The sequence below is a fragment of the Hordeum vulgare genome, chromosome 4H, assembly GCF_904849725.1.
Source record: "Hordeum vulgare subsp. vulgare chromosome 4H, MorexV3_pseudomolecules_assembly, whole genome shotgun sequence".
Classification (NCBI taxonomy): Eukaryota; Viridiplantae; Streptophyta; class Magnoliopsida; order Poales; family Poaceae; genus Hordeum; species Hordeum vulgare.
This window is the reverse complement of record NC_058521.1, coordinates 464,702,098-464,846,276: the sequence shown is the minus strand read 5'-3', so window position 1 is coordinate 464,846,276 and position 144,179 is coordinate 464,702,098. Positions and strand designations below refer to the sequence as shown.

General features: G+C 45.1%; 1 protein-coding gene and 1 pseudogene across 1 annotated transcript; both read right to left on the bottom strand.

Moving 5' to 3' along the window:
- Positions 1-35,278: 35,278 nt before the first annotated feature.
- On the bottom strand, positions 35,279-36,363 carry LOC123446625 (probable membrane-associated kinase regulator 4). Its single transcript, XM_045123197.1, has one exon. It carries the CDS (start codon positions 36,254-36,256, stop codon positions 35,390-35,392), a length of 867 nt encoding a protein of 288 aa, XP_044979132.1. The 5' UTR covers positions 36,257-36,363; the 3' UTR covers positions 35,279-35,389.
- Positions 36,364-36,812: 449 nt separating this feature from the next.
- Positions 36,813-106,792, bottom strand: LOC123450619 (annotated as a pseudogene).
- Positions 106,793-144,179: the final 37,387 nt, after the last annotated feature.

Here is a 144,179-nt window from a genome sequence, read left to right as displayed (position 1 = left end):
CGATACTTGGCCCGAGACGACAATTTCATATTGCTATGCTTGAGTACACGGGACTTTGGTTGAGTGCATAACACAAGTGATGCGAGGATGATTAAATAACCAAGACCGGTTAAGTCAAGATTTTCAAGACCTCGTGATGCAATGCAACTCTGGGTGAAGGACGGTTGATCAGCTCCCTGGAGAAACCAGTGGATGACCCGGGATGCTGGAGACGGCCATGACATCTTGCGGAAAGCTTCACCCAGGCTCGAAGAGACGGACGGAGGCTTCAAGACCCAAGGCTTACCTGCACAGCCACAAGTCATTATGGGCTCTGGCTTGGTTGGACAACACGGCGACTCTGGACAGGCGGTGCTAGCAGATGTAGAAGAATGGTAGGAATGGATGGGCACCGACAGGGATTCAGAGGGACCCGTTGAAAGACCATGTTTTGATCATCCGGTCTTCAAACACCCTGAAGTGCGAGGACATACTCGAAGGCGATCAAATCTTGTGGGGAACGTGTGCAAAACTCTGCAGAGTGCCCAAACCTAATCGATTAGCCATGTCCACGGTCATGGACAACTTGAGACGAAGGCATTGAAATTTCCCTGAACTCTCGACACAACTTAATAATGATGTGGGTATTAACAACAACTCGGGTACGAGAATTGGTTGGCGGAACCATCTCGTTAACAACAAACAATGTAGTAATATTTTGCTTTCAGCCCCTCTTGTTGTAGGAGAAAATTGTCTTTATGCAAAACTTATAGCGCCACCTGCCAAATATGCATGTAGAGATAGTTGATTATTATTTTCCCCCTCTCTTTGATGACTTGCCGGCATATTCCATATGCTGACCTACATGGCTGCAACGTACCATGTTGCAGAGTACTTTTCCGACCAGGAGTGAGGCTACGATCTACGCTCAACGACATGCCCTGGAGTCGGATGGACTCGTCTACCTGATGCTTCCGCTACTCTTCATTAGATATCTCATGAGATGGCCTTCAGCCACTTTATTGTAATTCATTATTGTAATAAAGTACTCGTTATGAGATTTCGATTAATAAAGCCGTGTGATTGAACTCTTGATATATACATTGATGTACTGAGTGTGTACCAGCATGAACTTGGGATGGTACGGAAACACCAGAGGCTTGACTCGTATTGGGTCGGGTCGTTACAGAAATGGTATCAGAGCACACGCTGACCGTAGGACGTAACCTTTAGGAATGGAAAAGCCTTAGGAAGAAAACTATTTTCTTATGTCTATAAATCCTCTATTTCCTCTTCTGATCATTTCTGACTTCTCTCTGATTTTCCAATGTTTTAGATGGCCACCTTCATCCCCGTTAAGTTCACGGAGTTTTGCCAGCCCGACGCCACTAGGCCTTTCGGGAAGGAGCTGATACAGATCACCAAGGACTTGAGGATTGCTCTGCCGACTATCACAGGGAAGCCTACTTCGTCTTACCCGGAGGATTCATGCTACAGGATTGAGGTGCACGTTCCCGGAAGGATATTCGAGCCGCGCACTGAGCCTGTGGACTTCAAGTTCATCTCACCCAACTGGATTCTCGGAAGGGACATGGCGGTCCATTGTGCACTCGGACGTATCAAGGAAGTGTACAGAGGCTGCCCTATTTCACCGGACCTATTCACGGTATCCCGGAGAAGAGAAGATGGAGAAATCATCTCAAGCAAGACCAAGGACACTCTCCTGTCCTATGCCCAGACCTTGGAGAAGCACAGCGGGATTCTGGAGCATCGTGTGATCAAGGACGCCAGGAAGATCAAGCAACTGTCGCTCCGCCAACTCGAACTCGAAGAATCAGCCCGGGAAGCCCACTATGAGCACGAATTGGAGGTGAAGGACTTTCTGGAGAGGATCGAGAAGCTGAAGACTCGAGTTGCATACCTGGAGGAGGAACTGGACATGGGCGAGAACCTTCATCCCGAAGGAGACGTAGCCCCCTTGATCAGCAATGACGAGGACTATGAAGAAAGCCCCACCGAAGGACCCACCACCATGCTTTTCTGAGGAGGACATTTAGACTAGACCAACAAATTTATTTTATCGTTAAACGTTTAGGCCGATGTTTAGGTTATCGAATTTTGTATCCCCGTGTGTGAACCTTTTGTGATGGTATTGAATAAAATGTGTGGTGTGATACTTGTTTGTTGCATTTCATATGGGTAGTGTAATTACTCTTAGACCATTGTTCTATGCTAATCTCACCCCTCTACAAACATCAGATGCCTCCGAGACATGCCCCTACTTCCAACTTTCCGTCGGAACTCACCCAGTTGATTCAGCAACAGAATACCCTGATGCAGCTGATCATCCAGAACCAGAACAATAACAACAACCATCATCCACCCCAGGCTGACAATCTCATCCGTTTCCTGAGGTTGACCCCTCCGACTTTCTCCAACAGCATTGAGCCCATTGTGGCAGATGATTGGCTCCGCAAGATGGAGCGGGAACTTATCACTGCTGGTTGTACTGAAGCTGAGAAGGTGCGCTTTGCCGCACATCAACTTGAAGGCCCTGCAGCTGCATGGTGGGAGAACTACACCACCACATACCCCATTGCTGGAGTCACTTGGGAGCAGTTCAAGCAAGCCTTCCGCACTGCACATGTCTCAGCTGGTGCAATGAGTTTGAAGAAGCGTGAGTTTCGCAACTTACGCCAGGGAAATCGCTCTGTGGCTCAGTATGTCGATGAATTCAGCATGCTCGCCCGTTATGCACCTAGAGATGTGGCCGATGATGCGGCCAAGAAGGAAAAGTTCTTGGAGGGACTCAATGATGAGCTGAGCATTCAGCTGACCGTAGCCAACTTCAACAACTACCAGGAGCTGGTAGATAAGGCCCTCATCTTGGAGGGGAAACACCAGCAGATGGAGAACCGCAAGCGGAAGTATGGCAATGGAAATTTCAACTCCGACACTCAGCAGAAGCCTCGCTACACCCCCTATTCAGGGAATACCGGGAGTGGATCCGGTAAGTTTGGAGGACACGTCCAGCATAACCACCCAGTGCACAACCATGTAGGCCACAACCATGGAGGAAATGGGAACCACCGCAACAACAGCAACTTCAAGAATGGCGGTACTGGCACTCAGCATCATTCAGCTCCAGCTCAGAAGGATCTGAATCACATCACCTGCTTCAAGTGTCAGAAGACGGGACACTATACCACTGAATGTCCCCAAAACAAGCAAGGAAATGGAAACGGCAACGGCAACTCTGCAGCAAAGAAGCCCAATCCTTTTCCTCGAGCTCAGGTGAATCACATTGATGTTGAAGAGGTCTATGATCACCCCGATACTGTGGTTGGTATGTTTTTGCTAAATTCACGTCCAGTATTGGTACTTTTTGATTCTGGTGCAACGCATTCATTCATATCAAGGGTAGTTGTGGAAAAATATAGTTTGCCAACTAGAACCCTCAGCCAGCCTATTAAGGTCAGTTCCCCAGGAGGCATGATGACAGCCGGGATAGGATGCCATGCTTTGAGTCTCAACATCGGGAACCATAATTTTCCCACCGACCTCGTCGTATTAGAGTCCCAGGGATTGGATGTAATCCTAGGCATGGATTGGTTGGCCAAGTATGAAGGGAATATTGATTGTGCCCTTAAGTCTACTTTGCTCACCACCCCCGAGCAAAAGCGGATTAAGTACGTGTCTCAGTGCCCGACACGGAATAAACGAGTAAACTCTCTCACGCGAGTAGTCCAGGAGGAAGTACCGATTGTCCAGGAATACCCAGATGTATTTCTGGAGGAATTGCCGGGCATGCCACCTGATAGAGAGATTGAATTCCTGATTGAGCTATTACCTGGAATAGCCCCGATATCCAAGAGACCCTATCGGATGCCCGCAAATGACTTGGTAGAAATCAAGAAGCAAATTAAGGAGTTGTTGGACAAAGGGTATATTCACCCAAGTTCTTCACCTTGGGGAGCCCCAGTGCTCTTGGTTGAAAAGAAGGATAAGTCCTTGAGAATGGTTGTCGATTATCATGCATTGAACGAGGTGACCATCAAGAACAAGTACCCCTTGCCGATGATCAATGATATGTTTGACCAGTTAGTTGGAGACCGAATATTCTCCAAGATCGATCTTCGATCCGGGTATCATCAGTTGAAGATTCGTGAACAGGATATAGCCAAGACCGCCTTCACCACTCGGTACGGCTTGTATGAGTACACGGTCATGTCATTTGGACTGACTAATGCTCCGGCATATTTTATGAATCTGATGAACAAGGTATTTATGGAATACTTGGACAAGTTTGTCATGGTGTTCATCAATGACATACTGATATTCTCCAAGAACGAAGAGGAACACAAGGAACATCTGCGTCTAGTTTTGGAGAAACTTCGAGAGCATAAGCTGTATGCAAAGTTTAGCAAATGTGAGTTTTGGTTGAAGGAAGTTGGATTCCTCGGACACGTCATCTCAGGAGAAGGAATAGCAGTGGACCCTGCCAAGGTCGCAGCAGTCACCGAATGGGTAGCACCCACTTCAGTCAAGGAAATCCGCAGTTTCCTCGGACTTGCCGGATATTACCGGAGGTTCATTGAGAATTTCTCAAAGATCGCCAAACCCATGACAGAGTTGTTGAAGAAGGAGTCCAAGTATGTTTGGACTGAGGAATGTGAAACCAGTTTTCAAGAGTTGAAGAAACGTCTGGTTACAGCCCCAGTGCTGATATTGCCGAACATTCGGAAGGATTTCCAGGTTTACTGTGACGCTTCTCGTCAAGGACTCGGAGGAGTGCTCATGCAAGAAGGTAAAGTTGTAGCCTATGCATCCAGACAGCTCAGACCCCATGAGTTGAATTATGCCACGCATGACTTGGAACTAGCAGCCGTAGTGCATGCTCTCAAGACCTGGAGACATTTCCTGATCGGAAATAGTTGTGATGTTTACACTGATCACAAGAGCCTGAAATATATCTTCACGCAGAAGGAGTTGAACCTCAGACAAAGGCGATGGCTAGAATTGATCAAGGACTATGACATGAGATTGCATTATCACCCAGGCAAGGCAAATGTTGTAGCCGATGCGTTGAGCCGCAAGAGTTATGTGAACACACTCATAGCAGGAGGGTTACCCCAGGAGTTAGCGGATAACCTCCGAGAGCTCAAATTGGAAATAGTTCCAAGAGGATTTGTTGCCACACTAGAAATTCAGTCTACTGACGGAAAAGATCCGCGAGGCACAGAAATCAGACAAGGAGATAGTTGTGACTAAGCAGAAAATGAAAGACGGGAAGGCTAAAGGTTTTCGTGAGGCTGAACACGGAACTTTATGGTTTGAGGATCGCATTTATGTGCCCAATGATCCCGAACTCAGGAAGTTGATACTTCAGGAGGCCCATGATTCCCCGTACTTGATACACCCCGGCAACACCAAGATGTATCTGGATCTGAAAGAAAGTTTCTGGTGGACACGAATGAAGAAAGACATTGCCGAGTTTGTAGAAATATGCGATGTTTGTCACCGAGTAAAAGCCGAGCAACAGGAGCCAGCAGGTTTGCTTCAACCTGTGCCGATACCCGAGTGGAAATGGGAAAAGCTTGGTTTGGACTTCATCACAGGATTACCCAGGACCCGTTCTGGCTATGATTCTATTTGGGTTGTGGTCGATCGTTTGACCAAGGTAGCTCACTTCATTCCTGTGAAGACTACCTACACAAGTGCCAAGCTGGCCAACATATATATGACCAGGATCGTATGTCTGCATGGAGTACCGAAGAGCATTGTGTCAGATAGAGGGACTCAGTTCACATCAAAATTTCGGCACCAACTGCATGAAACCTTGGGAACGAGATTGGAGTTCAGTACAGCTTTTCACCCACAGACAGATGGACAAACCGAGAGAGTCAATCAGATTCTGGACGACATGTTGAGATCTTGCGCACTAGACTATGGGTCTAGTTGGGATGACAATTTGCCTTATGCCGAGTTCTCATACAACAACAGCTACCAGACCAGTCTGAAGATGGCCCCTTTCGTAGCTCTATACGGAAGGAGGTGCAGAACACCGTTGATGTGGGATGGAGTTGGAGACCGACAACTTTTTGGTCCTGACCTTATCTGAGATTCTGAAGAGAATGTCAAGCTAATTCGTGACCGACTCAAGATAGCTCAGTCCAGGCAGAAAAGTTATGCTGACAGCAAACGCAAGGAAGTAACATACGAAGTGGGAGACCGAGCCTATCTTCGGGTGTCTCCACTTCGAGGAATCAAGAGATTTGGTGTGAAAGGAAAGTTAGCACCCCGATTCATTGGCCCTACAAAGTTCTTGAACGTAGAGGTGAAGTTGCATATAAACTGGAACTGCCGGAAGGATTGTCCGGAGTTCATGATGTCTTCCATGTTTCCCAGTTGAAGAAATTCCACGCTGAGATGGCTGATATTCCGTTGAGAGATACAGTGCCCATAGAGGCCATACAGCTCGACAGTGATCTGACGTATGAGGAGAAACCCGTCATGATTCTCGAGACTACCAACAGAGTTACCCGCAGCAAGATCATCAAGTTCTGCAAGGTGTTGTGGAGCCACCACACCGAGGAAGAAGCCACCTGGGAACGAGAAGAGGATCTTCGTCGAGACCACCCGCACCTATTTTCTAGCCAACCCGAATCTCGAGGGCGAGATTCATCTTAAGGTGGGTAGGTTTGTAACATCCCAAATTTCCTAATTTGGAATGTTTTACATTGTAGCTGAGCATCTATGCATATTGATTGAAATAAAGTTTGCATTTGAATTTTTTCGATTTTTGCTTTTGCATTTCTATTTTTTCTTCACACGAGAAATGCCGGGAAATAATTTCTTGCACGCAAGAGAGAGCGGAGGAAAATGACCCTCCAAAATGTGAGGCATTTCTGAAATATTTTGAGCCAAGAAAACCAAAGTTTTATTGTGAAAATAATTGCAAAAGGAAAATATAGCATAAGGGATTTTTTCTGAAAAAATATTTTTTAAAAGTTTTTATTTTTGCCTTGGAAAAATGTTAATCGAGTAGAGAATATTTTTCTGATCATTTTGGTATATAATACCCTATATTAATTATTTTATTTAGTTTCCTTTTAATTCCTTTTAGCTTCTGTTTTCAGGAAAACAACTAAAAGAGGAAACTTTTTTTTTAAAGGCAAGCACCAGCCGGCGCCTTATAGCGCGCAGCCCACCCCGCGAGCCCGGGATTCGGTCTACCTTTCCTATTGGGGCGCCGCACCCAGCCATCTACCCCCCACCTCACTGCCGCGTGGGCCCATGGCCAATACCCAGCCCGAGCCGGCCCCCTTCTTCTTCCTTCCTCCCTCTTCCTTTCCTTCTTTCTTTCTCCCGTGACTTTCCTTCCCAGCGAGATTGCCCCTTCCATGGCCGGCCCCGATTCCCTACCCATCTATGCCCCCTCCCCCTATAAAAACCAGACCCCCGAGCCGCCCTTGCCCCGTTCCGCACCCCGCCGCCCCTGCCCAGCCACCTCGCCGCGCCGCACGAGCTCGCCGGAGCTCGGCCCTGCTCGAACTAGCAGGGAACCCCTGCTGCCTCACCCAGTCGCCCCGGACGCCTCCCCTGCGAAGCCGACCACCCCGACGCCCCCGGAGCCGACCGCCCCCTCCTCCGTCACCCCCACCTCCGCTGGTGACCACCCCCCGCCGGAGCTGCTTCCCCACCTCGCCGGAGAAGCCCCTGCAGACCCTCCCCACGGTGAGCCCCTGTCTTTTTTTTTCTCAACCGTTAGATCTTGCGTAGACGGTGTAGATTAGAACCCGAATGCCCCTTTGGTTTTAGTTAAAAGACCGCCCGGTTTTCTATCCACTTAAACTGAGCCGAAACGTTTTCATTAGATTAGCGCTCGATCAAGACAACTATCATCAAGGCAAGTCATTTTGATCATACTATCTCCTATGTTTTTCTATGCATGGTAGTTTCACCTTTCTTTGCCCAATTGCATGCTGAGTAGGTACTTGGAATTTTTAGTATAGGTTGTAGTATCATGTGGTAGGCACACACCAACCCCGATACTTGGCCCGGGACGACAATTTCATATTGCTATGCTTGAGTAGACGGGACTTTGGTTGAGTGCATAACACGAGTGATGCGAGGATGATTAAATAACCAAGACCGGTTAAGTCAAGATTTTCAAGACCTCGTGATGCAATGCAACACTCGGTGAAGGACGGTTGATCGGCTCCCTGGAGAAACCAGTGGATGACCCGGGATGCTGGAGACGGCCATGACATCTTGCGGAAAGCTTCACCCAGGCTCGAAGAGACGGACGGAGGCTTCAAGACCCAAGGCTTACCTACACAGCCACAAGTCATTATGGGCTCTGGCTTGGTTGGACAACGCGGCGACTCTGGACAGGCGGTGCTAGCAGATGTAGAAGAACGGTAGGAATGGATGGGCACCGACAGGGATTCAGAGGGACCCGTTGAAAGACCATGTTTTGATCATCCGGTCTTCAAACACCCTGAAGTGCGAGGACATACTCGAAGGCGATCAAATCTTGTGGGGAACGTGTGCAAAACTCTGCAGAGTGCCCAAACCTAATCGATTAGCCATGTCCACGGTCATGGACAACTTGAGACGAAGGCATTGAAATTTCCCTGAACTCTCGACACAACTTAATAATGATGTGGGTATTAACAACAACTCGGGTACGAGAATTGGTTGGCGGAACCATCTCGTTAACAACAAACAATGTAGTAATATTTTGCTTTCAGCCCCTCTTGTTGTAGGAAAAATTGGCTTTATGCAAAACTTATAGCCACACCTGCCAAATATGCATGTAGAGATAGTTGATTAGTATTTTCCCCCTCTCTTTGATGACTTGCCGGCATATTCCATATGCTGACCTACACGGCTGCAACGTATCAGGTTGCAGAGTACTTTTCCGACCAGGAGTGAGGCTACGATCTACGCTCAACGACATGCCCTGGAGTCGGATGGACTCGTCTACCTGATGCTTCCGCTAGTCTTCGTTAGATATCTCATGAGATGGCCTTCAGCCACATTATTGTAATTCATTATTGTAATAAAGTACTCGTTATGAGATTTCGATTAGTAAAGTTGTGTGATTGAACTCTTGATATATACATTGATGTACTGAGTGTGTACCAGCATGAACTTGGGATGGTACGGAAACACCAGAGGCTTGACTCGTATTGGGTCAGGTCGTTACAATTTAGCTCCAAAATACCATAATAATCTCAAAATGGCATAAGAACCTTGGTTAGCTCATGAATATTATATACTTAGCTTGTTTTCCTCTAAAATGAGATGATTAGCCCATTTAGCTCCAAGAAGACATAATTAGGTAATTTAGCTCCAACAAGAGGAGAAGAAATAAGAAAAATGAAAAGAAAGAAGAGGAAGAAGAAGATAAGAAGGAGAAGGAGGAGAAGGAGGAGGAGGAGGAGGAGGAGAAGGAGGACAAGGCCAAGGACCTTCTAGTCCTTCTCCTCCTCCTCCTTCTCCTCCTTCTTCTTGATTTCTTCTTCTTCTCCTCCTCCTCCTCTTTCTTCTCCCCTTTCATATTATCCTTGATTTAATTTCCCCAACAATGACATAATTAGCCCATTTAGCTCCAAAATACCATAATAAGCTCAAAATGGCATAAGAACCTTGGTTAGCTCATGAATATTATATACTTAGCTTGTTTTCCTTTAAACTGAGATAATTAGCCCATTTAGCTCCAAGAAGACATAATTAGGTAATTTAGCTCCAAAAAGAGGAGAAGAAATAGGAAAAATGAAAAGAAAGAAGAAGAAGAAGAAGACGAGAAGAAGAAGGAAGAGAAGGAGGAGGAGGAGGAGAAGGAGGAGAAGGCCAAGGACCTTCTAGTCCTTCTCCTCCTCCTCCTCCTCATTCTCGTCCTTCTTCTTGATTTCTTCTTCTTCTCCTCCTCCTCCTCTTTCTTCTCCTCTTTCATATTATCTTTCCTTTAATTTCCCCAACAATGACATAATTAGCCCATTTAGCTCCGAAATACCATAATAAGCTCAAAATTGCATCAGAACCTTGGTTAGCTCATGAATATTATATACTTAGCTTGTTTTCCTCTAAAATGAGATAATTAGCCCATTTCGCTCCAAGAAGACATAATTAGGTAATTTAGCTCCAACAAGAGGAGAAGAAATAGGCAAAATGAAAATAAAGAAGAAGAAGAAGAAGAAGAAGAAGAAGAAGAAGAAGAAGGAGAAGGAGAAGGAGGGGAAGGAGGAGGAGGAGGAGGAGAAGGAGGAGAAGGCCAAGGACCTTCTAGTCCTTCTCCTCCTCCTCCTTCTCCTCCTTCTTCTTGATTTCTTCTTCTTCTCCTCCTCCTCCTCTTTCTTCTCCTCTTTCATATTATCCTTGCTTTAATTTCGCCAACAATGACATAATTAGCCCATTTAGCTTCAAAATACCATAATAATCTCAAAATGGCATAAGAACCTTGGTTAGCTCATGAATATTATATACTTAGCTTGTTTTCCTCTAAAATGGTATAATTAACCCATTTAGCTCCAAAAAGACATAATTAGGTAATTTAGCTCCAATAAGAGGAGAAGAGGAGAAGAAATAGGCAAAATGAAAAGAAAGAAGAAGAAGAAGAAGAAGAAGAAGAAGAAGAGAAGAAGGAGAAGGAGGAGGAGGAGGAGGAGAAGGAGAAGGCCAAGGACCTTCTAGTCCTTCTCCTCCTCCTCCTTCTCCTCCTTCTCCTCCTTCTTCTTGATTTCTTCTTCTTTTCCTCCTCCTCCTCTTTCTTCTCCTCTTTCATATTATCCTTGCTTTAATTTCCCCAACAATGACATAATTAGCCCATTTAGCTCCAAAATACCATAATAAGCTCAAAATGGCATAAGAACCTTGGTTAGCTCATGAATATTATATACTTAGCTTGTTTTCCTCTAAAATGGGATAATTAACCCATTTAGCTCCAAAAATACATAATTGGGTAATTTAGCTCCAACGAAAGGATAAGAGGAGAAGAAATAGGCAAAATGAAAAGAAAGAAGAAGAAGAAGAAGAAGAAGAAGAAGAAGAAGAAGAGAGAAGAAGGAGAAGGAGGAGGAGGAGGAGGAGGAGGAGAAGGCCAAGGACCTTCTAGTCCTTCTCCTCCTCCTCCTTCTCCTCCTTCTCCTCCTTCTTCTTGATTTCTTCTTCTTCTCCTCCTCCTCCTCTTTCTTCTCCTCTTTCATATTATCCTTGCTTTAATTAACCCATTTAGCTCCAAAATGCCATAATAAGCTAAAAATGGCATAAGAACCTTGGTTAGCTCATGAATATTATATTGTTAGCTTGTTTTCCGCTAAAAATGACATAATTAGATGGAAAACATCATCTTTTGTTCTTCTTCTGACTTTCTTATTCACATTTTTGTAGATTGGATATACTACATGCATGGAAGCTGACATTCATGGAGTTGAACAATGTCGATGGATGAACTTTATATGTATATCATCTAGTTTTCATTTGAGTTGATGAACAATGTCGAACTATATGTATATGTATATATGGATAAATAGTGCAATACTTTGTATGTTGGTTCTTTCGATATATGGGGATGTACATTGATTTATATGTATATCATATATGTGTGGTGATTTATATATGTGTTGGCAAGTATATGTGTGGTGAACTATATATCATATTTGTGTGGTGAATTATATAAATGTGCTGTCACATATATATATATATGTGTGTGTGTGTGTGTGTGTGTGTGTGTGTGTGTGTTGTGAAATAATATAAAACAAAAAAACAGGTACTATATGGGCTCTTTGCCGTCTGCCAGCTGATGGCAAAGACCTGTGCCATCAGCTGGCAGATGGCAAAGGTGCCACATGGCACCCAGCTGTGCATCCTGGGGTGTCTATATAGGCTCTTTGTCGTCTGCCTCCAGGGTGGGCAGACGGCAAAGAAGAGGGCACAGATGAGGGGGGAGGAGGAGGCAGACGGCAAAGAGTGGAGGGGGGAGGAGGAGGAGGCAGACGACAAAGATAAAGGGGGAGGCAGACGGCAAAGAGTGGAGGGGGGGAGGAGGAGGCACACGGCAAAGATAAAGGGGGAGGCAGACGGCAAAGATTAAGGGGGAGGCAGACGGCAAAGCCTTCGTTAACCCCTAACGAAGGCAACGCATGTCGGCTGCCGTCTCGAGCACTTTGCCGACTGCTCCTAAGGAAAGCTGACGGCAAAGAGCTTTGTCGTCCGCTTTAGGGGGACAGACAGCAAAGAAGGTCCTATGTCGTCGTAGGCTGACGCAGAAATTTTGCCGACCGTGAGATTCTTTGTCGTCTTCTGTTTTGTCTTTGCCGTCCGGGATTTAGTCTTTGCCGTCTGTGATGGCAGACGGCAAAGAAGCTGATTCCTCTAGTGTGGTCCACAAGCCCTGTAGCCGCGGCCTCCCCCCTGGCGGCGGCTACCAAGCTTGTGAGGCCCACGTGGCTCTGCCGCCCCCAATTCTAGCGCTATCTATTCCCTTTCGTCCCGGAAAAAATCAAGAGAGAAGATTTCATCGCGTTTCACGATCCAGAGGCGCCGCCACATCCCGTTCTTCATCTAGAGGGCGGATCTGGAGTCCGTTTTGGGCTCTGGGTCAAGGAAATCGTTGCCATCGTCATCATCAACCTTCTTCCCTCTCCAATTCCATGAAGCTCTTCATTGTTCGTGAGTAATCTATTCGTAGGCTCGCTGGGCGGTGATGAGTAGGATGAGATCTATCATGTAATCGAGTTAGTTTTGACGGGGATTGATCCCTGGTATCCACTATGTTCTGAGATTGATGTTGCTACTACTTTGCCATGCTTAATGCTTGTCACTAGGGCCCGAGTACCATGATTTCAGATCTGAAATTATTATGTTGTCACCAATATATGTGTGTTTTAGATCCGATCTTGCAAGTTGTAGTTACCTACTATGTGTTATGATCCGGCAACCCTGGAGTGACAATAACCGGAACCACTCCCGGTGATGGCCATAGTTTGAGGAGTTCATGTGTTCACCAAGTGCTAATGCGTTGGTCCGGTTCTTTATTAAAAGGAGAACCTTAATATCCCATAGTATCCTTTTGGACCCCGCTGCCACGGGAGGGATGGACAATAGATGTCATGCAAGTTCTTTTCCCTAAGCACGTATGACGACACATGGAATGCATGCCTACATCACATTGACGAACGGGAGCTAGCCACATGTCTCTCCGTGTTATAACTGTTGCATGATGAATGTCATCCAACAAATCACCGACCCATTGCCTACGAGTTTGTCCCACTGCTGTTGCTGCCACTACTGTTACTTGGTGTTGTTGTTACTTGCTACTGTTGTCACTATTGTTGTTCCTTGCCACTTTTGTTACTCGTTACACTGCTGCTACCTGTTAAAATACTTTTCTGGCGCCATTGATACAACAGTTAGGAATAGTCTGCCGTCAACAGATCGTTTCTGGCACCGTTGTTATCATACTACTTTGTTGTTGACACTTTGCTTGCAGATACTAATCTTTCAGGTGTGGTTGAATCTGACACATTCAGCTGGTAATACTTGAGAATATTCTTTCACTTCCCGTCGCGTGAACCAGCAAATTTGGGTTGAATACTCTACCCTCGAAAACTGCCTCGATCCCACGCGGTGGTGGGCTATTGCAAGACAATTTCTAATTGTTGAGCAATTGGGAGCAGCTCTTTTCTGACTCTGTTGCCGTGGAGACATCAAGTCAGGAATAGTTGCATGTCAACATGGTGGTACAGTCCCTTGGATCCATGCTCATGACAAATATCGTATGCCAAGGACTGGAAATATCCATCAATGGGGTTTATCTTTCCCGCATCTCGGGTATCTATTGAATACTCAAAATTGGATGTCATTAAGGGAATGGATTGGTTGCCAAAACACCAAGTCTGTATCAACTACGCAACTAGACAAATCACCTTAATAAATCCCTCGGAATAGCCAGCTCGGTACTTCGCTGTAAGAGCCATGCCAAACAAAGCGATGGTTTATGCAGCGATTGCTATGGATATGAATTTAATCCCAGTGGTCTGCTAATTCCTAGTTGTGTTTCTAGAAGAATTGCAAGGCATGCCACCCAACCGGGAGCTTGAGTTTTCTATTGAGCTTGTGCCTGTGACACGGCCGATTTACAAGAAATACCATCATATGACTTCTTTAGAATTAGTGGAATTGAAGAAGGAGTTGGATGAAATGCTTCAAAAAGGTTATATTCACCCCAGTTCGTCTCCTTGTGGTCCCCCATATTTATGGGCAAGAAAGATGGCAGTCTGTGTATGTGTGTTGACTAGCATGCTCTCAATGATGTCACGACCAAGAATAAGTACCCGCTTCCTAGGATCGATGATTTGTTTGATCAACTGAGTGGAGCTCAAGTGTTCTCCAAAGTTGATTTGCGAACCGGGTATCACCAACTTCAAATTAGACAAGAAGGCAATCCCAAGCTAGCCTTCACTACCCTATATGGGTTGTATGAGTATGCAGTCATGCATTTGGACTAACTAAAGCTCTCGCCTTCTTCATGCACATGATGAACAAGGTGTTCATGGAATTTTTGGACAAGTTTATGGTGGTGTTCATTGATGATATTCTTATACATTCCAAAGGCGAAGAAGAACACAAACAACATCTCCGTGAAGTTTTGGAGCGATTACGAGCCCATCAACTATACGCTAAATTTAATAAATGCAGATTTTGGCTTAAGGAAGTGGGATTCCTTGGGCATACACTTTCAGCCGAAGGACTGCAGTAGACCAGAGCAAGGTTACAGAAGTACTGAATTGGAAGACACATGTCACTGTGACAAACATCAGAAGTTTCTTGGGTCTGACAGGATAATATCGTCACTTCATTGAAGGTTTCTCAAAGATTGCCTAGCCAATGAACGAATTGCTTAAGAAGAATCAAAAGTTTATCTGGACAGAAGCATGTGAGAACAGTTTCAATGAGATGAAGACTCGGTTGACCACCGCTCTAGTATTGACTCTACCAGATATCTACTCGAGCTTTGACATCTATTGTGGCGCATCTATGCGTGGCCTTGATGTGTACTTATGCAAGATGTAAAGGTCGTGGCCTATGCGTCCAGACAGCTACGATCGCACAAGGAAAACTATTCAAAACATGACCTAGAAATGGCATTCGTGGCGCATGCCCTAAAAATATGGAGACATTACATCATTGGGAAAATATGTCAAATCTACACTGACCACAAGAGTCGCAAGTATATATTCACTCAACCGGACTTAAATCTCCAACAAACAAGATGGCTATAGTTGGTCAAAGACTACGACCTTGGTGTCGACTATCATCCAGGAAAAGCTAACACGGTTGCTCACACTCTTAATCGCAAACCGGCCACAGCAAACTCCCTAATCAAGTTCTTTCATCCATCGCTTCAAGACGAGATAACTCAGCTCAACATGATCTTTTGTGAGGCTACAAGTACTTTGGAGATCACTACCACATTGGAAGACGATATCTGAAGGCTCAACATGGTCACACATCATTACTCCATATAAGGGCCAAAGTGCGAGAAGGGAAGACACAAGAGTTTAACATAGATACTCAAGATTCACTCTGATTTCGAAATCAAATATGTGTTCCTAACCATGAGGAACTGAAACAACGGATTTTGAAAAAAGCCCATGAATCTTCATATTCTATTCATCCCACAGGCAATAAAATGTACGTGGATCCGAAGCAGACATTGTGGTGGAAGGGTATAAAGCAGGATATAGCATATTCACTACAGGAATCACCTTCTTTGCCGTCTGTCATCACAGACGGCAAAGACAATACCACAGACGGCAAATATTGTCACGGCCGACAAAATTTCTGCGTCACCCTACGACGGCATAGGACCTTCTTTGTCGTCTGCCCCCCCCCCCAAAGCGGACGGCAAAGTTCTTTGCCGTCAGCTTTCATTAGGAGCAGTCGGCAAAGCTTTTGAGACGGCAGCCGACAGGCGTTGCCTCCGTTAGGGGTTAACGGAGCCTTTGCCGTCTGCGTGCCCGTCAATCTTTGCCGTCTGCCTCCCCGTCAATCTTTGCCGTCTACCTTCTACTCCCCTCCCCTCCCCTCCATCTTTGTCGTATGCCTCCAGGATAATCTTTGCCGTCTGCCGGGTCCTCCCCTCCCCCCTCTCTCCATTCTTTGTCGTCTGCCTCCTCCTCTGTGCCCTCTTCTTTGCTGTCTGCCCCCCAGGAAGCGGACGGCAAAGAGACTATATAACCAGCTGCTACTGCCCAGGTTGCACAGCTGGGCGCCACGTGGCACCTTTGCCGTCGACTGGCTGACGGCAAATGCCTTTGCCATCAGCTGGCAGACGGCAAAGAGCCTATATTGTCACATTTTTATTTATTTATTCTATTTCACAGCACATATATCATAAATAGATCACAACACATATATGATATACATATAAAGCTCATCAATGCCATTTGTTCATCAACGTACATCCCATATGTCAAAAGAACCAACACATACAAAGTTTCATCCATATATAATACATATAGTTGCACATATATTGTTCATCAACACATACAAAGAACCAACACATTGTTCATCAACTCAAATAAAAACGGAAACTAAAGCACTCCAACGCCAGCTTCCATGCATGTAGTACATCCAATCTGCAAAATGGGAATAAGAAAGTCAGAAGAAGAAGAACAACAACATATATATTACAAATAAGCTAAATTGAATAAGAAAGAGAAGAAGCAAGAAGAGAACAAGGACAAGAAAAACAAGAAGGAGGAGGAGGAGGAGGGGAAGGGGAAGGAGAAGGAGAAGGAGGACGAGAAGAAGAAAAAAGAAGAGAAGAAGAAGGATAAGAAGGAGGATAAGAAGGAGAGAAGAAGAAGGAGAACAAGGAGGGCTCCTTCTCCTTCTTCTTCTCCTCCTTCTCCTTCTTCTTCTCTTCTTCTCCTCCTCCTCCTTCTTCTTATTCTACTTCTCCTTCTCTTCTTCTTCTCTTCTTCTTCTTCTTCTTCCTTCTCCTTCTTTTTGAGCTAAATATTCCAATTATGTCATTTTAGAGGAAAACAAGCTAACTATATAATATTCATGAGCTAACCAAGGTTCTTATGCCATTTTGAGCTTATTATGGTATTTTGGAGCTAAATGGGCTAATTATGTCATTGTTGGGTTAATTAAAGCAACGATAATATGAAAGAGGATAAGAAAGAAAATGGCATAAGAAGAAGAAATCAAGAAGAAGGAGGAGAAGGAGGAGGAGGAGAAGGATAGAAGGTCCTTGGCCTTCTCCTCCTCCTCCTCCTCCTCCTCATCTATTCTTCTTCTTCTATCTTCTCATTTTGCCTATTTCTTCTCCTCTTCTCCTCTTGTTGGAGCTAAATTACCTAATTATGTCTTTTTTGAGCTAAATATTCCAATTATGTCATTTTAGAGGAAAACAAGCTAAGTATATAATATTCATGAGCTAACCAAGGTTCTTGTGCCATTTTGAGCTTATTATGGTATTTTGGAGCTAAATGGGCTAATTATGTCATTGTTGGGTTAATTAAAGCAAGGATAATATGAAATCGGAGAAGAAAGAGGAGGAGGAGGAGGAGAAGAAGAAGAAATCAAGAAGGAGGACGAGGAGGACGAGGAGAAGGACAGAAGGTCCTTGGCCTTCTCCTCCTCCTCCTCCTCCTCCTCCTTCTTCTCTTCTTCTTCTTCTTCTTTCTTTCTTTTCATTTTGCCTATTTCTTCTCCTCTTCTCCTCTTGTTGGAGCTAAATTACCTAATTATGTCTTTTTTGAGCTAAGTGGGCTAATTATCCCATTTTAGAGGAAAACAAGCTAAGTATATAATATTCATGAGCTAACCAAGGTTCTTATGCCATTTTGAGCTTATTATGGTATTTTGGAGCTAAATGGACTAATTATGTCATTGTTGGGGAAATTAAAGCAATTGCAAGGATAATATGAAAGAGGAGAAGAAAGAGGAGGAGGAGGAGAAGAAGAAGAGATCAAGGAGGAGGAGGAGGAGAAGGACTAGAAGGTCCTTGGCCTTCTCCTCCTCCTCCTCCTCCTTCTCCTTCTTCTCTTCTTCTTCTTCTCTTCTTCTTCTTCTTCTATCTTTTCATTTTGCCTATTTCTTCTCCTCTTCTCCTCTTGTTGGAGCTAAATTATCTAATTATGTCTTCTTCGAGCTAAATGTTCCAATTATGTCATTTTAGAGGAAAAACAAGCTAAGTATATAATATTAATGAGCTAACCAAGGTTCTTGTGCCGTTTTGAGCTTATTATGGTATTTTGGAGCTAAATGGGCTAATTATGTCATTGTTGGGTTAATTAAAGCAAGGATAATATGAAAGAGGAGAAGAAAGAGGAGGAGGAGGAGAAGAAGAAGAAATCAAGAAGAAGGAGGAGGAGGAGGAGAAGGAGGAGGAGGAGAAGGCCAAGGACCTTCTGGCCTTCTCCTCCTCCTCCTTCTTCTTCTTCTTCTTCTTTCTTTTCATCTTTCCTATTTCTTCTCCTCTTGTTGGAGCTAAATTACCTAATTATGTCTTCTTCGATCTAAATGGGCTAATTATCTCATTTTAGAGGAAAACAAGCTAAGTTTGGAGGAGGAACTTACCGTAGTGGTCATCAAGGAGGAGAAGCACCACGGTTGCTCGTGCCGACTTCGTTTGAAGACGGTTGCCCTGGAGAAGGGTCGTGTGATGCCGCTCGGGAGTTATTCTGCAGAAAAGATATTTTTCAATGTCTCAGTTAGCATGATGACACTCAATTATTAATACTAGTTTATAATAATTCTCACCGTTCCAATCAAAGAGAAGACGGGCATCGGCGGAGGGACTTGACCGCTCTTCTCGCACAGACCCTGAAGAATGGGTCGTATTAGTTAGTATTGAAACAGACATTACACACATGATTTGGCTAATGTGAAAAAAAAACATACCACAAAAAGCTCGTACAGGGCCCGTTGACCCGCCTCATTCCGGGCCCTCTCCTCCTCAAGCAATCGTGTCGTGGTCTGGTCCCTCTCATCAAGAGCAGCCTGAAGAGCAGCCTGGCTTGCCAATCTCTCTTTCTCAAGAGCAGCCTGGTTTGCCGCTCTCTCTTTCTGAAGAGCAACCTGAAAAACCATTCCTCGTTACCACAGTAATGATCTATGGTGACACACATAATGAAATGGATGAAAGTGTTCTTAGTCCGTACAACTAACCTCGATGGCAAGTTCGACTGGCCGTGGACGAGGCGTTATCTCAGGACATCTTCTCGACTGGCGCGCCTTGATCTCCGGAAGAGTGAGTGGACAACGTATTATCCCATCTCCAATGGCTATCGATCCACGGGGCCTCCCACCACCAGATATCATCACCAGCTCTGGATCCAAAGGTTCCTGGCTAGGGTTAAAGTCATCCCCTTTCGTAGCCTTCCCCGCGTCCCTGTATGCCACGAGCTTCTGGTGGGATGATATGTTGGTGAAGTTACTGGGATCATCCAGGTCAGACTCAGAGAATGCCTTCGCCTTCTTGTACGAGGTAGTATGGGCCATGCCATAAAGGTCGTACAAGTGTGGCATCTCAGTCTTATTGTGATGCGCCTAAAAGAGAGGAACAAAATATTAGCATCAAGAATGAATTGCATGAATCATGAAGCAAATCACATACCCAGTTTCATCCAAACTGAAGTAAGTTGGCGCTGCCTTGATGGTGTGGTACACCAACCATTTGGCTACGCCGATCCTTCGCATTCTCATGGACGGCTCGCCAGCTGCATGTGCACCACTCATCAACCAACGCCTCCCAACAATCCATCTTATCCGCACACCATCTCGGGGGCACTTGTAAGTTATTAGAAAGAATTTTCAGCGCTACGCCTATGAATGAAATCAAGAAAACTACGTAGAAGGACTTAAGAATAGGTAATTACCTTCATGTATTGCTCCTTCTTCAGAAACTTTCCGCGGCAATCCTTCTTCTCCTTCTTAATACCACGCATGGCGTAGTAATCTCGAATAGCCTGCGGCCTAGCCTCGTGGCGCAAGTTCTGCAGTAACCGCCTACACTCGACCTCGAGAACCCTGGCCGCCTCCTCCTCATATCCATCCTCACACCTATAGAAGGTCTGCAATCAAACGTGAAAACACCGATTAGTACAATAATTAGGTATATTGTTAATTTTAGATTCTGTAAAAGGATAATTTACCCAAAAGCTCCTGATCACCATCTCGGCCCTCGTGTGGCACAAGACACCATCTATAATCTCCTCCGGCGGGGCCTGCGCAGCCTCGTAGTGCTCCCAGGTAAATCCTAGTGTAGGAACCTGACCCTCACCAGGCAACGTGACAAACCCCGGGAAATTTGTCCGGCAAAGCACACCAAGGACGGAGTTCGGCCTGCGGACTCCAAGAGGGTGTACCCATCCCCTGCAGTATGATAAGGTCAGCGCATTAGATATTTGAACAAACTTGAAGGCAAAAGCTAAAAAAAGGGTAAATGTACTTACCTATCTCCTTCAGGTTTAATCACCGGCCTCTGCTCGCGGGTAACCGGGGAAACCGGGAGACGTGTACTACCACGCTTGTACACGGTGGCCCCGTCCACCTGCACATTGCCCTCACTATCTGTAAGCTCATCCCCGCCATCCCCGCCCCCTGAGCCACCCGGACCTTCGGTCCAATCCGGCAACTCGGTACGATCCGGCCAAGGGTCCCATCCGGCCCTCTCCACGTCGGGTGAAGCCTTCGGAACCGTAGTCTCCTCCGGCTGCTCCTAGGCTGAATGCACCTCGACCCGAGGCTGCTCCTGGACCGGAGTCTCATGGGACGAATGCCCGTGAACACCGGGCTCCTGGACCGGAGTCCCCGTAGCCTCCTCCGCAAACGGGTCGACCATACTAGTCCTATGCTCGGGTGAATGAGCTGGTGGTGGTGGCAAGGACGGCTCAACAGTCCTCCTGGATCTTCCGCGGCCACCACCTCTCCCTGTACCCTTCCCCTTCCTCCCTACCCGACCAGCACCTCTCCCAGTGGGCAATGCCGCCGACGAAGAAGAACCCCCGGCTAGTGTCGAAAGACTGTCTGCCAAGGCACTACGGAGAGATAGGGGTGGAAGGGAAGTACCACCCCTCGTGCGGGGCGCCTGGGAAGAACCCGTCGAGCGCTCTGGACCCGCGCCCACCATCTTTCAACACCTACCATGATAAAGATTAAAAGAAATTAGTACAACATAAAAAAATTGAATGACTGACATGAATAATAATATGTACATGAATAATAAAGATTAAAATATATATAATTTAAGTTGTGAATCTTACAAACTAATAATCATCATCAATTAATGCATCATCATCATCACTATCACGCATGTCTTCATGAATGACGTGCTCATCGGGTTCAACGGCGTGAAGTTGTGAAAGGCCTTCCTTTAATCGTTGAAGCATTGACAGGTCATCCGCATCAGTAACCTCTACGAGTTCCAGGTCTTCTGGTTCCGGCTCAGGGCTGGAGTCGGATTCATTGTCGCTGTCTACTTCCATGTTCTTGGATGAAGCATGGCGGTTCTTGAAACGTTTCTTGGAAAGACGTGCTTCTTGGAAGAATTCTCCATCATATGTGTCTGGGTTAATGTGAGGTTCATAATCCTGTTCATTTGAGAGAGGTGGTCTGACATGTGGCGGCACTTCATAAACAACATACCAACCTTCCAGATTCTTATCCGTTTGGCATGCCCACGGTAGATAGAAAACTTGGGTCGCCTGTTGAGCCGTAATATAGACATTGGGAACATCTAAATGGGTGTTTGGATTGATTTCGACTAGTCCTATATGTTCATGAGTCATTTTAGTCTTTTTCGGCTGGAACCAATAACATTTGAAGACTACAACGTTCGGTGGGTTATCGCCATAGAATTGAAGTTCATAAATTGCTTCAACTCTTCCATAATACTCGATAACACCTTCGCCGATAGCAGAGACACCACAATTTGTAGATTTCCGGTCGGGCATAGATAGCTCTTTGCCAAAGGTACGAAAGAGATACCCGTTGATGTTGTATTTCTCAAATGAACGGACCTTATAGTGAAAACCATTAGCGACTTGTCTCAATTCGGCGTCCATAGACTCTGAATTAGCCTACAAGTTTAATACGAAACGGTTGTTGCATTAGCCGCAAGTTAGACCAAGAATGAAATGGTCCATCTTTGATAATTACCGTTTGTTTGAACCAAGAGATGAAACCGAGATAGCCGCCTCCTGTCTTTGACAGAAGCTCATACTCTTCGACGGAATCATTTTCGATCACCGCTCCATCCGAGAATTTGACGACGTAACGGCTGTTTGAAATATCCGGGAATAAGAGCAGTTCAAATGAATTAGAAGTTACGGGAAAATGTGCCGAGAACTCACTCGATGTACGGCCGCACTTCTGTTAGGTTGTTGAAGATATACAACGAAATGTTCCGCCATTCTTCGATATCCAACGTTATTGGTTTAGAAGCACCGGCTGGTGCGAGCTTCCCTTTGAATAGGCTGAGGTTGGACCCACCTTTTTTAGGGTCTCCATCATTGTGTCGAGGCTTCGGGTTATGCAAATGATGATTTTTGGCTTCGTAGTGTGCTGTCACAAAGTTTGCCACCTCCTCACTAATGAATGCCTCAGCCATCGATGCTTCAATTCTACGCTTATTTTTACATTTAGCTCGAAGGGTCTTCTGCATCCTATCAGTTGCATAGCACCAACGATCTTGCACGGGCCCACCCAATCTTGCCTCGGTTGGTAGATGTAAAATCAAATGTTGCATTGGCTTAAAGAAGCCCGGTGGAAAGATCTTCTCTAACTTGCACAACAACTCCGGTGCAAACTCCTCCATGTCTTCTACCACGCCAGGCGACAATTCTTTCACACAAAGAACATGGAAGAAATAGCTCAGCTCCGCCAGTACTAGCCATTCATCCTCAGGAATAAAGCCACGTAACATCACCGGCATTACCCGCTCTAGCCATATGTGCCAATCATGACTCTTGAGACCAAAGATTTTTAATTTTTCAAGACTCGCTCCCCTCTTTAGATTCGTTGCATACCCATCGGGGAACATCAAGTGCATTTTGGCCCACAAGATAATTTCCCTCATAGCTGGCCTTCCAAGATTGAACCAGGCCTTTGGCTTCGACCACTTCTACTTTCCTTTGCCTTCTCGCATGTTTTGTGACGGTCTATGACATAGTGTCTCTTGATCGACTCTAGCCTTAATATTATCCTTTGTCTTCCCATCTATGTCGAACAATGTACCAAAAATAGCCTCTCCGATATTCTTTTCAGTGTGCATCATGTCGATATTGTATGGAAGAAGGAGGTCTTTGAAGTAAGGCAGATCCCACAAGCATGGCTTGTGAGTCCATGCATGTTTTGAATTATACCCCTTGAAATACCCTGGACGCTCTGGATCAGGCTCAAGGGCGTTTAACGCAGGTGGTGCCAAGTTTTTGACAACTTTACCTTTGGTAAAGTTCTTCTTGTCTTTTCTGAACTGATGGTGAGGATCCAGGAACTGTCTATGCAAGTCAAAGCAAGAATACTTCCGACCCTCCTGCAACCAATGAAACTGAAGAGCTGCCTTGCATTGGGGGCACGGGAACCTTCCATGCACACACCATCCAGAGAATAGCGCATACGCTGGCAAGTCATGCATAGAGTACATGTACCACACATGCATTTTGAAGTTTTCTTTTCTAGCGGCATCGTATGTCTTGACCCTATTTTCCCAAGCTTCTTCCAATTCATCCTTAAGCGGTTGCAGGTACACATTCATATTCTTCCCCGGATAATTGGGCCCTGGAATTATCAACGTCAGAAATATGTTCTTTCTTTGCATAATCTGCCCGGGGGGGAGATTGAGTGGAATGACAAATACAGGCCAACAACTGTATTGGGTTGTCGTCATGCCGAAGGGATTAAAACCATCCGTGGCGGCGCAGACTCGAGGATTCCTTGGATCTGCCGCTTTATCCTGATGCAATCCATCGAAATTTTTCCACGCTTCCCCATCCGATGTGTGTACCATCATCTTATTCCCATCCGCATCTAGTTCGGTTCTTTTGCCCAATTTGTGCCATGTCATCTGTCTGGCTGTCTCTTCGACCATGAAAAGACGTTGAAGTCTTTGTACGATTGGCATATACCGAAGAACACTAACTGCGATTTTGGTCTGCCTCTTCTCACCCATACCGTTGTCTACCAGAAGATACCTGCAAGACTCGCAATTGGGACAATAGTCCAAGTGTGCATACTCCTTCCTAAATAAGACACATCCTTTCTCACATGCATCTATCTTCTCATAGGGCATCTTAAGTACACGAAGTATTTTGTCCGACTGGTACAGGTTTGCAGGCTTGACATGGCCTTTGGGTAGGAAACGTCCAAATAGTGTCATCATCGCGTCGTAGCATTCTCTTCCCAAGTTGAACTGAGCCTTCAGAGCCATTACTTGTGCAATTGCATCCAGCTAACAGAGCTCAGTGTGGTCATGGAGAGGACGTTTTGAAGACTCCAACATTTCATAAAAGGCCTTTGCAGATTCCTCCATCTCATCTTCTGAATCCCGAGCATCATCAAAGTCTTGCACCATGTCTTCGATCCCAGTACCATGCTCGTCCGTGCGACGACGGACCACCTCAGCTCTTGTGCGTTGTATAGACTCACCATGAAATGTCCACACCGTATAATTAGGCTTAAAACCCCTCCTCTGCAGGTGTTTAATCATTACAGCCTCTGTCGTCTTTTTATAGTTGTCGCATCCAGGACAGGGGCAATAGTTTCTTTCCTGGCCATTTGCGAATGCGGCTTTCACAAATTCCTTTGTTTTTAAAAACCATTCTTTCGTCATCTCTTTCTGACTAGGGTGACCGGTATACATCCACGCACGATCACTCATCTTGCATAGCTACTAAAGACAGAAGAAACATATTTATATATAATTTAGCATTTATATTCATCGGTTAATCAGGTTCGCCATTTTTGTTACGTCCAGGCAACCTACATGCTAATAGGTAAAGATAGGTCCTAATCCCACCCGAGTATGTGTAGATTGGGTTCGTTTTCCCATGCTCTGCTCCGGATCCAACGCAAAATTTCGGCAGCACCTCCCCGTTGTTCTCCTGATACACGTCTCCGCAATAAACAGAGAGGATGTGCATCCGGAGAACAACAGGGAGGCACTGACGAAATTCCGCATCGGATCCAAAGCACAGCATACGGGAAAACAAACCCAATCTACACATACTCGGGCTGTCCATGGATAATGTTGGACAATTCGAAAGGATGGCGGTTATAAATATGCAAAGACATGCATATTTATATATGTCGCCCTTTCGAACGGGAGACACATACTGGTCACGCATACTGATAAATTAATTGAATTACCTAAATCTAGAAAGTTTCATCCGGAAACCGAGCCACGGTAAATGAAGGGGGCGGGGAGGAGATGAATTTGTACTGACCCACGAATGCAGGGGCGGAGCTCGTACAACGCACGGGCAGGTCTTCGCACAGCAGACCTCACAGCGACGAGACAACTATCACATGTAAATCCTTTGATCAACACAAATATTCCAATTATGTCATTTTAGAGGAAAACAAGCTAAGTATATAATATTCATGAGCTAACCAAGGTTCTTGTGCCATTTTGAGCTTATTATGGTATTTTGGAGCTAAATGGGCTAATTATGTCATTGTTGGGTTAATTAAAGCAAGGATAATATGAAAGCGGAGAAGAAAGAGGAGGAGGAGGAGGAGAAGAAGAAGAAATCAAGAAGAAGGAGGAGGACGAGGAGAAGGATAGAAGGTCCTTGGCCTTCTCCTCCTCCTCCTCCTCCTCCTTCTCCTTCTTCTCTTCTTCTTCTTCTTCTTCTTCTTCTTCTTCTTTCTTTTCATTTTGCCTATTTCTTCTCCTCTTCTCCTCTTGTTGGAGCTAAATTACCTAATTATGTCTTTTTTGAGCTAAATGGGCTAATTATCCCATTTTAGAGGAAAACAAGCTAAGTATATAATATTCATGAGCTAACCAAGGTTCTTATGCCATTTTGAGCTTATTATGGTATTTTGGAGCTAAATGGACTAATTATGTCATTGTTGGGGAAATTAAAGCAATTGCAAGGATAATATGAAAGAGGAGAAGAAAGAGGAGGAGGAGGAGAAGAAGAAGAAATCAAGGAGGAGGAGGAGGAGAAGGACTAGAAGGTCCTTGGCCTTCTCCTCCTCCTCCTCCTCCTCCTCCTTCTCCTTCTCTTCTTCTTCTTCTCTTCTTCTTCTTCTTCTATCTTTTCATTTTGCCTATTTCTTCTCCTCTTCTCCTCTTGTTGGAGCTAAATTATCTAATTATGTCTTCTTCGAGCTAAATGTTCCAATTATGTCATTTTAGAGGAAAACAAGCTAAGTATATAATATTAATGAGCTAACCAAGGTTCTTGTGCCATTTGGAGCTTATTATGGTATTTTGGAGCTAAATGGGCTAATTAATTCCAAAAAACTAAATACCAAACATGTGATCTTCTTTTTGTCTTCTCCTCCTCCTATTCTTCTTCTTCTTCTTCCTATTCTTCTTCTTCTCCTCCTCCTCCTCCTCCTCCTCTTCTCCTCTTATCCTCCTCCTCCTCTTCTTCTTCTTCCTATTCTTCTTCTCCTCTTCTCCTCCTCCTTCTCCTCTTCTTCTCCTCCTCCTATTCTTCTTCTTCTTATTCTCCTCCTCCTCCTCCTCTTCTCCTCTGCTCCTCCTCCTCCTCTTCTTCTTCCTATTCTTTCTAGTAAGCTAACTAACTAACTAACCTAACTAACCAAGCTAACTAAACCTATCGCTAAACCTTGATAGCACTAAACAGCAAAAAATAATAATAACAGAATCTACCACTAAGTAACTAAAAAATAATCTAGCTACCACTAAATAACAAAACAAAATCTACCACTAAACTACCAACTAAATCTACTAATTAACTAACTAAATCTACCAACTAACTAAACTACCACTAAAACTACTAATTAACTAACCTACCAACTAAACTATATATGCCACAACAACTACAATAACAACAACTACAATAACAACAACAACTACAATAACAAGAACAACTACTACAACAACAATAAAAAATCATGCCGGTAGTTATAATCTAATTCCAAAGAACTAAATACCAAAAAATAAAAAATCAAGGGGACGGGGGTGGATGGGCTTACCGGCAGTGGGGCTGCGGGGGCGGCGCCGAGGCCTGCGGGGCAGTGGCTGGGCCGGCGGCACCGGCGGTGGGGCTGCGACGGCGGCAGCAGGGGCGCCGGGGGTGGGGCAGCGGGGGCGCACCAGGGGCACCACGGGGCGCCGGCGGTGGGGCTTGAGGGGCGGCACCAGGGGGCGCCGGGGGGGGGGGGGGTCGTGGGGCTTCGGGGCGGCAGCGCCGGCGGTGGGGCTGCGGCGGCGGCACCAGGGGCGCCGGGGGGGTTGTGGGGCTGCGGCGGCGGCGGCAGGGGCGCCGGGGGTGGGGCAGCGGAGGCGCACCAGGGGCACCACGGGGCGCCGGCGGTGGGGCTTGAGGGGCGGCGCCGGGGGTGGTCGGGCAACAGTGCTGGCGGCGTTGGGCGTCGGGGGAGGAGAGAGAGAGGGAGGGGCTGTTTGAGAGAGAGAGAGAGGGCCGCGGTGGGGGCGGGACAGCCGTTACTAGATTCAAGATCTTTGCCGTCTGCTGGCACACGGCAAAGGGGTCTATACTCTTTGCCGTCTGCTGGCAGACGGCAAAGAAGGGAGTAGGTTGACCTAAGGTTCCCCCGGCCAGATGAGCTTCTTTGCCGTGTGCTGGCGCCTTCTTTGTCGTCTGCCGCGGACGGCAAAGAGCTGGCTGCTGACAAAGACCTTCTTTGCCATCAGCTAGTTCTTTGCCGTCAGTTTTGCTGAAGCTGATGGCAAAGAGTGTCTTTGCCGTCCGCTAGCTGACGGCAAAGAATAGGCAGACGGCAAAATCTCTGATTCCAGTAGTGATTACGTCGCTTGTTGTGATATATGCAACAAGGTGAATGCTAGACATTAAAAACCTACCAATCTACTACAACCCTTGCCAATTCCACAATGAAAATGAGATGACATTTGTATGGATTTCATCGTGGGATTGCCCAAGACACCTCGACGAAATGATGTTAGGGTCGTGGTCTACATGCTTACAAAGGTGGCTCATTTTATTCTAGTAAAGACCACCTACTGTGCCCCCAAGACACCTCGATGAAATGATGTTAGGGTCGTGGTCTACATACTTACAAAGGTGGCTCATTTTATTCTAGTAAAGACCACCTACTGTGCCAACGAGCTTGCTCAACTCTACATATCCAGGATTGTCAGCCTACATGGAGTACCTAGGACTATCACTTCAGATCAAATATCCTTGTTTACCTTGACATTCTGGCTACATCTCCACAAAGCCTTGGGGACCGCCTCGAAACACAACATGATATACCATCCACACACAAACAGAAAGACAGAATGGGTTAACCAAATCTTGGACGACATGATACAAGCTTGTGTTCTTGTGTGTGGACCCAAGTGGGAATATAGTTTGCCTTACGTCGAGTTTTCTTAAAACAATGGTTATCAAACCAGCCTCAAGATGTTACCTTTTGGGGCACTTTATGGACGAAAGTGTCCCACTGTGCTGAACTGATCTCAATCTGGAGACAACCGAATTTTTGGGACTGATGATGGAAGCAGAACGCCAAGTCAAGGAAAATCGGGATAGATTGCACGCAACAAAATCTCGACAAAGGAGTTACTATGACCAAAAGCATAGAGATCAGCAATGAACCTAGTGAATATGCCTATCTCCGAGTTACCCCCATGAAAGGGTTTAAGAGATTTCATACTTGGGCAAAGCTCTTAACTCGATACATCGGTGTATTTCTAGTTATCAGAAGGGTTGTCCAAGTGTCATATCACCTAGAGTTACCGCCAAAACCATCTGATGTGCATGATGTCTTTCACGTGTCTCAGCTACGGAAATGTGTCGCACCACATGCAAAACACACAGACATGGAAGGACTAGAGCTTGCTAAGGATTTAACCTATGAGGAGAGACCCTTAAGGATCTTGGATGAAATGGATAGGGTCACTCGAAGCAAAGTTATAAGGTTTTATAAAGTGCAGTAGGAGTGTTATACCAAGGATGAGGCCACCTGGGAAAGAGAGGATTACTTAAGGACAACATATCCATATTCGTATTCTATGCACTCGAATCTCGAGGACGAGATTCATCCTAAGGGGGGAGGTTTGTGACACTCTGTTTTTTCCATTTTCTTTTTATTTGGATTTACTGAATATTTTCATTTGAATTTGGATTTTCTATCAACTTATTTGGACTTATCACTTGGAATTATTTTTGATTTTCTTCCAAGTGAACCCCAGCCTCTTGAATACCTTTCTTAACCTCATCTCTCTCACAAAACTTCCCATGGCATAATTTTATTTAATTGGAAAATATTCATTTTCTCTCTCAAAATGAACATTTTCTCTTTATTCTATGAAGCAACCCCTCATTTTACTTGCTCAAAAAGTTCCAAATGAATTCCCAAATATTCTTTGAATCATACATCACCTCCCCATGTAAAAAATATGCCATAGTCATTTGGAGAATTTCATCTAAGGAAAATGTTTTTGCTTCTGGTCAGAAATGGCAGTTTGTGAAGCAACTATATTTTTTCTTGATCCACTTGAGCTGAAATGTTTACCACATGAATACCTTCCTAGGAGACTCTTAACCCCCAAGTTTCACCATTTAACTCCAAGCCAATATTTCTTAATTTCCTCCCCAAATTTTGTCCAGAAACTTTTCTGCTTCCTCCTGTCTTGTCCATTGAGCTAGGTGTTGAGATAGGGGCATCCAACAGCACCGCATTGAAGGGACTACATCCTAGACATGGTATGGCATCTCCTAAAGTCATGTGTGTCTGAGGTGTTCGACATGCAGTCGGCATGCTCGAGGCATCGGGCATGTGTCGTCGGCCGTTCCTTCGTCTCGTGCCACCGTAGCTTGCCTTAGCCACTCAGCACCCCCCATGCACATCAACCTAGACTCGCTCTGCTCCTCCTTGACAATAGCAAGAAGCACGCCGGACGCAGCTGAGGCGCTACAGGGTGGAATAGTGTGCGTGCATGCGTCGCTGCCCCACTTAGTGCGATGCACAGTGGCCGCGTGCACGCGTAGCTTCTCCGCATTGATTTACTTATTCTCCAAGCCTCACACGCGCTCTTCTCCCTCCTAGTGTGTTGGCAGCTCATCTTCAGCGTAGCACAGTGCTCGGTCACCCCATCATCTATATATAGGGCCATCTCGAGGCGTTCTAGCCACCGCATTCGACTTTTCTGGCGACAAATCAACTCTCCTCAAGTGCGGCAAGGCCGGGAGGTCCTCGTGTCGCCGATCATCACAGGAGTAGGCCGCGGATCCCCCTCGACCGTCCACTCGCTCCAGTCACCTCCATCTTCGACCTCTGCATTCGTCAAGATCTGTGACCTCCTGAGCACGCCTGTGCTGCTGGTTCATTGGATAATCGCCGAGTCCGACGAGCTCCACTGCCTGTAGTTTGTGGAGAAGAAGCGCAAACCGCCTTCTGCCCACCTCAGTCATTGTTTTCGGTATGTACGTGTTTGCCAGGACATGTTGGACCCATCCCATCTCTCACCGGCGAACTCCGTGGATATTGGTCCCCTCTCCGGGGAACTACCGGCGACAACATCGTCATGCCCTGTTTCCCTCTCTGTCTCTCTTTAATCCTCAAGTGGGAACCCCCCTTGTGAGTCTCTCTTCTCTCCCCGAACCATTTTCTAAGTGGAGGTGCCTTCTGAAAATACATCTTCGACGTGGTCGCCTATGGTTTCTTCCTAATTTCTCTTTAAATTCATATATTTCCCCAGAACTTTGACCAGCTTTATCTTTTAAACCATAGTCCAAATGAATTGAAACTTTTTGCATTAGTTTTGTATTGAGCTAAAGTCGCTCGCTGCAAAGTTCAAGAATTTTCCTTGATGTGTAGAATTTCTGGTGCAATAAAATCCTTTATGTAAAATTTTCTTTTCGTATTTAAATTATTTTTTAGAACAACCTAATTGCCTTGGAGAGGATCATGAGTATTGTGATACTCCTTTAAACTAAGGCAGGCCATAACATTCAGTTGCAAAGATGGCATTGCAACGGCAATGGTTCATTTGAATTAAATTCATTTATTATGCATAATTATTTAAAAGGTTCGTTCAATTTAAATTGATGTATTACACTCACTTCATGTCATATGTTTATGCTAGTCATGTAGAGCGCATGAGGTATGCCATGCTTAAGGTAGATGCATTAGCTACTTACTTTCATATTGTCATGATTAAGATGGATGCATTATTACCATGACCCATGCACCACGCTTCATACCTGACCCATATCGTTTTATTTTCAAGTTAAACATGATGCTAATTCAACTTGAACAAGTTGTTGATCGAGTCTTGGTGCCACCGAATCGAGCTCATCCGTGCAACCACACGTCCCTAGATAGGAGGACCTAATGCGGTCTATTGTCATGCCTCTCGCCAGTGCCTCCAACTAGGAAAGGTTATGCGCTTGTGCTACTCTGGCCCGGTGGGTAGGCATAACCTTGTGTGCTCGTAGTTGTACGGTATCGATGTCCCCATTTGGGACAAGTTTGTTTTTCCACAACGGTGGCGGCCATAGAGGTGGCGGATGTCACGAGTTGACATGAGAGCCGCCCATGGCATAGCCCAAAGAGGGGTTTGTCGGAGTGGCCAACACAGTGTCATGCAATAGATTGATTTTGTCAAAATTTCATTGGTCCACCAGAATTAGAGCACGAGGCCATGAGTTCTGCGATGTGGGTACAATATTCTAACCTCTACATAGTGTATAATCTATTTATAGCCGCATCATCGGATATGGACATTGTTCGTGGTAAGTCACACTATGGGTCAACGGTAATAAATAACCGACACACTTAACAACTCCAAGAAGGCACATGGCGATCGTTTGAGGATTGCGATGGTAAGATGTTGACAATAGTTACAAGGTAAGACCGAGATTATAAGTGATCAAATCTACATGCACATCATGTACGATAGTATCCTATTCATATTCATGCATTAACCTGTTAAATGCCTTGTTATTGTTTATTGTGTTTTCTTTGTTTGATGTAAACTTACGAGTACATTTAAAGTACTCACCTGGCTTCTCATTCCATGTGCAGGAGAAGTCGTGCAAGGCATTGGTGTTGATTGGTTTGACTCAATCTAGACCATGTCCCGGCATTGTACCTGTGGAGTGGAGTTCTCCTATGTTGTTCCGTTGCCGCATAGTAGTTCCCTTATCATCGAGGCCCTTGAGTTGTCTATTTAATAATGTACATAAGTGCAATCGCACTTTGTGTGTCGCTTGGCCTCGCTTATCATGTAATCTTTAAACCTTTGTATCCGCAAGAGATCAATAAAGCGATTGTTTTGTGTACCAAGTTGTTGTGTGTTGTCAGAAGACTTGATCTGTGGGTCCGTAATTCAAGGTAAACCGGTTGCTCTTAGCCAGGGTGCCACAATTGTGTACAACACTTGATGGTTGTTCACTTGCACCAGCATTACATTCTCTGTAAGACGATCTGAATCAAAATGATGCGACATTGACTAAGCTGACTGTTGTTAGTAAAGTATTCTCTACATAAACACACTAATTACTCATTGCCTTCGTTTGTGATTGTCTTCTTGCGGACTTCAACCTCCTCTCATTCTTCACACTTATCTGTATACCTAGTAAGAGAGTCATCCTTCGAATTGGATCTGAATGTATATAACGAAAAAGAAACGATTTTGCTAGTTTAGTCAGCTAATAAATATAGTCGCACATAAAGAAAGCATATATGATGGTGCACACACATCTCTCTCTGATCTTTTTTTGACCGTGAATATTGTTGGCTTTGCATCAACTGCGTGAATATCATAGACGGATTAAGCAAATTTCTCTTATGAATGAAGCGAGTATAACAATATGGCTAGACCTGCAATTTCAGAATACATCTTGTACAGCCGATCCATTGATAGGTGAGTTATACAATAGTGTATGAATGCGTATGTATTAACCCGGATGAATTTGTCCCCATGCCTCTTTTCGGATCTATATCGCCGCCACCACAAACTGTACTGTTTTTCGTCCAAACCGCAGGAGAAGTTTATGCTTAGTGCCTTAGTGGAGACGAGAGCTATGACTTTCTTCAATGCTATGACCTAGGCAATATCTGACCCCCACACCCAACAATACATGTATTGCGCTTCAATACACAAGACATATATACATGTTGATTGCCGAATACTGCACGAATCCCATTGTTGTAGTATTATCTTTCATCCGTCTATTCGATAGAGAACCGGACCGCTAGAAAAACCACTCTCGGGTCTACCAAAGACACCGCATTCTCTATTGTGCAGAGAGACAGAATTCTTGGGCCACCGGGGACGAGTTGACATTGCAGAACAGCGGTGCAGGCGCAGACCTGCTACGGCTTCTTTTCTGTGCCAGAGCAGAGCGGTCTCGAGCGGACACACGTAAAGCCTGCCCCTCCCGTCTCTACCAGCACCCTTGCGGACACACTTCTACATCGGTGACCCTATGCCTGCATCGGTACACTCAAAAGTCGCGCAAAAAAAGTAAGCACTCTCCTCTCCTACACTAGACGGGCGCGTAAAACCTCAATTTTACGCCGTCGTCCAGTTGCCATCGCCTTTTGTTTCAGCACAGGCTGTGGAAAACAGTGAAAGGTGGCGACGTGCGTACCCACGCACGCATGCATGCATGCACACACGAAAACGCCACACGCTACGCTCGCAACCAGGGCTGGGCTGGGTCGTGTCGTGTCGTGTCGTGTCATCTCTATCACAAAACCAAAAGTTGGCATGATGCCACATACAGCCGCCACTGTTTTTCCACCGAGCTCATCTCATATCCTCATCACGTGGACGTGGTGCCCCGAGCAAAGGCCTTTTGAATTTCTCTCTCTCGCTCGCTCCGAGTGCCTGGAGAAAACAGCGGGAGGAGAGCCCGCCAAGTTGCCCACGTAAAAGAAGCTTTCCCGGGCTCGCCTCCAAAGCAGGACATTTCTTTCTAGCTGTGCTTTGCCTTGGGCGATTCTTGTTCTACCACGTGCTCCGGGCGGCAACATCAGCCTAGGTTGTAGGATAGGCTGGAGGGTGGGAGGGATAACCATGGACGACTCTAATTCTTTCTTTATTTGATTGCTCAAAGGACTGACTGGACGTGTCGAGCCTTGCTTGGCATCACACACACGGCTAAGCTTGAAAACCGAGAGTTTTTTACGTGGTAGTAGTACACATGAGACGGGAAATGCAACAGAGCATGGGAAGAAGATAAGAGATACATCCTCCTTCCCCACCACCAAACCGTTGGCATCGTAGCATCGCGCAGGGGTCAAAGCAAAGAATGAGGACCAGCAGCTAGTACTACTGTCTGTTGCTGGTACCAACCAGATTTCCCTGCGGGTAAGGTAAGACCAAAACTGGGGGTCGCGTCGTGTCGGGTGCACGCCCCCACACCCCACAACGCAACAGGAGGCTCGGCTCGCGGGTGCGGGTGGTTGCGCACCTTCACTCACTCGCCTCAACCTTGCGCGCGCGCCCTTTTGGCCTTTAATGATGCCGACCTTGGCTCCCTCCATCTCGCCGGCCTATCGAATCCCGAGCTTTTCCCGGCCCCGATCGCGCCCCCGCCCGCGCGCCCATCATGCCGTCAATCAGCCCACTCCGGCCGCACCATCCGCGGAGAGATGCTCCAAGCCTCCAACACATCGATCGATTTTTTTCAAGGAAATCGGGAGGTTTTGTTTTGGAGTCACAACAGATCAGCAGCACATATCGTAGTAGTGCAGCTCGTGTTGCGGTGTTGGTGGACAGCGACTAGCTTGCACGCTCTGCTGGGTTCAGGGGTGGATGTGGATATTCGCGCCCTCCTTAATTAGCCCTAAGACTACCCACAATAAAAATAACTTATTTAGTAAATGCCATTTAAATAAAAAAAATATGACGTGAGCGGCTGTCACTTGACTAGAAAACAATTCTGGGCGGACGGAAAAGCCCGCGCCATAATTTGGCTGAGCAAATGTGCTGGCCGCCGTCTTTGTTACGGCACACCGTGCGTGTAGCCTGAGCCCGTTTTGGAGTTCTCAAGTCTGACAAATATGTATTCCCTTCGTAAACTAATATAAAAACGTTTATAATAAAAAGAATAATTGATTGATGCTGATAATGAGATGGAACGAAAGAGACACTTCACATTATTATTATCATTATATGATGAACCATTTTTCATGCACACGTAGTACTACTACACAGCTGGGGAATTGGGCTACAGGAAGAGGAGGACTAGGAGGGGGCACGGAAGGAGCAGAGGGCGGCGTCGCTGACGCTCTTCCTGGCGAGGAGCACGCGCTGCTGCTGCGACCGCTTGCAGTAGGCGATGGCGCCCTGGACGAGCCCCTCCGACTCCGACCGGCAGCTGCTGCTCCTCTTGAGGGTCGGAGCGCTCCCACACGAGTTCCTCCTCGCCGACGATGGCGCCGGCCGCCACTTGATCACGCCGGAGAAGGACTTGCGTTGCCGGACGCTGGCCGCGTGCTCCTCCTCGTCCATGAGCTTCTCCCGCTCAATGCTGCTCCTCAGCGTCGTCGGGGCTGCGCTGCTGACGTAGCTGCTCTTGCTTTGCCCAAATGCCGGCTTGCCGCCATCACCGACGCTCCCCTTGTCATGCGCGGCCCTGCTGCTCCCGGACCGAACGCCGCGGCACCGGTCGTCGGAGCACCAGGTCCTGGCGAACAGGGACCGGAGGAAGGCCCGCGAGGCCTGCAGCCTCGCCTGCATGGCCTTGCCGGGCTTCCTGCGCCGGCCGGAGCCCTCCGCGTGCGAGGAGCCCTCCGCATGCGACGAGTGCTGCAATGGCGCGACCGTGGCGGTGCCCCTCCTGCCGCAGCCGCCCGTGGCGCCGGCGTCCGCATCAAGCAGCAGCTTGCCCCCCGGCCTCTGCGCGACCTTGTGCTGCCTGGCCCGCCGGACCAGCTCGTCCGGGCAAGGGCAGGGCGGCGCCGGTTTGCTCCGGCACACCCGGAACTCGTACTCCCCGCACGAGCTGAGATCCAGGTCGATGTACTCCTCCTCCGCAAACGAGTGCGCGCTCGCATCACTGCTCGCTCTCGCTCTCACCATCGCGGCGCCGCCGTGCGCTCTGGGGCACATTGGGGGTGAACTAAACAAGCTGGTCAGGCAGTTGCTTGGCTTGGCTTGCTCCGACCGATGGTTGCAAGGAGGGGGGGAGAAGGGGGAGTGAGTTAATAGAGGACGGAGGGGAAGGGGGAAGGGGGGGGGCAGTGTCAGGAGTTTGAACAAAAATTATGGGCAAGGCGATGGCAGGGGCAGGGGCAGGGACAGTGGCAGGGAGGAATCCAAGAAAACAGAATGGGGTTGGGGGTGGTGCCCCCCTTGTCTTGGAGGCTGATTGATTCCAGTCCAGGGATTGTCTTGTGCACTTGTGACTTGTGCTCACTCGCTCACTCACTCCTAGCAGATCAGATGAGAGAAATTGCATCGAACATCCCGGAAGTTGGCGGCGACGTCCGATCCGGTGCTGAAAGTTGAAAACTGCTTCAATACGATCCTGATACATGACAATACGTTATCAATACGGTCTTGAATCTTGAACAGCCAGTCCCCGCTCTACGCGTCAGCTACGTCTCGCGAATACTCCGTATGACATGTCACCGCATGGCCCATCCGTCAGACTGGACCCCACCCGTCAGCGTAGAGCCCATCTGTCCAGATGAGTGCAGAGCCCACCCGTCAGCCCGACGTCGAACGACGACAAGATCTCGTTCGCCTAGCAGTAACATATATAAGGGATGATCAATTCATGTACCGCAAATTGACCGCATGTATGCAAGATAGAGATGCATGCGTTTCTCGTGTACGTACCTCGATGAGGGTGACCTTGACATAGTCCTTGACATGCGCGTACATGTCCCGCACGTCGCGCATGATGAAGTCGTTGAGCTCGCCACTGAACTCCACTCCGATGGGGCCTCCGTCGACGACCACGCAGTGCAGGAGCCGCTTCTTCTCTTCCTCGACAGGCCTATTGATTTTAGATCAACACAGCAAGAATCAATAGCGTGTACCACATGCATAGCTCATGACCAAGATCGCTCCGACGCGCCAACTAAGCAGATTTGCATGCAATGCATTTGATGAGAAAATCGGTTATTTGCCACTTTTAACATGGGGCTTCGTAAAATTACCACTTTCAAGATTGGCTTTGTAAAAATGCCACCCAGCTCGTGTAAATTTTGATTACTATGCCATTTTTCCTTTTTTCATTGCTTTTCCTTTTCTTTTTCATTATTTGACACTTGGAAGGACCAAAGTACCCTTAATGCAATCTAACTAATCTGATGCGTTTATGGATAGGTTGCATCTGATTGCCCTGAAACTAGCTCGTTCTTGCCATCACGGCTGCTCGCCGTCGTACGTTGCGGATGTTTACACGAGTCACCGCAGCTCTTAGTCCTAGCTTGCCCACACACGTATGAGCAACGAGTCCCCCCCCGACGCAGTTTGGCCTCGCCTTGGTGATGCCTGCTTGAGCCATTTTAGGCCGCCACTGCTGCTCTTCCACGTCTGCACGCACCGGCACAGTTCAGCTCGCCTCGCAGATGCCTGCGCGAGCCACCGCACCTCGCCGCCGGTGCTCGCCCACAACTGCGCGCTCGGCCTCCCCTGTGCTCGACAACCCAGCTCACACTTCCCTGCCCCGTGTTGGAGCAGCTCGCCCATTGACATGCTAGCTAAGTGCCCTAGTAGTGAGGCCAGGGCTCAGTATCAACACCAACGGCCTGATGGCGACCGTCAGGAATGTCGCAAGCAAGATATTCAGGGATGGCAGTCGTCCACTTCAAGTGCCTGATCTGATCCCAAATAAATATAGATAGTACCAGGGTACTTTGGTCCTTTCAGTTGCCAAATAATGGAAAATAAAAATAAAAACAATGTAAAAATAAAAAATGGCATGATAATCAAAGTGTACACAAGCTGAATGGCATTTGTACAAAGTCGATCTTGAAAGTGGCAAATTTGCGAAGCCCGGTATTGAAAGTGGCAAATAGCCGATTTTCTCTGCATTTGATCGATCGGATTAGCTACCTACGTGGGTTCTCGGAGAGCATGAGGTTGGTGAGGAGCTTGCGCCTGATCAGTTGTGCCTCGTTCACCTCGCGGAGGAAGATTGCGTTCTCTTGGACGCCCTTGATGTTGAAGGTGAGCGGCTCGGCGCCGCTGGCGATCACAAGCTTGTCGTAGGCCACCCTGAAGCAGTACGGGTTGGCGGGCAGCTGCTCGTCGCCGGCCGCCAGCATGCAGTACACCTCGTGCTTGTGCGTGTCGATGCCGGTGCAGTTGGCGAGGAAGAAGTATGATCCGGGGCGAGTGGAGAGCGCTGGCTCGATGCGGCTGACGGGCTCCACCATGGACCGGAACTACAGGGTGCCGACGCACGTCGACGCTAGCAGCAGCGTGAACACCATGTGGTTCCTCGGGGACTGATACGTCTCAAACGTATCTATAATTTTTGATGGTTACACGATGTTATCTTGTCAACTTTGGATGTTTTATATACCTTTTATATCTTTTTCGGGACTAACTTAGGCCCTGTTTGTTTCAGAAGTCCCGGGACTTTTTTTAGTCCCAACTTAAAAGTCCCTAGTCCTTACCCGTTTGTTTCCAGGGACTAAATAGGGACTAGAGGTCATTAAATGACTTGCAAAAAGACCATGTTACCCTTAGTAATGTAGTAGTAGTTATTAAATGACATGCTAAAAGTAGGAGCATTGTTGGAAAAAGTGCCAAAAAGTCCCAAAAAGACCCTCCCACAGGGACTTCTCCAAATAGTCCCAAATACCCTCTTTTAGTCCCTAAAAGTCCCTCTTGTTTGTTTCACATGGGACTTTTTGGGACTTTTTTAGTCCCTACACCAAAAAGTCCCTCGAAACAAACACCCCCTTATTAATTCAGTGCCAAGTGTCAGTTCCTGTTTTTTCTGTGTTTTTGACTCTTTTCAGATCTGATTTTGGAACGGAGTCCAAACGGAATAAAATCCCCGAAATAAATTTTTCCAGAACAGAAGAAGATCCGGGGACTTGAGGGCCAAGGCAGGGGGCCCACAGGGAGCCCACAAGCCCTGTTGCCGCGGTCAGGGGGCCCGCGGCAACCAGGCTTGTGGCCTCCCTCGCGCTCCCCCGCCCTAGCTCTTTGGCCTATAAATTCCCTAAAATCGCAGAAAAAATCAGGGCATCCACGAAAACACTTTTCCGCCGCCGCAAGCTTCCATTTCCGCGAGATCTCATCTGGAGACCCTTCCCGGTGCCCTGCCGGAGGGGACTTTGGAGCTGGAGGGCTTCTACATCAACATCATCGCCTCTCCATTGACTCGTGAGTAGTCCACTTCAGACCTACGGGTCCGTAGTTAGTAGCTAGATGGCTTATTCTCTCTCTTGGATCTTCAATACAAATTTCTCCATGATCTTCATCGAGATCTATCCGATGTAATCCTCTTTGGCGGTGTGTTTGTCGAGATCTGATGAATTGTGGATTTGTGATCAGATTATCTATGAATTATATTTGAGTCTTTGTTGATTTCTTATATGCATGATTTGATATCCTTGTAAGTCTCTCCGAGTCTTGGGTTTTGTTTGGCCAACTAGATCTATGATTCTTGCAATGGGAGAAGTGCTTGGTTTTGGGTTCATACCGTGTGGTGACCTTTCCCAGTGACACAAGGGGCAGCAAGGCACGCATCGTGTTGTTGCAATCAAGGGTAACAAGATGAGCTTTCATCATAAATTTGAGATTGTTCATCTACATCATGTCATCTTGCTTAAGGCGTTACTCTGTTCCTTTGAACTTAATACACTAGATGCATGCTGGATAGCGGTCGACGTGTGGAGTAATAGTAGTAGATGCAGAAAGTATCGGTCTACTTGTTTTGGACGTGATGCCTATAGATATAATCATTGCCATAGATAACGTCATGACTTTGCGCGGTTCTATCAATTGCTCGACACTAATTCGTTCACCCACCGTCTACTTGCTTTCATGAGAGAAGCCACTAGTGAACACTACGGCCCCGGGGCCTATTCACAACTATCGTCTTCACTTTCACTTTTACTTTGCTTTGTTTACTTTTTGCTTTGAGTTCTCACTTTGCAAACAATCTATAAGGGATTGACAACCCCTTCATATCGTTGGGTGCAAGCTCTTTGTGTTTGTGCAGGTACTTGTGACCTGACGCGATCCTCCCACTAGATCGATACCTTGGTTCTCAAACTGAGGGAAACACTTACGCCGCTGTGCTACATCACCCTTTCCTCTTCAAGGGAACACCAAGGCAAGGCTCCAAGGCCGCAGGGAAATCCTTTGCATATTTGCCAAGGAAGTCCCTATAGGCCTAGCCCGTAGCAACAGGATTCTTGGCGCCGTTGCCAGGGAAGGTCTATTGTCACAGTAGCAGAAGAATTTCTAGCGCCGTTGCCGGGGAGGAGAGATCAAGTCAAGATCTATCCAAGTAGGTGTCACAAACTCATCTCTTGCATTTACTTTGTTTGCGAGTTGCCTCTCGTTTTCCTCTCCCCCACTTCACCATTTTGCCTTTTTCGTTCGCCTTTTCGTTCGCCCTTTTTCTCGCTTGCTCTCTGTTCGCTTGTGTGCTATGTGCCTTAAATATGCTCGCATCTTTGCTTGCTGAAAATCTATTGATATGGATCCACATCCACTAGCTAATCTCTTTAAGAGATCCACTTATGTGGAACCAATTGCTAGTGAGTTGACTGCACTTGACTTTCTCTATGGAGTTTTGCTTGAGATGCGTGAATCTGAAAATCGCGATGAAGAAATTTATGAAGTGATTCACGAGGTCTCCTTGAATGAAAAGCATGATTGCAATGGTTTCACTATAAATCATATTAGTGACAATCATGCTAAAAATATGCAAAACCCTAAGCTTGGGGATGCTTGTTTTGCTATGTCCTCTACTTGTTGCAATGATCATGAATGGGGTGATGATTTTTCTTATGATATTGAAAATTTGTTTCAACCTCATGATGAATATGATATTTGCAATATTATTGAAAGTGGGTTTGGAGCAGTCATGACTTCCGTTGATGATAATCCCACTATTTTTGAAGAGCATCAACTTTGCATGCATGTGGATCATGAAAAGCATATCCTTTGTGATAGCTATATTGTTGAATTTGATTATGATCCCACATGTAATTGCTTTGAGAGAGGAAAATATTGTGGTAGAAACTTTCATGTTACCAAATTACCTCTCGTTATGTTGAGATTGGTATTGTATCTTTCTTCTTCCTTGCATTTGGTAACTATCGGTTGTCTTGCCAATTTGTTTTCCTATAAAATGCCTATGCATAGGAAGTATGTTAGACTTAGATTATATCGCTTTTATGCCTAGCTAAGGGCGTTAAACAATAGCGCTTGTTGGGAGACAACCCAACGAATCTATCCTTTTTCTTTCTGTTTTGTGTTTTCCACACTTTCATAATTCTGTTATGATTGTGTTTTTTGTGTTTCTTTTGTGTTTGTGCCAAGCAAAACCGTTATGATTAGTCTTGGGGATGATCGTTTGGTCATGCTGGAAAAGACAGAAACTTTCTGCTCAAAAAAAGAATTTTCATTTTTTTCTATAAGAGCTTTTGAGTTGATTCTTTTTGCTGCTCATTGCTAGGCAAAGTCTTCAGACTGTTGTAAGTTTTCAGAATTTTTGAAGTACCAGAAGTATACGAAGTATACAGATTGCTACAGACTGGTCTCCTGTTAACAGATTCTGTTTTTTGTTGAGTTGGTTGCTTATTTTGATGAAACTATGGATAGTATCGGGGGGTATTAGTCATGGAATATTGAAAATACAGTAACCCAACATCAACATAAGTAGAATTTAAGTTTGCTACAGTACCTAAGGAAAGTGGTGGTTTGCTTTCTTATACTAATGTTATCACGAGTTTCTGTTTAAGTTTCGTGTTATGAAGTTTTCAAGTTTTGGGTGAAGTTCTTATGGACAAAAAGATAAAGAGTAGCAAGAGCTCAAGCTTGGGGATGCCCAAGGCACCCCAAGTTGATTCAAGGATGCCGTTAAAGCCTAAGCTTGGGGATGCCCCGGGAAGACATCCCCTCTTTCGTCTTCAATCCATCGGTAACATTACTTGGGGCTATATTTTTATTCACCACATGTTATGTGTTTTGCTTGGAGCGTATTGTATCGTAGGAGTCTTTTATTTTTGTTGTGTCACAATCTTCCTCGCTGCACACCTAGATAGAGAGACATGCACTCACCGTGATTTTGTCGAGCTTCACTTTTATCCTTTGGTTAGACAATTCAGCTCACATGTGCTTCACTTATATCTTTTGAGCTAGTTGATTTTGCTCTATGTGCTTCACTTATATATTTTAGAGCACGGAAGCGCGTGGCTTGGTAGTTGATCTATGCTATGATAGTAGTCTCAAAAGGGGTAGTTATCCAAAGGGATATGAAAACTTCCACCTTCATGTGCATTGAGTAGTTGGAGAAGTTTGATTCATCTCAATTAGTTTTGAGTTGTGGTTGTGGTAATATTGAAGTTATACTAGTAAGGTGTTGTGGATCTAGAAATACTTGTGTTGAAGTTAGTGATTCCCGTAGCATGCATGTATGGTGAACCGCTATGTGATGAAATCTGAGCATGATTAGTCTATTGATTGTCATCCTTTGTGTGGCGGTCGGGATCGCGCGATGGTTTATACCTACCAACCCTTCTCCTAGGAGTATGCATTGAATGCTTTGTTTCGATTACTACTAATTTTTTTGCAACATGTATATGAGTTCTTCATGACTAATGTTGAGTCCATGGTTTAGATGCACTTTCACCTTCCACCATCACTATCTTCTTTAGTGTCGTGCAACTTTCGCCGGTGCACAAAACCCACCATATAGCCTCCCTCAAAACAGCCACCATACCTACCTACTATTGCTTTTTTAAAGCTATTCCGAGATATATTGCCATACAACTACCACCATGACAAGTTCCACCACTTCTATATTGCCATTGCATGATCATAAGATAGCTAGCATGATGTTTCCATTGATGTCTATGCCATGCTAGATCATTGTCACGGTACACTACCGAAGGCATTCCATATAGAGTCATCATTGCTCTAAGTTTTGAGTTGTAAGTGTGATGATCATCATTGATGGAGCATTGTCCCATGTGAGGAAATAAAAGAGGCCAAAGATGCCCACCAAAAAAAAGAGGCCAGAGAGCCCACCAAAAAATGAGAGAAAAAGAGAGAAGGGACAATGCTACTACCTTTCCACACTTGTCCATATTAAGCACCACGATCTTCATCATTGAGAGTCTCTCGTTTTGTCACCACCATATAGCTAGTGTGAAAATTTCATTATATAACTTGGCTTGTATATTCCAATGATAGGCTTCCTCAAAATCTCCTTAGGTCTTCGTGAGCAAGCAAGTTGGATACACACCCACTAGTTTTCTTTAAGAGCTTTCACATACTCTTAGCTCTAGTGCATCAATTGTATGGCAATCCCTACTCATTCACGTTAATATCTATTGATGAGCATCTCCATAGATCATTGATATGCCTAGTCAATGTGACCATCTTCTCCTTGTTTGCCTTGCAACCTCCACCACACTCCATTCCACTTATAGTGCTAAAACCATGTCTCACGCTCATGTATTGCGTGAGAGTTGAAAAAGTTTGAGAAAGTAAAGATGTGAAACAATTACTTGGACAATACCGAGGTTGTGCATGATTTAAATTCGTTGTGCAAGGATGATAGAGCATAGCCAGACTATATGATTTTGTAGGGATAACTTTCTTTTGGCCTAGTTATTTTGAAAGTCCTTTATCATCATGCTAGTTTGCTTGAAGTATTATTGTCGCCACATCAATATCAAACTATTGTTTTGAATCTAGTGGATCTGAACATTCACGTCACATAAGAGGAGTTACAAAGGACATCTATGCTAGGTAGCATGAAAGCATAAAAAATTCATTCTTTATCACTTCCTTACTCGAGGACGAGCAGGAGTTAAGCTTGGGGATGCTTGATACGTCTCAAACGTATCTATAATTTTTTATGGTTTCACACTATTATCTTGTCAACTTTGGATGTTTTATATACCTTTTATATCTTCTTTGGGACTAACTCATTAATTCAGTGCCAAGTGCCAGTTCCTGTTTTTTCTGTGTTTTTGACTCTTTTCAGATCTGATTTTGGAACGGAGATCAAACGGAATAAAATCCCCGAAATAATTTTTTCCATAATACAAGAAGATCGGGGGACTTGAGGGCCAAGGCAGGGGGCCCACAGGGAGCCCACAAGCCCTGTTGCCGCGGCCAGGGGGGCCCGCGGCAACCAGGCTTGTGGCCTCCCTGGCGCTACCCTGCCCTAGCTCTTTGGCCTATAAATTCCCTAAAATCGCAGAAAAAATCCGGGCATCCACAAAAACACTTTTCCGCCGCCGCAAGCTTCCGTTTCCGCGAGATCTCATCTGGAGACCCTTCCCGGTGCCGTGCCGGAGGGGACTTTGGAGCTGGAGGGCTTCTACATCAACATCATCGCCTCTCCAATGACTCGTGAGTAGTCCACTTCAGACCTACGGGTCCGTAGTTAGTAGCTAGATGGCTTCTTCTCTCTCTTGGATCTTCAACACAAAGTTCTCCATGATCTTCATGGAGATCTATCCGATGTAATCTTCTTTGGCGGTGTGTTTGTCGAGATCCGATGAATTGTGGATTTGTGATCAGATTATCTATGAATTATATTTGAGTCTTTGTTGATTTCTTATATGCATGATTTGATATCCTTGTAAGTCTCTCCGAGTCTTGGGTTTTGTTTGGCCAACTAGATCTATGATTCTTGCAATGGGAGAAGTGCTTGGTTTTGGGTTCATACCGTGTGGTGACCTTTCCCAGTGACACAAGGGGCAGCAAGACACGCATCGTGTTGTTGCAATCAAGGGTAACAAGATGGGCTTTCGTCATAAATTTGAGATTGTTCATCTACATCATGTCATCTTGCTTAAGGCGTTACTCTGTTCCTTTGAACTTAATACACTAGATGCATGCTGGATAGCGGTCGACGTGTGGAGTAATAGTAGTAGATGAAGAAAGTATCGGTCTACTTGTTTTGGACGTGATGCCTATAGATATAATCATTGCCATAGATAACGTCATGACTTTGCGCGGTTCTATCAATTGCTCGACACTAATTCGTTCACCCACCGTCTACTTGCTTTCATGAGAGAAGCCACTAGTGAACACTACGGCCCCCGGGTCTATTCACAACTATTGTCTCCACTTTCACTTTTACTTTGCTTTGTTTACTTTTTTGCTTTGAGTTCTCATTTTGCAAACAATCTATAAGGGATTGACAACCCCTTCATAGAGTTGGGTGCAAGGTCTTTGTGTTTGTGCAGGTACTTGTGACTTGACGCGATCCTCCTACTGGATCAATACCTTGGTTCTCATACTGAGGGAAATACTTACCGCCGCTGTGCTACATCACCCTTTCCTCTTCAAGGGAAGACCAACGCAAGGCTCCAAGGCCGTGGGGAAATCCTTTGCATATTTGCCAAGGAAGTCCCTATAGGCGTAGCCCGTAGCAGCAGGATTGTTGGCGCCGTTGCGAGGGAAGGTCTGTTGTCGCAGTAGCAGGGACATGCACACATGGCGTGCACACACACCACGTCGTAGGCTGAGGTGTCCACGTCCTCGAGGAACCGGCATGGCGCCCACCCGGAGCCGAGCACCACGACGCGGGGCTTCTGCTTGAGGCTCGTTGGGCCCAGGTCCGGCATGACCGCCGTCGCCGCAGCGGGGTCGGTGTGGGAGCACTCCGTCGGCAAGGCCTCTGCTGCCGCGGGGAGCAGCCTCACGAGCGTCGCGCTGATGCCTCTGCTCGGGCCGTAGAGATGAGCCACCGCGCCGACGCCGCACTTGTCGGCGGGGCCGACACACGCGAGGATGTGGAACGACGACGCAGCGCGGCGGCTTCCTTGCCCCAGCGCCCCAGAGCCATTCCTTATCCACTCCGCACTGACAGGTGGGCTCTGCGCTGACGGGTGAGGTTCAGTCTGACGGGTGGGCCATGCGGTGACGTGTCATGCGAAGTATTCGCGAGACGTAGCTCACGCGTAGAGCGGGGACTGGCTGTTCAAGATCCAGGACCGTATTGATAACGTATCTCCGTGTATCAGGATCGTATTAAAGCAATTCTTAACTTTCAGGACTGGATTGAACCTCGCCGTCAACTTCCGGGATGATAGATGCAATTATCTCGATCAGATGACCTTCGTAGTAGTTGTATGTGTGCTGGAGTAGCTATACTGTTATGTTGGTGTGTATCGAAGTTGTAGTACACTGAGCTGGTACTCCTGTGCGTTGCATCATGTACTTAGAGCAACGTTGTATGTGTGCTGGAGTAGCTATACTGTTATGTGGGTGTGTATCGAAGTTGTAGTACGTACTCCTGTGCGTTGTATCATGTACTTAGAACAACTTCCTTTTTTTTTGGAAAAGTAATTAGAGCAACTTCAACCGCGTGATCTAAATGAATGCACTTTTTGTACGTCTTTTATTCGTTTGGGTCGATGTATCCGTCCCATTTTGCAAATGAATCGACCGTGCATTCAACGGGATGATCCAAATCTCGTCCTCATTGCTCGTAAACATTCATTTTTTAATCACATATTTGTTTCGTTTCGGATTTAAACGTTATTTCTACTAGAAGGATTGGGTGTGATTTGTTGTGCTCCTAATCACTCTGTTTCAAAATAAAACGTGTATTACTTTCTTAAAATGTCAAACCTTTTAAATTTGATTAAATTGTTAGATAAATGTATCAAAATCCGTAATATCAAATTGTTTTGACTAGATTCATTATTAAATGAATTATCATATTTTTTATTTAATACTGTGGGTGTTGAAATTTTTGCTCTTTACTTGGTCAAAGTTCAGGAATTTGACTTTTCAGAAAACAAATACCCCTTATATTTTAAAACTAATGGAATATTCCATTTGATGTTTGGGGGAGACGACATAGTGTGTTTTATTTTTATTTATAATTCGGTAATTTGATGGGCATTTCATGGTGTGATTCTATATTATATGCTAATCAACCTTGAAAGGATGTGTTAGTCGCCTAGAAGAGGGGGAGGTGAATAGACGCTTTAAAATAATTATGGTTAGACTAGAAAAAGTGCGAAATAAAACTAACATTTAATTTTTCAAGCACAAAACCTAAAACAACTAGGCTCCTCTATGTGCACCAACAACTTATGCTAAGCAAGATAAAAACTAAGTGATAGCAACATATATGACAAGAAACAATATGGCTATCACAAAGTAAAGTGCATAAGTAAAGGGTTCGGGTAAGAGATAACCGAGGCACGTGGAGACGACGATGTATCCCGAAGTTCACACCCTTGCAGATGCTAATCTCCGTTTGGAGCGGTGTGGAGGCACAATGCTCCCCAAGATGCCACTAAGGCTACCGTAATCTCCTCACGCCCTCGCACAATGCAAGATATCGTGATTCCACTAAGGGACCCTTGAGGACGGTCACTGAACCCGCACAAACAAGGTTGGGGCAGTCTCCACAACTATTGGAGGCTCCCAACAACATCACGAAGCTTCACCACAATGACATATGGCTTCGAGGTGACCATAAATGCTCGGGGCAATCTCCACAACTTAATTGGAGACCCCGACGCTTGCCCGGAGCTTTACACCACAATGATTGAGCTCCGGGGCACCACCAAGCTTCTAGGATGCCAAAGCATCCACGAAGAACAATCTCTAGGGGTACCAAGTACCCAAGGGTAATAAGCTTCTCAACTTCTCACTTCCACGTATCACCGTCGAGAACTCAAACTGATGCAACTAATGCAGTGGCAAGAACACATGGAGTGGTCAAGTCCCTCACACTCAAATCCCTCCAAAAAACAAAAGTTATGGAGAAATATGAGAGGAAGAACAAGGAGCTCATAAAGAACTCCAAGATCAAGATCCAAGGGGTTCCCCTCACATAGAGGAGAAAGTGATTGGTGGAGATGTGGATCTAGATCTCCTCTCTCTTTTCCCTCAAGAACTAGCAAGAATTATTGGAGGGATTGAGAGTTAGCTAGCTCTAAGAAGGTCAACAATGGGGAAGAACACGAGCTCAGCGGATGAATAAGATCCAATGGGGAAGAAGACCCATTTATATAGTGGGGAAAAGAATCCAATCGTTACCCCCACTCACAGCCCGAGGAGAGCGGTACTACCGCACAGTAGGTTCACCGACCATAGTAGTAAAAAATTACTTCCGTGCCTACCACTGCTGAGGCTGCGGTTGTGCAAAATTCTGACGACGCGGTAGTACCGAACGGTACTATCGCCAGAGAGCCGTAGTAAAAAACTACTACCGCTCCAAGAGCGGTACTACCACTCGCACATGCGGTACTACCGCTGGCCACTCAAACTACTATAACTTTCGTATACGAGCACCGAATCGAGCAAACTCAAGCTTGTTGGATTCAAAACGACAAGAGCTATCCAAAACAGCAATCTCAACGAATGAAGAACCGAAAAAAACTTCCAACATCGAAAACATCATAGAAGATGCATATGGACTCCGTTTTCGATGAACTCGAGCTTGTCATGAAAATGACCATAAACTCTAAAACTACAAAGTGAAACACCAAACAAGAACAAAGAAATATGATGCAAGGATGCAAATGGTTTGAGCTCTCAATGAACGATACGATCAAGCTACTCACTTGAGAGCCCCCTTGACACTACGACAATCTATCCTAAAATAGAAAACCTATCAAGGGCAAACCCGAACCTTGCACCTAGTCCTCTTGAGCTAGATGATGATGATCTTGGCTTCCTCAAGATGGACCACCTTTCTTGATTGCGTTGGTTTAATGAAACCTGAACCTTGCACCTAGTCGTCTTGAGCTAGATGACGATGATCTTGGCTTCCTCAAGATGGATCACCTTTCTTGATTGCCTTGGTTTGATGAAGACTAGTTGATTGCTCCCCCATACTCACTATGGGTGAGCCACTCTTCAACACATCTTCACAAGTCCATTGCCACCATAATGGACGGCAAGCATCAAGCATGATATATTCGTGATGCTCCACTTGAACTTGCACACCGCAATCTTGATGACGATCACCACTTGATGTCATCTTTCATAGATTGAATGAGATCTTCCTCTTGACGCAAACCCATGGAAACACACCTAACCTCACATAGAACTCTCACGAAGACCATGGGTTAGTACACAAAAGCGTTATGGACAATGCTTACTATACCATGGGACCACTTGATCCTTCTTGTTACATTTTGTACACTTTTGTGTGCTGATCATCTTGATTTACTCTTTGCCTAGTCTTGATCAACCTTGTGTCATTATGACCAATCTTTGGATAATACTTTGAATACCACATTGGTCATCGTATAAACTCCTTGAAACCAACAGATGGACTTCAAGAAATGCTTATGGACAAATCCTTCGAATATAACTCAATGCAACCATTAGTCCATAGGAATTGTCATTAATTACCAAAACCACATACACAGAAATATGCTCTAACAAACCTTATATATGTGGAAAATTTTCTACCTCAACAGTTGCATGGGTGTGATTGATATGTTTCTATAGGCCAGTTGGTATTGATTGTTTTGAAAAACTGCTAGTTTGGTCAAAAACGTAAACCAAACCCATTCGGAAGCATAATGTATTTGTCTAAGGAATTGAATGAGAGAGTTTTGAGAAATTGTTGAGCCGGTCAAAATCAAATGATCCAATTTTAATTGCAGTCTTGGAGACGTCAATTGACTGTACTCTTTAAAACTAAGGAGTATAGTGTTATGAAGGTATAAATAAAATAATTAAATGAAGGAGCTTTAAGAAATTGTTGTCCAAGTCAAAATTGGGTGTCACAATGTTAATTGGAGACCTCAATTGAATGTGAGCTCTCCAATTCCAGGAAGATTATTGTTATAGTATATTTCATCAAATGCATTTCAATATTTTTTTACCAATTCTTCGCTACAAGTACAATACCAAAGAAAACAAGAACCACAATTAGACATTTTAAAAGATGTCCAACGTCGATAACTACTCCTACTAGTTGGACTAAGATCTTCTTTATGTCTTTGTTGTTGACCTATGGATTCTTGAGCTTAACAACGTCTTTCTTCTTCAGTGCTAAAAAATTAGATGTTGCTTCTCCTTTGGTCTTTTCTTTAGTCTCATTTATAACTTTAATTCTAGATAGAAGTGCACGAACATCTATCAAATTTCGCGAGATCAACAGATAGATGTATTTTTCTTTCCGATACCAAAATTGCATCCATTCTACACACAATATTAAGAAAATAAGCTACCCAAATTGCATCGAATCATCAAAGAGCAAAAGATCGAACGGAAATGCGTACCGTGTCATTCGTGCACTGCACGAACACCCAACCGGGATATTTTGGCGTCCAACAAACGCGTCAGACGACCTGCAGTGGGCATCCGTCGCACTTTATAAATGACAATGGTGAGCCGGCAAGCTTTTGGTCTAGTGCCGAGCGAGGGCAACGATCGACTGTGGCCTTGCCGGCAAACCAGCGACGGGTTAGACCCGAGCGGCTAAAGGCAGATTGAGCGCCCGCATGCGACACCGAGGGATTGCACATGCCTGGTGGACCGGCACCAGGCCAGTCCTTGGCAAGCGGAGTCCGCCGACAGTCGGATTCGCCGAATCCCGCCGACACGATGCGTAAAATATCGCCACCACCGCCACAGGTCCACCACTAGGCATCCCGCGCCGAGACGAAGGAGGCACCCCGCTGGTGGATTTAGTGCTGGAGAGCTAGGGTGGCCAGGAAAAATGGGGTCGCCGACCTAGGGTTTTTGTGCTCGCGGACAGTGGGTGGGGGAAGAGGATAAGAAGAAGAGACTGCGACGTTGACTGGCGGGCCAGGGGAAGAAGCGCGTGGGCGAGGTGCGTGTCCGCTCCATGCACGCGCCGATGCAAATGACGTCCAAATTTAGGCCTAGAATGGATTACGGGTGTAAAAAAATAGACGCGCGTACGTTTGAATCGACGCATTTGATCAACTTTTGTGTCTGTGTAGATTCAAACGGACAAACGAAATGGATCGCGTTTTGAAGTTACTCTCGCAGTTTCACATTTCACACCGAACAAACAGTAACTACAATGTAAAAAACAAATACTCCCTCCGTTCCAAAATATAAGTCTTTGTAGGGATTTTACTAGTGGACTACATAGGGATGTATATAGACATATTTTAGAGTATAGATTCAATCATTTTGCTCTGTATGTAGACTGTTAGTAAAATCGCTTAAAAGACTTAACTAGATGTATGTACTCCTACGAATCCTACCTGTGTATTGCAAAGGTACTACTAGTAGTAGGGTAGAGAGATTTGAACAGGTTCTGGATCGAAGTATGCATGAGTAAAGCTACGGGTGCCTTGGTCCATTGCTGCAAACGGTGTCAGGAACTCAACTCAGGATCAAACCAGTAATAAACTGAGGAGACGAATTATTACTCAGTTACGCTCTGAAGAAAAAGAACACGTATGGATTAACAACAGCACAAAAGTCGAGAGAGGTTGACAAAGCAAAAGCAGGTACCTTTGCGCAGGCAGCGAAAGGGCGGAGAGCTTCTTTTCTTCTTTCCATTATCCTCGGCATCTTTGGTCTTTCCGCTGTCAACAAAAGCTGGCGAAAAGAAGAAAGCCTTGAAAGGAGGAGGACGACACAGACGGGTAAAAGCGGAGGAGGTTGACTTTTCACTATTGATCTACGTACGAGTACGTACTACAAGTATGGTCAGTTTCACTGGAGATGTGGACGCATCAAACATCGTAAACGGCTCCTCTCCCAACATAACATATGTGCAGGGCGGATGGCAACGCGACGTTCACAGGATGCAGCGAAGATGTCTAGTCTAACGATAACGATTGTACATCAATTATTCAGGCATTTGCTAGAAACCACACGTCAGCTCGCCTTCAAGATCGTCGAACTCCCACCCGCTCATGTCGTCGGCCCCGTATTCCCTGTAATCTTGGTCGAACTTCCCCGGCTCCGAGTCCGACTCCGGCGGTAGCCGCGTCCTAAGCTGCGATCGGGGACTCGGTTCTTGAGTGGGTTGGTGTGCCGGCGCCCTCGAGGCCTTGTTCGGTTTTATAGGATTTCAAGGGGTTTGAAGGAGATTGGAAGGGATTAAATTCCAGCAAGTCAAAATCCACCTCAAACTCATCCAATCCCGTCCAATCCTTTTATGGTGGAGATTAATCGAACGAGCCCTGAAGGAGTGGGATCGAGTACGTCTCGATTCTTTGACCTCGATTTGCAGCACGGGCCGCGGAACCGACTCGAATTCGAACCGCGGCCTATCGATGCTCGCAAACGTTTTTTTATCTCAAGATCATCTTTCTTTAAAAAAAAAGAAGGAACGAAGTTTCCGACCTCTGCATCAATTGATGTATGTAGCCATATTATTAAGCCGGTTGCTTCGTGTAGTTAGCCGTCCGATGTATGCTAATGGACACCCGATCTCGGGCAGCACCCGGAGCCTCTAGGTGCTATCCATGGCAACATCGAGCACGCAAAACACCCCCGAATGAAGCTCCATTGCAACCCACGCAGCAAGACAAAGCTGGTGCGTAGAATGGACGGCGTCAACGAAGCTCCAATGCAGCATCGGTGGAGCTCCATTGCGGCGTTTGATCCCGGCGACGCTCCATTGCAGCCCCAGATGACGCTTCATTGCAGCCCCGTTGAAGCACCGACGACCCCACCAGCGCGGCAAAGTTCCAACGGAGCACAACGACATCCCGATGAAGCTCCAATCATGCACCGATGGAGGCTACGTCACAGTGCGAGCGACCATCGAAGAAAGCTGCATCTCACACTAATAGCGTGCAGTTGTTCAGGGGGCACTGCATCTATGTTGCATCACAACGCTGGCAATCAGCGAGAAGAGCTGCATTACAGCGTCGGGCAGCTTGCAGCCCCCTACGGGTGCTGCATCAAGGCACCAACAGTCGCGGAAGAGTGCTACATCGCAGCTCCTCTCGTAGCAGCAGAGAGATGACTCGAGGATGTCACTACAAGAAATATGTCAACTAACGACCTTTTGTTAGTGATCCTGGAAGGAATGGTCATAAATCTATGACCATTTGACATCATTTGGTCGTAAGCTGTCTGGAGGGGTCCTAGCCCCAAAAACCAACGACCATTTTCATCAGAAAGGTCATCACTTGCTTACTGGAAAAGGTCATAAAGCGGACAACACCTGGCACTGCCTTATTTCTAGGTGATAATGACCAATATGAATGGTCGTTACTAGGCTAGTGACCAACGGTGGTGGTGCTGACGCCACGGCCACCTCACCCATCGGCAGTTGTTGTTGTTGCTGTTGCTATCTGCATGTGCTATCTAGTCGACCATAACATCCTGCCATAACATCAGTGAAGCAGCAAAATAGAAGCAGCAAAATAGATCAAGCAGCAAAATAGAAGCAGCCATAACATCCTGCCACAATTAACATCAAAAGTATAAGACATTCTAACACAGTTCACAACACAACAGGCCGATAACACAGTGCGCAAAAGTACAACAGACAACGACGACGATAAACCGAGGATCATGGAGGGTGACGACTAAAACAGACCTAGAGCCTTCAGGAGGGCTGCATGCTCTGCCCTGGTCTTGATGTCTTGATCAGCACTCCGTGATAAACCGCGTGCATGCGACATCAGCTGTTCATAAACACCATCCCTGGGCTTTGGCTTTGTGGTGCAGTATGGGCATCTGAACATTCCCCTCCTGAAGTAGGCCGCCTTCCCCTTCTCCCTGATCTTTTGGGCTTCCTTCTCAATGAAGGACTCTTTGTTGCCGTCCTCCACGTCATCTTCAGAGTTATACTGCACACACAAATTAATTGCGCACACCTTATGCATTCATATAGGCATTATGCAGCCAGAACACACACTTCTGATTCAGAATGATGCAATGAACAAACACCAAATTTTAATGAACAAACAAAGAAAAAAGTCATGTACAGTAATCTAATTAAACAAACAACATTAAAACACTCTCTACATCAATTTCATTAAAAAGCCCACCAACATGCATTTATATAGTGCTTACGCTGAACTAAAATAGTTGGGACTACCTCATATGGTTCGTCGTCGTCGTAGTCAGAGTCATACGGGATCTTGAACCCAGTCTTGGCGAGCTTCCTCTTCATGCCTGCAGCTTCCTTTTCCTACAATATAAGTAACTCAATTAGTACAAACTATGTAACACAGTATTCAAAAGGTCAAGCATTCAACAATGTGCTTCTAATTACATTCATAGTGCTGCTGCATCAGCCACCCTATTCTCTGCACTGGGTCTGTCCTTTGTGCATTTCACTTATACAATCTTTCAATCCTTCATACAAAGCTTTAAATGTCCTTTCAAAAAATCAAACTGTACTATGTAACTATATGTTATGTATACACTTCTTTTGTCAGGACATGTGCTGGATGTCACAATGAAATTGGCCATGGACGTAATCAACCAATATATGACTATACTGTAACTATATGCTTGTAATCAGCCAATATATGACTATACTGTAACTATATGTTGCATTGGTATTGACTTTACCAACAAAAACATGCAGTTCTCCATGTCAGGAAACCATCCATACCATAAAACTTGTTACAAGGAGCGCTTTCATCCAAAATGTGATGTCTGCAAGCTATTTGTAAGTATCGCTTCATTATCTTTTCTTATCTGTTTTCATAAGACAATTCTCTCTGTTATGCATTTTATATAGCAGAACATTGCACTATTGGGCTGCTCGGCCCCTGCCGTGCCCCGGTGAGGGGATAACCACAACAAATCTATCAACATATCCGACACATAATAAAATCTAAGCACATGTAGCAATCAAGATCCCAATTCAAAACCTAACTGTTATTAAATCCCTACTAATAATCCCAATAAAATGCAAGAGAGGGGGAAGACCTAGGCGAAATTTAGGAATAATGGGTGTTCGTATATATCAAGCACATGACTTAGGTGAAATCTTTACTAATAAGAGAAAGATTCCGTTGATTCAAGCCAACAAAATGCAAAAGTTCGCCAACACATGCAAAAGCAGAGTGTGTTCTGCTCTGTGAATATATGAAAGCAGAAAACCCTATCTAAATAATCTCCTGCTTATCAACGATAACTATGTAAGCAGGGGAATGGGAAGCATTACCACATCCACATGCACAAATCAAGATTGAAATTAAAGAAATCCAAGTCTCAATATATAAATCTATGTAGCATTCAAGCACGAATCAACTATAAAAAAACAGAAAACCCTATCTAAAAAACCCACCTCATCGTCCGCAGCACCGCTCGAGGTCGTGTCCTCCTGCTTCGGCACCTCCGCAGCGGCGACAACGGTTGCGGTCGTGTCCTCCTGCTTCGGCACAGGCACCTCCTTCTCCTCCGCAGCGGCGGTGACAACGGTTGCGGTCGTGTCGACCTCCTGCTGCTTCGGCAGATCCGCAACGGCGACGGCGCGACGAGCGCCCTCCATTGGGAGACGAGGCGACGAGGGAGACGGTGCGATGAGGGAGACGAGGGAGACAAAGTGGGAGACGAGGCGACGAAGTGGGAGACGAGGGAGACGGAGTTGCAGTTCCCTCTTTATATGATGTGACAGTTACTCGAACGTCCCGTCCGGGACATCTTACAAAAAAAACAAATGGCATAGACACCTTCAAAAAAAATGGCCCGCTCGAACCTGGTCGGCACGAACCGGTTGAGTCGGTCTTTGTGTCTCGCTCGAACCTGGTCGACCGAGCCAGTCTACTCTGCTCGCGCTCTGCCCCCTCGTCGCCGAAGCTCGTCGGCCGCCACCACCTCCGCTACGCCATGGTTTACGAGGATGAGAGTAGCAACGACCTAACGAGCCTGGACATCATCTCTTCCTCGGACGGCATGATGTACCGGGTAATTTGTAGAGCTAGGGATAGGTTTAGGGTTTCGGTTTCTTCACACTGGGGATTTATCTCTGTTTCTTGGTTCTTCTTTAGATCTCTGCTAGCATCGACGACAAAGATTACATGGGCATCGAGAATTCTACCCTGGATGTTTGCTTGGAGCATGGACTGCCGCCTGAGCGTCGTGTAGCATTCGAAGGATTTGAGACAGGGAGAAGATTTTTAGTGTGTGCTCAGCCGGTTAGTTCTATCTTCTTTAGTGATAGTCATGCATGAAGTTGCTTCTGTTTTTTCTATCTGGCTCAAAAGATTCAGACTGTCAGTGTCTGTCATTGTTTGTTTAGCTCAAATATTCAGACTGTTAGTGTTTACTACATCACTGTCATTGTTTGTTTAGCTCAAATATTCAGATTGTCAGTGTTTACTACATCAGTGTCATTGTTTGCTTAGCTCAAATATTCAGACTGTCATTGTTTATTACAGCACTGTCATTGCTAGTTTAGCTAAAAGATTCTGGCTTGTTACAACACTGTCATTGCTTGTTTATTACAGCACTGTCATTGCATGTTTATTATAGAATTCTGGCTTGTTATTTTCTGGTTAATTTGTATTGCTGAAGTACTGGTTATTTTGTATTGCAGCCACCTCAAAACTGTGGTTTTGTTGGTTGGGTAGACCAAGAGTGGCCTCCCACAATGCAAAATGCATTGTTAAAACTGTGGGAAATGTTGGAAGACAACAAGAGTGTTAGGAGGGATGATAATTTGGAGAATTCACTGAAAATTCACCACCTCATAGAGGAGAAAAGAAATCTTGATGCAAACTATGACAAACTAGTAGAAGATGTGAATCAACTCCTCAACCTTGCAGAAGCTCAAGGCAGGGTCATTAGGACCGAGAAGGCAAATCATTTGAAGGAGAAGGACAAACTTAACGATGAAATTTTGGTGCTCAACCTTCACATTGATGGTCTGAAGAAAGGAATTGAGAATCTGATTAAACGCAGGGATGAGCTAAAGATCCAGATTGCTGATCAGTTGAAGGCATTGGAGAAGAACCAAGAGAAGTTGAAGATGATCAGGGACATTTTGGATGGATGAGGTGATGAGCTGAAGATGAAGTCCACTATGCTATGGTTGATGTGTTGTTGTGTTGCTGTGTTGCTCTTTTGTACCAATGTTGTAATGCAAGATGATCATAATCTCTATATTATGTATGATTAAGTGACTCCACTATGATATGTTTGTAACTGTACTATGCTATTGTTGGTGTGTTGCTCTTTTGTAGTAATGTTGTAATGCAAGATGAGAAGAATCTCTTAATTATGAATGATTAAGTGACTTTATCTTTGTTCAACCCAAGTATGTTGATAGATTGGTTGATCTTACTTGTTGTATCTTATTTGTTCATAGATTGGTTTAAGTGACTTCTTATTTGTTGCAAATGTCTTTAAGTGCCCATGAAAAGACCTAACATGTTGCTATAAACAAATCATGACCATCAATCACACAAAAAAGACATCATGACCACTAGTTGTTGATCTTCTGGCATAGTTTGTTAAAATAGTCTCATATTTTGCATAATGGTGCATGTTGGAATGACAAACAATGTTGATTAAGAAAGTTTTCATCTTCCTTGTATGAAAAAATCATTTTTCATTTTTCAAGTGCCCGAAATGAGTTTTTTTCTGAAGGACCTACCATATATTTGTTTCAAAATTGGTCCAAATCATTTTTCTAACATACTAGGACATATTTAATGTACAATTGACAAAATGGTTGGGTGTCAAAAGCTTTTATCCATCTCTCGTGAAAAAGACAAATCTATGTCGAATCAGTTGGAAGCGGGACAAATTTGAACTGCGGCTGCCTTATAGTTTGCTCTTTATTTTTTCCAAAAATCATTTCTAGGTACACAAGTATCTATTTAATAATAGAAACACCAAAAGGTTTCCAAGATTCAACCACTAGGTAGGAACGGTCATGCCCGCCGTTTCGACCGCATTTTGAAACGCCCATGAAAATTTAAAAAAAATCAAAAAATTGGGAAACCTTTGCATTATGTCATCATATGTGATCAAGTTACCATGTAAAATAATAAACTTGTAATACGACAATTATTTTAAAAAAGTGTTCACACAAATGAGCTATCATGTGTGAAGATTCATGGTTTTCAAGCCACATGATCAATCTCATGGCCATATTGATGGCATAATTTGTTGAAATGGTCTCATATTTTGCATAATGGTGCATGTTGGAGTGACAAACAATGTTGATTAAGGAAGTTTTCATCTTCCTTGTATGAAAAAATCATTTTTCATTTTTTAGGTGCCCGAAATGAGTTTTTTTGTGAATGACCTACCATATATTTGTTTCAAAATTGGTCCAAATCATTTTTCTAACATACTAGGCCATATTTAATGTACAATTGACAAAATGGTTGGGTGTCAAAAGCCTTTATCCATCTCTCGTGAAAAAGACAAATCTATGTCGAATCAGCTGGAAGCGGGTCAAATTTGAACTGCGGCTGCTTTATAGTTTTCTCTTTATTTTTTCCAAAAATTATTTCTAGGTACACAAGTATCTATTTAATCATAGAAACACCAAAAGGTTTCCAAGATTCAACCACTAGGTAGGAACGGTCATGCCCGCCGTTTCGACTGCATTTTGAAACGGCCATGAAAAATTAAAAAAAAGGGAAACCTTTGCATTATGTCATCATATGTGATAAAGTTACCATGTAAAATAATAAACTTGTAATACGACAATTATTTTGAAAAAGTGTTCACACAAATGAGCTATCATGTGTGAAGATTCATGGCTTTCAAGCCACATGATCAATCTCATGGCCATATTCATGGCATAGTTTGTTGAAATGGTCTCATATTTTGCATAATGGTGCATGTTGGAGTGACAAACAATGTTGATTAAGGAAGTTTTCATCTTCCTTGTATGAAAAATTCATTTTTCAAGTGTCCGAAATGAGTTTTTTTGTGAAGGACCTACGATATATTTGTTTCAAAATTGGTCAAAATCATTTTTCTAACATACTAGGCCATATTTAATGTACAATTTACAAAATGGTTGGGTGTCAAAAGCTTTTATCCATCTCTCGTGAAAAAGACAAATCTATGTCGAATCAGATGGAAGCGGGTCAAATTTGAACTGCGGCTGCCTTATAGTTTGCTCTTTATTTTTTCCAAAAATAATTTCTAGGTACACAAGTATCTATTTAATCATAGAAACACCAAAAGGTTTTCAAGATTCAACCACTAGGTAGGAACGGTCATGCCCGCCGTTTCGACCGCATTTTGAAACGGCCATGAAAAATAAAAATAAAATAAAAAAATGGGAAACCTTCGTGTCGCATCATCACATGTGACCTGCCAACTAGAAAAGATATATAAATTTAGTACCGATGTCTTCTTGAACTATTCAGTATGATTTTAACCATTATTTCTACAATGTTTATAAAAAAGAAAAAGAAAAAGTCTGCCTCCAAACCCCAAAAAACTAGTGAAAATTTTCCCTCCCACCCCACCAAAATTTCCCTCCCACCCCACCAAAATTTCCCTCCACTCCCTCTCCCACTACCACGCGGGACCCACCACTCCCTCTCCCACTCCCCTCTCCATTCCACTCCCCACTACCAACGCGGGATCCATTCCACTCCCCACTCCGCCGCCCCTCCCCTGCTCCGTGCCGCCCCGCCGCCCCTCCCGTGCTCCGCCGCCCCTCTCCCCTCTCCCCGACGACGACTACATCGACGACGTCGACGGCTACATCTACATCAACAACGACTACATCGACGACGTCGACGGCTACATCTACATCGACGACGACAGCTACATCTACATCGACGTCGACGGCTACGACTACATCGACGACGACAGCGGGTACATCTACATAATCAACAGCCGACGACGATAGGTACCTCTCCCCTTGACCCATCTCCCGTTGATAGATCCCCCTCATGTGTTCTTCTACGGTTTGATAGATCCCCCTCATGTGTTCTTCTAGGGTTCATGGGGCTGGATCAATTGGGATGGTTCGGTACATTCATGGGGTTAGGGTTAGGGTTCATGGTGTTAGGGTTAGATTTGTGGGGTTAGGGTTGTAGTTGTCATGGGGCTGGATCAATGGGGCTGGATCATGGGGTCCTGCATTTGTGATGGGTAACAAATGGGGGTACATCCCCCACCTGGTCGATCTAGGGTTAGGATTCAGTCAATCTAGGAGCTCCTGGAGGTTCTTGTTCATGTTCATGGGATTTATTCCTAGTGGTTCGTTCTACCCCCCTCTGGTTAATTAGAGTTTCCATCAGGAATACTTGCTTGTATCAGTAGCACTTGGAGAAGAAGCTACTAGGGTTGGTATCAACAGTACTTGCTTGCTTGCTCCTCTTCAATTTTCTTCCTTGCTTGCTTGTTTCTATCAGTAGCACTATGCTTGTTGCTATTAGTAGCACTTCTTTTGCTTGCTTGCTTGTATTAGTAGCACTTACGCACTTTGCTTGCTTGCTTTCTTGTATTAGTAGCACTTATGCACTTTTCTTGCTTTCTTGCACACTGCTTGCTTCTTTATTCACCAAATGTGGGGCAACCAGTTTCTATGAATGCATATGTTTGCCTCCATTAGGGATACAGTTGAGTAATTACTTTGCTTATAGATGATTGCAGGTACATGGATAAAATTACAAGTTAAAACATAAAAGTAATTGTTGTAAATAGTTAATGCATTGCTTCGCATATATAGTTTTCTTCAACTATTAGTTTAGTACATTACTTCCTCCTGTTTCACATGTTTTAATACTGATGCATTGCTACACTTGTATGTGCATGCTAGTCCAACTGCTTCAATTTAGTTGCTTGCTTCAACTGTCAGTTTAGTACTGATGCATTAACTGTATGTGCATTGCTACACGTGTATGTGCATGCTGGTCCAAGTGTTTTACATGTATTAGTACTCATGTATTAACTACATCACTATATTGTTGATCCAACAACTTTGCTAGCTTCACATGTATTACATGTATGTGCATGCTCGTCCAAATGCTTTCCTTTATTGATATAAGTGCATCATTTTACTTTATCCCTATTGTATCTGATTGTTGTTTATTCTATTTTGCAAGCACCACCTCAAGATCATCCATGTCAAGGATGACAAGGTCAAACCCGAGGCCAACCAGTGGTATGCAAGTTGCTCCTTGTGGTTATACTGTCAGATTTATAAAATGTTTCTTAATATGCTAAGTGAAATGTAATATGCTAAGTAAAATATCTTGGAGGCTGGTGATGTAAAATATTGTCAGATTTTATTATGCAAATGTATTGCTGTAATCTGAATTAGCTGGCTTAGCTATGCATGTGTGCTGTTACTCTTCCTTAGCTGAATAAGTAGGATTAAATGATAATAAAATATCATAAGATATGTTTGGCTGTCTGTCCATGCATTCCAACAATTAACGTAATAATTATGTTTACTTTGCCTTACAAAGATGAGCATCTTCTCACCGAGTACGAGAAGGTTAGGGCTAGAAATATGATCAGGAACAATCGGATATTCCAGTCCCTTGGCATTGTTGCAATAGCGTCAATGATTAGGAAAACAAATCATCTGCAAGAAGGTACAACTAATGGGGTTCAAGAAGGTAGTGGAGTTATCAGTGATGACCCAGAGTACAATCCTAAGGAGGATGAAGTTGTAGTGCACAAGACTGTTAAGGTGCAAACTCTGTCTTGCTTGGAGGGTTCGGGTTCTTGTATGCTCTGTGTTTCCTTGTGTTCACATATTTATCTTGTGATATAATTTTTCTGTGCTATTTATACAAGGCACCGAAGACAACCAGCAAAAAGAGGAAGAGCTCAGAAGCATCTGTTGCAATGCCTCCAGGAAGGGTGATGGCCCCACCTCCAGGACAAACAAAGAGGATCCTGGAACGTGATGAACCTGATAGAGTCACAAGGTAGAAAGCAACTATGGCGGCTGCGACGGACCATCAGGAAAGTCCGCTGGGCATGGACTTTGAGAGCTTGGTGGAAATGCATGATGCGTTTTTGTGAAGCTGTGCACTTGTGAAGTTGCAATTATTTAAGTGATTGGTCATTCTGGTGATGAAACAATCTCTTGCTCTATTTGAACCTGATGAAGTATTTTGTGAAGTTGTAAATTATTTAAGTTTTGTTTGGACCATTTTGTTTGGGCACTAAAGTTAGTTTGGACAACAAAAAGGCCGAGGCCCAAACAAGAAATAGACTAAGAAGGCTTGGGCCTAAAAAAAGAGTAGGCCAAGGCCCAAACTAGAATTTGTCTAAAAAGGCTTGGGCCTAAAAAAATAGTAGGCCAAGGCCCAAACAAGAACTGGACTAAAAAGAGTAGGCCAAGGCCCAAAAGAGAAGTGGACTAATAAAAAACCTGCTCAGTAAAAGATTCTATCCCAGAAAATAGAAGGCCAAATTATTGGGCCCGGCCCATGTAGACGACCGGAATGGACCGGGCTGAATCTTATTTACGACCTTTTCATTTGGTTATAATTCTGCCACGTCAGCCTGCCACGGTGGCTGTGACGTGGTGTGGGCAGATTGCTAGTGACCAAATCATTTGGTCGTTAAACCTACGACCTTCTGTTTGGTCATAAAACCCTACGACCAATCCAGAAAAAAGGTCGTTGTAGTTCACTAAAGACCCTCAGCTTTAGACCTTTTGTTTTTGGTCATAAAAAGGTCACAAATGGAAATCAATGACCATTCAGTGACCAATATTGAAGGTCGTTAGTTGACATATTTCTTGTAGTGCGTTGGGAGGGCAGGCAATAAGGGAGAGGTCCTCTTAGGAAGGTGCGTGAGCTCGCCGGAGGAGTGTGTGAGAGAGGATGCAGTCGCCGGTGATTTGGGGAAGAAGAATGGGACGAGAGGATAAGGCAGGTGCGGTGGTGAGGGTAAGAATGATGGGAAGGGAGAACGCGTATGCTTACGAGAGAGACAATTCAGCTGGTTGATTTTAAACAATTCCTTATTATTAAACAAGTAAAAAAAACAAAGTCTTATATTCACGAAGGATTCACAATCTAAACAAAACAACAACAAGTACATGAAATAAAAACTGCCACATATAGCGAGACCAAAAATCAAGCTACGATGTCTATACGTCTAGTCTATTATTAGCTTGCCATCCAAATCGGTTGAAGATAGCCCGTGCGATCGTCTTCCACCGGTTGCATCCAATAACCATAAGCTTCGTGTAGTCCACAAGAATGAGTAACGACCATGCAAGGATTCAATCTGTGGCTCTGTAGATAACCTGCAAAATATTGTTGAAGGTCTTATCAATTAAAATCATATCATTTCTAGTGTTTCATGTGGCCCAAAATAATGCACATATTCTAATACGGATATGGTTATCTATAGTTATGTCTACTCCATTGAGCCACATACCAAAGAGCATATTAATGCTCGTTGGTGGATTGATGTTAAAGGTTATATGAACAGTGCGACATAATAATTTTGCTAGTAGCCAATTGAGAAAGAGGCGTCTTATTGTTTTATTTTGATCATAATGGCAACATCTAGAACTTCCTATCCATATTTGCTTTATCAAATTATCATTAGTTAGTACGACTCCCTTGTGTACAGACCACATGGATATTTTAATTCTAAGCAGCACTAATCCTACAAATATGCAATGATCTGAAAGAGACCGAGAGTCAATTAAATCCAAGTACATCGATTTCACTGAAAAAGTACCGTTCGTAGATAATTTCGAGTGAATAATATCGTACTGGTCAAAGAGTTGAACATCCGTCAATCGTCTGACCAAGTGCAGCCAGGAATCCCAACCTTCACCCACTAGAGATCGCCAGAATTGGATATTAAGAGGTACTGTATGTAATACTGTGGCAACGTAATATTCCTTATGGTGTACAATATCATATAAAGACGGATATTTTAGGGCTAAAAGTGTATCCTAAAGTCTTGTGTCCTCCCAGAATCTGGTTGTGGTACAATTGCCAACTAAAAACTTCACCTGCTGAAAGAAGTTATCTTCATCTTCATTAAACCCTTTCAAAAAGGTGTTTCATTAGGTGTAGTAGTGACTAGGGCCAATGTCTTTGAATGTAAGTATTTATTCCTCAAGATTTGTACCCACATCCCTTCAGTCTGAGTAGATAGCCTCTATAACCACTTTCTAAGCAGACATCTTTTCTTCACTTCTAAATTTTCAATCCCTAGACCCCCTTGGTCTTTGGGTCTACAAATGATATCCGACCTTGCCAATCTGTAATTCTTCTTAGCTTCCTCACAATGCCATAAGAAATAAGATTGAGAAAAGTCTAGTCTTTTTTCGTACACTTACTAGTACTTGAAAGTAGGATAAAAGGAACATTGACAGGCTTGTTAGAACCGATATTATCAATACAAGCCTGTCCATTTTCTTTCTAGATTACAAAATCTTAACATAGATCTTGATTAGAAAATCTTAACAATATTAAAGATATGAGAGATGTATTCTAACCCTCACCCATGTTTGATCTTTCGTGCGTAGGCGCGGAAAATGCCTACCATGGTTTCTTATTGAAAAGAGTTTTGAGATTAGTAAAACTAATGCAACCTTGTTCACTAAAAGAGTTAATGGCGAATTATTCGTGCGCCAAATTTATGTGGACGATATTATCTTTGAATCTAATAACCCACATTTTAGTGAAAAATTTGGAAGGTTGATGTACGAGAAGTATGAGATGTCCATGATGTGTAACCTGAAATTCTTTCTTGGTTTGCAAATCAAACAAATGAGAGAAGGTACGTCTATCTCTCAAACCAAGTATACCAAGGACTTGATAAGGAAGTTCAACATGCCAGAGTGGAAAGGTATGAAAACTCTCATGCCAACTAGTGGACATGTTGACCTCACAAGGAGGACAAACCACTTGATCAAAAGGTTTATCGATCAATGATCGGTTCATTGCTATATCTACATGCCTCCCGTCCTGATATCATGCTAAGTGTATGCATGTGTGCCCGGTATCAAGCGGCACCCAAGGAGTATCATCTAAAGGCCGTGAAAATAATTGTGAGATACTTAATACATACACCAAACTTTGGCATTTGGTATCCCAAGGGATCTTCATTTAATATTGTTGGCTATTGCCACTCGAACCATGCTGGAGACAAGGTTGGTAGAAAATCCACATCGGGTACATGCCAATTTCTTGGGAGATCTCTTGTGTCTTGGTCCTCCAAGAAACAAAACTTGGTATCTCTATCTACCGCCAAAGAGGAATACATTATCGTCGGATCATGTTGTGCGCAGTTAGTATCGATGACACAAACTCTTAAGGATTATAGCACATGTTAATACATTTTCAGCGTCTATGCACAAAAGAGCAAACATGGCTCAGGAATAGAATACCTCTCTTATATCTTTCATACATCGGCAGACTTGTGAGAACGGAATTTATCAATACAAGTCTGCCCCTTGTCTTTCCAGATATTCCCATAGGAACCAACGTAATTTTAAGTGGGGTCGAGGTAATACAAAACTGAAATTGCTAAACTATAAGCCCATCGTTTTATCCTTAATGGCAGCAATACAAATACGTGTCTTGTCCCCTTCTATCACTAGGATATTGAATGCCGCAATATTGAATCCATTACAATGCACCACTCCTACTGAAGATAAATCAGTCTAGTTTGCCAAACCAAACGAATAGATCGAAGAGAAATACGACGCTGTAAAAACCATGCATAATAAAGTTCAGATTCTACTCAATTACTTTCAATGAATAATCTAATCATAAACCCACAATTCGTAGGATCCCAACAAACACACCGCAGAAGAAGATTACATCAGATAGGACTCCAAGGGGAACGGGGAGAAAATTGTATTGAAAATCAAAGAGAGAGAACAAGCCATCTAGCTAGTAACTATAGACCCGTAGGTCTATGGTGAAATACTCACACATCATCATAAAGGCAACAAGGTTTATGAACATGGCCTCCATGATCAATTCCGCCTCTCGCATATTACCGACGAAGGCCTCCAGATGGGATTGTGGCCAAAGAGAGGGTTCCGGTGGTGAAAAAGTATTTCAGGCGACACTCTATTGGTTTTGGGGTATTTGGGAATATATATAAGTGGAATTAGGTTAGGGGGCACGTGAGGGAGTCATGAGCCTGCATGGCGCGCCCATGTTGCTCCCTCACGACTCTTCTAGCCGCCTCCCAAAGTTTTAGAGTCTCTTTATGTCCAAAAATAATCCTTGTACAATTTAATCGTGTTTGGAATTTTTTTGGTACCGATGACCCACAAGTATAGGGAATTAATCATAGTTCCTTCGATAAGTAAGAGTGTGGAATCCAGCTAGGTGCAGAAGAAAATGATAAGCAGATTTCAGCAAGGCATTCTCTACAAGTGCTATGAGTAACAATGATAGATAATTTTATAGCGAGATAAATGGTAACAGGTAACAAGTAAGAAGTAACAAAAGTAACAAGTGTGCAACAAGGTGGACCAATCCTTTTTGTAGCAAAGGACAAGTGAAAGGACGTGGATGTCTCCTAGAGGGGGGGGTGAATAGGCGCTTGAAAATAATTAAGGTTTAGGCTTGAACAAATGCGAAATAAAACTAACATTTAATTAGTCAAGCACAAAACCTAAAACAACTAGGCTCACCTATGTGCACCAACAACTTGTGCTAAGCAAGATAGGGAACTAAATGATAGCAAGATATATAACATGAAACAAAATGGCTATCACAAAGTAAAGTGCATAAGTAAAGGGCTCGGGTAAGAGATAACGAGGCACGCGAAGAGGACACTGTATCCCGAAGTTCACACCCTTGCAGATGCTAATCTCCGTTTGGAGCGGCGTGGAGGCACAATGCTCCCCAATAAGCCATTAAGGCCACCATAATCTCCTCACGCCCTTGCACAATGCAAGATACCGCGATTCTACTAAGGGACCCTCGAGGGTGGTCACCGTACCCGTACAAACATGGTTGGGGAAATCTCCACAACTTAATTAGAGGCTCCCAACAACACCACGAAGCTTCACCACAATGTGTTGTGGCTCAGAGATGACTTCAATTGCTCGGGGCAATCACCACAACCTAATTGGAGACCCTGACGCTTGTCTGGAGCTTTACACCATAATGATTGAGCTCCAAGGCACCACCAAGCTTCTAGGACGCCAAAGCACCCAAGAAGAACAAGCTCCAGGGTACCAAGCACACAAGAGTAATAAGCTTCTCAACTTTTCACTTCCACGTATCACCGTGGAGAACTCAAACCGATGCAACTAATGCAATGGGAAGAACACACGAAGTGGTCAAGTCCCTCACACTCAAATCCCTCCACAACAACAAAAGCTATGGATGAATATGAGAGGAAAAACAAGGAGCTCACAAAGAACTCCAAGATCAAGATCCAAGGGGTTTCTGATGACCCACAAGTATAGGGGATCAATCGTAGTCCTTTCGATAAGTAAGAGTGCCGAACCCAATGAGGAGCAGAAGGATCTGACAAGTGGTTTTCAGCAAGAAAATATCTGCAAGCACTGAAATTATCGGTAACAAGTGATTGTGTGGTGAGATGATTCGTAGCAAGAAACAAGTAACAAAAGTAGCAACGATGCAGCAAAGTGGCCCAATCCCTTTTGTAGCAAGGGACAAGCCTGGACAAAGTCTTATAGGAGGAAAAGTGCTCCCGAGGACACACGGGAATTTCTGTCATGCTAGTTTCATCATGTTCATAAGATTCGCGTTTGTTATTTTGATAGTTTGATATGTGGGTGGACCGGCGCTTGGGTACTGCCCTTACTTGGACAAGCATCCCACTTATGATTAACCCCTCTCGCAAGCATCCGTAACTACGAAAGAAGAATTAAGACAAAGTCTAACCATAGCATTAAACTAGTGGATCCAAATCAGCCCCTTACGAAGTAACGCATAAACTAGGGTTTAAGCTTCTGTCACTCTAGCAACCCATCATCTACTTACGACTTCCCAATGCCTTCCTCTAGGACCAAATAATGGTGAAGTGTTATGTAGTCGACGTTCACATAACACCACTAGAGGAAAAACAACATACAACATATCAAAATACCAAACGAATACCAAATTCACATGACTATTATTAGCATGACTTATCCCATGTCCTCAGGAACAAAAGTAACTACTCACAAAGCATAATCATAATCATGATCAGAGGGGTAATTAGTAGCATCAAGGATCTGAATATAAACTCTTCCACCAAATAATCCAACTAGCATCAACTACAAAGAGTAAGCAACACTACTAGCAACCTTACAAGTACTAATCGGAGTCGCGAGACGGAGATTGGTTACAAGAGATGAACTAGGGTTTGGAGATGAGATGGTGCTGATGAAGATGTTGATGGAGATGAGTCCCCTCCTATGAGAGGAGTGTTGGTGATGACGATGGCGACGATTTCCCCCTCCGAGAGGGAAGTTTCCCTGGCAGGATCGTCGTGCCGGAGCTCTAGATTGGTTGTGCTCAAGTTCCGCCTCGTGGCGGCGGCGAAACCACGAAAAAGCTCCCTTGTGATGTTTTCCTGGACGAAACCCTCCATATGGAAAAAGAGGCGGGCAAGTGGGCCAGCAGGGTGCCCACAAGCCCCCATGGCGCGGCCTGGGGGGTGGCCGCGCCGTGCAGGCTTGTAGCCACCCCCTGGCGCCCCTGTGGCACTTCTTCGGCCCAGTATTTTTTATAAATTGGGAAAAAAAATCTCCTTTGATTTTCACGGCGTTTGGAGTTGCGCATAATAGGTATCTCAACTTTGCTCCACTTTCAGGCCAGAATTCCAGTTGCCGATATTCTCCCTCTTCATGTAAACCTTGCAAAATAAGAGAGAAAAGGCATAAGAATAGTACCGTGAAGTGAAATAACAGCCAAAGAAGCGATAAATATCAACATGAAAACATGATGCAAAATGGACGTATCAACTCCCCCAAGCTTAGACCTTGCTTGTCCTCAAGCGAAAGCCGAGCTCAATAAATATGTCCACATGTTTAGGGAGAGAGGTGTCGACAAAACAAGATACGAACATGCATGCATCATGATCATGCTCAGAATAACAATACCAACATATAATCTCTGATGCTAAAGTGATAATTCCTTCACAAAGTAAAGCATGGATCAAGAATCTTACCAAGAAGTAACAACCGATAGCCTTTAGTCATTGAAGCAATTGCAATTTATCACAACATCAGAATGAGTCAATAAGAGCTTGTAAAGCAAATCCACAAACTCAATCATTCTTTCATTCTCTATAATTGCTACAACTCACGTGGTACTCATGAGATCAAAGTTTCAGCTGGACACAGAGAAAGATAGTGGCTTGTAGTTTTGCCTCCCAACAGCTTACCTTAAGGGTAATGTCAACAGTAATAGTTCATGAATACTTACCTCCAAGTTGACATATGAATATAGATCTTTCCCAAGCATATGACGGTAGCCAAGACAAAGGCAAAATAAGGAATTGGTGAAGATCACCATGACTCTTTCAAGGGCAAAAAGTAAAGGTACAAGATAGGCCCTTCGCAGAGGGAAGCAGAGGTTGTCATGCGCTTTTAAGGTTTGGATGCGTGTCCTCTTAGTGCGGAGGAACGTCACTTTATATTGCCCCCTATGATAAAGAACTTTATTATGCAGTCTATCGCTTTTATGTCTTCCTCATCACAGGTTTGTACAAAGCTTATTTTCCACACACTAATAGATCATACATATTAGAGAGCAATTTTTATTGCTTGCACCGATGACAACTTACTTGAAGGATCTTATTCAATCCATAGGTAGGTATGGTGGACACTCATGGCAAAACTGGGTTGAAGGTTTATGGATGCACAAGTAGTATCTCTACTTGGTGCGGGAGGTTTTGGCTAATATGAGGTGGAAGCAATCGTCACATGCTAAGGGATCTCTAATCATATATCATTGTTCAGAGCCAAGGAAACACAATTCATTACATTGTCGTCCTTGTCCAACATCTACTTCTAGGCATGCAATAGTTTGGTGAGTGTTCACAATCATAGATGGTGTCAGAGATGATATATTTATATGTGAACCTCTCCTTCTTTATCACGTCCTATTAATTGCAACAATGACTAAGGTCTACGTTTGCCTACCCTCAACAAGTTTCAATCCTCATTCTTTTTATATGTGAAGCCATCACTTCCCATAAGATCATTACATGATCTTTCATGCTTTTGTTCTATTCTCACTCTTTTGATCATGGAAAGAGGCAAAACCCTTCAACTAGGACACTCTTTATTATATGGCTCACGAGCAAGAATACAACGGGGGTGACACAAAGCAAAACTCAAGACTAAAACTCTAAGACTTTTAAACTACTAGAGAAAAAGAAAACTGAAAAGGAAAACTAAAACAAAGGTAAAGGCAAAAGATGTGATGGTGATACGATACCGGGGCAACTCCCCCAAGATTGGCAAAAGCCAAGGGGATTGCCCATACCAATGCTCACTTGTCTTCCTTTGGTGGTGATGGTGGAGTTGTTGCAATCTTTGACTCCAAGAGGGCCATTAATCTTTGATTTATGCCTTGGAGATCTGCGATATGTTTTTCCAGCAAAACAACTTCACGAGTGAGACAAGTATTGCGAGCACGAGTTGTTTCACAAAACCTCAAGAGTTCAATCAAGGATGGAGACAGTAGGTGGAGGTAGGGTTGGAGGAAATCCACTCCTTCAACTTCTTCCTTGTTGAGCACAGATTGCACTTCATCCCATGCCTGATCCTTCTCCTTAGCGTTGCCCTTGGTTTCTTTAGGTAGCCTCTCTTTAACCTCCATGCCTCCATCCTTTTCGGATCAGCATGAACTTCTCCATAGATTGGACGGAGGTTCTTCTCCCCCACAGATTCCTGGGATGACATCTTGACCTAGATCTGCGGCAGAAAATAGGCTCGAAACGAAAAACAGAAGAAATCTGCGTGATGCAGGGGTCAGACCAAACGGAAGTATATATAATGATTTTTACCATACGAGAAGGAATCCCCCGCACGAAAATGGAGTCTGGGAGGCGCACGAGGTGGACACAAGCCCTCACGGCGCGGCCAGGGGGTGGGCCCGCACCGTGCAGGCTTGTCGCCTCCTCGCGCACTTTCCGGACTGCTTCCAATTTTTGTATTTTTTCATATATTCCTAAACGGAGAAAATTTCCTACTCGAAAAGTTTTGGACTCTGTTTTCTTACCGAATCACATACCTCTTCGTTTTCGCAGTCTGAAACAGGCTGATAAACATCCCTTAGGTATTCCTCCGGAGTTATGGTATTGATGATATTGCTTTCAACATTTATGGGAGTACCTGAGATATAATGCTTGATTCTCTGCCCATTTACCACTCTCGGACAATTACCTTCCATGTTGTTGATCTTGATAGCACCGGAACGATATACTTCCTCAACAACATAGGGACCTTCCCATTTACAAAGAAGCTTGCCTGCAAAGAATCTTAAACGAGAGTTATATAGCAAGACATAATCACCTACATTGAACTCACGCTTTTGTATCCTCTTATCATGCCACCTCTTAACCTTCTCTTTGAACAGCTTGGCATTCTCATACGCCTGAGTTCTCCACTCATCAAGCGAGCTAATATCAAATAACCTCTTCTCACCGGCATGTTTGAAATCAAAGTTGAGCTCTTTGATTGCCCAATAAGCTTTATGCTCTAGCTCAATACGTAAGTGACATGCTTTCCGATACACCATTTTGTACGGAGACATGCCCATGGGATTCTTATAGGCAGTTCTATAAGCCCACAGTGCATCATCGAGCTTCTTAGACCAATTCTTTCTAGACCTGTTGACAGTCTTTTGCAGAATCAGTTTAATCTCTCTATTACCTAGCTCTACTTGTCCACTGGACTGAGGGTGATAGGGGGACACAATTCTATGGTTGACATCGTACTTAGCAAGCGTTTTACGGAAAGCACCATGAATGAAGTGTGAACCACCGTCGGTCATTAGATATCTAGGGACTCCAAATCTAGGGAAGATAACTTCTTTCAGCATCTTGATAGAGGTGTTGTGATCAGCACTACTAGTGGGGATAGCTTCTACCCACTTAGTGACGTAATCAACAACAACTAAGATGTGAGTATACCCGTTGGATTTGGGAAAAGGTCCCATATAAACAAAGCCCCAAACATCAAATGGTTCAATGACAAGTGAATAGTTCATAGGCATTTCCTGACATTTGCTAATATTACCTATTCTTTGACATTCGTCACAAGACAAGACGAACTTACGGGCATCCTTAAAGAGAGTGGGCCAACAGAAACCTGATTGCAATACCTTGTCTGCAGTTCTATCTCCCGCATGGTGTCCTCTGTAAGCCTCGGAGTGACACTTCCGTAGGATCTGTCCCTGTTCATGTTCAGGTACACAACGTCTAATAACACCATCTACTCCTTCCTTATAAAGGTGAGGATCATCCCAAAAGTAGTGTCTCAAGTCAAAGAAGAATTTCTTCTTTTGCTGGTAAGTGAAACTAGGTGCTATGTATTTGGCAACGATATAGTTCGCATAATCAGCATTGATGACATTCAATTGCTCACCGGGAAAGCTATCATCAATAGGTTGTGGGTCATCAAGAACGTTCTCCAACCTAGACAAGTTATCTGCTACTGGGTTATCAGCACCCTTTCTATCAACAACGTGCAAATCAAATTCTTGTAGCAAGAGAACCCATATGATAAGTCTAGGTTTAGCGTCCTTTTTCTCCATGAGGTACTTAATAGCAGTGTGATCAGTGTGAATAGTGACTTTGGAATCAACTATGTAAGACCTGAACTTTTCACACACAAACACGATTGCTAAAAGTTCCTTCTCCGTAGTAGCATAGTTTCTCTGGGCACTGTCTAGAGTTTTACTAGCGTAGTGAATAACATTCAACTTCTTATCGACTCCTTGCCCTAGAACAACACCAACAACATAATCGCTAGCATCACACATGATTTCAAAAGGTAAGTTCCAATCAGGTGGTTGAACAATAGGTGCAGTTATCAAAGCCCTCTTAAGTATTTCGAAGGCTTCCTCACAATCATCGTCAAAAACAAAAGGAATATCCTTTTGTAAGAGATTGGTAAGAGGCCTAGAAATCTTAGAGAAGTCTTTGATGAACCATAAACCAGCATGACCAAGGAAACTTCTTATCCCTTTGATATCTGTGGGGTATGGCATTTTCTTGATGGCATCAACCTTAGCCTTATCGACTTCAATACCTCTTTCAGAAATTTTATGTCCTAAGACAATGCCTTCATTAACCATAAAGTGGCACTTCTCCCAATTCAAGACAAGATTGGTGTCTTTACATCTCTGCAAGACTCGATCAAGGTTGCTGAGGCAATCATCAAAGGAAGACCCGTAAACGGAGAAGTCATCCATGAAAACCTCGACAATCTTTTCACAAAAGTCAGAGAATATGGCCATCATACATCTTTGAAAGGTGGCAGGTGCATTACATAGACCAAAAGGCATACGTCTATAGGCAAAGGTACCGAAAGGGCAGGTGAAAGTGGTTTTCTCCTGATCAGATTGTGCAACTGGTATTTGGGAGAAACCAGAATAACCGTCTAGAAAGCAAAAGTGTGTGTGTTTGGACAGTCTTTCTAGCATTTGGTCCATAAAAGGCAAAGGGTAATGATCTTTCCTAGTGGCTTTATTCAATTTCCTAAAATTGATCACCATCCTATAGCGAGCAATAATCCTCTGTGGGATCAATTCATCCTTATCATTAGGGACAACGGTAATGCCTCCCTTTTTAGGGACGCAATGCACCAGACTCACCCAATCACTATGCGCAACAGGATAGATGATACCTGCTTCCAGGATCTTTAGTATTTCTTTTCTTACTACTTCTTTCATCTTAGGATTTAATCTCCTTTGATGATCAACAACTGGTTTGAAATCAGGATCAATTTTAATCTTGTGCTCGCATAGGGTAGGACTAATGCCCTTAAGATCATCAAGAGTATATCCAATAGCAGCATGGTGCTTCCTCAGAGTTTTTAGGAACTTCTTTTCTTCATGCTCTGAGAGGCTAGCACTAATAATGAAAGGATATATCTCCTTTTTGTCAAGATAGGCATACTTAAGAGTATCATGCAACTGTTTAAGCTCGAACACAGGATCACCCTTTGGTGGGGGTGGATCCCCAAGCAGTTCAACACGCAAGTTATTCTTAAGGATAGGATATTGTTCTAAGACAACTCTATCTATGTCACCCCTTTCATCCATATGCATATCATTTTCATGCTGAAGCAAGTATTGCTCTAAGGGATCAGTAGGAGGCACGACAATAGAGGCCAAGGCAGTGGTTTCATCCCTACTAGGCAACTCATTTTCATGAGGTTGTCTACCAAACTTAGAAAAATTGAACTCATGTGACACTCCTTCAAAGCCAAAAGTGACAGTTTGCTTCTCACAATCAATATGAGCATTGACAGTATTGAGAAAAGGTTTGCCAAATATGATGGGACAAAAGCTATCTTGTACGGTAGCAAGAACGAGGAAATCAGGAGGATACCATGTCAATGCCTTATCCTTCAAAGATAAAGGAAAGACCTTCTTCTTGACCTCATCCTCGGGCACACCTGCAAGCTTAAATAAACCACAAACTTCATCTACATAGATCAGATGCAAGTCTGGATGTGATGTTCCATCTCGTGTAAAAGGATTAGCCAACAGTTTCTCAAGCATACCCGAAGGAAATTCAAAGCAAATATTTTCAGTAGGTGCAGCAGGTTGAGGAGCAACTCTTTGTGCTTCCGTTCAAGGTGAAGATACCCCGAACAAGCCCCTCAAAGGATTAGTATCCATAGTGACAAGTGACAATAAATTTTAGCACACTAAATGAATGTTTCCTTACCAAGTTCCACTTACCAAAGGCACTTCACTCCCCGGCAACGGCGCCAAAAAAGGGTCTGGATGACCCACAAGTATAGGGGATCAATCGTAGTCCTTTTGATAAGTAAGAGTGTCGAACCCAACGAGGAGCAGAATGATCTAACAAGAGGTTTTCAGCAAGGAAATATCTGCAAGCACTGAAATTATCGGTAACAAGTGATTGTGTGGTGAGATGATTCGTAGCAAGCAACAAGTAACAAAAGTAGCAACGGTGCAGCAAAGTGGCCTAATCCCTTTTGTAGCAAGGGACAAGCATGGACAAAGTCTTATAGGAGGAAAAGTGCTCCCAAGGACAGACGAGAATTTCTGTCATGCTAGTTTTATCATGTTCATATGATTCACGTTCGTTACTTTGATAGTTTGATATGTGGGTGGACCGGCGCTTGGGTACTACCCTTACTTGGACAAGCATCCCACTTATGATTAAGCCCTCTTGCAAGCATCCGCAACTACGAAAGAAGAATTAAGACAAAGTCTAACCATAGCATTAAACTAGTGGATCCAAATCAGCCCCTTACGAAGTAACACATAAACTAGGGTTTAAGATTCTGTCACTCTATCAACCCATCATCTACTTACTACTTCCCAATGCCTTCCTCTAGGCCCAAATAATGGTGAAGTGTTATGTAGTCAACGTTCACATAACACCACTAGAGGAAAAACAACATACAACATATCAAAATACCGAACGAATACCAAATTCACATGACTATTATTAGCATGACTTATCCCATGTCCTCAGGAACAAAAGTAACTACTCACAAAGCATAATCATAATCATGATCAGTGGGGCAATGAGTAGCATCAAGGATCTGAACATAAACTCTTCCACCAAATAATCCAACTAGCATCAACTAAAAAGAGTAATCAACACTACTAGCAACCTTACAAGTACCAATCGGAGTCGCGAGACGGAGATTGGTTACAAGAGATGAACTAGGGTTTGGAGAGGAGATGGTGCTGATGAAGATGTTGATGGATATGAGTCCCCTCCGATGAGAGGAGTGTTGGTGATGACGATGACGATGATTTCCCCCTCCAGGAGGGAAGTTTCCCCGGCAGGATCGTCCTGCCGGAGCTCTAGAGTAGTTCTGCTCAAGTTCCGCCTCGTGGCGGTAGCGAAACCACGAAAAAGCTCCCGTGTGATTTTTTCCTGGTCGAAACCCTCCATATAGCAAAAGAGGGGGGCAAGTGGGCCAGCAGGGTGCCCACAAGCCCCCATGGCGTGGCCTGGGGGGTGGCCGTGCCGTGCAGGCTTGTGGCCACCCCCTGGTGCCCCTGTGGCACTTCTTCGGCCGAGTATTTTTTATAAATTGGGAAAAAAATCTCCGTTGATTTTCACGACGTTTGGAGTTGCGCAGAATAGGTATCTCAACTTTGCTCCACTTTCATGCCAGAATTCCAGTTACCGGTATTCTCCCTCTTCATGTAAACCTTGGAAAATAAGAGAGAAAAGGCACAAGAATAGTACCGTGATGTGAAATAACAGCCAAAGAAGCAATAAATATCAACATGAAAACATGATGCAAAATGGACGTATCAGTTCCCCTCATATCGAGGATAAAGTGATTGGTGGAAATGTGGATCTAGGTCTCCTCTCTCTTTTCCCTCAAGAACTAGCAAGAATCATAGGAGGGATTGAGAGTTAGCAAGCTTCAGAAGGTCAAGAATGGGGAAGAAAATGAGCTCAACATATGGAAAACCATTGGGGATGAAGACCCCCTTAAATAGGTCTTTCCAAATCCAACCGTTATGTGCATAGGTCGTGCACAAGCGGTACTACCGTTTGGTTGAGCGGTACTTCTGCTTGAGCGGTAATACCGCTCTGCTACCAGCGGTACTTCCGCTCAAAACGATCAAAGGCACCGAAGATGCCAGAAGGTAAAACTAAGCGGAAGTAAGGACGGGTGGGGAGGGCGGCAATATCGCTAGAGCGGTACTACCGCTCCTCCCCAAGCGGTACTTACTCTCAAAGTGGGGAAATGCACCAACGATGCCAAAGATAAAAACTAAGTAGAAGTAGGGATGGAAGGGGAGGGCGTCAGTACAGCCCGAGCAGTACCATCGCTCTGCTCCCGGCGGTACTTCCGCTTAACACAGAAAAACTGTCATGCCACAAAAACTGTCATAACTTTCGCATATGAGCTCCGAATTGAACAAAGTCAAGCTTGTTGAATAGCACACGACAAGTACTTTCCAAACAGCGATGAGAAACCTCTATGAATGAAGAATCGACAAAAACTACAACATCAAAATATCATAGAAGAGGCATATGTACTCTCTTTTTTATGAGCTCGAGCTTGTCATGAACATGGACATAAGCTCAGGAACCCACATAGAGAAAATCCAACCATGAACCAAGAAAGATGACGATGCCAAGAATAAAATGGTTTGAACTCTTAATGAACGATAAAGTCAACCTACTTACTTGAGCGCCCCCTTGATAGTACGAAGATCTATCCTATAACCCGGTCTCCCAACTAACACACTGAGACCTGTAAAATAGAAAACCTATCAAGGACAAACCTTTGCCTTGCGCATAGTTCTCTTGAGCTAAATGATGTTGATGATGTCCTCCTCAATATGGACCACCTTTCTTTATTGCGTTGGCTCGATGAAGACTAGTTGATTTCTCCCCAAATTCCACTGTGGGTGAGCAACTCTTCGGCACATCTTCACAAGTCCATTGTCACCACAATGGACGACAAGCTTCAAGCATGATCTCTTTGTGGTGCTCCACTTGAACTTGCACACTGCAAGCTTCAAGAATGATCTTCCTCTTGACACAAGCCCATAGAAACACACCTAAACCAAGAAAGAACTCTCACGAAGACCATGGGTTAGTACACAAAGCGTAATGGACAATGCTTATCATACCATGGGATCACTTGATCCCCCTCGGTACATGTTATAAGCTTTGTGTGTTCATCAACTTGATTCACTCTTTGACTTAGTCTTGACCAACCTTGTGTCTTTATGACCAATCTTTGGATGAAACCTTGAATACCACCTTGGTCATCATATGAACTCCTTGAAACCAACAGATGGACTTCAAGAAGTGCCTATGGACAAAACGTTCAAATATAACTTAAGGCAACCATTACTCCATAGGGATTGTCATCAATTACCAATACCACATATGGAGAAATATGATCTAACAACAAGCCTAAAAGTTGTCTTATATAAAGGAAAACGCTCTCGAGGACACATGGGAATTTCCGTCTAGTCATGTTCATCATGTTGAGTTGATTCACGTTCGTTACTTTTGTCGGCCTAGTGGGAACCATGGTACCACGACCCGTCTGTCGATCGCCTCGAGGACTACACTTGGGCTGGCCCATGAAGGAGGGTTGTGCCCCAGCCGTTCCGAAGGGAGCCGCCTCGCGAGGGTCAGGCCTCATGAGGCCCCTTGCTGCGAGTTCGAGCTTTGGAGAAGCCACCAAGCGCCACACAGCCTCGCGAGGCTGCCTCACGAGCCCCCCTCACGAGGACACGATGCAAGTCATGGGACCCTGTGCTCATCACATGCATGATGTCCCGATGCCAGGATAAGGACGGCGGGGCATGGCCTAAGCTAGTTGCCATATTGATGATAAAAGAGTAGTGGCGTTTGCCTCTCCCAAAAATAAAGTCCCAAAGCATTCCCCGTTTTGTGCAAGGAGATCAGGGCGGATCGGCGCGCTAGGATGGAGGTTATCGCTGAGCCCATCCGCGCGCCAGGAAGACTAGTTTAGCAGGCGGACACCACCTTTTGTGAGGATAAGCTTGGGCTCCCGTCCCTATTTGAATTGTCATCCTGTGGCCACCCTTTCCTGCTGATATTTTCGGGGAAGAGGACCAAGGCACGACAAGAGGGGCAGGGCCACCTGCATGTAAAGGGACCCATCCATTCTCTCCCCACACCTTGTGTACGCGAGCCACAAGCTCTCCATCCTTGAGCAATTCAACACAAGCAGGAGTAGGGTTTTACACCGCATGGTGGCCCGAACCTGGGTAGCTCGCGCATCCCGTTCGTGTCCGGTGAGAAGGAGTGAGTTCGCCGTGGATCCTGTCATGTTTACCATCATGTTGCTGGTTGCCAAGCCAAGCCCCCATTGTTAAAACCTTGTTCTTTGGAGAAGTCCGGGGATGCACATCCTCGACTTCGACATTTGGCGCGCCAGGTAGGGGGACTTTTCGCCTTTGCGCCGTTGACCTCGATGTCAACATCGGCATGGACAATGTCACCGCTTGTTGAGAGCATGTTGCGTGCTGAGCTGCCACCCGGGACCATGCAGCCCCCGCCGCCCGCGGTGGCCCTGGGCAGCACCCTCGCGCTGCCACCAAGCCTGATGGGCAGCAGGTGGCCTCCTTCGTCCACCTGCCGGTGGACAAGCAGGCACTTGGTCGCCTGCCATCGCCTCCTCGCATGCAAGTCATAGCCCCCCTCCCACTCCGCACATCACGCTGCTCATGGAGCAGGGGGTGCTGTGTTGTCTCCCCGCCACGGACGACCGCGATGGCTGGCTTATCACCGAGCTCGTCCCCTTGCTCCTCGCACACTTCACCTCCATGTGTGGAGCGACCCGGACGCACCGCTTGTCCTCCTCTGGGCTGCGACGTAGCCGGGTGGTGCCACACGGTGATGCGCCTCGGAGCTGACCCACGGTTCATCTACGCCAGGCAGCATCGGCGACCACAGCCAAATCATTCGTCTCGTCCCCTACGGTGCTTCCGCGGTTGGGCACGGCGGTCGCGCAACTCCAACCAGGGGATTTGTCACAAGTGGGGGCTCCCAAGAACCCCTCAGGGTGGCCTACTGTTGGGGAACGTCGCATGGGAAACAAAAAATTTCCTATGCACACGAAGACCTATCATGGTGATGTCCATCTATGAGAGGAGATTTGGATCTACGTACCCTTGGAGATTGCACAGCAGGAAGCGTTAAGAAACGCGGTTGATGTAGTAGAACATCTTCACGTCCCTCGAAACGCCCCACGAACCATCCTGCGATCCGTCCCACGATCCATCTCGTGATCCGTCCGACGAACCGTCTCGGGATCCGTTGCACGAACCGTCTTGCAATCTGTCTCATGATCCGTTCCGATCTTGTGCCGAACGGACGGCACCTCCGCGTTCAGCACACGTACAGCTCGATGATGATCTCCACCTTCTTGATCCAGCAAGAGGGGGCGGTGAGGTAGAAGACTTCTCCGACAGCGTGACGACGCTCCGGTGGTGGTGACGATCTAATCCTGCAGGGCTCCGCCCGAGCTCCACAGAAATACGATCTATAGGAAGAACTATGGTGTCTAGATCTGAGTTGCTGATATGTCTCCATCGTATCTACTTCTCCAAACTCTTTTGCCCTTGTTTTGGACTCTAATTTGCATGATTTGAATGGAACTAACCCGGACTAATGATGTTTTCGGCAGAATTGCCATGGTGTTCTTTTTGCGTAGAAATAAAAGTTCTTGGAATGACATGGAAATTTACGAGGATTTTTTGTGGAATAGATAAAAAATACTGGCGCAAGAATCAACTGGAGACGTGGAGCGAGGAGCCCACAAGCCCAGGAGGCGCGGGCCCCCCTGGTCGCGCCTGCCAGGCTTGTGGGGCCCTCGGGGCTCCATCGCCTCCAACTCCAGCTCTATTTAGTCCCTTTCGCCCAGAAAAAAATGAGGGAGAAGAGTTCATCACGTTTTACGATACGGAGGCGCCACCACCACCTATTCTTGATGTAGAGGGAAGATCTGGAGTCCATTCTGGGCTCCGGAGAGGGGAGATCGTCACCGTCGTCATCACCAACCTTCCTTCATCGCCAATTCCATGATGCTCTTCACTGTTCGTGAGTAATCTCATCATAGGCTTGCTGGACGGTGATGGGTTGGATGAGATCTATCATGTAATCGAGTTAGTTTGATGGGGATTGATTCCTAGTATCCACTATGCTCTGAGATTGATTTTGCTACTACTTTGCCATGCTTAATGCTTGTCACTAGGGCCCGAGTGCCATGATTTCAGATCTGAACCTATTATGTTCTCGTCAATATATGTGTGTTCTTAATCTTATCTTGCAAGTTGTAATCACCTACTATGTGTTATGACCCGGCAACCCCGGAGTGAGAATAGCCGGTACCACTCCCGGAGATGACCATAGTATGAGGAGTTCATTTATTCACTAAGTGCTAATGCTTTGTTCCGGTTCTGTATTAAAAGGAGAACCTTAATATCCGATAGTTTCCATTAGGACCCCGCTGCCACGGGAGGGATGGACAATAGATGTCATGCAAGTTCTTTTCATAAGCACGTATGTAGCGACCCGACTCAAGACGAGTCAAGCCTCTGTGTTTCTGTGCCATCCCTGGATCAGTATGCTGGCACACACAATACATCAATGTATATATCAAAGTGTAATCACATGTAAATAACGTAAAACTGATATATACCTTAATTATTTCAGCGGAAGCAGTCAAGGGAGTGGAGTTCCAATAAACACCAACGGCAAGTTGAGTGTAGACCGTAACCCTGAATCGTACTCTTACTCGTCGAAGAAAAATATCTGCAACATAAGACGTTGCAGCCGTGTAGGTCAGCATATTGAATATGCCGACAAGTCACATAAGAGAGGGGTGAAAAGTAATCATCTATACTATATGCATATATGGCAGGTGGGGCTATAAGTTTTTAGCGAAAAGCAAGTTTCATCCTACATCAAGAGAGGGTTAAAAGCAAAATGTTACTACATTGTTGGTTGTTAACGAGATTGTTCCGCCAACCAATTCTCGTACCCGAGTTGTCAATAATTCCGACATCAATATTATTATTTGTGCTGAGAATTTCAGATAACTTCAGTTCCTTTGGCTCAAGTTGTCCATAACCGTGGACACGGCTAATCGATTAGGTTTGAATACTCTGCAGAGTTTTGCACACGTTCCCCACAAGATTTGATCGCCTCCGAGTATGTCCTCGCACTTCAGGGTGTTTGAAGACCGGATGATCAAAACATGGTCTTTCAACGGGTCCCTCTGAATCCCAGTCGGTGCCCATCCAATCTTACCGTTCTTCTACATCTGCTAGCACCGCCTGTCCAGAGTCGCCACGTTGTCCAACCAAGCTAGAGCCCATAATGACTTCTGGCTGTGCAGGTAAGCCTTGGGTATTGAAAATATCCGTCCGTCTCTTTGAGCCTGGGTGAAGCTTTCCACAGGATGTCATGGCCGTCCCCAGCATCTCGGGTCATCCACTGGGTTCTCCAGGGAGCCGATCAACCGTCCTTCACCCAGAGTTGCATTGCGTCCGAGGTCTTGAAAATCTTGTCTTAACCGGTCTTGATTATTTAATCAACCTCGCATCACTCGTGTTATGCACTCAACCGAAATGCCGTCTACTCAAGCATAGCAATATGAAATTTGTCGTCCCGGGCCAAGTATCGGGGTTGTTGTGTGCCTACCACATGATACTACAATCTATACTAAAATTTCCAAGTACCTAAGCAGCATGCAATTGGACATAGGATGGTAGAACTACGATGCATAAAACATAGGTGATAGTATGATCAAAGTGACTTGCCTGGTGATGTTGACGAAGAAGAATTTCTCGAGAAATAACTTGATAGACTACTCGTCACTCTCCGATGAAATCTATATAACAAACATATCATTCACATAAGCACTCATACTAGCAATCATTCTAGCAATCAAAACAAAAGAGAGAGCGAATAGGAATCCGAAGGAAACTTCAAATAAGACTAGGGAGTTTTCTACTACGTCAAACACTAAATAGTTTTTGTCTAACAGAAAATAAAATACTTAAATAATAGGGAACTAAGATATAAATGTAACTAAGATAAAATAAAGTATTTTTCACAAAACTTTTTGAAAGTATTCCCAAACGGGATTTGAAACAGTGCGCAAACCAATCGCAAGTTACTAAGGAACTAGAATTGATTTCATGAAAACAAATAAAAATAAAATAAAAACTTGTTTCAAAACTACTGTTTAACTAACATAAACAAAACAATAATGTTTCTGAAATAATAAATAAAATATTTTAAAACAAAGATAGAAAAGGAATAAGTCGAAATCCTAAAACAGGTGAAACAGAAATTGTTTCACAAGAAACAGTGAGCTAAAATACTCAAACAAATCTTAAATTTCTACGACTGATAAATAATATCACTAGTGATCAGTACCAAAAGGAATCAAATTCAAAGCTATTTTTAAACTCCTGGAATAGGAAAAACAAGGTTTAAACTAAATCTGATCTAACTTATATTTGAGAATTTCAAACATAGACAAATTATATGTTCTTAAAAACTACAGGAAATTTGTGAGCTACTGGAAAAATAATCACTATCATTGGACTTCGGGGTCAAAAGTTATGGCCAAAACAAAACAGAAACTTTTCTGTTTTTGCAATTAGACAGAAAAAATGAAGCTAACTAGCTAACTAAAGGGGGTATACGTGGCGCGCTACGATAGGCTGCGGAGTTGTTTGTTGCAAACTTTAGGAGCAAACGGCCTAGTTCTAACCAAAACTACTGGCTAAAGAATAAGTGAAATAAAACCGACGGTTTTCTAATCTAAACCGAAGGGGTATTCTAAGAACTAATCTAACACGTAGGATATGGATCTAAGGGCTAACAAAACAAAAGAAAAAAAAAACAGAGAAGAGGAGGGAGTTACCGTGGCTGGGAGGTTGCCCCCGTGGCTGGCAATGGTGGCCGAGGTAGGGGTGGGGTGCCGGTGGGGTGGGGGAGGGGCCAGTGGGAGGAGTGGTGGAGGGGGGGGGGGGCGAAGGGTGGGGCGCTCCTGGGAGGGGAGGGAGGCGAGGGGAAGTGAGGGCTGCAGGGGGGCGAGGTGGGAGGCTGCTGGTGGTGCTGCTGCTGGTTCCAGAGGGGAGGCGAGGTGTGCAGGGGGACAGGGTGGGGTGGGGCGGCGGTGGAGGGGGGCCGAAGGGAGGGGTGGTGCGGCAGGGGTGCCAGTAGGGCGAGGTGGGAAGCACTGCGAGTTCTCTGGTGAGTTTCCGGTGACGACTCCGGCGAGGTGGGGCGCGAGTTAGAGGCGAGGAGAGGGGAAGTTTTCAACGGGAATGGAACAAGGAGGTGCACGGGGTTCTTATAGAGGCGACGGGAGGCGCTGGGAAGGGAAGAGCTTCGCGAATCCCGGAGGTGGAGATCTCCCTCTCCATGGAAGGAAAGCTTCCTGTAACGTGAGAGGAAACAGAGGAGGAAGAAGATCTTCCTGGGCCAGAGAAAAAGGAAGGCTGTGAATGGGCCAGCAGGTTTTTCCAAATAAAAAGGGATTCCTTTCCTATTTCTAAAACTAGGAAACTAAAACGATAAAAAGGAAATCAAATCAATTCGGAATAAAGAGTTTTTATATACTAAAATTATCAGAAAAATAAAATATAGATGATGGGCATTTTTCCATGGCAAAAATAAAAACTTCAGAAAAAATTATTTTCACAAAATTGCCCAAAAAGTTTATTTTCTTTTGCAAATAATTTTCAAATGACCCTCTAAGTTTTAGGGTTCAAATAACTTTCAAAATGCCCGTGGGTTCGAGGGTCATGTTCCTCCTCTCTAGAATGTATTTCCCGACATTTCTTGCACGAAGAAAACGAATGGAAATGCAAAAGAATTCAATGCAAATATCTCCGTTCAAATTCTTTATAGTTGAAGAAGTCATGTCATCTTCTCTCTTTGCTTTTTTTTAAAGATTTAATTTGAATTCACCGGAGAAGGGGAAAGTCATTTTATTCCCTCTCTTTCAAAAGTTTCGAAAAGTTTCAAATTTCACACAAGTTTCAATCACTCAAACAAACAAATTCTCAATCTAATAATTATATTAACATTCCAAAATTTATAATTTTGGGATGTTACAACGTATGACTATATACGAAATGCATGCCTACATTACATTGATGAACTGGAGCTAGTTACTTATATTCCCATGTTATAACTGTTGCATGATGAATGTCATCCGGCATAATTATCCATCACCGATCCAATGCCTACAAGTTTTTCCTACTGGTCCTTGCTACGTTACTTTGCTGCTACTGCTGTCACTACTGCTACTATTACCGCTACTGTTGTCACTGCTGCTACTGTTACCGTTGCTACCGTTGCTATCACACTACTTTGCTACTGAAACTTTGCTGCAGATACTATGTCTTTCAAGTGTGGTTGAATTGACAACTCAACTGCTAATACTCGAGAATATTTTTCCGCCTCCCCTTGTGTCGAATCAACAAATTTGGGTTAAATACTCTACCCTCGAAAACTGTTGCGATCCTCTATACTTGTGGTTATCAAGACTATTTTCTGGCGCCGTTGCCGAGGAGGCCTAGCTCTATTCTCTGAGTCACTTGGGATTTACGTCTCTTGATCACTATGAGGAATCCAAAAGATCCAAAAACTAAAGTCTTGCCCTCAACAACGAGGACATGCAAGGAATTGCCATCTAGCTCTGTACTTGATTCACCTTCAGTTATGATTAAGTTTGCGACACCACCGCCTGCTAGAAATTCTGATATGTCGCCTGTGCTTGATGATGCTGCTTTTGCTATCCATGATGCTTGTGATGATGCTTTGCTTGATACTACTTTTCCACTAGGTGCATTCCTTGATGCACAAATTGCTAGAGTTGCTGCTGAATGTGATGATATTTCTGAAACTGCTGAGATTATTGAAGTAGAGCCTGCTATTTCACCTGTTAGAACTAGCTCTCCTAGATATGAACTGCCTAATATACGTGAGGGTTATGTTATGGAGGGAGAGGTAGTTGAGGACTTTCTTGCTTGTAAGGATAGCTACAATCTTGAGAAATTACTGCGCAAGTGGAAAGAAAAATCTCTGAACGCTAGAATGAAATATGATCCTAAGTTTTCTACTTCACCTATCTTTGTGACCGATAAGGATTAGGAATTCTCTGTCGATCTTGAGTTAATTACTCTGGTCGAATCTGATCCTTTTCATGGTGATGAGTCTGAAACGGTTGTAGCACATCTTACTAAGCTGCACGATATAGCCACCCTATTCAGGAGTGAGGAAAAGACCCGCCACTACTATATCCTTAAGTTGTTTCCTTTCTCACTAAAGGGTGATGCTAAGACTTGGTTCACTTCTCTTGCCTCTGGTTGTGTGCGTAGTCCCCAGGATGTGATCTACTACTTCTGTGAGAAATATTTTCCTGCCCATAAGAAACAAGCTGCCTGGCAGGATATATATAACTTTGTGCAAGTAGAAGAAGAGAGTCTCCCACAAGCTTGGGGGAGGCTTGTCCAGCTACTGAAGGCTTTGCCTGATCACCCTCTTGAAAAGAATGGAATACTTGATATCTTCTACAATGGACTAACCGATGCTTCTAGGGACCACCTAGATAGTTGTGCTGGTTGTGTTTTTAGGGAACGAACTGTGGAACAAGCTGAGATTCTATTGAATAATATCTTGTGCAATGAGTATGCTTGGACTATTCCCGAACCACCTCCGAAGCCAACTTCGAAGAAAAGAGGCATCCTATTCCTCAGTCATGAAGATATGCAAGAAGGTAAGAAATCTATGCAAGAGAAAGGCATTAAAACTGAAGATGTCAAGAATCTACCACCTATCGAAGAGATCCATGGTCTTGATAATCCGACACAGGTAGTAGAGGTAAATTCTCTTCGTAGATTTAATGAGAGTGATATTCCTTTTGATAAACCCGCTAGCTTATGCTTAGATGAATTTGATAAGTTTGTTGCCAAACAACAAAGTTTCAATGATTATGTTAGCAGACAATTGGAACAGAATGCTCGTATGCTTAGTCATTTAAGTGCTTGTGTGGATAGAAATGTCAATGATCTTAAGCTTTTGAGTAAACATGCCTCTATGGTCACTACTCAGGTAGAAGAAGTACTTAAGGCTCAAAATGACTTGCTCAATGAGTTGAATGACAATTCTATTAGAGTCGTCACTAGAGGCGGTAGAATGACCCAGGAACCTTTGTATCCTGAGTGTCATCCTAACAGAATTGAACAAGATTCTCAAGGAGTTAGCACTGAGGCACCTAGTCATCCTGGTATTAGGAAGAAAAATAAAGATGATAGGAACTTGCATGCTAGCAGCCGTGTTGCTGTTACACCCGAGAATCCAAAAGATGTCTTTGTTTGTGATGCCGAAACACAATCTGGTGATGAACATGAGCCTAATGATAATATCGATAGTGGTGTTCATGATGATGCTCAACCTAGCAATGATAAGGATGTGGAGATTGAACCTAGTGTCGATCTTGATAACCCACAACCTAAGAATAGGAGATATGATAAGAATGACTTCATTGCTAGGAAGTATGGTAAAGGAAGAGAACCATGGGTTCAGAAACCCATGCCCTTTCCTCCCAAACCATCCAAGAAAAAGGATGGTGAGGATTTTGAGCGCTTTGTTGAAATGATTAGACCTGTCTTTCTGCAAATGTGTTTGACAGATATGCTCAAAATGTCTCCTTATGCTAAGTACATGAAAGATATTGTGACTAACAAAAGGAGGATACCTGAGGTTGAGATTTCCACCATGCTTGCCAATTACACCTTCAAGGGTGGAACTCCTAAGAAACTAGGTGATCCGGGAGTGCCCACTATACGTTGCTCCATTAAAGGAAACTACGTTAGAACTGCTTTATGCGATCTTGGAGCTGGTGTTAGTGTTATGCCTCTCTCTCTTTACCGTAGACTTGAATTGGATAAGTTGACACCCACTGAAATCTCCTTGCAAATGGCCGACAAATCAACTGCTTTCCTATCGGCATTTGCGAGGATGTGCCTCTTGTGGTTGCTAACGTTACTATCTTAACATACTTTGTTATTCTGGATATTCCCGAGGATGATGCCATGGCTGTCATCCTTGGAAGACCCTTTTTAAACACTGCAGGGGCTGTTATTGATTGCAGCAAAGGCAATGTCACTTCCATGTCTATGGTAATGAGGATACGGTGCACTTTCCGAAGAAACAATATCGAGTACATTGCATCAATGCTATTGAAAGAACTTCATCGATTCTTATTAGGAGCTTTGAATGCCCTATACCTACTGTCAAGATGAAGTATGATTTTCTTGTTGGGGATATGCACATCCCCATTGAGGTAACCTAGTGACTATTCGAAAATTCTCCGGTTTTATGCGATTCGAAAAAGTTTGTCAAGGAGACTTGATCAACCTCATTGACGGATTTCTTTTGATGACCATGAGATGAATGAATCTTGGAGTCACAACCCTCTGTTCGAAACCTTTACTTTCGGTTGCTTAGAAGAAAAATGATAAATTTAGCTTTAGTTTTTCCTATTTTCTGCTTTTTGCGTCCCATAGAAAAGTGTCTTGAAAATAAAAGTTCTTCAAATGCCCTGAAAATCAGGTATGATTTTTTCTGGAATTTTTGAAAAATTCTCCGACAAAGAGCTAGTCAGAGGGATGCACCAGTGGGCCACAAGCCCAGGATGTGCGGGCACCCCCCTGGCTGCACGTACCAGGCTTGTGGGGCCCACTTGGCCTCCCTCCACTTATTCTAGCTCCCATCTCTTTCTCCTACCTCCAGAAATAATCATTCCACAGCTCAAACCCGTGTTCTTGCTCTTCTTGTTGCGATTTTTGATCTCCTTGTGCAAAGCCCCATTCACCAAACTGATTTGGGGGGATTGTTCCTTGGTATGTGACTCCTCCATTGGTCCAATTAGTTTTTGCTCTAGTGCCTTATTCGTTGTGTATTTTTGCTGCCTTGGTGACACTGTTCTTGAGCTTTGCATGCTAATTTTAGATGGTCCCAAGTGGTTTTGATGCATGATATGGCCTCTAGGCACTTGCAGGAGTAGTTGCTATGAGTTTCGTTGAGCCTTGTTCACTTTTCTCTTGAGTCACTGAAAATTTCAGAAAAATAAGATGCTCAGGAGAAACTATCATGGTGATTCCTCAAGCAAAAGGGGTCCTGTCTCTCGATTCGGGAGCCCGATCCTTATCTGCCAAGGGAGGCACCAGTACAACCATGTGAATGGCCTTCCGATGAATTGATGATTGATGCAGGTTTCAAGGACGAGTTTGATACATTTGTTTACAACGCCGGGCTCGAAGAATTCATCTCCAACAAGTGAGAACAGTATACTACACTCACTGCCTCTTTTGTTCGTAGATTCAAATTTTTAGTTGGCCGTGGCGCATCCATACTGTTTGATCTGTATGACAAATCGTATACCATAGATTTAGAGGATTTCAACAGAATTTGCAAGATACCTGATTGGGGTAATCTCAATGATCCTCCTAAGTCTTCGGTTAGAGATTTCATCTCTAGTATAACTGTTGGAGAAACTAGACACATTACGCAGGCTAGCATGGGGAGAATTCATTTTCCTGCCTTGCATTACTTTGCCCTCTTCATAGGTAGATGCATTAACGGCAAGATTGAGCATTGTCACCTCTGTGCACCTGACCTTAGTATTCTTAAGAGCGCAGTAACAGACGACAGAAGTTTCAACATGGGAGCTATAATCGCGGGGAGGCTAAATAATAATGCTAATGAAGGGGATTTCTTTGGTGGGATCTATGACACTCGCACAACAAATTTTCTTGGAGTACCCATCTACGAAGGAGATCCCCCGCTCCATACAGCTTTCCTTGATCGCACAACTATGACATGTTATCAGTTCCTTGAGAGGGATAATGAATCCCTCCTATACCAGTTAATATTTAACCGACAAGGTGTTCTCCATATTAACCTTCCTGCTCCTTCCTTCTTTGACTTTCAGGTAAAACAGAGATATTACATAACCAGAGGAGAGGCAGAGGAGTATGAGAGGGAGGCAAAGGCTGCTCGCCTCCGTGAGGCAGCTATTCAGGCAGTAGATGCCGTCTTCCCGTACAACCCCCATTATGATTTTGGATACCACCCGGACCTGCCGTGGGAGTAGAGCAACTTAGGCCAAAAGCCTAAGCTTGGGGGAGTACGTATTTCTCACCGACCTTATATTCATGCTTTCACTTTGATAGTCGGTGTTCACACCTCGCCACTGTATCATCCATGCTAGTTTATTTCTTTTTCTCGCTTTCTTCTCGTGTGATTGTTTAGTTTGAGAAAACCCAAAAAGATTTCCTGTTCTTCTTTTGCTTGTTGGGAGCTTTCCCGTGTAAATAATTTTCTTTTTCTTTGGGTCAAGGTAGAAGACCATTGTTACAATGTTTAGTGGCTCTCACATGCATATCTGTTTATCTATCAAAGAGCCATATTACTTTGTCTTCTCCTTTGTGCTTGCTTGCAGATTCCAGCTTAGTCCAATTCGCGAACACTCTTATTATTGTTCACCTCATTCGGCCGTGCAAGTGAAAGGCAATAATGACGATATATGATGTAGTGACTTAGCCTGGAAAAGCTGGTATGAACTCGATCTATTTTGTTTTTTTAAATATGAGTAGCTCATCGTTCCTAATTCAGCTTTGTTATGAGAGAAACATGTTTGCAAATGACAACTTAGAGATCATAGTTTCTGATGCCATGCTTAATTAGCTAGGAGCTTATAATGGTTTATCTTGGATGCCAACATGAATTTCAAGATTATTATGATGTAGTATGATAGGATGGTATCCTCCTTTGAATGATTCAAGTGGCTTGACTTGGCGCATGTTTACGCATGTAGTTGAAACAAAATCAACATAGCCTCTATGATACTCATGTTTATGGTGATTTTTGTCCTACTCATGCTTGCAGTCAATGTTGGTTAATTTCAATGCATTTTGATGACTGTTGTTGCTCTCTAGTTGGTTGCTTCCCAGTCTTTTGCTAGCCTTCACTTGTACTAAGCAGGAATACTGCTTGTGCATCCACTTCAATAAACCCAAAGTTGTTCCATATGAGTCCACCATACCTACCTATAGGCGGTATCTACCTGCCGTTCAAAGTAAATTTGCATGTGCCACTCTCTAAACCTTCAAGTAATAATCTGTTTTGCATGCCGGAACCGCTCATGTGGTGACAAGGGGCGATCAGTATCTTCCATGCTAGGTGTGTTATCCTCGATATGTGTTTATTCACTATCATTCACGAGAAAGGGGCCGGTAATTGGAATGCCCAGTTCCATGCTCAAATCAAAAAGATAATTGCAAACAAAACTCCCCCTGGATTGTTGTTGGTATGGACGGCACCCGAGTATTCGGCTAGTCGTGGAGTGTGATTGATAGGTGGTGGGGGAGTCAAAACTTTACTTTTCTATTTGGGAACCGCCTATAGTATGTGTAGCATGGCAGATGGTGAAAATTCTTGGTCATTGCATTGACAATGAAAGCATGCCACCCAAAATTATTTATCTCTGTTTTAAAAGCTTGAGCTCTGGCACCTCTACAAATCAATGCTTCCCTCTGCGAAGGGCCTATCTATTTATGTTTCTGTTGAGTCATCCTCTTCTTATAAAAGCACCAATTAGAGAGCACCTCCGTCATTTCTATGCTTTGCTTTTAATTGTTATTGAGTATGAATGTGACTGGATCTTCTTTGCCATGAATTACAATGTTCAGTCAGCCCTTGGTCTTTGAAGGTGCTTTGCATTTATGTTTTGCGGTCTCATAAAGAGCTAGCGAGATACCATCTGTTCATATTGCTTCATAATTGTTTTGATTGAAGTGTTAACATTTGAAACTTATTATTATTGCTCGCTAGTTGATTATGCCATTGATATGAGTACATCTTGAGACCTAAATGTCATTGCTTATGTGGTTAGATTATGATCTTGTTGAAACTCTGAATATGAGTTAGACATAATTGCAACAACAAGATCAAATAGAGTTCGTAAAAGTTTTTCTTTTTATTGTTTCAGTTTGTCAACTGAATTTCTTGAGGACAAGCAAGGCTTTAAGCTTGGGGGAGTTGATACGTCTCCATCGTATCTACTTTTCCAAACTCATTTGCCTTTGTTTTGGACTCTAATTTGCATGATTTGAATGGAACTAACCCGGACTAACGTTGTTTTCAGCAGAAGTGCCATGGTGTTGTTTTTGCGCAGAAATAGAAGTTCTCGGAATGACCTGGAAATTTACGAGATTTTTTGTGGAATATAAAAAAAATACTGGCGCAAGAATCAACCGGAGACGTGGAGCGAGGAGCCCACAAACCCAGGAGGCGCGGGCCCCCTGGCCGCGCCAGGCAGACTTGTGGGGACCTCGGGGCTCCTCCGCCTCCAACTCCAGCACTATTTAGTCCCTTTCACCCAGAAAAAAAATCAGGGAGAAGAGTTCATCGCGTTTTACGATACGGAGGCGCCACCACCACCTGTTCTTCCTCTGGAGGGCAGATCTGGAGTCCGTTCTGGGCTCCGGAGAGGGGAGATCATCACCGTCGTCATCACCAACCTTCCTTCATCGCCAATTCCATGATGCTCTTCACCGTTCGTGAGTAATCTCATCGTAGGCTTGCTGGACGGTGATGGGTTGGATGAGATCTATCATGTAATCGAGTTAGTTTTGATGGGGATTGATCCCTAGTATCCACTATGTTCTGAGATTGATGTTGCTACTACTTTTCCATGCTTAATGCTTGTCACTAGGGCCCGAGTGCCATGATTTCAGATCTGAACCTATTATGTTCTCGTCAATATATGTGTGTTCTTGATCCTATCTTGCAAGTTGTAGTCACCTACTATGTGTTATGACCCGACAACCCCGGAGTGACAATAGCTGGCACCACTCCCGGAGATGACCATAGTATGAGGAGTTCATGTATTCACTAAGTGCTAATGCTTTGTTCAGGTTCTATATTAAAAGGAGAACCTTAATATCCCATAGTTTCCATTTGGACCCCGCTGCCATGGGAGGGATGGACAATAGATGTGATGCAAGTTCTTTTCATAAGCACGTATGACTATATACGAAATGCATGCCTACATTACATTGATGAACTGGAGCTAGTTACTTATCTCCCCATGTTATAACTGTTGCATGATGAAGGCCATCCGGCATAATTATCCATCACCGATCCAATGCCTACGAGTTTTTCCTACTAGTCCTTGCTATGTTACTTTGCCGCTACTGCTGTCACTTCTGCTAGTGTTACCGCTACTGCTGTCACTGCTACTACTGTTACCGTTGCTACCGTTGCTATCACATTACTTTGCCACTGAAACTTTGCTGCAGACACTAAGTCTTTGAGGTGTGGTTGAATTGACAACTCAACTGCTAATACACGAGAATATTCTTCCACTTCCCGAGTGTCGAATCAACAAATTTGGGTTGAATACTCTATCCTCGAAAACTGTTGTGATCCCCTATACTTGTGGGTTATCAGTTGCACGTGGAAAAAAGTTGTCTCAAATCAGCCCTAAATCACCACTATATATAGGAGGGAGGGAGGGGAGGAGGCAGCCTGAAAACCTCAAGGTTTGGCCGAAATTGGAGGTGGAGGAGTCCTACTGCAATCCTACTTGGAGTAGGATTCCACCTTCCCACTTGGAAGCTCTTTCCACCTTGTGTTTTTTTCCTTCGCAAACCTTCTGGGGCTTTGTTGGAACTTATTCCAGCCCATCAGGGGCTGGTTTATCTCTTCCCATAGCCCATGAGACCCCTTGGGGCGTGACACCCCTCGCGATGGTCCCTGGCACCCCTCCCGGCACTCCCGACACACTACCGATGAGCCCGAAACTTTTCCGATGACTAAAATAGGACTTCCTATATATTAATATTTACCTCCGGACTATTCCGGAGCTCCTCGTGACAACGTGGATCTCATCCGGGACTCCGAACAACTTTCAGTTACCAACACCTATAATTCAACTATACCGAAACATCATCGAACCTTAAGTGTGCAGACCGCGCGGGTTCGAGAACTATGTAGATATGCCCCGAGGTACTCCTCGGTCAATATCCAATAGTGGGACCTAGATGCCCATATTTGATCCTACATATTCTTCGAAGATCTTATCGGTTGAACCTCACTGTCAAGGATTCATATAATCCCGTATGTCATTCCCTTTGTCCTTCGGTATGTTACTTGCCCGAGATTCGATCGTCGGTATCCGCATACTGTCATGGTTTTCTCACGACAGATGTCCTAATGAAACGACTTAGTGATGGAGCCATCACACCTTGGTGGCGACTCAAAGGAGTTAAGCGGAAGCGGGACTCAGATTTACCCAGGTTCGGCCCCTCGTGAGGAGGTAAAAGCCTACGTCCTGCTTTGTGTTGTATTGATGATGTCTCGATTACAAGGAGGGCGTAACTCGCCTGACCTAGGTCTCGATGATTTTCAACCCGCCTCTCCTCTCCAGGGACTCACCTTTATATACAGGTCGAGACCCTAGGGTTTACAAGAGTCCATGCCTTAATATAAACCATGATTATTTCTATCTCTAAGTCGCCGTGCTTTCCAAGACTGGAGAACTCCCCGATAACTTATCCTCCATCCGGATCTTGCACCCCCGTCCAGCTCGTGGGCCTTCTGGGCCAAAGCTTGAACCGCCAAAGGATGAGTCGCCCACTTGGTGACCCGACCCAATTAGGGCGGGTCACACCGCCGATAATATCCCCAACATTAGGCCCCAGATTGACTTGAACCTGTTCATGCCAATAAACTCTTACCTAGTTTAGGAGCGACTCAGTCCACTCCTTTCATGCATCACACGCTTAAGCCGCCATCCTTCATGGAAATATCCAAGTCGCTGAATTGTTTCTTGAAGACATCATCTTATCCCATTATCCTTGGAAAATGATGACGCAATCTCGAGCGGATCTCGTGGCGCAAATATCCCAAAAATCTTGGCGCCATAAGTGTGAATCTTTAGCCTGCCCTTCGGTTCCCGCGCGAGGCACCTCAATCTCCCCACCCGTCCGATTAAATAGGCTCGGGAACACGAGCGAAGGGAATCTTCACCTGCTCGTCCCATCAGCTTCTTCTTTCTCGCGACCACACAAAGAAATCCAACACCACCCGAAGAACTCCGTCGCTGCCGAAGGACTTCTGCAACCGCTTAAGGGACTCCGGCGCCGCCCGAGGGACTCCGCTGCCGCCTGCGAAGTTCTGTCACTGCTCGAGGGACTCCATCACCGTCCACTACATCCGACGCATCTTCAACCTAGCGAGAACGCCGTCCTTGCCGCGGACCTGCACAGCCGCTTCCGGACGCCATTAGCAAGTCAGTTCTTCATCAGTTGCAATCAGATCCTGATCCTTCGGCATTTACCACCTGCCATGTTCTTAGAACGCTTCGAGCTTCCCTTTGCATGTTGATAGGTTAATGGTAATAGCTGATGTAATAGCGTTAACCGCATCCTTGATTAAATAGTTTCCTATTCGGAAACCCAAAAAGCTTCGGCCAAATCATCTCTGCCATATTCATTTTTAGTCACTGCCCGTTCTGCTTCATCCAAACCTTTTTCCGTTATTTTATCTTGCTCGTAGATCCGCATTATACTGCTTACTGTGTAGAAAACTGTTTGTAGATTCAGACTTCATCATTTTACCGCACGTCCTCCATGCCCTGGGATACCTTCCTAAGTCACCCTTGTGCCCAAATCTAGTCCCTTATTGGCGAGTTAATAGATTTCCGTAGCCACTCGACAAATGTTCGGCGGGTTAATAGATTCTCTTACCCACTCAACAAGTGTTCGGCGGGTTAACAGATTCTCTTAGCCACTCAACAAGTGTTTGGCGGGTTAACTTACCCGTGATCTTTTCCTCTGTAGCTATGGGTACCGTTTTCAAGTCCGGCTGGCTCCCGACCAAAGTTGACGACGCCTTCCTCGAGGATTGCGTAATGACAGGGAACCTTGATCCGAAGGAAGCCATCGGATGGTGATCTGGACTAGGCGACGAAATTCCCAACCCGAAGGAAGGGGAGATAGTTGTTTTTGCTGAACACCTCGAACGGGGGTTTAAGCCGCCAGGATCAAAGTTCCTCAGAGACGCTATGGCCTTCTTGAACGTCCGCCTCCAAGACCTGGTCCCCAACTCGATCAGCAACATGAGCCAATTCCAGGTATTCTGTGAAGCTTACCTACGAATGTAACCGTCAGTCAATTTGTTTTGGTACTTCTTCCACCTGAATCGCCACACCAAGTTCTCCAATGGCCCTAGCTTAGAACTTGGAGGGGTTAACGTTCAACGACGAAGAGACAGCCCATTCCCATCACTCGCCATGCCCAGCTACCCCAAAGGTTGGGGCGAGTCTTGGTTTTATTGCTGGGACACTTCTCCTCCGGGTGAAAACAAACTCCTAGGCTACAGGAAGGAGCGTCTGCCCACAAACTTCAAACTTCCTGACTAGCTCACCAAAGAATAAGAATCGGATTTCATACGAGTGCTATCCGAGTTACGATCTTTAACAAACAATGGCCTTACTGGAGTTGATCTGATCCGCTGCTGGGTGGAATGGCGCATCCTTCCCTTGAGTCGCCGAGACGGCTTGATGTGCGAATTTGTTGGTACTTTGACCCATCCCCAATGCTACTTCCACACAACACTCACAGAGGAAGACATTGTGACCATCATCAAAAAGCAAACCGGCGAGCCTTTGGCCAAGTGTAGCCAAATAGGGCTTAAGCCATTTTGCAAAATTAACCCGGCTCCTAAGGTAAATAAGTTGACCCGCCCTTGATTTACGCTTTCCGACTTACTTGGATTTTGCCTTGCATAACATTGATTCCATCTCAGAAAGGCGAACGATTCTGGTCACGAAGGCCGAAAAAGATTGCCCTGAAGCAAACCAGACCACCTCCAAAAAGGAAGTCCAAGGGTAAAAACAAAACCGCCATTGCCGAATCATCTGATGTGGACGAATCCCAAGTCAGCGAAGCGTCTTCAGAGGTAAAATTTTATCCTTTATGTCTTGACGCCCTTTTTCTCTAATTTGTGCTTATATCTCTGCATTTCCCTATAAAGAATGATGATAACGAAAGCCAAGGTGACGTTGTAGAGGTAATTTCCATTTCTTCAGACTCAACTTCTCCTTCACCTAAGCCGGCCAGGCGAGTTTGTGGGAAAGATCCCATGTCTCACCCGAATGCTTGTCTGGACCCAAATTTCCTCTTGAAGAAGGCGCAACATACTTCCTTTCGGAAAACTCGAAGCCACTCAGGGCTTTGATGTCCGGGTTACCAGCAAAAATCCCTACCAAGAAACGGCAGAATGAGGTACCCTCTATCAATTTCTACCTTCTTTCCTTTTGGATCACACTTGTAACTCGCTCACATTTTGAGATATTACTTTTGCAGACCTCTCCCCCTTCATCGGGCAACTCAGTGATGTCGGCCCTTCCTCCCATGATTCGCGTACAAGGGTAAGTCCTTATAATACTTATGTCTTTTCTTGACGATAATGACACTTGCTTTAAACATGACCCTCTTTTTCTTAGAGCGAAAGCGAAGAAGAGGAAAACCGGCGGCTCAACTTCCGCTCCTGCTCTAGAACTTAGGGAAAACCCAGCACCAGCTCGTGGTGACCCGGAAAAAGATATAACTGATGACCGAGTTGACCTTCCAAGTTCTCCCAAGGAAGGCATGGAAGCGCCCAACCCGCCAAGTCCGTTGAAGGCGGCTGAAGATCCTGATGCTGTGGTCATTACTGGTACTGGCTTCTCTAAGCCGGCTTCGACAATCTTATCGAAGCATGTATCAACATCGTCCCATCCTTCCACCAAGCATGAGATTTCCAAGGCCAAACTTCCTCAATATGAAAAGCTTGAGTTTGATGAACTCTGCTCCGGCTTCGCAAGTCGCCTGGAGACAAGTTATGAAATGGAGAAGAACCTGCTCCATATGATGAAGAATAAACATGCGGTACTCCTTAGTGCATACCCTCCTTATTAGCCCCCAAGGGCCAGGTCATCTTTTGAAAGATGAGCCGGGTCTTGATGGAGAAAAAACCTTCGGCCTGTAACCCCCAAGGGCCGGGTCATCTTTTGAAAGATGAACCGGGTCTTGATGTAGAAAAAACCTTCGACCTGTAACCCCCAAGGACCGGGTCATCTTTTGAAAGATGAACCGGGTCTTGATGCAGAAAAAACATTCGACCTGTAACCCCAAGGGCCGGGTCATCTTTTGAAAGATGAACCGGGTCTTGATGCAGAAAAAACCTTCGACCTGTAACCCCCAAGGGCCGGGTCATCTTTTGAAAGATGAGCTGGGTCTTGATGCAGAAAAAACCTTCGACCTGTAACCCCCAAGGGTTGGGTCATCTTTTGAAAGATGAGTCGGGTCTTGTTTGTGGCATAGTTTTGTCTAAAAAATTATAAATTAGCCCCCAAGTGTCAGGGATGTTGCTTGCAACAATTCTGAGACCTGTCCATTGATAATATGTTGTCAGGAATCTCTGGCCCGAGCCGAGTCAAAGTTGGGCGACTTAAACAAAAGTTTAGCCGACCAGCAAGACACGCGGGCTCAAGCAGAAAAAATACCAGGCGATCGTAGGTGATATGGAAAAGCTGAAGGCCGCCAACAAGAAATCTCAAGCTGATCAAGCCACTGCGCTAAAACGAGCCGAAATGGCTGAAACAAAACTGGGAGCCGTGCAACAAGAGCTGACCGGCTTAAAGAAACATATTTCCAGCATGACACATGCCATCTTTGGTTAGAAGGAATCCCTAGTTTTGTATCTTTTAAAAGAAAAAATTAGTGTGAAAAAACTACTAACCATTATTGTCTCTCACGCAGGCCCGAGAGCCGCCAACCTTCAGGACGACTGTATCTTGAAGTTAAAGGCGATTTACACACTGGCTGAGCAGTTGTACACTGGGAGCATGCTGACCGTGAAGGCAGCGATGGGCACCAAGGAACCAATCACATCAATCAAAAAGATGCTTGGCTGCTTATCCACCCTTGCGCCTCAGATAGGTGAGCTAACCCGATCAGCCGCCCGGAAGGGGGCGCTGAGTACGTTGAGTCGGTGTTTGGTGTATGCTCCAGAACTGAAACCCGAAGAAGTAGCAGCAGGCTTCCCACAGCTCAAGGATGACGAGTCAGAGTTTACTCAAGATGATTATCAGCTCGTCGTCAAGGAATCACGCTCGGCGGCAACTCAGCTAGCAGCAAGCTTGGATTTATCAAAGTACCAAGCCGCTTATGACGACAAGAAAAAGGAAGTAAACCCGCCAACATTTGTGACAACGAGCTCGACTCCTCGTCGGCCCAAAAACCCTTTTGATTTGGAGGCGGATCTTTCGGCATTTTTGCATGATGAAGACGAATTTGCCGCTCTATCCATGTGTAACTGGGTACTGGGCGATTTACAACTTGAAGTCGGCCAGAGCTCGAGGCAAGTTGACCCGGAGGCGCCAGCAGAATAGACCTTACAGATTTGGCCATCTAAGCCATGTAATAGGTCATTGTAGAAAACAATCCTTTGCTTATGTCTGTTGTGGAACTCTTCTGTGACCTTTGAAAAAAAACTTGTGCCGCCCTTGGGGTGCCATGATGCTCGACCCGCCATGTCAGTAAAGATTTGATCACCAACCTGTTTGGCTAGCAAAAAGCATATATCAAACCATCTCAATGAGTAGTGGATGATGATAAATAATAACCGACTCAAGGTTTCTTAACGAGACACGGCGAGTCTCATAAATCTATGGACCCTTGTGGCAATGCCAGGAAGGTGATAATAAGAATTTTGTCGGCTCGTTCAAGTCGCTACAGGATAGAACGAGTTTAAAAAATCAAGTGTTACCCCAAAGGAGACTTTTTGTGTAAAAAAGCTCAAGTATTTAGACTGGCTGATCAGCCGCGAGTCAAGCTTCAGTGAAGCAGGTTCAATGAACCAATGGTTTCTCTATTCTCCATGTGGGGCGCTAGCCGGTACCATGCATGTTTTAACCAAGGTGAGTTCAGGGTCCATAGAGCGGATTGACTCGCCAAGAGTTCATGGGTCCATATGGCGATTTGGCCAACACACAGTCCAGTATAACCATTTGTAGTGCGGTAATTTTTCGCTAGCCAAATGGGTAGTTAGGCCGATCTCAGTGAGAGGAAGCCCCCAAGTGACCTATGATTAGGGGAAAGACCGGTCATAGGATTGTAGAAGCGTATACGATCTTACCACAAAATGACTTGGGAGCTGATAGCCCCCAAGTAAGCCCGCCTAATCCTCAGAATCATATAAGGCGCCCATGTTTGAATCGTGCGCTTGTAGCGATTTGATCCTCTTTGGCTTATCGATACTCAGTGTTGTAATAAGTGCATCATGGCGACTTATGCTCTCTGGTATTGATAGCGTCCATGCTTGGGCGACTTGTCGAAGAACAATATAGATCCATGCTTTCAAGAAAATGAAGTGGCAGGAAAACCCAAGTTTTGTGGGTATCGACTTTATTGCTTTATATAAACGAAGGACTTACAATTTCCAAAAATGGGAGAGAAAGGAAAAAAGGGGAGCCAATAGCTCAGGTGTAGTAAGGCCGCAGATGGGCTATGTACCAGGGGCGAGTTGACTCATCCTCCGTGGTGGGCCGATCAGGCCGAAGATCTATCAAATAGTATGACCCGTTGCGAAGATTTTTGCTGACGATGAAGGGTCCTTCCCAAGGCGGTGACAACTTATGCATACCAGTGTGATCCTAGATCAACTGGCGCACTAAGTCACCCTCCTAAAAAGCTCGGCTCTTTACCCGACGGCTATGATAACGCCGCAAGTCTTGCTGATAGATAGCCGATCGGGAGGCAGCCAAATCGTGTGCTTCCTCCAAAGCATCCAAAGAATCCTGACGTGGCAACTCATTATCCTGTTCCACATAAGCAGGGACTCGGGGCAAGTCATGCGTAATGTCACTAGGGAGAACGGCTTCTGCTCCGTACACCAAGAAGAAAGGAGTAAAGCCCGTAGAACGATTCGGGGTGGTCCGAATGCTAGGTAATACCGAAGGCAACTCCTCAACCCAACACCCTGGGTGCGCTCTAGGGGAACCATAAGTCGGGGCTTGATTCCCCACAGTACTTCCTGATTCGCCCGTTCTGCCTGCCCATTAGATTGTGGATGAGCAACCACAGATATATCAAGCCGAATATGCTCCCGGTTGCAAAACTCCTGCATCGCCCCTTGTGATAAGTTGGTACCATTATCAGTGATAATGCTGTGTGGGTATCCAAAACGAAATATCAGCTTTTTCAAGAATTTGACGGCCGTTTCCGCGTCACAGCTGCCAACAGGCTCTTCTTCGACCCACTTGGTGAATTTATCCACCGCCACCAGGAGATGAGTCTTTTTATTGGATGACATATTAAAGGGACCAACCATATCTATCCCCAAACCGCAAAGGGCCAAGTGATGGGAATAATCCTTAATTCTTGAGCCGTCACATGAGCTTGTCGTCCAAAACGTTGACATCCATCACATCGACGAACTATCTCTTCTGCATCCGCATGAGCCGTTCACCAAAAGAACCCATGCCGGAACACCTTGGAAACCAGGGAACGTCACCCAGCATGATGCCCCCAATCTCCTGCATGTATTTCATTGAGAATTGTGCACCCTTCATCAGAAGAAACGCATCTTTGAAATACCCCGGAAGTACTTCGCTTGTATAACTCGCCATTGATGACGACCATGGATTTGCTCCAACGAACGATTTGACGGGCCAACACCTCATCTGAAGGTAACTCGCCTCGTGTGAGGTACGCCAAGTAAGGAAGAACCCAATCTGGCATAACGCATAGAGCCGCCACAAAATGAGACTCAGGATCTGGTATCGCCAACTCCTCTTCTGAAGGCAACCTCATAGAAGGATTATGTAGAATATCCAGAAAGACATTAGGAGGAACCGGCTTACGTTGCGAGCCGAGACGCGAGAGGGCATCAGCCGCTTCATTGAGTCGCCGGTCGATACGATCGACTTGATAACCATGGAAATGACCCGCCACATCAGACACAACCCTTCTATAAGCCGCCATCAGGGGGTCCCGGGAATCCCATGTACCTGAAACTTGTTGTGCCACCAGATCGGAATTGCCCAAGCACCTGACACGTGTGAGGTTCATCTCCTTGGCGAGTCGCAAACCATGAAGCAAGGCTTCATACTCTGCAGCGTTGTTGGTACACGGGAACATGAGTCGGAGAACATAACAGAACTTGTCTCCCTCGGGTGAAATCAACACCACGCCAGCCCCCGAGCCTTCCAACTGCCTAGACCCATCAAAGTAAATGGTCCAGTACGTGAGATCAGGCCTGTCCTCGGGAATCTATAACTCGGTCCAATCATTGATGAAGTCGACCAATGCCTGGGACTTGAGAGCCGTGCGAGGCGTATACCGCACGTGGTGTGGCTCGAGCTCAATTGCCCATTTGGCGATTCATCCTGTTGCTTCTCGGTTCTGGATGATGTCCCCAAGAGGGGCGGAGCTAACCACCATGATAGGATGTTCTTGGAAATAATGATTTAGCTTCTGACTCGCCATAAACACCCCATAAACCAACTTCTGCCAATGTGAATAACGTTGTTTGGAGAGGGTTGGCAACTCGCTGATAAAATACACCGGGCGCTGTACCGGGTATTCTTCTCCTTCCGTTTAACAACCACTGCCACGCTCACCGCCTTGGTATTCACCGAGATGTACAAAAGCACAGGCTCCTTTCCAGTCGGGGCGGCCAGAACCGGCGGGTTGACCAGTTGCTGCTTCAGGGCTTCAAAAGCTTCGTTGGCCTCGTCCATCCAAACAAACTGATTAGCTTTCTTAAGCAAGTGATAGAGGGGAATGGCTTTCTCCCCTAGGCGGCTTTTAAAGCGACTCAAGGCCGCAATATGACCCGCCATGCGTTGAACTTGATTAATATTCGCTGGTTTCCCGAGCGAGGTGATTGCTTCGATTTTGTCCGGGTTGGCCTCAATGCCGCGTTCGGACACCAGAAAACCCAAAAGCTTTCCTGCAGGAACGCCAAAGACACATTTGGTGGGATTAAGCTTCATTTGATACACACGCAGATTGTCAAAGGTTTCCTTGAGATCCTCCAAGAGTGTCTCCTTCTTGCGAGATTATACCATGATGTCATCAACGTAAGCATGGACATTGCGTCCGATTTGGCCGCGGAGACAGTTTTGAATACAACGTTGGTAAGTTGCCCCAGCGCTCTTGAGCCCAAACGGCATGGATACATAGAAAAATGCCCCAAATAGGGTTATGAAGGCTGTCTTCTCCTGATCTTCCATATCCATCTTGATTTGGTGATATCCGGAGTAGGCGTCCAAGAAACACAAACGCTCGCATCCCGCAACCGAATCAATGATTTGATCAATGCAGGGAAGGGCGAAAGGGTCTTTTGGGCAAGCTCTGTTGAGGTCGGTGTAGTCGATGCACATGCGGAAAGTGCCGTTCTTGTTGAGCACCAGGACCGGGTTAGCCAACCATTTAGGGTGGAAGACCTCAACGATGAATCCCGCGGCCAAAAGACGGCCGACTTCTTCTCCGATCGCCTTGCGTCGCTCCTCATTAAACCTGCGAAGATATTGTTGAATCGGCTTTGCTTAAGGGTCAACATTAAGATGGTGCTCAGCGAATTCTCTCGGTACACCAGGCATGTCAGAAGGTTTCCATTCGAAGATGTCCCGATTCTCACGGATGAATTCGATGAGCGCGCTTTCCTATTTGGGATCCAGACCCGCCCCGATAGTGAACTGCTTGGATGAATCGCCAGGAGTAAAGTCCACCATCTTAGTGTCATCCGTCGCCTTAAACTTGAGGAGCGGCACGACATCAGTTGTTGGCTTCTTGAGGGGCGACATATCCGCCGGGTCAACATTGGCTTGGTGATACTTGAGTTCTTCTGCAGCACAGGCGATTTCTGCGTAAGCCGCATCTCCTTCCTCACACTCCTTTGCTATCCTCCTGTCACCGTCGACTGTGATGGGTCCCTTAGGGCCAGGCATCTTGAGTTTAAGGTAGACATAGCAGGGGCGAGCCATGAACCGGGCGTAAGCCGGCTGCCCGAACAACACATGATATGGGCTCTTTAGCTTGACCACCTCAAATATAAGCGACTCACTCTTGTGATTGGATGCTGTACCAAAAGCCACATTAAGTTTGACCCGTCCAATTGGATATGCCGACTTACCCGGGACGATACCATGGAATACCGTGGTTGACGGCATTAGGTATTTCTCCAAGAGGTTTATCCTTCGAAAGGTGTCGAAATATAATATGTTGATGCTGCTGCCACCATCCATAAGAACTTTTGAAAGGGTATATCCCCCGACTTGGGGGGCCACGACCAATGCCAAGTCGCTGGGGTTGTCGATTCTGGGCGGGTGGTCCTCCCTACTCCACGAGATAGTCTGCTGAGACCAATGGAGGTACCTGGCGAACGCCGGCTCGGACACGCTATACGTCCTGTGCTTCACCTTCTTGTCTCGCTTACAGGCACTGGTGGTGAACATGTGGTATTGTCCAGTGTTTAATTGTTTGGGATTGCTGCGGAATCCGCCATTATCATCTTCCCCTAGGGAGCCCCCTACGGGGGTGGCTGCTAAAACACTCCGGGCGGGTTATACCGCTGCTGGTTATGCACAGGTTACTGGCCCCTGCTTGGTTGTGAGCCGCCCTGGGGACCTGGTTCGGGAAAGCCGCCGAACGGGTTCTGGCGTTGATTAGGCGCACCGAACTGTACCTGCCGTTGGCTTTGGTCACCGGTTTGGCCTTTCTTTAGTGCCTCCGCCCGAAATTCCTGCATTATGTAGCAATCTTCCCAAGAGTGGGTCGCCGGCCCTTTCGCCGTGGCGTGATGCGGGCAGGGGCCCTTAAGTATCTCGTTGTAATTGCGCGGCTTCTTGGCACCGTAACCCCTCTTCTTCTGGCGCTGGTTGCCATTGTTAGCATTGGTATTGGTGACGAAGTCCATGGATCCTTCCTGCTGCCTTCTTTTGCCATTTCCACCGTGATTATGGTGGGCGCGTCCCTAAAACCGGGAGTGATTCTTGGATGAATTGCCTTTCCTTGGCGAGTTGGCCTTGCTATCGTCCTCTCCTGGATCTTTGGCATCGTCTGCTTTGGCGTACCAAGTGAGGGTATCCATCAATTCGCCCATATCCTGGACCTTGCGCTTCAGCCGCCCCAGCTTCTGTACCAAGGGCTCATAGTGGCAGTTTTGCTCCAGAATTAGCACGACCTGAGCCGCCGTGATGCCATCTGACGAGTGGATGATTTCCGCAACCCGCCGCGTCCAATGATGGGCCGACTCATCGGGGCGCTGCACGCAATGCTGTAAGTCGACGATCGTCATTGGGCGTTTGCAAGTTCCCCGAAAGTTTTTGATGAAACGATCCTTCAGTTTAGCCCAAGTCTGGATGGAGTTGGGTGGCAGGTTTTTCAACCAAGTGCGCGCCGTTCCTTCGAGCATCATTGTGAACTACCTGGCACAGACCGCCTCACTCACGTCGAGCATGTCCATTGTGAGTTCGTAACTCTCAACCCATGATGCCGGCTCAAGATCCGGGGTGTAGTTGGGCACCTTCCTTGGTCCTTTAAAGTCCTTCGGCATCCGCTCGTTGCGCAGGGCAAGGGCCAAACACGGCAGCCCGACGTGCCTGCCGCCTCCGCGAAGTGACGCTGGGTGGGTTTGGATGTTGTCTTTATGATCCTAGCCCGTCGTACCAGTGACGTTGCGGGTAGGAGGGTCCCGATTGTCGGGCGGATCACCCTGAGGTAGGTGCCGCGGCCCGCTGGTTATGGCGGGTAGGTCCTCCGGCCGGCTTCTGGTGCGGCTCGCCTGGGGGGTGTAGTGCAGCCGGTCGAGGCTGTGTGAGAATTGTGCGTTCTGGACCACTGCTGTTTTCAACATCTCGATGGCGTTTCTTGCTTCTATTTCAGCCGGGGTGTTGCCATAAATCGGAAGGGATTCTAAATGGCGAGTTGCGGCGAGCACGTTGTCCATGGGGTTGGAAAAGTGGCCCTGAGGTGTCTGGAAACGGGGAACACGATCATCCGCTGGCTGAGGCGGCGAGTTTGGTGGCTGAGCCCGCCCTCCCCCTAGAACGGTTCCCGCCCCGGGGGTGCGCGGAGTGTAGAAAAGGAGGGTAGGGTTCAGATCAGGGGGTAAACGCCCCTGGTGCCTCCTCTGATGGACAGCGTCGGACGCGCGCTGATGTCTTTCAAGTCTATATTTCTCGGTGTTCAAGCGGGCCGTCTCCGCGGTGATCTGAGCTTGCCGAGTCTCAATCCTGGCGGCTTCTGCCTCTGCATCTCGCTGGGCCTTCGCCATCTGATCTTGCAGCTTTGCCAACTCGGCGTTTATTGTTCCTTGGTTTTCTGCCGTCATAGGGGTCACCATGATCCTTGTTATCTCCGCCGACAGGTCCACCAGGACCGCAACTGGGCTTTTGGATGGTTCGTCAGCCTCGTTGTTGCCTGCAGGGTTTTGCTCGGACTGTGTTGCCCCCGCCATATATACGGCGATCTGACGACGGGTCCGGTCGAGGACTTCGGGATCCATCGCCAGCGACAGATCTCCGAGGCAGCCCTCGTGCAGGGATTTGATTGAATCTGTGTCGCCCATGGATGACTCGTCGTCGGTGTTGACCGACGTAGTCTCCTGAGTCGCCGATCGCTCTGGCTCATCAGATCCCAGCGTGAAGCCGACGAAAATCGGGCGCGTCAGGCTTGGCAGCGCGACGGGAGGGACATACCTGTCCGGCTCGACGGTGTCGGTGAAGCTGTCCGGCTTAGGCATGGGTGCACCGACTATGCCGATGAAGATGTTGACCTTGCTGAAGGGGACTCTATAGCCGGATTCGATTAAATCGGCCTCGGGCCCCCACATCGAGTTGTCGATGTAGTACTTTCCGCGGCGGCTCCGGGTCAAGAGCCCGGCCGTGTAGCTCCCTGACCCTGGTAGGGATCCCTTCGAGAACTCAACTCCATCGTGCGTAGGCCGCACGGTGGGCGCCAACTGTCGTGGTTTTCTCATGGCACATGTCCTAATGAAAGGACTTAGTGATGGAGCCATCGCACCTTGGTGGCTACTCAAAGGGGTTAAGCCGAAGCGGGACTCATATTTACCCAGGTTCGGCCCCTCGTGAGGAGGTAAAAGCCTACGTCCTGCTTTGTGTTGTATTGATGATGTCTCGATTACAAGGAGGGCGTAACTCACCTGACCTAGCTCTCGATGATTTTCAACGTGCCTCTCCTCTCGAGGGACTCTCCTTTAAATACATGTCGAGACCCTAGGGTTTACAAGAGTCCATGCCTTAATACAAACCATGATTCTTTCTATCTGTAAGTCGTCGTGCTTTCCAAGACTGGAGGACTCCCCGATAACTTATCCTCCATCCGGATCTTGAACCGCCGTCCAGCTCCTGTGCCTTCTGGGCCAAAGCATGAACCGCCAAAGGATGAGTCGCCCACTTGGTGACCCGACCCAACTAGGGCGGGTCACACCGCAGATAATATCCCCAACACATACCTATTTCAATCTCGTTACCGGCAAGTCTCTTTACTCGTTCCGTAATACAAGATCCCGTGACTTACACTTAGTCACATTGCTTGCAAGGCTTGTGTGTGATGTTGTATTACCGAGTGGGCCTCGAGATACCTCTCCGTCACACGGAGTGACAAATCGCAGTCTTGATCCATATTAACTCAACAGACACCTTCAAAGATACCTGTAGAACATCTTTATATTCACCTAGCTACGTTGTGACATTTGATGCACATAAGGTATTCCTCCGATGCCAGTGATTTATATGATCTCATGGTCATAGGAACAAATACTTGACACGCAGAAAACAATAGCAATAAAATGACACGATCAATATGCTACGTATATAACTTGGGTCTTGTCCATCACATGCTTCTCCCAATGATGTGATCCCGTTATCAAGTGACAACACTTGCCTATGGCCAGGAAACCTTGACCATCTTTGATCAACGAACTAGTCAACTAGAGGCTCACTAGGGACAGTGTGTTGTCTATGTATCCACACATGTATTTGAGTTTCCAACCAATACAATTCTAGCATGGATAATAAATGATTATTATGAACAAGGAAATATAATAATAACTAATTTATTATTGCCTCATCGTGAATTTGCTAGAATACTCATTGAGCTTCGCTTATATCTTTTGAGTTAGGCAATTTAGCTCGTATGTGCTTCACTTATATCTTTTGAGCTAGATAACTTTGCTCTAGTGCTTCACTTAAATCTTTTTAGAGCTCGATGGTGTCATATTTTGAAGAAATAAAAACTCTCGATCTTCACTTATATCTTTTGAGAGTGCTCTCTCTCAGTAACTTGGTAATTGGCTTGTGCTATGAAAGTAGTCCTAAAGATGATAGGCATCCGAAGAGGATATAATAAAATCTTCCATAATTCAAGTGCATTGATTAGTAAGAGAAGTTTGATTCCTAAGAATTAAGTTTTGAGATTTTGATTTGGTAATATTAGAGTTATGTTAGTAGGGTATTGTGAATCTAGAAATACTTATGTTGAAGTTAGTGATTCCCGCAGCATGCACGTATGGTGAACCGCTATGTTAGGAAGTCGGAGCATAATTGATTTATTGATTGTCATCCTTTGTGTGGCAGTCGGGATCGCGTGATGGTTAACACCTACCAACCCTTCCCCTAGGAGTATGTGTTTAGCACTTTATTTCGATTACTAATAAAACTTTCGCAATAAGTATATGAGTTCTTCATGACTAATGTGAGTCCATGGTATAAATGCACTTTCTCCTTCCACCACTGCTAGCCTCTCTAGTGCTGGTGCACAAACCCACCATATATCATTCTCAAAACAGCCACCATACCTACCTATTATGGCATTTTCATAGCCATTCCGAGATATATTGCCATGCAACTCCCACGTTCCGTCTCATGACTTCTGCCATCACTTTCATATTGCCATTGCATGATCGTAAGATAGCTAGCGAGATGTTTCGACGTCATACGCTAAGCTAGATCGTTGCACATCCCGATACACTACCGGAGGCATTCCCTATAGAGTCATCATTGTTCTAAGTATTGAGTTGTGAGTAAATAAAAGGGTGATGATCATCATTATTAGAGCATTGTCCCATGTGAGGAATAAAAAAAAGAGGCCATAGATGCCCACCAAAAAAAATGGAAAGAGGGCAAAGAGCCCAAACAAAAAAAAGAGAGAAAAAGAGAGAAGGGACAATGCTACTATCTTTTTCCACACTTGTGCTTCAAAATAGCACCATGTTCTTCATGATAGAGAGTCTCTTGTTTTGACACTTGCATATACTAGTGGGAATTCTCATTATATAACTTGGCTTGTATATTCCAATGATGGGCTTCCTCAAAATTGCCCTAGGTCTTCATGAGCAAGCAAGTTGGGTGCACACCCACTAGTTCTCCTTTTGAGGTTTCACACACTTATAGCTCTAAGTGCATCCGGTTCATGGTAATCCCTACTCATTCACATTGATATCTATTGATGGGCATCTCCATAGCCCATTAATATGCCAAGTCAATGTGACCATCTGCTCCTTTTTGCCTCACAACCTCCACCACACTCTATTCCACCTATAGTGCTATATCCATGGCTCATGCTCATGTATTGCGTGAGAGTTGAAAAGGTTTGAGAAAGTAAGAGTGCGAAAACACTTACTTGGCCAATACCTGGGTTTTGCATGATTTAAATTCGTTGTGTGGGGATGATGGAGCATAGCCAGACTATATGATTTTGTAGGGATAACTTTCTTTGGCCTTGTTACTTCAAAAGTTCATGATCACTTTGCTAGTATGCTTGAAGTATTATTGTTTTCATGTCAATAGTAAACTATTGTTTTCAATCTTACGGATCTGAACATTCATGCCACAAGAAAGAAGTTACAAAGGACAAATATGTTAGGTAGCATTCCACATCAAAAATTCAGTCTTTATCACTTCCCTACTCGAGGACGAGCAGGAGTTAAGCTTGGGGATGCTTGATACGTCTCCAACGTATCTATAATTTTTGATGGTTCCATGCTATTATCTTGTCAACTTTGGATGTTTTGTATGCATGAATATGCTATTTTATATCTTCTTTGGGACTAACCTATTAACTCAGTGCCAAGTGCCAGTTTCTGTTTTTTCCGTGTTTTTGACCTTTTTCAGAGAAGAATATTAAACGAAGACCAAACGGAATAAAACATGCGAAATGATTTTTTCCATAACAGAAGATACGCACGGGACTTGAGAACCAAGGCAAAGGACCTCGGGGGAGGTCACAAGCCCCCTAGCCGCGGCCTGGGGGGGGGGGCTAGCAGGCTTGTGGCCCCCTCGTGGCTCCATTGCCCTGCTTCTTCCGCCTATAAATTCTCAAAAAATCCAGAACCACCAGAGAGAGCCACGGAAATACTTTTCCTCCGCCGCAAGCTTCTGTCTCCGCAAGATCCTATCCGGGGACCGTTCTGGTGCCCTGCCGGATGGGGGATTCAGACACGGAGTGCTTCTTCATCAACACCATTGCCTCTCCGATGATGCGTGAGTAGTTCACCACAGACCTTTGGGTCCATAGCTAGTAGCTAGATGGCTTCTTCTCTCTCTTGGATCTTCAATACAAAGTTCTCCATGATCTTCATGGAGATCTATCCGATGTAATCTTCTTTTGAGGTGTGTTTGTCGAGATCCGATGAATTGTAGATTTATGATCAGATTATCTATGAATATTATTTGAGTCTCCTCTGATCTCTTATATGCATGATTTCGTATCCTTGTAATTCTCTTCGAGTTGTGGGTTTCGTTTGGCGAGCATGATCTATAATTCTTGCAATTGGAGAAGTGCTTGGTTTTGGGTTCATACCGTGCGGTGTCCTCACCTAGTGACAGAAGGGGTTGCGAGGCATGCATCGTGTTGTTGCCATCAAGGGTAAAAAGATGGGGTTTATATCATATTGCATGAATTTATCCCTCTACATCATGTCATCTTGCTTAAGGCGTTACTTCGTTTGTTATGAACTTAATACACTAGATGCATGCTGGATAGCGGTTGATATGTGGAGTAATAGTAGTAGATGAAGACATTATCGGTCTACTTGTCTCGGACGTGATGCCTATATGTATGATCATTGCCTTAGATATCATCATGACTTTGCGCGATTCTATCAGTTGCTCGACAGTAATTCGTTCACCCACGTAATACTTGCTATCATGAGAGAAGCCTCTAGTGAACACTATGGCCCCCCGGGTCTACTTCACATCATATTTTCAGATCTACACTTTTACTTTGTTCCCTTTCCACCTTCAGATCTCACCTTGCAAATAATCGTGAAGGAATTGACAACCCCTTTATAGCGTTGGGTGCAAGTTAGTTTGTTTTTGCGCATGTACATTGGTGCCTCATCTTGATAATCCTACTGGATTGATACCTTGGTTCTCAAACTGAGGGAAATACTTACTGCTACTGTGCTGCATCACCCTTTCCTCTTCAAGGGAAAAACCAACGAAAGCTCAAGAGGTAGCAGTACGTTCCGCACCAGAGCTGTACGACAACCCTGTGATACGTCCATTTTGCATCATGCTTTCATGTTGATATTTATTGCTTTTTGGGCTGTTATATTACTTTGTGGTACCATACTATGCCTTTTCTCTCTTATTTTGCAAGGTTTATTTGAAGAGGGAGAATTCAGGTAGCTGGAATTCTGGACTGGAAAAGGAGCAAATCTTAGTTCACTATTCTGCACATCTCCAAATGCCGTGAAAAGTTACGTGGAATTTTTTGGGATTATATAAAAAATACTGGGCGAAATAAGTACCAAAGGGGGGCTACTAGGGCGCCACAAGCCCTGCCACCGCCACCCCCTTGTGGCGGAGGGCAAGCTTGTGGGCTCCCTGACGGCCCACTAGCCCCCCTCTTTTGCTATATGAAGGGTTTTGTTCCAGAAAAAATCAATAGGGAGCTTTTTCGTGGTTTCGCCGCCGCCACAAGGCGGAACTTGAGCAGATCCAATCTAGAGCTCCGCCACGACGATCCTGCCGGGGAAACTTCCCTCCCGAAGGGGGAAATCGTCGCCATCGTCATCAGCAACACTCCTGTTGTCGGAGGGGAGGCATCTTCATCAACATCTTCATCAGCACCATCTCCACTCCAATTCCTAGTTCATCTCTTGTAATCAATCTCCGTCTCACGACTCCGATTGGTACTTGTAAGGTTGCTAGTAGTGTTGATTACTCTTTGTAGTTGATGCTAGCTGGATTACTTGGTGGAAGAGTTTATGTTCATATCCTTGATGCTATTCATTACACTTCTGATCATGATTTTGATTATGCTTTGTGAGTAGTTACTTTTGTTCCTGAGGACATGGGATAAGCCATGCTGATAATAGTCATGTGAATTCGATATTCGTTCGGTATTTTGATATGTTGTATGTTGTCTTTTCCTCTAGTGGTGTTATGTGAACGTCGACTACAGAACACTTCACAATATTTGGGCCTAGAGGAAGGAATTGGGGAGTAGTAAGTAGATGATGGGTTGATGGAGTGACAGAAGCTTAAACGCCAGTCTATGCGTTGCTTCGTGAGGGGCTGATTTGGATCCACTAGTTTAATGCTATGGTTAGATGTTGTCTTAATTCTTGTTTTGTAGTTGCGGATGCTTGCGAGAGAGGTTAATCATAAGTGGGATGCTTGTCCAAGTAAGGGAAGTACCCAAGCGCCGGTCCACCCACATATCATACTATCAAAGTAACGATCGCGAACCGTATGAACATGATGAAACTAGCATGATAGAAATTCCTGTGTGTCCTCGGGTGCGTTTTTCCTCCTATAAGACTTTGTTCAAGCTTGTCCCTTGCTGCAAAAGGGATTGGGCCACTTGCTGCACCGTTGCTACTACTTGTTACTTGTTACTCTTTGCTTGCTACGTTTCACCTCGCTACACCATCACTTGTTACCGCTACTTTCAGTGCTTGCAGTTATTACCTTGCTAAAAACCGTTTCTGAGAGCCTTCTGCTCCTCGTTGGGTTCGACACTCTTACTTATCGAAAGGACTACGATTGATCCTCTATACTTGTGGGTTGATATGTCTCAAATGTATCTATATTTTTTGATGGTTTCATGCTATTATCTTGTCATCTTTGGATGTTTTACGTAACTTTTATATCTTTTTGGGGACTAACTTATTAATTCAGTGCCAAGTGCCAGTTCCTATTTTTTTCCTGTGTTTTTGGCTCTTTTCAGATCTGATTTTGTAACAAAGTCCAAACGGAATAAAATCCCCGAAATGATTTTTTCCCGAACGGAAGAAGATCAGGGGGCCTGTGGGCCAAGCCAGGAGGGCTCCAGGGTGCCCACAAGCCCCCACTCCGCCACCAGGGGGAGGTGACGGTGGCAGGGCTTGTGGCCTCCCTGAGCCCCCCCTGAGCTAGATCTTTGGCCTATATATTCCCTAAAATACAACAAAAAATCAGGGGATCCACGAAAATACTTTTCCGCCGCCGCAAGCTTCCGTTTCCGCGAGATCTCATCTGGAGACCCTTTCCGGCGCCCTACCACAGGGGACTTTGGAGTTGGAGGGCTTCTTCATCATCATCATCACCCCTCCAATGACTCGTGAGTAGTTCACTTCAGACCTACAGGTCAGTAGTTAGTAGCTAGATGGCTTCTTCTCTCTCTTGGATCTTCAATACAAAGTTCTCCATGATCTTCATGGAGATCTATCTCATGTAATCTTCTTTGGTGGTGTGTTTGTCGAGATTCGATGAATTGTGGATTTGTGTTCAGATTATCTATGATATATTTTTGAGTCTTTGCTGATTTCTTATATGCATGATTTGATATCCTTGTAAGTCTCTCCGAGTCTTGGGTTTTGTTTGGCCAACTAGATCTATGATTCTTGCAATGGGAGAAGTGCTTGGTTTTGGGTTCTTACCATGTGGTGACCTTTCCCTGTGACAGTAGGGGCAGCAAGGCACACATTAAGTAGTTTCCATCAAGGGTAACAAGGTGGGCTTTGTCGTTGATAAGAGATTGTCCATCTACATCATATCATCTTGCTTAAGGCGTTATTCTGTTCTTTTGGACTTAATACACTAGATGCATGCTGGATAGCGGTCGACGGGTGGAGTAATAGTAGTAGATGCACACAGTATCAGTCTACTTGTTTTGGACGTGATGCCTATAGATATAATCATTGCCATAGATGACGTCACGAATTTGTGTGGTTCTATCAATTGCTCGACAGTAATTTGTTCACCCACCGTCTACTTGCTTTCATGAGAGAAGCCACTAGTAAACACTACAACCCCCGGGTCTATTCACATCTATCGTTTCCACTTCCTCTTTTACTTTTCTTTGTTAATTTGTTGCTTTCAGTTCTCACTTGGCGAACAATCTATAAGGGATTGACAACCCCTTCATAGCATTGGGCGCAAGCTTTTTGTGTTTGTGCATGATCTTGTGATAGTCCTCCACTGGATCGATACCTTGGTTCTCAAACTGAGGGAAATACTTAGCACCGCTGTGCTACATCACCCTTTCCGCTTCGAGGAAACACCAACGCAAGGCTCCAAGGCTACGGGGAAAATACTTTGCATATTTGCCTAGGAAGTCCCTTAAGGCGCGGCCGTAGCAGAAGGATTCCTGGTGCCGTCGACACGACTATTCCTGGCGCCATTGCCAGGGAAGCACACATGACATCAGAAGTATTTCTGGCGCCGTTGCCGGGGAGAATCAAGACAAGAACAGTCTCCCGTCAGCACGTGTTTCTGGCGCCGTTGGAAGGTCTTTTGTTGCAGTAGAAGAAGTATTTATGGCGCCGTTGCCGGGGAGGAGAGATCAAGATCTATCCAAGTAGGTCTCACAAACTCATCTCTTGCATTTTTTTGCCAGTTGCCTCTCGTTTTCCTCTACCCCACTTCACATTTGCCGTTTTCATTTGCCTTTCTCTCTTGCCGTTTTCTTTGCCCGTTTCACTCTCTCTTCCTGCTCTTTTGGGTGTGAGATAGTCCATCAATGGCTAGACCCACCACTCCAAACAACACCCGTGAAAATGAAGTCCTCAATTTCAGGCAAAATGAGGAAGAAAATTTGAAGGATGCTTGGTATAGGATTTGCAATGCTCAAAGTAGATCTACTCGTGAGCAATCTAGTACCGTCCTCCTTCGTAATTTCTTTGTTGGAATTTCTCCTTGGAATAGGTATATCCTTGATACCATTGTAGGCTGGAACTTTTTGGGGAGCCATACTGTTGACTCCTATAGAGCTATCATGAATTTGGTAGGCTCACCCCCACTCACGTGATGCAAAGGCTTGACGCTATTGAAAACAAAATTGCCATAGTTGAACTTATTGATGGTTTGGATAGAAAGATCAACAATCAAATTACTCAGTACGGATCCAAAGTGGGAAACTTTTTGAAAAATTTAAGGGAGAAGGAACTTATAGTAATGATTCTTCTAGAATTGGCAAATTGGAAGATGTCATGACCAACTTGGGTTCCGCTTTTGCCGCTGTGCAAAATACTCCAAATATCACTCTCAAAAAGACCGTCAAGTCTGTTTTCGTTCCTAAAGCTAGTGGTGAGTCATCCAATAAAGATAAAGATCTTAAGATGATAAATGATCACACTACTTATGGTTTGAGCACCAATGATGACTATACGTGATTCCATCACTTTTTGCCTAGCTAAGGGCGTTAACCAAAAGCGCTTGTTGGGAGGCAACCCAACGGATCTATCCTTTTTCTTTCTGTTTAGTGTTTTCCACACTTTCATAATTCTGTTATGATTGTGTTTTTTGTGTTTATTTTTGCGTTTGTGCCAAGCAAAACCATTATGATTAGTCTTGGGGATGATCGTTTGGTCATGCTGGAAAAGACAGAAACTTGCTGCTCACGAAAATAATTTTCATTTTGTTTCTGTAAGAGCTTTTGAGTTGATTCTTTCTGCTGCTGATTGCTACGCAAATTCTTCAGACTGTCGTAATTGTTCAGAATTTTTGAAGTACCATAGGTATACGAAATATACAGATTGCTACAGACTGGTCTGCTGTTAACATATTCTGCTTTTGTTGTCTTGGTTGCTTATTTTGATGAAACTATGGATAGTATCGGGGGGTATTAGCCATGGAAGATTGAAAATACAGGAACCCAATATCAGCATAAGTAGAATTTAAGTTTGCTACAGTACCAAAGGAAGTGGTGGTTTGCTTTCTCATACTAATGTTATCACGAGTTTCTGTTTAAGTTTCGTGTTGTGAAGTTTTCAAGTTTTGGGTGAAGTTCTTATGGACAAAGAGATAAAGAGTGGCAAGAGCTCAAGCTTGGGGATGCCCAAGGCACCCCAAGATATTAAAGGATGCCGTAAAATCCTAAGCTTGGGGATGCCCCGGGAAGGCATCCCCTCTCTCGTCTTCAATCCATCGGTAACGTTACTTGGGGCTATATTTTTATTCACCACATGTTATGTATTTTTGCTTGGAGCGTCTTGTATCGTAGGAGTCTTTTATTTTTGTTGTGTCACAATCATCCTTGCTGCACACCTAGAGATAGACTCATGCACTCACTGTGATTTTGTCGAGCTTCACTTATATCTTTTGGTAGACAATTCAGGTCACATGTGCTTCACTTATATCTTTTGAGCTAGATACTTTTGCTCTATGTGCTTCACTTATATCTTTTAGAGCGCAGCAGTGCGTGGCTTGGTAGTTGATCTATGCTTTGAAAGTAGTCTCAAAAGGGGTAGTTATCCAAAGGGATACGAAAAGTTCCACCTTCATGTGCATTTAATAGTTAGAGAAGCTTGATTCATCTCAATTAGTGTTGACTTGTGGTTATGGTAATATTGAAGTCATGCTAGTAAGGTGTTGTGGATCTAGAAATACTTGTGTTGAAGTTAGTGATTCCCGTAGCATGCACGCATGGTGAACTGCCATGTGATGAAAACTGAACATGATTAGTCTATTGATTGTCATCCTTTGCGTGGCGGTCGGGATCGCGCGATGGTTTATACCTACCAACCCTTCCCCTAGGAGTATGCGTTGAATGCTTTGTTTCGATTACTAATAAAACTTTTGCAACAAGTATATGAGTTCTTCATGACTAATTTGAGTCCATGGTTTAGATTCATTTTCACCTTCCACCATCACTATCTTCTTAGTGCCGTGCAACTTTCGCCGGTGCACAAAACCCACCATTAGCCTCCCTCAAAACAGCCACCATACCTAGCTACTATGGCTTTTTCAAAGTCATTCCCAGATATATTGCCATGCAACTACCACCATGACATGAGCCACCACGTCTACATTGCTGTTGCATGATCGTAAGATAGCTAGCATGATGTTTCCATTAATGTCTATGACATGCTAGATCATTGTCACGTACACTACCGAAGGCATTCCATATAGAGTCATTGTTGCTCTAAGTTTTGAGTTGAAAGTGTGATGATCATCATTAATGGAGCATTGTCCCATGTGAGGAAATAAAAGAGGCCAAAGAAGCCCACCAAAAAAGAGAGGCCAAAGAGCCCACCAAAAAAATAAAAAAAAATGAGAGAAAAAGAGAGAAGGGACAATGTTACCACTTTTCCACACTTGTGCATATTAAGCACCATGATCTTCATGATTGAGAGTCTCTCGTTTTGTCACCACCATATAGCTAGTGGGAAATTTTCATTATATAACTTGGCTTGTATATTCCAATGATAGGCTTCCTCAAAATTGCCTTAGGTCTTCGTGAGCAAGCAAGTTGAATGCACACCCACTAGTTTTCTTTAAGAGCTTTCACATACTCGTAGCTCTAGTGCATCATTTGTATGGCAATCCCTACTCATTCACATTGATATCTATTGATGGCCTAGTTAATGTGACTATCTTCTCCTTTTTTATCTTGCAACCTCCACCACATTCCACACCATCTATAGTGCTAAAACTATGGCTCACGCTCATGTATTGCGTGAGAGTTGAAAAGGTTTGAGAAAGTAAAGGTGTGAAACAATTACTTGGGCAATACCGGGGTTGTGCATGATTTAAATTCGTTGTGCAATGATGATAGAGCATAGCCAGACTATATGCTTTTGTAGGGATAACTTTCTTTTGGCCTTGTTATTTTGAAAGTTCATGATTAACTTGCTAGTTTGCTTGAATTATTGTTGTTTCCACGTCAATAGCAAACTATTGTTTTGAATCTAATGGATCTGAACACTCACCTCACATAAGAGGAGTTACAAAGGACATCTATGCTAGGTAGCATGAAAGCATCAAAAAATCATTCTTTATCACTTCCCTACTCGAGGTCGAGCAGGAGTTAAGCTTGGGGATGCTTGATACGTCTCAAACGTATCTATAATTTTTGATGGTTTCATGCTGTTATCTTGTCATCTTTGGATGTTTTATGTACCTTTTATATCTTTTTTGGGACTAACTTATTAATTCAGTGCAAGTGCCAGTTCCTGTTTTTTCTGTGTTTTTGGCTCTTTTCAGATCTGATTTTCGAACGGAGTCAAACGGAATAAAATCACCGAAAGGATTTTTTCCCGAACGAAGAAGATCAGGGGGCCTGTGGGCCAAGCCAGGAGGGCTCCAGGGAGCCCACAAGCCCCCACTGCGCCACCAGGGGGGAGGCGGTGGTGGCAGGGCTTGTGGCCTCCCTGAGCGCCCCCTGACCTAGATCTTAGGCCTATATATTCCCTAAAATGCAGCAACAATCAGGCGATCCACGAAAATACTTTTCCGCCGCCGCAAGCTTCCGTTTCCGCGAGATATCATCTGGAGACCCTTCCGGCGCCCTGCCGGAGGGGACTCTGGAGTTGGAGGGCTTCTTCATCATCATCATCACCCCTCCAATGACTCGTGAGTAGTTCACTTCAGACCTACATGTCAGTAGTTAGTAGCTAGATGGCTTCTTCTCTCTCTTGGATCTTCAATACAAAGTTCTCCATGATCTTCATGGAGATCTATCCGATGTAATCTTCTTTGGCGGTGTGTTTGTCGAGATCCGATGAATTGTGGATTTGTGATCAGATTATCTATGATATATATTTGAGTCTGTGCTGATTTCTTATATGCATGATTTGATATCCTTGTAAGTCTCTTCGAGTCTTGGGTTTTGTTTGGCCAACTAGATCTATGATTCTTGCAATGGGAGAAGTGCTCGGTTTTGGGTTCTTACCATGTGGTGACCTTTCCCTGTGACAGTAGTGGCAGCAAGGCACACATTATGTAGTTGCCATCAAGGGTAACAAGATGGGCTCTGTCGTTGATATGAGATTGTCCATCTACATCATGTCATCTTGCTTAAGGCGTTACTCTGTTCTTTTGGACTTAATACACTAGATGCATGATGGATAGCGGTCGACGTGTGGAGTAATAGTAGTAGATGTAGACAATATCGGTCTACTTGTTTTGGACGTGATGCCTATAGATATAATCATTGCCATAGATCACTTCACGACTTTGCGCGGTTCTATCAATTGCTCGACAGTAATTTTTTCACCTACCGTCTACTTGCTTTCATGAGAGAAGCCACTAGTAAACAGTACGGCCCCCGGGTCTATTCACATCTATCGTTTACACTTTTGCTTTTACTTTTCTTTGTTACTTTGTTGCTTTCAGTTCTCACTTGGCGAACAATCTATAAGGGATTGACAACCCCTTCATAGCGTTGGGAGCAAGCTTTTTGTGTTTGTGCAGGATCTTGTGATACTTCTCCACTGGATCGATACCTTGGTTCTCAAACTGAGGAAAATACTTACAACCGCTGTGCTACATCACCCTTTCCGCTTCGACATAGCCAAAACCAATCTAGTTGAGGAGAAAGTCATTGCTTTTAGTGATCCTGTTGTTCCTTGTGCTTACTCTGAGAAACCACCATACCCTGCTAGGATAAAGGATTATTCTAATGCTCCAATTATGATACGTAGGGGTTACATTAGACCACTTGCACCCCTTGAGGGGATTAGAGTTGAACCTAGTTTTGCTATTATCAAAGATCTCTTAGCCGAAGACATAGATGGGAATGTTATCAAATTCTGTGAGGACTCCGCTAGAATTGCTAAACTTCACGCGAAAGACAAATACGGACCTCTAGTTGGCCTGCCGGTTGTTTCTGTCAAGATAGGAGATCACTGTTACCATGGTTTATGTGATATGGGAGCTAGTGTTAGTGCAATATCCCGTTCTCTATATGATGAAATAAAAGATGAGATTGCACCTGCTGAGTTAGATCCCATTGATGTCACTATTACGCTAGCTAATTGAGACACTATCTGCCCTCTCGGAATTGTGAGAGACGTAGAAGTCCTGTGTGGTAAGACGAAGTATCCTACTGATTTCCTCGTCCTTGGTACTGCACAAGATAGCTTTTGTCCCATCATATTTGGTAGACCCTTTCTCAGCACTGTCAATGCTCACATTGATTGCATTAAGCAGACTGTCACAATTAGTTTCGAGGGTGTGTCTCATGAATTTAACTTCCCCAAGTTTGGAAGACAACCCCATGAAAAAGAGTCGTCTAGTAGGGATGAAATCATTGCTCTTGCCTCTATTGTCGTACCTCCTACGGATCCTTTAGAGCAATATCTGCTTGAGCATGAAAATGATATGCATATGGAGGAGAGAGATGAGATAGATAAAATTGTCTTAGAACAATATCCTATTGTCAAGAATAATCTGCCTGTTGAACTGCTTGGGGATCCTCCCCCACCAAAGGGTGATCCTGTGTTCGAGCTTAAATAGTTGCCTGATACTATTAAGTATGCCTATCTTGATGAGAAGGAGATATATCATGTTATTATTAGTGCCCTCCTCTCAGAGCATGAAGAGAAGAAGTTACTAAAAACTCTGAGGAAGCACCGTGCTGCTAGTGGATATACTCTTGATGATCTTAAGGGTATTAGTTCCACTCTATGTCAGCACAAGATTAAAACCGATCTGACTTTAAACCATTTGCTGATCATCAATGGAGATTAAATCCTAGGATGAAAGAGGTCGTTAGAAAAGAAATATTTAAAACTTCTGGAAGCAGGAATCATTTATCCTTTTGCTCATAGTGATTGGGTAAGTCCAGTACATTGCGTACCTAAGAAGGGAGGTATCACCGTCGTTCCTAATGATAAGGGTGAACTAATCCCACAGTGGATTATTACCGGCTATAGGATGGTGATAGACTTCCGGAAACTGAACAAGGCAACCAGGAAATATCATTATCCTTTGCCGTTTATCGACCAAATGCTAGAAAGGCTATCAAAACACACACACTTCTGCTTTCTAGACGGTTATTCAGGTTTCTCGCAAATACCTATTGCACAATCTGATCAGGATAAAACCACTTTCACCTGCCCCTTCGGTACCTTTGCTTATAGACATATGCCTTTTGGCTTATGAAATGCACCTGCCACCTTTCAAAGATGTATGATGGCTATATTCTCAGACTTTTGTGAAAAGATTGTCGAGGTTTTCATGGATGACTTCTCCGTTTATGGGTCTTCCTTTGATGATTGCCTCAACAACCTTGATCGAGTCTTACAGAGATGCGAAGATACCAACCTTGTCTTGAATTGGGAGAAGTGCCACTTTATGGTAAATGAAGGTATTGAGTTAGGACACAAAATTTCTGAAAGAGGCATTGAAGTTGATAAGGCTAAGGTTGATGCAATTGAGAAAATGCCTTGCCCCACATATATCAGAGGTATACGAAGTTTCCTAGGTCATGTTGGTTTGTATAGAAGGTTCATTAAAGACTTCTCTAAGATTTCTAGGCCTCTTACCAACCTCTTGCAGAAGGATGTTCCTTTTTTTTGATGAGGATTGTTGTGGGGACCCCGACTGGCGAGTCGAGATCGCCGTGCCAAGTGATCCTAAGGATCAATGCTCACTGAACACAGATACTGAAGAATAGAGTCTTACATCCAAATACCGAATATTACATCACATGACCGAAGGGTCAGGTTCACAAATAGGGCCTAAGGACAAATAAAGCAGGTACAACGGGTAGCGGAAACTCATAAGGGCTAAGCGGGTGCCCATGCCATCAAGCCTACACCGACAGGCATTCTGACTTGGAAGCGTCCTAGATCGCAGGTCCGTCTCCGAAGACGTACTCGTCGCCAAACTCCGGTCCTTCCTTGTCTGGTCAATAATATAACCAGTGGCAAGCCAATGAGTACTTTTGAATGTACTCGCAAACAGCCCATGATATGAACAATAAAAATGATGGATAACAATATCATGCATTTCTGGTGTAAACTCATCTGGGTGGAATGATCATGTATATGCATCAAGCTAAGGAATTACTTTTGAAGAACAGGTTACATATATCAACATATCTGCTAAGGGTTGAACCATCCGGGTTCACCCTATATGCCAAGTCATCGGACTTGTCATAACCTCAATGTATCGGCTGAGGGCTAAACCATCTGGGTTTACCCTATATGCCAAGTCACCGAACTTGGTCATATCATTATCTTTATAACAACACCTTTTTAACACCAAACACACACACTCACTCACACTTGGTTTATGCGGAAATATCAGGACGTAGTTTAAGCAGGATTACCCAACTGTCCTTGACTGTGGACACGACTATTCGAATAGTTTACACTCTACAGAGGTAGTACACTGGACCCACGAGATCCGGGAAACTTCCGTGTCATCCACGACTCGCGGTATATCACATATACCCGAGGTAAGTACCCGATCATCATCTTTCCCCTGACGATACTAGACAAAGAGGTCCACTCGATTGGTACCCAGCCCACATGTTGTACATCTTACGAGCACCGACTATGGCAGTATCAACCATGCGGGGACCAACGGTGTGCCTCGAACTCATAATAATGGCATAGTCGTCCTACCTGGCACAACCCCATCACGAGAGTGACGACAATCACTCCTGCCACTAGTAATGTGGCTCTTTGCTAGTACCGACCAGAGTAATCAACAAAGCCCCGTCCCATAAAGGGGTATCGTGGTCGTACTGGTAAGGTTGGGACGGTCGACACATCATAAATCTAATCCCCTTTCCGAAACCATACCCACACAAAACACCGGTGCATCACTTCACCAAAAGTGATCACCAACTCATCATCACCCTCGGGCATTAGTGGCACCCGACGAGGTTTTCTTAAACTCTTGATTTGAGTCATCATCATGCTCATGATAATATGCTCTATCTTTACTTGTCATCATGGTATTAACATGACCCTCAAGGGGTAGGGTCAAGCTCAATGCAATGATTCTATAACTTTACTAGTCAACATGACAGTAGCATGATCCTCATAGATGGTAGGGTCAAGCTCATCATGTTTGTGCTCCGAGGAGCCATATGTATAGCATCACTATCATGCAAGTGCTTCGATGAAGCCTTCGGTACCATCACACCAATGATGAACCGGCACCGTGATCACATGCATCGGAAAAGTACTTGCTATTCTAGCATGCATCAATTCATATGCCCAAGTCATGGTCAAAGGGATGCTTGCCTTGGTCAGCTAAGTATCCTGGGTCTTCGAGGTCTTCTGCTCCGAATCCTTCGTCACTCGGTAATTCTATCATCGAGAATAGAATAAATAAGAAATAGCTCATACAAAAACAGATCACAAATCACTTTTAAAAATGTTGCAAGTCTTGGTAAAAATCAGGTTGTTACCTTGAAAATATCTTCTCTTTGTTTTACTAGTAAAGAATTTTTTTAATAATTACAAAACAGAAGCAAATTATTGCTTTTAATGCCTTTATATTGTTATAAAACAGATTCTACTTTTGAATAATATTAACAATGGCAGAATCAAATACTACTCATTTTTAGAAAAATATCAGTGGAAGAATCATATTTTTCCACTTGATAGTTATTTTTACAAAAATCATTTAGTCTTAGGTTTTAAAAATAAAAGAAAAGATCAAAGCCTGGCCTGGGAAGCAGGCCGGCCCAGCCAGCAAGCAGGCTGCCACGCGCGCGCGCGCCAGGTTTGAACCTGACGTGCGGGCCCCTGGAGTTAGCGGCAGTGGCTGCGCGCGGGGCAGCTCCAGGACGCCGACAGGTGGAGCCCACCTGTCGGGTTCTTCCCCTACCTCCAGCAGAGAGGAGGAGACGAACGCCGGCGAGGCTACCGTCGTCCATGGGCCTAGCTATGGGCAGGAATGGGTTCAGCATGCCTCCGCCTACCTGTAGGTGGTCGGAACAGCGCCAGAGAGGCTAGGAGTCGCCGGCGACGAGGTGGCCGTGGCGGAGGAGTTTTGGGAGGTGGTTAAATAGATAGCTAGGGGCACGGAAAAGCTCGGGGCTGTTGGGGGAAAGGTTCCTGGTGTCGAGGGGAGTGTTCTGGCGGGTCGAGTGTCGCAGGAGCCGGCGTGTAACCAGAGATCGACCGGAGCTCCGAGGCGGAGGGGCCTCGATCGATCTCGAGTACCGGGGCTCTGTGATGTCGATTGGGTGGCTAGGGGGGAGCTAGTGGTCGTGTAGAGGATGTTGGAGGTGTCCTGAGGTGCCGGGGGGGGGGCTAATTATAGGCTAGCGACGGTGAGACGAACTTGGTGTGCCTGTGACTCATCGTGGCGCGTGTGCGTGCACAGGGAGGAGCTGGCTGCGAAATCACTGTCTCCGGACGTGGTTTAGGACGCTCTGAAGCATTGGCCGCAGAGGGAGAGAGCGTGGGGTCGAGCTGCAGAGTTTGTGCATGCTCGGCCGAGTCGGGTGCGCGCGGGAACGCGTCGCCCGAGCTCTAGCGCGGGGGAGGAGGGTCCATGGTGGCTGCCTTACTCTGAGAGGTTGTCGGGGGAGGTCTTGAACACTTCGGGGTAGGTTGGAACCGGCCGGGAGCGTCGTCCCCATCTCGGTTGCTCTCTGTAGCACGACCAGAGCGTCGTTTTGGCATGCCACGGCATGCTGGCGTGCTCTGGGCACTTCAGACGTGTTCCTCATGTCCTGGGTGTTTCTGGGAGTGTATCTAGCCATTGTGTGCTAGTGAGAGCACTGCCTGGTCAAGGGGAACATGGTTTACTAGTGCTGCCAGTCCTGATCTGTGGCACAAATTGGAGTTTTTGTCACTTGTGCTTTGAACCGGGGAGGGGCTAGTTGACTGGGTGTTTAGGTTGGTCTGTGGCACTAATACAATAAGTTTGAGGCTCTGACATGGGGTAAAACAGTGGCTAGGTGGGTTTTTACCTTGCTGTCAGAAGGTGTTCGATAGTGGTTTGGGGTGCTTCCACTCCACCACTGGAACTGCAACCTAACAGGTTTGGTCTTGGGGTTAAAGTAGAGGCTTCCACCAATTTTGAGCTCCATTGCACAAGTTTAGCTTTGTAAACTTGAAAATGCATGAGAATGGCCAGATCTGTCTTCTCCAAAGGGAGTGTGACTAAACAGAGTCTGCACACCTCATTTTTGGCGTGGAGTCCTCATTTGAGGTGCAAAACACTCCTGCAAAGTTTCAGCCCCATTGGACAAACTTTGCTATCTATAGTTGTTCCAACTCTATTCTGGACAGAGAGGGTTTTAGGCTCATTTGGTGACCTTCCCCACCTTAGATCAAGGTGAGAGTTTATGTGGGCACCAAATATGGCTTGGGGAGGCTCCTCTGATTTAATGGGATTTTATTGAGAATATTTCCTTTGGAAATATCTCAAAAGGTTAAAACAGACAGAAATGGTTTTCAGGATTTTTCTCAAATAATTATAATATAAAATAGGGTTGAAAATGTTATGTATGGAGAATATATGTCCTTCTGAGTTTCCATGAATTTACTTAGAAATTTCTAAGGCAGAAAAGCATTTTTCCTTGTGGGAATATCATTTATCGCCTTAGAAACAGATATGTATTTAAAATAGAAAAATAATGTTTTAAATCATTAAATAATGTTTTTGGCAAAACATAATAGTATTTGAGTTCAGATCACCAACTTTGGTTGGGAGGGCTACTAAGCATCATGAACTAGTAGTGTAACCCAAGCAAGGTAAAGGTGATCTGATGTCAAAGAAAAGAGTTTTGGAAATTCATTTTAAATAAATAAATAATTAGCCATGGGTTTGGTTCAACAAGCAAACAAGCACACATTCATACAAGGCTTTCATAGCATTCACAACATCATTGGAAAAAAGTTTTAACAAGCCCTGATTTTTGCAACTCAAAACATTGGTGGTGAAAAACTGGGTGTGACAGACCTATCCCTCTTACAAGAATGTCTTCCCCGAGATTCCTAAGCTAGGCGTTAAATAGCTCTGGAAATTCTGATCGGAGATAGTCTTCACGTTCCCATGTTGCTTTTGCTTCGGTATGGTTGCTCCACCGAACCTTGAAATACTTGATGGTGCGGTTTCTGGTGCAACGCTCTGCTTCATCCAGAACGCGAATTGTCTTCTCGCGATAGGTAAGGTCTGGTTGAAGGTCGACAACTTGGTGCTCAATGTCCTTGCAATGATTAGAACGGTTCGGCACTTGTAAGCACTTCCGAAGATGTGACACGTGGAACACGTTGTGCACACCCGAAAGTTCTGGGGGTAGCTCCAACTGATAAGCCACTTCCCCGCGCCTTGTCGTGATCTTGAAGGGTCCAATAAACCTTGGGGCTAGCTTCCCCTTGACGTGGAAACGCTTGGTTCCTTTGAGAGGCGTAACGCGCAGGTACACCTGATCTCCGGGAGTGAACTCCACATTCTTGCGGTGAGAGTCCGCATAGCTCTTCTGTCGCGACTTAGCTGCCTTCAGGTTTTCTTGGACGAGCTGCACCTTTCTTTCCGCTTCCTGCAACGCTTCTGGTCCAAAAACTAGTCCTTCTCCGGTTTCGGACCAATTGAGAGGGGTGCGGCACTTCTGTCCATATAGCACTTCGAATGGGGCCATTTGTAAACTGGACTGGTAGCTGTTGTTGTAAGAGAACTCAGCAAATGGTAGACAGTCTTCCCACTTGGCACCATGGGCCAGGACACATGCGCGGAGCATGTCCTCGAGTATCTGGTTCACCCTCTCGGTCTGTCCGCCCGTCTGCGGGTGGAAAGCCGTGCTGAAAGAGAGTTTGGTTCCGAGAGCTTCTTGAAACTTCTTCTAGAATCTTGAGGTGAATTGCGTGCCGTGGTCGGACACAATGTCCTTAGGAACTCCATGAAGGCTAACGATGCGCTCAATGTAGAGGCTAGCCAACTTGTCGCCCCCATAGGTGGTGTTGACCGGAATGAAATGAGACACCTTAGTTAAGTGGTCGACGATGACCCATATGGAGTCGTGACCCCTGCTTGACCAGGGTAGTCTGGTAATGAAGTCCATGCCGACCTTGTCCCATTTCCATTCTGGCACTTGAAGAGGTTGTAGCAGCCCAGCAGGTCGTTGATGCTCAGCCTTGACCCGCTTGCATACATCACACTTAGCGACGTAGGAGCCTATTTCTCTTCTCATGCCATGCCAGCAGAATCGTTCTCGGAGATCTTGGTATATCTTGGTACCACCGGGATGGATGGAGTATGGCGTGTCGTGGGACTCTTGCAGGATCAAGTCCTTGAGTTTGGCCTTGTTGGGCACGCATAAGCGTTTCCCGTACCACACCACTCCTTTATCATCGATCGAGAACCCTGGGGCCTTGCCTTCCCGAATCTTCCTCTTGAGGCCTTCAATACTCGTGTGTCCTTTCTAGGCTTCCTTGATATCATCGGCCAGAGTTGGTTTGACTTCGAGGTTGGCCAGGTATCCTGGTCCGACCAACTCCAATCTGAACCTTTCCATCTCTTCATACAAGGCGGGCAATCGTCCCTTGAGCATGATATTCAAGGTGTCGGCCTTCCAGCTTAAAGCATCAGCTACCACGTTAGCCTTACCGGGGTGGTACTGAATGCTGAGGTCATAATCCTTGATTAACTCAAGCCATCTTCGCTGCCTCATATTCAGCTCCCTTTGGATGAAAATATATTTCAGACTCTTGTTGTCCGTGTATATTTCACATCGCTTCCGCAAAAGGTAATGTCGCCATGTCTTCAAGGCATGCATTACGGCTGCTAACTCGAGATCATGGGTTGCATAGTTCTCCTCATGCGGACGCAGTTGCCGTGACAAGTACGCCACGACTCTGCCATCTTGCATTAGGACTCCACCGAGTCCGGTTCCGGAGGCATCACAGTAAATCACAAACTCCTTGTTGATGTCCGGGGTAGCTAGCACTGGGGCAGTAGTCAATCTTTTCTTCAACTCTTGGAAGCTTGCTTCACATGCCGGTGTCCACTCGAACTTCCGACCTTTCTTCAAAAGCTGAGTCATAGGTCGAGCGATGCTGGAGAATCCCTCTATGAACTTGCGGTAGTATCCCGCGAGTCCGAGGAAACTCCTGACATCCTTCACGTCCCTTGGCGATTCCCAGTTGGCCACTATGGAAATCTAGGATGGATCTACTGCCAATCTGCTTGCTGTCATGATATGACCCAAAAATCCAACTTTGTTCAGCCAGAATTGATACTTGCTGAACTTGGCATACAGTTGGTGCTCTCGAAGGTTTCCCAGAACTATCCTCAAGTGTTGCTCATGTTTTTCTTCGGATTTTGAGAAGATTAGAATGTCATCGATGAATACGACGACAAACTTATCTAAATACTCCATGAAAACCTTGTTCATGAGGTACATGAAGTAAGATGGGGCATTTGTCAATCCGAAGGGCATGACTATGCACTCATAGAGACCGTATCTGGTCACGAATGCAGTCTTGGGTATGTCCTCGGGTCGAATCTTCAACTGGTAATATACGGATCGAAGATAGATCTTGGAAAATACCTTAGCTCCATTTAACTGGTCGAACAGGTCTTCTATCTTGGGGAGTGGGTACTTGTTCTTGATTGTGACTTCGTTGAGAGAATGGTAATCGACGTAGAGTCGAATGGTACCATCCTTCTTTGATACAAACAGAACAGGTGATCCCCAAGGTGATGCACTCGGACGGATGAATCCTTTCCTGAGTTGCTCCTCCAGCTGCTTCTTCAGCTCTGCTAGCTCCTCGGATCCCATCCTGTAAGGCTTCTTATAAATAGGCCTTGACCCGGGCATGAGCTCGATGATGAAATCGATGTCTCGGTCAGGAGGCATTCCGGGTAGCTCGTCAGGAAAGACGTCTGGGTACTCACAGACTACTGGCACTTGGTCGAGCTCTACCTCGGATAGGCTGTTGATTCGAGGTACTTGAGCTAATACCGGCTCAGAGACATACTTGACCTTGACCCTTTGGTCGCTTGTCATGGTAATGGCCCTGTTGGCACAATCCAAGAGACTCTGGTACTTGGCCAACCAATCCATGCCGAGAATTACTTCTAAGCCTTGCGACTTAAGGACAATGAGGTCTGCCAAGAAGCTCGTCCCATTGATAACTATCTCGACCTTTCTACACCCTAGATTTGACCTCAACACTGCTCCCGGGGTTTGAATTGCCATCAGCCCGTGAAGCAGAGTGGGTTTTAAACCACACTTCTCCACAAACCTTTGAGTAACAAAATAGTGCGAAGCACCACAATCAAACAACACTGTAGCTGGGGTTGAGTTGACGAGGAACGTACCCAGAACGCAGTCTAGCTCTTCCTGCGCCGCTTTGGCGGTGATGTGATTGATCCGCCCCTTGCTGTGGAACTGCTGATTGCGGGGAACTTGGTTTCTTCCTGGTGCTCCTTGACCTGGGTTGGGTGCATTGGGACGCGGTGCATCGGGCTTCTTGTTGGGACACTGCCTGGAATAGTGCCCGGTTTGACCACACCCAAAATAGGTGACCTGACCTGAAGGGTTGGTCTTGACTCCACTGTTGTTCGGCGGGTTGGAAACTGGCTTAGTGTTGACTTGAGGCTGATAATTCTGACGGAACACCGGGGTCTTGTACTGCTGCTGCTGATAGTTGGGCCTCGCAGGTGCTGACTGCCATGGTCTTGGTCTTGCATTAGTGGGTCTTCCACTGCCTATCATCTTGCGCTTGCGGGTGTCGTCCATTGCACGATGCTTGTCTTCCAGCATAAGTGCCTTGTTAACCAGGTTGCTGAAGGTTTTGCAATCGCAAACTACCAACTGGTATTGCAGGGACTGCTGCAATCCTTCCATGAAGTGTTCCACCTTAGTGGCCTCAGTGTTAACATCCTCAGGGGCATACCTCGACAAGAGGTTAAACTTGTGCAGATATTCCTTAACAGTCCCACTGCCTTGCCTCAAGGCTCGGAATTCCCGCTTCTTGATGGTCATCATTCCGGGCGGAATATGAGCTGCTCGGAATCCTTCCTTGAACATTGCCCAAGTGATGACTTGTCTATCTCGCATGATCTGGAAACCATACCACCAAGCCCTGGCGCCGCCTCCGAGACAGTGAGAAGCATAAAGGACCTTCTCACGTTCGTCGGTGCACTTGACCAGCGCAAGGAGGTCTTCAATAGTGCGAATCCAGTCATCAGCATCCAACGGTTCAGTCATCTCCGAGAATATGGGAGGCGTAGTTCGCATAAATTCTGAGAAAGTAGAGCGGCCATTGCCATTCCCGTTCTGCGGCGGGTTGTTCACTAGGACTTGAGCCAGCTACTGAACGGTGGCATTGTTGGCTTGACGTTCCTCATGAAGAGCATGAAGGAACTGAGCCATAGTCAAGTTCTCGGGAGGAGGTGGCTGAGGAACATTGCCATGCTGCTCGTGGTGATCTCCAGCGTGAGCTTCTCCTTCGGTTCCCCGCGGCTGACCTGAGGAGGCGGTGCCGGGGTTGCCGAAGGTGCTGTTGCGAGTTGCATTCACCATCCTGTCATGGAAGCAGACAGGTCAAAAATCCACCTTGCTTGAAACCACACGGGTTCGCTCTAGTAAGAGGGGGGGGGGTCCTAATGCGCTAGTGCGAGTTTTTAAAATCAATGTCTTGAAAACGGAATTTGCAATCATTGAAAACAAGTAACGTATTCGCGTACAGGCTACCTAAGGCAGAATGTGGCTTACGCCATACACACTCATAATTTAAAGGATCGGATACATGGATACCCTATGCTCAGGGGTACTCCTAGTTGCCTACGCTGAAATCCTACGCGGCGGACTGCTCGATCTCAAAAGTGGGTTCGGCAGGATCTTCGTCTTCGTCGGAGTCTTCTTCCTTCAATGGAATGGAAGAAAGAATCCGCACATCACGGCGTCTCTTAGGTGAGGCGGCAAAGAGCTCAGTATATTCTTCTACTGTCATGCGGCGACTCTGAAGAGGAACGGCCCGGATCGGTAGCACACCACCCCTGGTAGCAATACCGGCCCTTCCTTCAGGTGCGCCTTTTTTCTTCATCTTGCGATTCTTCATTTTCTCGGTGTGAAGTAGGCTCTTAACTTGGTGTAGTTCTTGGCGAAGCATCGTTGCTTCTTTAACCAGAAGGTGCGTCGGATGAGAGACTGAAGTAGGTCTGAAACCTTAATCGCATTCCATCCTCAGACGATGGGGTGAGCGTCCAGCTCCCGTCCACTCCTTCCTTAAGAAAACGTAGGTGGCGAGTAGCAGGTTCATCAGCCATCTCAGGGAGGATATCGCGGAGACGCACGAGCGCCTCTCGTGCGACTGTCTCCACTACCAGCGTCAGTTCTCCCATTTGTGGTCCTTCAAAGAACCAACTAGTCGGGGAGTCATTAGCCTTCACTATCACGTCCACGTGATATTCTTTGGTGTCGGCGTTCACCCAGTGCTCGTGGTAGAGGAAGATTGGCGTGCGGCGTACGTGGCACTTCTCGAGACTATCCACCAGAAGTAGGGGGAAGCCGGTCTCCAGAAGCGTCTCAGGTACGGCGGCCATCTACAAGATATAGGAGAGAGAGAAAATCGGAAGGTTGTAGGTGCAAGTGTAAGGTTGGTGTACTAATCGTTTCCGGCTAACGTCCATGCTACCTAAGGCTTCCTATAGTCAGGATGGCTCTGATACCAGTTCTGTGGGGACCCCGACTGGTGAGTCGAGATCGCCGTGCCCAGTGATCCCAAGGATCAATGCTCACTGAACACAAATACTGAATAATAGAGCTTACATCAAAATACCGAATATTACATCACATGACCGAAGGGTCAGGTTCACAAACAGGGCCTGAGGCCAAATAAAGCGGGTACAACGGGTAGCGGAAACTCATAAGGGCTAAGCGGGTGCCCATGCCATCATGCCTACACCGACAGGCATTCTGAATTGGAAGCGTCCTAGATCGCAGGTCCGTCTCCGAAGACGTACTCGTCGCCAAATTCCGGCCCTTCCTTGTATGGTCAATAATATAACCAGTGGCAAGCCAATGAGTACTTTTGAATGTACTTGCAAAGAGCCCATGATATGAACAATAAAAATGATGGATAACAATATCATGCATTTCTGGTGTAAACTCATCTGGGTGGAATGATCATGTATATGCATCAAGCTAAGGAATTACTTTTGAAGAACAGGTTACAGATATCAACATATCTGCTAAGGGTTGAACCATCTGGGTTCACCCTATATGCCAAGTCATCGGACTTGTCATAACCTCAATGCAACGGCTGAGGGCTAAACCATCCGGGTTTACCCTATATGCCAAGTCACCGAACTTGGTCATATTATTATCTTTATAAAAACACCTTTTTAACACCAAACACACAAACTCACTCACTTTTGGTTTATGCGGAAATATCAGGACGTAGTTTAAGCAGGATTACCCAACTGTCCTTGACCGTGGACACGGCTATTCGAATAGTTTACACTCTGCAGAGGTAGTACACTGGACCCACGAGATTCGGGAAACTTCCATGTCATCCACGACTCGCGGTATATCACATATACCCGAGGTAAGTACCCGATCATCATCTTTCCCCTGGCGATACTAGGCAAAGAGATCCACTTGATTGGTACCCAACCCACATGTTGTACGTCTTACGAGCACCGACTCTGGACAGTATCAAACATGCGGGGACCAACGGTGTGCCTCGAACTCATAATAATGGCATAGTCATCCTACCTGGCACGACCCCATCACGAGAGTGACGACAATCACTCCCGCCACTAGTAATGTGGCTCTTTGCTAGTACCGACCAGAGTAATCAACAAAGCCCCGCCCATAAAGGGGTATTGTGGTCGTACTGGTATGGTTGGGATGGTCTACACATCATAAATCTAATCCCCTTTCCGAAACCATACTCACACAAAACACTGGTGCATCACTTCACCAAAAGTGATCACCAACTCATCATCACCCTCGGGCATTAGTGGCACCCGACGGGGTTTTCATAAACTCTTAATTTGACTCATCATCATGCGCATGATAATATGCTCTATCTTTACTTGTCATCATCGTATTAACATGACCCTCAAGGGGTAGGGTCAAGCTCAATGCAATGATCCTATAACTTTACTAGTCAACATGACAGTAGCATGATCCTCATAGATGGTAGGTTCAAGCTCATCATGTTTGTACTCCGAGGAGCCATATGTATAACCTCACTATCATGCAAGTGCTTCGATGAAGCCTTCGGTACCATCACACCAATGATGAACCGGCACTGTGATCACGTGCATTGGAAAAGTACTTGCTATTCTAGCATGCATCAATTCATATGCTCAAGTCATGGTCAAAGGGCTGCTTGCCTTGGTCAGCTAAGTATCCTCGGTCTTCGAGGTCTTCCGCTCCGAATCCTTCGTCACTCGGTAATTCTATCGTCGAGAATAGAATAAATAAGCAATAGCTCATACAAAAACAGATCACAAACCACTTTGAAAAATGTTGCAAGTCTTGGTAAAAATCAGGTTATTATCTTGAAAATATCTTCTCTTTGTTTTACTAGCATAGTATTTTTTTAATAATTACAAAAGAGAAGGCCAAAGCCTGTCCTGGGAAGCAGGCCGGCCCAGCCAGCCAGCAGGCTGCGAGGCGCGCGCGCGCCATGTTTGAACCTGACGTGCGGGCCCCTGGAGTCAGGGGCAGTGGCTGCGCGCGGGGCAGCTCCAGGACGCCGACACGTGGAGCCCACCTGTCGGGTTCTTCCCCTACCTGCAGCCAGAGAGGAGGAGACGAACGCCGGCGAGGCTACCGTCGTCCATGGGCCTAGCTAAGGGCAGTAATGGGTTCCGCATGCCTCCGCCTACCTGTAGGTGGCCGGAACAGCGCCTGAGAGGCTAGGAGCCGCCGGCGACGAGGTGGCCGTGGCGGAGGAGTTTCGGGTGGTGGTTGAACTGATAGATAGGGGCACGGAAAAGCTCGGGGCTGTTGGGGGAAAGGTTCCTGGTGTCGAGGGGAGTGTTCTGATGGGTCGAGTGTCACAGGAGCCGGTGTGTAATCGGAGATCGACCGGAGCTCCGAGGCGGAGGGGCTCGGTCGATCTCGAGTACCGGGGCTCTGTGAGCTCGATTGGGTGGCTAGGGGGGAGCTAGTGGTCGTGCAGAGGCTGTTGGAGGGGCGCAGAGGTGCCAGGGGGGCTATTTATAGGCTAGCGACGGTGAGCCGAACTTGGTGCGCCGGTGACTCACCGTGGCGTGCGTGTGTGCACAGTGTGGAGCTGGCTGCGAAACCACGGTCTCCGGACGTGGTTTAGACGCTCTGAAGCATTGGCCGCAGAGGGAGAGAGCGTGGGGTCGAGCTGCAGAGTTTGTGCATGCTCGGCCGAGTCGGGTGCGCGCGGGCACGCGTCGCCCGAGCTCTAGCTTGGGGGAGGAGGCTCCCTGGTGGCTGCTTTACACTGAGAGGTTGTCGGGGGAGGTCTTGAACACTTCGGGGGAGGTTGGAACCGGCTGGGAGCGTCGTCCCCTTCTCGGTTGCTCTTTGTAGCGCGTCAAGAGCGCAGTTTTGGCATGCCACGGCATGCTGGCGTGCTCTAGGGCACTTCAGACGTGTCCCTCATGTCCTGGGTGTTGCTAGGAGTGTATCTAGCCGTTGTGTGCTAGTGAGAGCACTGCCTGGTCAAGGGGAAGATGGTTTACTAGTGCTGCCGGTCCTGATCTGTGGCACAAATTGGAGTTTTTGTCACTTGTGCTTTGAACTGGGGAGGGGCCAGTTGACTGGGTGTTTAGGTTTGTCTGTGACACTAATACAGCAAGTTTGAGGCTCTGACAAGGGGTAAAACAGTGGCTAGGTGGGTTTTTACCTTGCTGTCAGAAGGTGTTCGACAGTGGTTTGGGGTGCTTCCACTCCACCACTGGAAATGCCAGTTAACAGGTTTGGTCTTGTGGTTAAAGTAGAGGCTTCCACCAATTTTGAGCTCCATTGCACAAGTTTAGCTTTGTAAACTTGAAAATGCATGAGAATGGCCAGATCTGTCTGCTCCAAAGGGAGTGTGACTAAACAGAGTCTAGCAAATCTCATTTTTGGTGTGGAGTCCTCTTTCGAGGTGCAAAACACTCCTGCAAAGTTTCAGCCCCATTGGACAAAGTTTGTTATGTAGAGTTGTTCCAACTCTATTCTCGAGAGAGAGGGTTTTAGGCTCATTTGATGACCTTCCCCACCTTAGCTCAAGGTGAGAGTTTATGTGGGCACCAAATATGGCTTGGGGAGACTCCTGTGATTTAATGGGATTTTATTGAGAATATTTCCTTTGGAAATATCTCAAATGGTTAAAACAGACAAAAATGGTTTTCAGGGTTTTTCTCAAATAATTATAATATAAAATAGGGTTGAAAATGTTATGTTTGGAAAATATATGTCCTTGTGAGTTTCCATGAATTTACTCGGAATTTTCTAAGGCAGAGAAGCATTTTTCCTTGTGGAAATATCATTTCTGGCCTTAGAAACATACATGTATGTAAAATAGAAAAATAACGTTTTAAATCATTAAATAATGTTTTTGGCAAAACATAATAGTATTTGAGTTCAGATCACCAACATTGGTTGGGAGGGCTACTAAGCATCATGAACTAGTAGTGTAACCCAAGCAAGGTAAAGGTGATCTGATGTCAAAGAAAAGAGTTTTGGAAATTCATTTTAAATAAATAAATAATTAGCCATGGGTTTGGTTCAACAAGCAAACAAGCACACATTCATACAAGGCATTCATAGCATTTACAACATCATTGGAAAAAAGTTTTAACAAGCCCTGATTTTTGCAACTCAAAACATTGGTGGTGAAAAACAGGGTGTGACAATTGTGAGGAAGCTTTCAAAATACTTAAGAGGGCTTTGATAACCGCACCTATTGTTCAACCGCCTGACTGGAACTTGCCCTTTGAAATCATGTGCGATGCTAGTGATTATGCTGTTGGTGGTGTTCTAGGACAAAGAGTTGACAAGAAGTTGAATGTTGTTGACTACGGTAGTAAAACTCTAGACAATGCCCAAAGAAACTATGCCACTACGGAAAAGGAGTTTTTAGCAGTCGTGTTTGCATGTGAAAAGTTCAGATCTTATATAGTTGACTCCAAAGTCACTATTCACTCTGATCATGCTGCTATTAAGTACCTTATGGAGAAGAAGGACGCTAAGCCTAGGCTGATGAGATGGGTTCTCCTGCTACAGGAATTTGATTTACATGTCATTGACCGAAAGGGTGCTGATAACCGTGTAGGAGATAACTTGTCTAGGCTAGAGAATGTCCTTGATGACCCACTACCTATTGATGACAACTTCCTGATGAGCACCTAAATGTCATCCACACTTCACATAGTGCATCGTGGTATGCCGATTATGCAAATTATATCGTAGCCAAATACATACCACCCAGTTTCACCTATCAGCAAAAGAAGAAATTCTGCTTTGATTTGAGACACTACTTTTGGGACGATCCTCACCTTTATAAGGAAGGAGTAGATGGTGTTATTGGACGTTGTGTACCTGAACATGAACAGGGACAGATCTTGCAGAAGTGTCATTCCGAAGCCTACGGAGGACACCATGCTAGAGATAGAACTGCTCATAAGGTATTGCAATCAGGTTTCTATTGGACCACTCTCTTCAAGGATGCCCGTAAGTTCGTCTTGTCTTGTGACGAATGCCAAAGAATAGGGAATATCAGTAAGCGTCGGGAAATGCCTATGAACAATTCACTTGTCATTGAACCATTTGATGTCTGGGGCTTTGATTATATGGGACCCTTCCCGAGTTCCAATGGGTACACTCACATCTTAGTTGTTGTGGATTACGTCACTAAGTGGGTAGAAGTATCCCCACTAAAAATGCTGATCACCACACCTCTATTTAGATGCTTAAAGAAGTCATTTTCCCAAGATTTGGAGTCTCTAGATATCTGATGACTGATGGCGGTTCACACTTCATTCATGGTGTTTTCTGCAAGATGCTCGCTAAGTATGATGTCAACCATAGAGTTGCATCTCCTTCTCATCCTCAGTCTAGTGGTCAAGTGGAGTTGAGTAATAGGGAGATCAAATTGATCCTACAAAAGACCATCAATAAATCTTGAAAGAATTGGTCTAGCAAACTTGACGATGCACTATGGGCTTACAAGACTGCTTATAAGAATCCCATGGGCATGTCAACGTATAAAATGGTTTACGGTAGGGCCTGTCATTTACCTCTTGAGCTGGAACACAAAGCTTATTGGGCAATCAAAGAGCTCAACTTCGATTCCAAACTTGCCGGTGAGAAGCGGTTGTTTGATATCAGCTCGTTAGATGAATGGAGGGCCCAGGCATATGAGAATGCCAAGTTGTTCAAGGAAAAGGTTAAGAGATGGCACGATAAACGAATACAGAAACGAGAGTTCAATGTAGGTGATTATGTCCTGCTACACAATTCTCGTTTGAGATTCTTTGTAGGCAAGCTTATCTCTAAATGGGAAGGTCCTTATGTTATCAAGGAAGTATATCGTTCCGGTGCCATCAAAATCAATAACATGGAAGGAAATTTTCCTAGAGTCGTAAATGGGCAAAGAATCAAGCATTACATGGTACTCCCATAAATGTTGAGACCAATATCATCAATGTCATAACTCCAGAGGAGTACATAAGGGATGTTTATCACCCTGTTTCAGACCGTGAAAACGAAGAGGTATCTGTTTCGGTAAGAAATTGGACTCCGACGCTTTCTCAATAGGAAATTTCCTCCGTTTTGGAATTTTTGGAAAATTAGAAAAATAAAAAGCAGTCCGAAGAGCGCACGAGGCGGCCACAAGCTTGGACGCCGCCCCCTACCCCCTGGTGGTGGAGGGAGGGATTGTGGGCACCTCGTGTGCCTCCCGGACTCCATTTTCTTGTGGAGCACTCCTTCCGGTCCAGAAAAAATCAATATATATTCGCCCGAAGGTTTTGATCTGTAGTCTTCCTCTGTTTTCGTTTCGAGCCTGTTTCTGCCGCAGATCTAGGTCAAGATGTCTTCTCTGGATTCAGAGGGGGAGAGCTATGTGGCTGACTACCTTCCTAACCCCAAGGTCTATGGGTACTTGGAACCATATGGCTGGACCACTGATGAGGAAGAGGACTATGAGCCCAAGAGGAAGGAAAAAACGAGTTCCGATGAAGAGGAGGCTCCTCTACCTCAACCTGCAAACACCCATGTGGAGTTCAAGAAGTCAAGCCTCCCCAACTCCAGGAGGAAGCCAAAGACCATATTTATCCCCTGTCAATTTTTGCAGGAGAGTAAGCACGAGGTTTGCCATAGAGTGTTGAAGCTTTAGGAGGAAAATGACGATTTAAGGGAGCAGAACTTTTTGCTCAAGTGGAAATTAGACAAGCTCAAGACTGCTTCAACAACTCCACCACCCTCACCACCGAAGGAAGACAACTAAGCATTTGTATGGGCAATCCCCTTGGCTTCTGCCAAGCTTGGGGGAGTTGCCCTGGTATCGTATCACCTTTATATCTTTTGCTTTTACCTTTGTTTTAGTTCCTTCCTTTTCAATTTTTATTTCTTCTTTTAGAGGAATAAGTCTTTAGTATTTAGTTTGAGTCTTTTGCTTTTGTCTCTCCCCCGATGTATTCGAGCTTACGACCTATATAATAAAGAGTATCTTAGTCAAGGGCTTTGCTTTGTGCCATGATCAAAAGCATGAAAAGAACGATAGTATGAAAGATCATGAGACGATCTTATGGAAAGTGATAACTTCACATATGACACGTATGATGATTGAAACTTGTTGAGAATAAATCAACATAGACCTCAGTCATTGTTGCAATTAATAAGAAGTAATAAGGAAAGAGAGGTTCCCATATAAATATATCATCTTAGACACTTTTTACAATTGTGAGCACTCACCAAACTATTACATGCCTAGGAGTAGATGTTGGACAAGGAAGACAACATAATGAATTGTGTTTGCTTGGTTCCAAACAATGTTATATGATTAGAGATCCCTTAGTAAGTGACGATTGTTTCCACCTCATATTAGCCAAAACTCCCGCACCAAGTAGAGATACTACTTCTGCATCCATAAACCTTCAACCTAGTTTTGCCATGAGAGTCCACCATACCTACCTATGGATTGAATAAGATCCTTCAAGTAAGTTGTCATCGATGCAAGCAATAAAAATTGCTCTCTAATATGTATGATCTATTAGTGTGTGGAAAATAAGCTTTGTACGAACCTGTGATGAGGAATACATAAAAGCGACAGACTGCATAATAAAGTTCTTTATCACAGGAGGATATATAAAGTGACGTTCCTCCGCACTAAGAGGACACGCATTCAAACCTCAAAAGCGCATGACAACCTCTGCTTCCCTCTGCAAAGGGCCTATCTTGTACCTTTACTTTTTGCCCTTGTAAGAGTGATGGTGATCTTCACCAATTCCCTATTTTTGCCTTTGTCTTGGCTACCGTCACATGCTTGGGAAATATCTATATTCATATATCAGCTTGGAGTTGAGTACTTATGCTTTATTATTGTAGACTTTACTCTTGAGGTAAATCGTTGGGAGGCAAAACTATAAGCCCCTATCTTCCTCTGTGTCCAGCTAAAACTTTGACACCATGAGTACCACGTGAGTTGTAACAATTGTGGAAACCAAAAGAGATGATTGAGTATGTGGATTTTCCTTACAAGCTCTTATTTGACTCTTTCTAATGTTGTGATAAATTGCAATTGCTTCAATGACTTTGGATTGTTGTTGCTTACTTCTCGGTAAGGTTTTTGCTTCATGCTTTGCTTTGTGAAGGAATTGTTACTTTCCCATAAGAATCTTTATGATGTATTGCTGTTCTATGTGTGATCATGATGCCCTCATGTTCGTATTATGTTTTATCGACACCTTCGTCCCTCAACATGTGGACATGTTTATGGAACTTGGTTTTCGCTTGAGGACAAGCGAGGTCTAAGCTTGGGGGAGTTGATACGTCCATGTTGCATCATGCTTTCATGTTGATATTTATTTCTTTTTGGGCTGTTATATTACTTTGTGGTACCATATTTATGCCTTTTCTCTCTTATTTTGCAAGGTTTATTTGAAGAGGGAGAATTCAGGCAGCTGGAATTCTGGACAGGAAAAGGAGCAAATCTTAGTCCACTATCTGCACATCTCCAAATGCCCTGAAAAGTTACGTGGAATTTTTTGGGATCATATATAAAATACTGGGCGAAAGAAGTACCAGAGGGGGGCTGCCAGGGCGCCACAAGCCCTGCCACCGCCACCCCCTGGTGGCGAAGGGCAAGCTTGTGGGCTCCCTGACGGCCCACTAGCCCCACTCTTTTGCTATATGAAGGTTTTCGGTCCAGAAAAAATCAATCGGGAGCTTTTTCGTGGTTTTGCCGCCGCCACGAGGCGGAACTTGAGCAGATCCAATCTAGAGCTTCGGCAGGACGATCGTGCTGGGCAAACTTCCCTCCCGGAGGGGGAAATCATCGCCATTGTCATCACCAACACTCCTCTCGTCGGAGGGGATGCATCTTCATCAACATCTTCATCAGCACCATCTCCTCTCCGATCCCTAGTTCATCTCTTGTAATCAATCTCCGTCTCACGACTCCGATTGGTACTTGTAAGGTTGCTAGTAGTGTTGATTACTCTTTGTAGTTGATGCTAGTTGGATTACTTGGTGGAAGAGTTTATGTTCGGATCCTTGATGCTATTCATTACACTTCTGATCATGATTATGATTATGCTTTGTGAGTAGTTACTTTTGTTCCTGGGGACATGGGATAAGTCATGCTGATAATAGTCATGTGAATTTGATATTCGTTTGGTATTTTGATATGCTGTATGTTGTGTTTTCCTCTAGTGGTGTTATGCGAACATGGACTACATAACACTCCACCATATTTGGGCCTAGAGGAAGGCATTGGGGAGTAGTAAGTAGATGATGGGTTGCTGGAGTGACAGAAGGTTAAACCCCAATCTATGCGTTGCTTCGTGAGGGGCTGATTTGGATCCACTATACTATGGTTAGACGTTGTCTTAATTCTTCTTTTGTAGTTGCGGATGCTTGCGAGAGAGGTTAATCATAAGTGGGATGCTTGTCCAAGTAAGGGCAGTACCCAAGCGCCGGTCCACCCACATATCAAACTATCAAAGTAACGAACGCGAATCATATGAACATCATGAAACTAGCATGACAGAAATTCCCGTGTGTCCTCGGGAGCGTTTTTCATCCTATAAGACTTTGTTCAGGCTTGTCCCTTGCTGCAAAAGGGATTGGGACACTTGCTGCACTGTTGCTACTACTTGTTACTTGTTACTCTTTGTTTGCTACGTTTGACCTCGCTACAACATCACTTGTTACCGCTACTTATAGTGCTTGCAGTTATTACCTTGCTGAAAACCGTTTATCAGAGCCTTCTGCTCCTCGTTGGGTTCGACACTCTTACTTATCGAAAGGACTACGATTGATCCCCTATACTTGTGGTTCATCACCCTGTCATGGAAATCATGTTGTAGGACAACAGTGAACCTTCGAACTATGAAGAAGCGATGGCGGGCCCGGATTCCAACAAAAGGCTCGAGGCCATGAAATCCGAGATTGAATCCCTGTATGAGAATAAAGTATGGACTTTGGTCGATTTGCCCGATGATCGGCGAGCCATAGAAAATAAATTGATTTTTAAGAAGAAGACTGATGCGGATGCTAATGTGACCATCTATAAGGATCGACTTGTCGCTAAGGGTTATCGACAAGTTCAAGGGATTGACTACGATGAGACCTTCTCACCCATAGAGATGCTGAAGTCTGTCCGAATCATGTTAGCAATTGCCGCATTTTATTATTATGAAATCTGGCAAATGGACGTCAGAACTGCATTTTTGAACGACTTTCTTAAGGTAGATTTGTATATGATACAACCGGAAAGTTTTGTCGATCCTAGCAATGCTAACAAGGTATGCAAGCTCCAACGCTCCATCTATGGGCTGGTGCAAGCATCTCGGAGTTGGAACATTCATTTTGATGAGGTGATCAAAGGGTTTGGGTTTGTACAGACTAATGGAGAAGCTTGCATTTAGAAGAAAGTGAGTGGGAGTTCTGTAGCATTTCTCATATTATGTGTGGATGCCATATTGCCGATGGGAAGTGAAGCTGCTTACATATTAGGCATCAAGATCTATAAAGATAGATCGAGACGCCTCATAGGTCTCTCACAAAGCACATACCTTGACAACATATTGAACAAGTTCAATATGGATAAGGCTAAGAATGGGTTCTTGCCTTATTACAAGGAGTGAGGTTGAGTACGACTCAACGCCCGACCATGACAGAAGATAGAGAAAAGATGAGTACCGTTCCCTATGCTTCACCCATAGGTTCTATCATGTATGCCATGTTGTGTACCAGACCTGATGTGAACCTTGCCATAAGTTTGGTATGGAGGTACCAGAGTGATCGAGGAGTGGACCACTGGATAGCGGTCAAGAACATCCTTAAGTACCTGCAAAGGACTAAATATATGTTTCTTGTTTATGGTGGTGCGGAAGAGCTCGTCGTAAAGGGTTACGCTGATGCCAGCTTCAACACTGATCCGGATGACTCCAAGTTACTAACCAGATACATGTATATTTTGAATAATGGGGCAGTTAGCTGGTGCAGTTGCAAGCAAAGCGTCGTGGCGGCATCTACATGTGAAGTGGAGTACATATCTGCTTTGGAAGCAGCACAGGAAGGAGTCAGGATGAAGGAGTTCATCATCGACCTAGGAGCGATTCCAAGTGTGTCAGGACCAATGACTCTATTCTGTGACAACAATGGAGCTATTGCTATTGCAAAGGAGCCCAGGTTTAATAAGAAGATCAAGCACATCAAGCGCCGCTTCAACTCCATTCGTGGATACATCCAAGATTGAGATATAGATATTTTTAAAGTACATACGGATCTGAATGTCGCAGAACCGTTGACTAAACCTCTTCCACGGGCAAAACATGATCAGCACCAGAACTCTATGGGTGTTCGATTCATCACAATGTAACTAGATTATTGACTCTAGTGTAAGTGGGAGACTGTTGGAAATATGCCCTAGAGGCAATAATAAAGTGGTTATTATTATATTTCCTAGTTCATGATAATTGTCTATTGTTCAAGCTATAATTTTATTTATCGGAAACAGTAATACATGTGTAAATATATAGATCACATTGTGTCCCTAGTGAGCCTCTAGTTGGCTAGCTCATTGACCAATAGATGATCATGGTTTCCTGATCATGGACATTGGATGTCATTGATAACAGGATCACATCATTGGGGAATGATGTGATGGACAAGACCCAATCCTAAGCATAGCACTAGATCATATTGTTCGGCTGCTAAAGCTTTTGTAATGTCAAGTTTCATTTCCTTAAACCATGAGATTGTGCAACTCTTGGTTACCGTAGGAGTGCTTTGGGTGTATCATAACTGGGTGATTATAAAGGTGCACTACAGGTATCTCCGAAAGTATTTGTTGGGTTGTACGAATTGAGACTGGGATTTGTCACTCCGTGTGACGAAGAGGTATCTCTGGGCCCACTCGGTAATCCATCATCATATCGAGCTCAGTGTGACTAAGGAGTTAGCCACGGGATGATGTGTTACGGAACGAGTAAAGAGACTTGTCGGTAAAGAGATTGAACAAGGTATGGGAATACCGACGATCGAATCTCGGCTAAGTATCATACCGATAGACAAAGGGCATTGCATACGGGATTGATCGAATCCCCGACATCATGGTTCACCCGATGAGATCATCGTGCAACATGTGGGAACCAACATGGATATTGATACGTCCCAAACATATCTATAATTCTGCTTGTTCCATGATAATTTGTGTGACATTGTTATATGTTTTGTTACACATTTATATCATTTTACACATATTTGGACTAACCTACTAACTCAGTGCACCCAGTGAAAGTTTCTATCTGCTGATGTCTATTTTACACGGGCTATTACCCTATTTTCTGAAGCCCGAAAAAATCCAGAAAAAATATATAAAAAATCAGCGAAACAAAAGCTTCTGGATCACCGACGGAGGG

Excerpts from the sequence above, each read along its gene's own strand:
- LOC123446625 (XM_045123197.1), bottom strand. The coding sequence starts at position 36,256 with ATGTGCCCCAGAGCGCACGGCGGCGCCGCGATGGTGAGAGCGAGAGCG.